This window comes from Pan paniscus, chromosome 19 (genome assembly GCF_029289425.2).
Source record: "Pan paniscus chromosome 19, NHGRI_mPanPan1-v2.0_pri, whole genome shotgun sequence".
Lineage (NCBI taxonomy): Eukaryota > Metazoa > Chordata > Mammalia > Primates > Hominidae > Pan > Pan paniscus.
In genome coordinates, this window is record NC_073268.2 from 12,531,906 (window position 1) to 12,666,615 (window position 134,710).

At 52.9% G+C, this 134,710-nt stretch overlaps 10 protein-coding genes across 46 annotated transcripts; 4 read left to right on the forward strand and 6 right to left on the reverse strand.

The window, feature by feature from the left end:
• Positions 1-10,627: 10,627 nt before the first annotated feature.
• On the forward strand, positions 10,628-15,790 carry GP1BA (glycoprotein Ib platelet subunit alpha). The gene has a single exon (XM_055101866.2). The coding sequence runs from the start codon at positions 10,686-10,688 to the stop codon at positions 12,681-12,683; it is 1,998 nt and encodes a 665-aa protein (XP_054957841.1). The 5' UTR covers positions 10,628-10,685; the 3' UTR covers positions 12,684-15,790.
• SLC25A11 (solute carrier family 25 member 11) lies at positions 15,440-18,117 on the reverse strand. 2 transcript variants are annotated; one of them, XM_003810181.5, is made up of 8 exons: positions 17,945-18,117; positions 17,189-17,341; positions 16,898-17,104; positions 16,641-16,731; positions 16,468-16,558; positions 16,283-16,382; positions 16,152-16,203; positions 15,440-16,025 (listed from the first exon to the last, which is right to left on the reverse strand). In XM_003810181.5, the coding sequence occupies exons 1-8, from the start codon at positions 18,037-18,039 to the stop codon at positions 15,870-15,872; spliced, it is 945 nt and encodes a 314-aa protein (XP_003810229.1). In that variant the 5' UTR covers positions 18,040-18,117; the 3' UTR covers positions 15,440-15,869. The 2 variants fall into 2 exon arrangements, with proteins under 2 accessions (XP_003810229.1, XP_063454973.1); XM_063598903.1 differs by lacking the exon at positions 17,189-17,341.
• RNF167 (ring finger protein 167) lies at positions 18,022-23,385 on the forward strand. 13 transcript variants are annotated; one of them, XM_034941346.3, is made up of 11 exons: positions 18,239-18,379; positions 18,636-19,142; positions 19,226-19,306; positions 20,502-20,627; positions 20,738-20,825; positions 21,012-21,102; positions 21,339-21,444; positions 21,586-21,679; positions 22,556-22,627; positions 22,718-22,798; positions 22,875-23,385. In XM_034941346.3, exons 2-11 carry the CDS (start codon positions 19,059-19,061, stop codon positions 23,177-23,179), a joined length of 1,128 nt encoding a protein of 375 aa, XP_034797237.1. In that variant the 5' UTR covers positions 18,239-18,379; positions 18,636-19,058; the 3' UTR covers positions 23,180-23,385. The 13 variants fall into 13 exon arrangements, with proteins under 13 accessions (XP_008960789.1, XP_024781822.1, XP_034797237.1 ...); XM_034941349.2 differs by having other exon boundaries at positions 19,022-19,142; XM_034941352.2 differs by having other exon boundaries at positions 19,072-19,142.
• A 429-nt stretch (positions 23,386-23,814) lies between these two features.
• On the reverse strand, positions 23,815-27,319 carry PFN1 (profilin 1). Of its 2 annotated transcripts, XM_008962539.4 has the most exons (3): positions 26,432-27,319; positions 24,798-24,990; positions 23,815-24,160 (listed from the first exon to the last, which is right to left on the reverse strand). In XM_008962539.4, exons 1-3 carry the CDS (start codon positions 26,561-26,563, stop codon positions 24,063-24,065), a joined length of 423 nt encoding a protein of 140 aa, XP_008960787.1. In that variant the 5' UTR covers positions 26,564-27,319; the 3' UTR covers positions 23,815-24,062. The 2 variants fall into 2 exon arrangements, with proteins under 2 accessions (XP_008960787.1, XP_034797249.2); XM_034941358.3 differs by having other exon boundaries at positions 23,815-24,990; positions 26,432-27,133.
• A 2-nt stretch (positions 27,320-27,321) lies between these two features.
• ENO3 (enolase 3) lies at positions 27,322-35,182 on the forward strand. 6 transcript variants are annotated; one of them, XM_008962538.4, is made up of 12 exons: positions 27,322-27,461; positions 29,996-30,082; positions 30,965-31,060; positions 31,221-31,279; positions 31,442-31,511; positions 31,882-32,015; positions 33,252-33,474; positions 33,584-33,781; positions 33,998-34,199; positions 34,625-34,733; positions 34,884-34,942; positions 35,031-35,182. In XM_008962538.4, the coding sequence occupies exons 2-12, from the start codon at positions 29,998-30,000 to the stop codon at positions 35,098-35,100; spliced, it is 1,305 nt and encodes a 434-aa protein (XP_008960786.1). In that variant the 5' UTR covers positions 27,322-27,461; positions 29,996-29,997; the 3' UTR covers positions 35,101-35,182. The 6 variants fall into 6 exon arrangements, with proteins under 6 accessions (XP_008960786.1, XP_024781823.1, XP_054957842.1 ...); XM_024926055.4 differs by lacking the exon at positions 27,322-27,461 and adding an exon at positions 27,630-27,756; XM_055101867.2 differs by lacking the exon at positions 27,322-27,461 and adding an exon at positions 27,860-27,914.
• Positions 35,183-37,265: 2,083 nt separating this feature from the next.
• On the reverse strand, positions 37,266-46,855 carry SPAG7 (sperm associated antigen 7). 2 transcript variants are annotated; one of them, XM_063598904.1, is made up of 8 exons: positions 44,745-45,348; positions 43,424-44,356; positions 38,826-38,893; positions 38,499-38,587; positions 38,274-38,358; positions 38,062-38,151; positions 37,800-37,956; positions 37,266-37,683 (listed from the first exon to the last, which is right to left on the reverse strand). In XM_063598904.1, exons 2-8 carry the CDS (start codon positions 43,545-43,547, stop codon positions 37,574-37,576), a joined length of 723 nt encoding a protein of 240 aa, XP_063454974.1. In that variant the 5' UTR covers positions 43,548-44,356; positions 44,745-45,348; the 3' UTR covers positions 37,266-37,573. The 2 variants fall into 2 exon arrangements, with proteins under 2 accessions (XP_063454974.1, XP_008960782.1); XM_008962534.5 differs by lacking the exons at positions 43,424-44,356; positions 44,745-45,348 and adding an exon at positions 45,756-46,855.
• Positions 46,033-66,645, reverse strand: CAMTA2 (calmodulin binding transcription activator 2). Of its 8 annotated transcripts, none has more exons than XM_034941363.3 (23): positions 66,089-66,645; positions 64,688-64,782; positions 64,376-64,479; positions 61,031-61,098; positions 60,812-60,947; positions 60,144-60,215; positions 59,733-59,886; positions 59,281-59,415; positions 57,740-58,677; positions 56,553-56,679; positions 55,107-55,241; positions 52,430-52,545; positions 51,630-51,814; positions 51,220-51,298; positions 50,814-51,036; positions 50,277-50,581; positions 48,376-48,572; positions 47,938-48,121; positions 47,666-47,737; positions 47,536-47,556; positions 47,186-47,373; positions 46,943-47,017; positions 46,033-46,855 (listed from the first exon to the last, which is right to left on the reverse strand). In XM_034941363.3, the coding sequence occupies exons 2-23, from the start codon at positions 64,716-64,718 to the stop codon at positions 46,792-46,794; spliced, it is 3,609 nt and encodes a 1,202-aa protein (XP_034797254.2). In that variant the 5' UTR covers positions 64,719-64,782; positions 66,089-66,645; the 3' UTR covers positions 46,033-46,791. The 8 variants fall into 8 exon arrangements, with proteins under 8 accessions (XP_034797254.2, XP_034797253.2, XP_054957836.1 ...); XM_034941362.3 differs by having other exon boundaries at positions 60,144-60,230; XM_055101861.2 differs by lacking the exon at positions 60,144-60,215.
• INCA1 (inhibitor of CDK, cyclin A1 interacting protein 1) lies at positions 66,628-76,424 on the reverse strand. Of its 4 annotated transcripts, none has more exons than XM_008962530.5 (7): positions 75,998-76,424; positions 72,887-72,968; positions 68,649-68,762; positions 68,387-68,426; positions 67,925-68,121; positions 67,276-67,441; positions 66,628-67,051 (listed from the first exon to the last, which is right to left on the reverse strand). In XM_008962530.5, the coding sequence occupies exons 2-7, from the start codon at positions 72,928-72,930 to the stop codon at positions 66,902-66,904; spliced, it is 711 nt and encodes a 236-aa protein (XP_008960778.1). In that variant the 5' UTR covers positions 72,931-72,968; positions 75,998-76,424; the 3' UTR covers positions 66,628-66,901. The 4 variants fall into 4 exon arrangements, with proteins under 4 accessions (XP_008960778.1, XP_008960777.1, XP_057156307.1 ...); XM_008962529.6 differs by having other exon boundaries at positions 75,343-76,398; XM_057300324.2 differs by having other exon boundaries at positions 66,902-67,051; positions 72,887-74,423; positions 75,998-76,398.
• Positions 76,425-76,450: 26 nt separating this feature from the next.
• KIF1C (kinesin family member 1C) lies at positions 76,451-103,191 on the forward strand. 2 transcript variants are annotated; one of them, XM_055101865.2, is made up of 24 exons: positions 76,465-76,658; positions 77,515-77,548; positions 78,352-78,472; positions 78,722-78,854; positions 79,274-79,350; positions 79,724-79,903; positions 80,561-80,626; positions 80,966-81,144; positions 81,234-81,345; positions 82,110-82,187; positions 82,349-82,414; positions 82,496-82,571; positions 83,065-83,143; positions 83,353-83,498; positions 85,422-85,591; positions 85,770-85,849; positions 85,974-86,049; positions 92,182-92,261; positions 93,272-93,366; positions 98,486-98,569; positions 98,981-99,167; positions 99,295-99,367; positions 100,579-101,196; positions 101,957-103,191. In XM_055101865.2, exons 4-24 carry the CDS (start codon positions 78,749-78,751, stop codon positions 102,638-102,640), a joined length of 3,312 nt encoding a protein of 1,103 aa, XP_054957840.1. In that variant the 5' UTR covers positions 76,465-76,658; positions 77,515-77,548; positions 78,352-78,472; positions 78,722-78,748; the 3' UTR covers positions 102,641-103,191. The 2 variants fall into 2 exon arrangements, with proteins under 2 accessions (XP_003810225.1, XP_054957840.1); XM_003810177.6 differs by lacking the exon at positions 77,515-77,548 and having other exon boundaries at positions 76,451-76,658.
• Positions 103,192-111,326: 8,135 nt separating this feature from the next.
• Positions 111,327-116,967, reverse strand: SLC52A1 (solute carrier family 52 member 1). Of its 6 annotated transcripts, none has more exons than XM_063598899.1 (5): positions 113,645-116,965; positions 113,261-113,493; positions 112,263-113,142; positions 112,045-112,168; positions 111,327-111,953 (listed from the first exon to the last, which is right to left on the reverse strand). In XM_063598899.1, exons 2-5 carry the CDS (start codon positions 113,388-113,390, stop codon positions 111,741-111,743), a joined length of 1,347 nt encoding a protein of 448 aa, XP_063454969.1. In that variant the 5' UTR covers positions 113,391-113,493; positions 113,645-116,965; the 3' UTR covers positions 111,327-111,740. The 6 variants fall into 6 exon arrangements, with proteins under 6 accessions (XP_063454969.1, XP_003810223.1, XP_063454968.1 ...); XM_003810175.5 differs by having other exon boundaries at positions 113,261-113,497; XM_063598898.1 differs by having other exon boundaries at positions 113,261-113,531.
• Between the last annotated feature and the right edge of the window lie 17,743 nt (positions 116,968-134,710).

Here is a 134,710-nt window from a genome sequence, read left to right on the forward strand (position 1 = left end):
GAGCTTTGGCCTCCCAAAGTGCAGGGATTACAAGCATGAGCCACCATCCCCAAGCTCTTTTCTGAAATGTTTATTTTAGTTTTGGTTCAGGGGGTACATGTACATATTTGTTAGATGAATATATTGCATCCTGGTGAGGACTGGGCTTCTAGTGTACCCATCACCCAAACAGTCAACACTGGACCCATTAGGTAATTTTTTTTTTTTTTTTTTGAGACGGAATCTTGCTCTATCGCCCAATCTGGAATGTAGTGGCCCGATTTCGGCTCACCAGAACCTCTGCCTCCTGGGTTCAAGCGATTCTCCTTCCTCAGCCTCCTGAGTAGCTGGGATTACAGGTGCCCACCACCAAGCCTGGCTAATTTTTGTATTTTTAGTAGAGAAGGGGTTTCGCCATGTTGGCCCCGCTGGTCTCGAACTCCTGACCTCAGGTGATCCACCCGCCTCGGCCTCCTGGGATTACAGGCGTGAGCCACCGTGCCTGGCCCCATTAGGTAATTGTCCAATGCTCATTTCCCTCCCAAGCTCCCCTCTTTCAAAGCCCCTAATGTCTATTATTTCCATCTTTATGTCCATGTGTAACCATTGTTTAGTTCCCACTTATAGGTGAGAACATGTAGTGTTTGGTTTTCTGTTTCTGAGTTAGTTCACTTAGGATAATGGCCTCCAGCTCCATTCATGCTGCTGCAAAGGACATGATTTCATTATTTTTAGTGGCTGCATAGCATTTCATGGTGTGTGTTTGTGTGTGTATCACATTTTCTTTAATTACTTTTTTTTTTTTTTTTGAGATGGAGTGTCACTCTGTCACCCGGGCTGCAGTGTAGTGGCACAATCTCAGCTCACTGCAACCTCCACCTCCTGGGTTCAAACGACTCTCCTGCCTCAGCCTCCGGAGTAGCTGGGATTACAGGCGCCTGCCACCATGCCCAGCTAATTTTTGTATTTTTAGTAGAGACAGGGTTTAACTATGTTGGCCAGGCTGGTCTCAAACTCCTGACCTCAAGTGATCTGCCCGCCTCAGCCTCCCAAAGTGCTGGGATTACAGGCGCAAGCCACCGTGCCCGGCCTAATTAATTAATTTTTAGAGACAGGGTTTCGCTCTGTCACCCAGGCTGGAGTGCAGTGGCATGATCATAGCTCACTGCAGCCTCCAGCACCTGGGCTCAAATGATCCTCCCACCCTGGCCCTGGCCTCCCAAAGTGCTGGGATTACAAGCTGGAGCCACCACATCTGACCTCACATTTTCTTTATCCAGTCAACTGTTGATGAACACATACCTTTTCTGATGATAGCTTCATCCGAAGGCCAGATCACATCATAATCACAGAATAATGCCAACAGCTGACAGCTCACCTGGAGTTACACATTTCCTCATCCACTTTCAGAGAAGGTTTGTATACCTTAACCATCAAACAAGAGTCTTGGGTTTCATCATGAAAGGACCAACTTACTTCCTATTTCTATCCCTGGGCCAATCACTATGACCATGAACACCCTAATCAGCTTATGTCAGGGTACTTGTTGGGTCCTTAAACCGTGTCAGAGAGGAGAGAGTCAATAGACTGTGGCTTAGATCCACTCTCGCAGCTGAGAGTCAATGTCACCAAAAATTCTAGGGATGAGGTAGGAATAGTTTCTCAAAAGAAAAAAGAGTAAAAGTTGAATGGACTTTGGATAGATCTCCAACTAATGTCTTCTGTACAAATTCTTTTTTTTTTTTTTGTCTTAAGATGGAGTCTTATTGTGTCACCAGGCTGGAGTGCAATGGTGCAATCTTGGCTCACTGCAACCTCCCCCTCCCGGGTCCAAGTGATTCTCCTGCCTCAGCCTCCTGAGTAGCTGGGACTACAGGCGCCCGCCACCACTCCTGGCTAATTTTTTGTATTTTTAGTGGAGATAGGTTTCACCATGTTGGCCAGGATGCTCTCGATCTCTTGACCTCGTGATCCACCCACCTCGGCCTCCCAAAGTGCTGGGATTACAGGCATGAGCCACCACGCCTGGCATCTTCTATACAAATTCTTTAGAAATGAACTATACTAGGGTGGGCGCATAGGCTCAGGCCTGTAATCCCAGCACTTTGGGAGGCTGAGGCAGGTAGATCACTTGAGTCCAGGAGTTCAAGACCAGCCTGTGCAACATGGCAAATTCCATCTCTAGAAAAAAACAAAAACAAAAATTAACCAGACGTGGTGGCACATGCCTGCAGTCCCAGCTACTAGGCAGGCCAAGGTGGGAGAATCGCTTGAGCCTGGGAGGTGGAGGTTGCAGTGAGCCACAATCATGCCACTCCACTGCACTCCCATCTGGGGTCTGGGTAACAGGATGAGACCCTATCTCAAAAAAAAAAAAAAAAAAAGAGAGCGAAAGAAAGAAAAAGAAAGGAAGGAAGGAAAAATAAATGAACTAGAGAACTGGATTAGGGGCCAGGTGCGGTGGCTCCCACCTGTCATCCCAGCACTTTGGGAGGCCAAGGTGGGCAGATCACCTGAGGTCAGGAGTTCAAGACCAGCCTGGCCAACGTGGTGAAACCCCGTCTCTACAAAAATACAAAAATTAGCCCGGTGTGGTGGCATGTGCCTGTAATCCCAGCTACTCAGGAGGCTAAAGCAGGAGAATCGCTTGAACCCGGCAGGCAGAGGTTGTAGTGAGCAGGAGGTTTCAGTGAGCCGAGATTGTGCCACTGCACTCCAGCCTGGGCGACAGAGTGAGACTGTCTCAACAACAACAACAAAAACAAGAACTGGATTAGGTTTCTTCAAATGCATGTAATAGAAATCTACTCTAGCTAACCTAATCCAACAGAAATTTCTTGGAAAGAGATACAGGAGCTCACTGGACGCAAGAGAACACTGACAACAGAGGACAGCTCAGCAATCAGGTAACTTTAGGGACCTTAGTAGCAGGAACTTCTCTACAGCTTTTCCTGAACACTTTGCTGAAATGAATGAAGACCAGTTCTGCATCCTCGTACCACCTTATTCACCACGTGAAATCCTAGGAGGAGTACACTTGTCCGTGATTAGGTCACACCCCTGGGCTAGGCTCAGGTAATAAGGTAACCGTCCGATGGGTTCACCTTGCCCGCTGCCTAGACAGAGCCGATTCATCAAGATGGGGGAATTGCGATAGAGAAAGAGGAATTCACACAGAGCCAACTGTGTGGAGGCCAGAGTTTTACTGTTACTCAAATCAGTCTCCCTGAGCATTCAGGGATCGGAGTTTTTAAGAACAACTTGGTGGGTGGGGAAAGCCAGTGAGCCGGGAGTGCTGATTGATCAGGTCAGAGATGAAAATATGGGAAGCTGAAGCTGTCCTCTTGTGCTGAGTCAGTTCCCGGGTGGGGGCCACAAGATCACATGAGCCAGTTTATTGATCTGGGTGGCGCCAGCTGATCCATCAAGTGCAGGGTCGGCAAAACATCTCAAGCACTGATCTTAGGGGCAGTCCAGGGAGGGTCAGAATCCTGTAGCCTCCAGCTGCGTGACTCCTAAACCATAATTTCTTTCTTTTTTTTTTTTTTTTTTTTTTTTTGAGACAGTCTTGCTCGGTCGGCCAGGCTGGAGTGCAGGGGCGCGGTCTCGGCTCACTGAAACCTCCGCCTACCGGGTTCACGACATTTTCCTGCCTCAGCCTCCTGAGCATCTGGGATTACAGGTGCTCACCACCACACCCGGCTAATTTTTGTATCTTTAGTGGAGATGGGGTTTCACCATGTTGGTCAGGCTGGTCTCAAACTCCTGACCTCAGGTGACCGACCTGCCCACCTCGGCCTCCCAAAGTGCTGGGATTACAGGCGTGAGCCACTGCGCCCGGACTCCTAAACCATAATTGGTAATCTCTTGGCTAGTTTGTTAGTACTACAAAGGCAGTCTAGTTCCCAGGCAAGAAGTAGGTTTGTTTTGGGAAAGGGCTAGTACCGTCTTTGTTTTAAACTATAAACTCTAGGCCGGGTGTGATGGCTCACACCTGTAACTATAAACAATAAACTAAGTTCCTCTCAAAGTTAGTTCAGCCTATGCTCAGGAAGGAACAAGCACAGCTTAAAGCTTAGAAGCAAGATGGAGTTGCTTAGGTTAGATCTCTTTCACTGTCTCAGTCATAATTTTGCAAAGGTGGCTTCAATAACACGAAGAATATTAGGGAAGGAACTTATTTATTTATTTATTTTATTTTGAGACAGGGTCTCACCCTGTCACCCAGGCCGGAGTGCAGTGCTGCAATCATGGCTTTCTGCAGCCTCGACCTCCCGGGCTCAAACAGTCCTCCTACCTCAGCCTTTTGAGTGGCTGGGAGGTGGAGACAGGAGGACTGCTTGAGCCCAGAAGTTCAAGACCAGCCTGGGTAACATAGTGAGACCCTGTCTCTACAAAAAATTTTTAAAAATAGCTGGGCATAGTGGCACATGCCTGAGGTCCCAGCTACTCAGGAGACTGAGGTGGGAAGATCGCTTGAGCCTGGGAGGTTGAGGCTGCAGTGAGCCATGATGGCACCACTGTATTCCACCTGGGTGACAAAGTGAGACCCTGTCTCAAATCACACCAAACCAAGCACACAAAAAAACACAAAAACCTATCTCCGAAGTGGCACCACATCCAGATGTTTTTTTTTTTTTTTTTGAGATGGAGTCTCGCTCTGTCGCCCAGGCTGGAGTGCAGTGGCGCGATCTCGGCTCACTGCAAGCTCTGCCTCCTGGGTTCATGCCATTCTCCTGCCTCAGCCTCCCAAGTAGCTGGGACTACAGGCGCCCGCCACCACGCCCAGCTAATTTTTTGGGTATTTTTTAGTAGAGATGGGGTTTCACCGTGTTAGCCAGGATGGTCTCGATCTCCTGACCTCATGATCCGCCCGCCTCAGCCTCCCAAAGTGCTGGGATTACAGGCGTGAGCCACCGCGCCCAGTCTCCAGATGGGTTTATAGGTGAACTCCACCAATCTATATAGAACAGAAAATCCCTATCTATAACTGTTCCAGAGAATATAGTTTTCCAATTTATTTTACAAGGCTAGCATAAACTCTGATCATAAAACCAAACAAACAGAAAAACAAAGATCCCCAAAAGAGATCTATAAGCCACTCCTATATTCTAACTTAGAGGCAAAAGTCCTAAATAAAATGTGAGCAGGCTGGACGCAGTGGCTCATGCCTGTAATCCCAGCACTTTGGGAGGTCGAAGCAGGCTGATCACCTGAGGTCGGAAGATCAAGACCAGCCTGACCAACATGGAGAAATCCAGTCTCCACTAAAAATACAAAATTAGTTGGGCGTGGTGGCGTATGCCTGTAATCCCAGCTACTTGGGAGGCTGAGGCAGGAGAATCACATGAACCCAGGAGGCGGAGGTTGCCATGAGCCGAGATCACGCCATTGAACTCCAGCCTGGGCAACAAGAGCGAAAAAAGAGATCAAGACCATCCTGGCCAACATGGTGAAATGCCCTCTCTACTAAAAATACAGAAAATTAGCCAGGTGTGGTGGTGCGCCTGTAATCCCAGCTACTCAGGAGGCTCAGGCAGAATTGCTTGAACCTGGGAGGCGGAGGTTGTGGTGAGCCGAGATCGTGCCACTGCACTCCAGCCTGGGCAACATAGCAAGGCTCTGTCTCAAAAAAAACAAAAAAAAAGTGAGCAAATCAACTCAGAATTGTATTGACCAAGTAAGGTTAATTCCAAGGACTCAAAGATGCAAAATTCAGAAATGTGTTAATACAATTCAGGGCGTGACACGATGGCTCACACCTGTAATCTCAACACTTAGGGAGGCTGAGGCAGGCAGATTGCTTGAACTCGAAGTTCACAACCAGCCATAGCAAAACCCATATCTATAAAAAATACAAAAATTAGCCAGACATAGTGGCACGCGCCTGTAGTCCCAGCTTCTTGGGAGGCTGAGGTAGGAGGACTGCTTGAACCCGGGAGGCAGAAGTTGCAGTGAGCCGAGATTGTGCCACTGCACTCCAGCCTGGGCAACAGAGCCGGAAGGCTCAAAAAAAACAAAACAAACAAACAAAAAAAAACCAGGACATTGACATCTGAAGAAAGTAAAACATAGGATCACTTTAGTAGGTGCCAAAGCATGTGAGTCTATGGAAAATCCTTCAACTTCAGAATCTTCGGAGAAGCGGAGCATGCTTCAGCTTTCCTAGCTGCAAATGCCAGATACTTGCTTTCCCAGACTCTCTTGCAGCTGGGTCACAGGCACATGCCCAATCAGACTCACCCAGACTTTTTTGTTTTGTTTTGAGACAGAGTCTCACTCTGTCGCCCAGGCTGGAGTGCAATGGTGCGATTTTGGCTCACTGAAACCTCCGTCTCCCAGGTTCAAGTGATTCTCCTGTGTCAGCCTCCCGAGTAGCTGGGATTACAGGCACGTGCCACCACGCCCAGCTAATTTTTATTTTTAGTAGAGATGGGGTTTCACCATGTTGGCCAGGCTGGCCTCGAACTCTAACCTCAGGTGATCCACCTGCCTCGGCTTCCCAAAGTGCTGGGATTACAGGCGTGAGCCACCACGCCTGGCCCAGACTTTGAATTAGGAGCCAGTATCACAAAGGAATAGGGATGGTGTAGGATTTTGTCTGCAGCAGGTGCTGTTGTGATAACACTGTTTCTGGCTCAGCAGCTCAAGCTCTACATGCTTCCATAACCTGGTCTTGCAGCAGGAGCAGAATTTCGCTCACCGGACTGGTTCTGCAGCCTGGTTCTGGGCGCTGTTCCTGACTGCATAGCTCCATGTCTGCTTCTCCAGACCTCACTGGGAAGTCTTTGAAGTAGCCAGGTTTTTTTTTGTTGTTGTTGTTTTGTTTCGGTTTTGTTTTTTCACCCATGACACTGTCCCAGGAGGTCCTGAGAAAATGTGCCCCACCAACGTATTTTTAATGAATTCCTTTGCAGCCTAAATTAGGCAGACCATTTTCTGTTGCTTGCAACTAAACATTCTGATACAGTAAAATGCCCTCAAAAATCAACAGCAGGCTGGGCGCAGTGGCTCAGACCTGTCATCCCAGAACTTCGGGAGGCTAAGGTGGCCAGATCACTTGAGGGCAGGAGTTCAAGACCAGCCTGGCCAACGTGGTGAAACCCATCTCTACTAAAAATATGAAAATTAGCCCAGCATGGCGGTGTTCACCTATAATCCCAGCTACTTGGGAGGCTGAGGCAGGAGAATTGCTTGAACAGGTTGCAGTGAGCTGAGATCATGCCACTGCACTCCAGCCTGGGTGAGTGTCAAAAAGAAAAAAAAAAATCAACAGCCTGTGGGCTCGGGGTCCTTATTCAATTTCATGGCTTCTCTCCAGACAAACTCCCACCTCACTTTCTATACTACCTTGTCTTCCCCACATTTTCCAATACCTTTGCAGCTGGCAACTTATATAAATGGCAAATCTATGGATTAACTGCATCTGGCTTAAGTGTCTATCCCTTGTCCAGTCACCAGCTGGAAGCAGATAGGGGCAGGCTCAGGTGGCTGCATGGAGCCCCTACTGGGGAACAGTGCAGGGCCACATTCTCATCACAGAAGGGGCAGTGGACCAACAGGCAGGGCATGGTGTCTGACCTTCTGTAATAGACATTTAACCTGGTCTTCGGAAGTCAGAAAAGGCTTTCCAGAGGAAGGAATTCTGAGCTGGAACTTGCCAAATAAGTAAAAGTTAGGCAGAAGGGGATAAGGGTTGAAGAAAAAGTTCAGGCACAGGAGAGAATGATCAAGAGTAAGGGCAGAGTGGGAACAGATGGGGCTGGACAGGCAGGCAAAGGGGAGACCTTGCAGGACCCTGCAGGCCATGTTGGGAACTTTAGACTTTCTCCTGAGATCTATGAGGAGCCATTGGTGAATTTATTTATTTATTTAGAAACAGAATTTCGCTCTTTCGCCCAGGCTGGAGTGAGGGGGTGTGATCTCAGCTCACTGCAACCTATGCCCCCTGGGGCTCAAGCTATTCTCCTGCCTCAGCCTCCCTAGTAGCTGGGATTACAGGTGCCGGCCACCATGTCTGGCTAATTTTTTGTATATTTATTAGAGATGGGTTTTCGCCATGTTGGCCAGGCTGGTCTCAAACCCCTGACCTCAGGTGATCCACCCGCCTCGGCCTCCCAAACTGCTAGGATTACAGGTGTGAGCCACTGTGCCTGGCCCATTGGTGAATTTCAAGCAGTGGAAGGATATGAGCAAATGTGCAGTTCTGAAAGACCACTCCAGTGGGGAATAAAGAGAAGAAAGGGAATTGGGAAGTTGGGAGACCAGCAAGGAGGCTGTTGCAGGGAAGCAGTAGCGAGAAGATGGTGCCCTGGGCAGGGCATGGTGGCTCACGTCTGTACTCCCAGCACTTTGGGAGGCCGAGGTGGGAGGATCGCTTGAGCCCAGGAGTTTGAGACCAGCCTAGGCAACACACAAATGTTTTTCTGTCTCTAGAAAAAAATTTTTAAATCAGCCAGGTGTGGTGGTGCATGCCTGTAGTCCCAACTCCTTGGGAGGCTGAAGCAGGAGGATCCCTTGGGTCCAGGAGTTTGTCCTTGAGTGAGGCATGATTGCGCCACTGCACTCCAGCCTGGGAGACAGAGCAAAGGAGACCAGCCTGGACAACATGGTGAAACCCCGTCTCTACTAACGATATGAAAAATTAGCCGGGCATGGTGGCGGGCGCCTGTAATCCCAGCTACTCAGGAGGCTGAGGCAGGAGAATTGCTTGAACCCAGGAGGCAGAGATGGCAGTGAGCCGAGATGGAGCCATTGCACTCCAGCCTGGGAGATAGGGCAAGACTCCATCTCAAAAAAAAAAAAAAGAAGAAGAAGAAGAAAGGAGGAAGAGGAGGAAGAAGAAGAGGAGGAGGAGGATATGAACAAGAAACAACAACAACCTTGGACTAGGAATGCTGGCAGGATGGTGTGGATGGAGAGTAGGTTTGAGAGAGACGGGAGATAAAATCACCAGGACTTGGTGATGGGGATGAAAGACGGGAGACGTTAGAGATGACTATTAGGGATTTTGTTTGTGTTGACTGAATGGTTAGGTAAATGAGTGGATGATGGTGCCACTCACCAGGCTGAGCAACACAGGAGGAGAAGCCATTTGGAGAGAGATGGTGAGTTCAGCTTTGAGCATATTGTTTTGGTGTCTGTGGGACATCCAAGTAGAGATGTCCAGAAGGCAGCTGGACATATGTGCTTGTGTCTCAGGAGAAGGGTCTGGACTAGAGACATAGATTTGAGAGTCATTAGGTTGTAGGTGGTGGTTGAAGGCAAGGGAATGGATGAGGATAATCTCAGGTGGTTGCATAGCATAAGAAAAGAAGAGAATGCCAGGCGCGGTGGCTCATGCCTCTAATCCCAGCACTTCGGGAAGCCAATGTGGGTGGATCACTTGAGATGAGGAGTTCGAGACCAGGCTGACCAACATGGTGAAACCCCGTCTCTACTAAAAATATAAAAATTAGCTGGGAATGAAGACAGCCTAAGCACAAACTCTGGGGGCAGTTTAATTGTTCAAGAAGGGGAATCTATGAAGGAGACTGAGAAGGCCCAACCAAACAGGTAAGAAGAAAACCAAGAAAATTACAGGGTCATGTGTCACAGAGGCCAAAAGGAGAATCCCAAGGGGCGAGTGGCCATGGGTATGCAGGCTGCCGAAATAAAGTAAGATCACAGCGGAGAAGTTTCCCATGGATGTAGAGGAGGGAGAGCATTAAAGACCTTGGTAAGAACCGAGTCAATGGAGTAGCAGGGGAAAGAAATCAGCATAGACTGGGGTGAGAAGGCAGAGAGAAAGGTGGGAGAGAATTAAAAGTAGGCAACTCTCAGAATGCAGCTGTGAAGAGGAAGAGAAGCGGGCATCTGGAGAGGTTTTTTTGTTTTTAAGATGGAGTTTTGCTCTTGTCACCCAGGCTGGAGTACAATGGCACGATCTCGGCTCACCGCAACCTCTTTCCACCTCCCGGTTTCAAGCGATTCTCCTGCCTCAGCCTCCCGAGTAGCTGGGATTACAGGCATGCGCCACCACGCCTGGCTAATGTATTTTTAGTAGAGACAGGGTTTCCCCGTGTTGGTCAGGCTGGTCTCGAACTCCTGACTTCAGGTGATCCGCCCGCCTCAGCCTCCCAAAGTTCTGGGATTACAGGGATGAGCCACGCACCCGGCCCTGGAGAGGTTTTTAAAAGATGGCAGAAGGCTGTTTGGAGGAGTCCACCCCCATCTCCCCTGTGTAAAAGGAAAGCGGAAGAGAGAACCACAAAGAGGGCCTGGGGGAAAGCCGTGGAGTGCGGCGATAAGGGCTTGTGTCCAAGGGATTCCTGGTCACTGGAATCCCTATCAGGCCTGCATTTCCTCCTCACCCCCATCCCCTTCCTTGCCACTGGCTTAGTCCTCCATGGGGCTAGAAGAGAGAAGGACGGAGTCGAGTGGCACCCTAGAAGACGCTCTGTGCCTTCGGAGGTCTTTCTGCCTGCCTGTAAGCCGGGGTTGGTGCTGGGGCAGGAGAGGGGTCTGAGGGAGGGGAAAGAGCCAAGGACCTGGAGCTAGTAGTTTAAGTTCTGCAGGCAAGGGTGGGAGATGGGAGTAGGGAGGACAGGAGGTGTGGATGCTGTTTCTGGAAGCGAAGCTGCAGGGGGAAGGGGGCTGGGGCCTGGGGGGATGCTTTCAGGGGCTGCAGGGGGGTCCACTCAAGGCTCCCTTGCCCACAGGTCCTCATGCCTCTCCTCCTCTTGCTGCTCCTGCTGCCAAGCCCCTTACACCCCCACCCCATCTGTGAGGTCTCCAAAGTGGCCAGCCACCTAGAAGTGAACTGTGACAAGAGGAATCTGACAGCGCTGCCTCCAGACCTGCCGAAAGACACAACCATCCTCCACTTGAGTGAGAACCTCCTGTACACCTTCTCCCTGGCAACCCTGATGCCTTACACTCGCCTCACTCAGCTGAACCTAGATAGGTGCGAGCTCACCAAGCTCCAGGTCGATGGGACGCTGCCAGTGCTGGGGACCCTGGATCTATCCCACAATCAGCTGCAAAGCCTGCCCTTGCTAGGGCAGACACTGCCTGCTCTCACCGTCCTGGACGTCTCCTTCAACCGGCTGACCTCGCTGCCTCTTGGTGCCCTGCGTGGTCTTGGCGAACTCCAAGAGCTCTACCTGAAAGGCAATGAGCTGAAGACCCTGCCCCCAGGGCTCCTGACGCCCACACCCAAGCTGGAGAAGCTCAGTCTGGCTAACAACAACTTGACTGAGCTCCCCGCTGGGCTCCTGAATGGGCTGGAGAATCTCGACACCCTTCTCCTCCAAGAGAACTCGCTGTATACGATACCAAAGGGCTTTTTTGGGTCCCACCTCCTGCCTTTTGCTTTTCTCCACGGGAACCCCTGGTTATGCAACTGTGAGATCCTCTATTTTCGTCGCTGGCTGCAGGACAATGCCGAAAATGTCTATGTATGGAAGCAAGGTGTGGACGTCAAGGCCATGACTTCTAATGTGGCCAGTGTGCAGTGTGACAATTTAGACAAGTTTCCCGTCTACGAATACCCAGGAAAGGGGTGCCCCACCCTTGGTGATGAAGGTGACACAGACCTATATGATTACTACCCAGAAGAGGACACTGAGGGCGATAAGGTGCGTGCCACAAGGACTGTGGTCAAGTTCCCCACCAAAGCCCATACAACCCCCTGGGGTCTATTCTACTCATGGTCCACTGCTTCTCTAGACAGCCAAATGCCCTCCTCCTTGCATCCAACACAAGAATCCACTAAGGAGCAGACCACATTCCCACCTAGATGGACCCCAAATTTCACACTTCACATGGAATCCATCACATTCTCCAAAACTCCAAAATCCACTACTGAACCAACCCCAAGCCCGACCACCTCAGAGCCCGTCCCGGAGCCCGCCCCAAACATGACCACCCTGGAGCCCACTCCAAGCCCGACCACCCCAGAGCCCACCTCAGAGCCCGCCCCCAGCCTGACCACCCCAGAGCCCACCTCAGAGCCCGCCCCCAGCCCGACCACCCCAGAGCCCACCTCAGAGCCCGCCCCCAGCCCGACCACCCCACAGCTCACCTCAGAGCCCGCCCCAAGCCTGACCACTCCGGAGCCCACCCCAATCCCGACCATCGCCACAAGCCCGACCATCCTGGTGTCTGCCACAAGCCTGATCACTCCAAAAAGCACATTTTTAACTACCACAAAACCCGTATCACTCTTAGAATCCACCAAAAAAACCATCCCTGAACTTGATCAGCCACCAAAGCTCCGTGGGGTGCTCCAAGGGCATTTGGAGAGCTCCAGAAATGACCCTTTTCTCCACCCCGACTTTTGCTGCCTCCTCCCCCTGGGCTTCTATGTCTTGGGTCTCCTCTGGCTGCTCTTTGCCTCTGTGGTCCTCATCCTGCTGCTGAGCTGGGTCGGGCATGTGAAACCACAGGCCCTGGACTCTGGCCAAGGTGCTGCTCTGACCACAGCCACACAAACCACACACCTGGAGCTGCAGAGGGGACGGCAAGTGACGGTGCCCCGGGCCTGGCTGCTCTTCCTTCGAGGTTCGCTCCCCACTTTCCGCTCCAGCCTCTTCCTGTGGGTACGGCCTAATGGCCGTGTGGGGCCTCTAGTGGCAGGGAGGAGGCCCTCAGCTCTGAGTCAGGGTCGTGGTCAGGACCTGCTGGGCACAGTGAGCATTAGGTACTCTGGCCACAGTCTCTGAGGGTGGGAGGTTTGGGGACCTTGAGAGAAGAGCCTGTGGGCTCTCCTATTGGAATCTAGTTGGGGGCTGGAGGGGTAAGGAACACAGGGTGATAGGGGAGGGGTCTTAGTTCCTTTTTCTGTATCAGAAGCCCTGTCTTCACAACACAGGCACACAATTTCAGTCCCAGCCAAAGCAGAAGGGGTAATGACATGGACTTGGCGGGGGGACAGGACAAAGCTCCCGATGCTGCATGGGGCACTGCCAGATCTCACGGTGAACCATTTTGGCAGAATACAGCATGGTTCCCACATGCATCTATGCACAGAAGAAACTCTGGAAAGTGATTTATCAGGATGTGAGCACTCGTTGTGTCTGGATGTTACAAATATGGGTGGTTTTATTTTCTTTTTCCCTGTTTAGCATTTTCTAGTTTTCCACTATTATTGTATATTATCTGTATAATAAAAAATAATTTTAGGGTTGGGAGTGATGGCTCATGCCTGTAATCCTAGCACTTTGGGAGGCCGAAGTGGGTGGATCACCAGAGGTAGGGAGTTCGAGACCAGCCTGGCAAACATGGTGAAACCCTGTCTCTACTAAAAATACAAAAATTAGCCAGGCGTGGTGGTGCACACCTATAACCCCAGCTACTCGGGAGGGTGGGGCAGGAGAATCGCTTGAACCTGGGAGGCGGAAGTTGCCGTGAGCCAAGATCGTACCACTGAACTCCAGCCTGGGTAACAGAGTGAGACTCCGTCAAAAAAAAAACAAAAAAAAAAAAAACAAAAAAACTTCTGGCCGGGTGCAGGGGCTCATGCCTGTAATTCCACACTCTGGAAGGCTGAGGCGGGTGGGTTGCTTGAACCCAGGAGTTTGACCCAGGCTTGGCAACATGGCAAAACCCGATCTCTACAAAAAATACAAAACATTAGCCAGGTGTGGTGGCGTGCACCTGTGGTCCCAGGTACCTGGGTGGCTGAGGAGGGAGGATCACCTGAGCCTGGGAGATGGAGGCTGCAGTGAGCCCCGAAGGTGCCACTGTACTCCAGCCTGGGTGACAGAGTGAGAGCCTGTCTCAAAACAACTTGGTTTCTTTTGGTGAAGAGTGGCTGGGGCACCTGTAATGAGAATTCACAAGGCTCCAAATGCCCTACCCTGGTCACAACTACTTATCCAATAGACCTCCAGTTACAGCCTACACTTCCCCTGCCTGGGGTGCCTCCTCTCCTCCAGGGCTGGCCACCCACCAGGCCACCCCAGGCATCAGATCCAGCTCAAAAATTGCCTTCCTGGAGTTTAATGACAACTGCTGGGACCTACCTGGCAGCAGCCTGCAGTACTAGGGGCAAAGGTGGGTGCCTGCTTTGTACCTGCAGCCTCGGAAGTGCAGCTCTCCTCACTGCCCAGGTCAGCAGGACAGCAAGGGGTGGACCCTGCAGCATGCACCATCTTGGTGTGACTGAATAGTCTTGGGTTTCCTGCTCTCAGGCTGGGACACAGGCAAATGGAACCCCATTTCTTTTCTCATAAATCCTGCCATTCTCTAAACACACTGGTGTGGCTTCCTCTCCTGCCTTGTCTCCAGCCCAATCCAAGGCTTGGGGCCCAGAGAATGGGACTATGGAGACCCCCATCCCCCTCCAGATGGTTCTGAAGATCTCCCAAACCTGAAAGTCTGACCGAATCTCTCCCCAGGTGGAGGACCAACTCCTGAGCTTGGCAGTCAGGGAGTGCCAAGCACTGACCCCATCTGACAGTCCAGCTTCATCTCAAGGGAGATACCTCACAGTCTGTGCTCCAACTATCACAAGCCTATAGATCACCTGCTCCCCAACAGTGTTTTACTCTAAGCCTTTGCCCTCAGTCCAGCCAGGTGTGCTATCCTTGCCCCATCCCCAGCCAGTCTAACCACTCAGTCTGCAAGTCACTACTCCCAGGCGAGGCCAGGTGCTCCACGTTACCCTGCAACACTATTGCTACACTCAGTTTCCCAACTGCTCCTGTATAATCTTGTCTTCTGGACCAGGAACTCCTTAAGGACAAGGTCTAGGCTTCAGGCATCTCACAATAGCCACCAAGGCGCAGGACAGTGTACACGGAGGCAGCAGCAGGGGCGCCAGGATGCTGAGCTCCACCTCTTCTGCTGATGAGGCTCTGCCAAAGGGACAGCTCCCACCTGCTGCCTGCCTGTCCCCTAGCCTGGCAAGCACTCCTCAGTTTGACCTTCCCAAACTCTCTTGTGCCCCAAGAGGTTTTAAGGCTCCTTGAAGGCTGGCCTGGGAACCACACATCTTCTAAAGAAATGGACAAGGTTCTCACTCTCCCCAGCCAAGGACCCAGATCAGGTCTCTGGCCAGCATTCCCCTTTCCTCAAGCTTCCAGTGCCCACCCGCTTAAGACCTGGCCTTCCACCTGCACTGCCTCCAGCCCACAGTGGTCTGACTTCCTCTCTAAGTCTCTTTATTTCCTCCCTCTTTAGGCTGCAGAAGCAGTCATCAGACCGAGGGGCTTTTCCTGGGGATTATGTGAGATGATCTGGGCATCTGTGGCATTCTTGGGCAAGTGGCTGGAGGAAACACACCGGGCCTGGGATTTGAGTTTTTCCGGCCCTGTCAGCTGCTGTGGCATGACAGATTTATACAGCATTTGCAAAAAACCAGTGGCTGCTTTTTCTTTAACAATTTTTCTTAAAAACTCCAGTTCCTATTCTCCAGCTTCTTTGTCCAGTCTCCTCCCCTCTCCTAGCCACCCCCCAGACTCTCCAGATTTGGGGCTGGTGTCATCAATCCAATTTATTAAGTCCTCAATGAGGGGGAGGAAGGGCCACATCTCCCTCTGCAGGCCCTTTGACCATCTTGATGGCTTCTGCTCCTCCCTGTCCCCTCAGCTCTGCCTTGGTTTCCCCACTGACAAAGGGGATCTTCTGCTGTCCTGTGTGCCCTGAAACTAAAACCCAGGGGGACGCCAGAAATCCTCAGGAAGTTTTCCAGCTCCCTGCAAGAATAGCCAAGGACAGAGAAATCACAGGATCAGGACGAGCAGGGCAAGCTGGAGCAGGGGGTAGAACAGACCAAGTCCTTTACCGCAGAGGAAGAAACCACACTGTGGAAGGGAAATAAATAGAGGGGTCCAGGGCAGCAGAGCCCAGGCCCCCAGGGCGCAGTGGCTATAGGCGCAGCAGGCGAGTGGGAGCCCCCGGCCGCTTCAGCCACTGAGGAAGAGACGCTTGTAGGCCTTGTTCATCTGCTCCAAGAAGATGAAGGTGAGGACGGTGTGGGGGCCCAGGCGGGCATAGTACGGCGTGAAGCCCTTCCACAGGCTGAAGAAGCCCTCGTAGCGGACAACTTTGAACAGCACGTCCTAGACACAGACAGGCAGGGCGCTGGGGCTAGGACTCTAGGTCCCCATCCCCCTCACCCAGCTGCCTTCACACCTTTCCCAAGGGATCCGACACCCCCTCCCAGGCCCCCAGAATGGCTTCCTCACCAGCCCGTTCTTGTATTCCGGCTTCCCATCAATCATCCGCATGTTCTGGATTCTGCAGGAGAGGATGCAGGGGCATGAGAGACCGAAAGGGCACCCTCCCACCCACCTCCAGGCCCAGGCTGCACACTCACCGGGTCTTGGCAATGTCCACAGGCATGGAGGCAGCAGTGGTGACAAGACCGCTGATCATGCTGGCGCAGAAGTGACACAAGATGTTGTCAGAGAAGTAGCCTGGGGGAGGTGAGGCGGGGGTGGCAGTCAGCTCAGAGGTGGCTCAGGCCAGGCTGGGAGCTAAGGGCCCAGCTCTGGATCTCACCTGAGTCCAGTAAGAACTGCTTGGATTGGGAGTAGGAGGCGAGCTGGGCAGCATTGACGACGACGGCCCGAGCCATGGTAGGGATGCAGCCCTGGAGGGAGGGGAGCGGGGAAGAGTCAGAAACCCCTAAAACCAGACCTCACAGCCCCCAAGTCTCCAGCCCCTCCACTCACCCGCCACAGTGTGAGGACACCCTCTTCCCGGGTGATTCGAATCAGGGCGTTAAACACATTTTTGTAGCCACGGCGCTGGTCAGCTGGAAGCCTGGTGGGAAGGCAGAAAGAGGTCAAGATCAGGATTGCCCACAGGTGCAAAGAAAGGAAGGCCAGAACAGGTAAACACTCTACTCCAGATCTGGGATAAAAAACTGGTCCTTTCATTCTAGATTCGAGGGAATGGGGCTGGGGTTAGGTTCAGACTTGGAACTCACCGGCCATCAGCAGTCATGCGGATAAGAGCCACTTCGGCTGGTGTTCCCACAAAGGCACCAGTGGCACCTGCGGTCATGCCAATCACAGCCTTCAGCAGAAAGCCAGGGGGAGTACCATCAGCCCCAGTCAGGCGCTCAAACAGCACGGTATAGATGCCAAGGCGGGTAGTGGTGTAGGTGGCCTGACGCAGCAGGCCAGCCGACAGCCTGAGGAGCAGAGGGGTCAGCATATCAGGCCAAGGTCTAGAGCTGCCAACCCACAGCCTACCCTCCATCCTGAGGCCCCAATACCCAGTGTAAATGCCCCTCAGGCCTTCTGCCTTCAGGATACTGGTGAGGGCATGGAAGCTGGTTTTGTACTCTCGAGTCTTGGCCCCTTCCCCGCTCAACTGCATCCGGTTCTTCACCAGGTCCAGGGGCTGGACAAAAACTGTAGCTCCCATCCTGGGGGAAGACAGAGGTGGAGTGAAGGGCCAGGCATTCCAGATCTACCAGTGCCCACTGGAGCCTGGCAGCAAGAGGTTACAAAGGTCAGGGCCTGCCATGCGATTCAAGAATCAGGATGCTGGTGAGCATGTGTATAAGAGTCTATATGTACACCAAGTGCAACGGGTCTGAAAAGTCTAGTTGTCCAGTAGGGGCCATGCAATGAAAGTGCTCCAAGCAGCTTCATGACAGTCAAGCAGTGACCTGGGGCTGCACGCAGTCCGACACAGGGAGGGGAGGAAGGGGCATCCAAGATTTAGGACTCCAGGTAGTCCTGCAGAAGCCATTTAATGGCCTGGAACCCCCTGCCGCCCGGCCGAGCTTAGCAATGCGCTGGGAAACTCAGCTGGCCCGGCGGGGGTTGTGCAACGACCCTGCATGCAGTCCATAAGGGTCCTGCAATGGGGCCCTAGCAGCCCATCGGGGAACTCGCAATACGCTGGAGATCGCGCTGACCCCGTGCCGGCACAGTTCACTGCAACAGACCCAGAGATGAACCGGGCCCGGTTCCTTTTGCCCTTCCCTTCCTCCTCTTTTCCCATCCCTGGGGCCTGAGCTTACCCGGCCAGGCCCCCAAACAGGAACTTGACGGACTTAGGGGAGGTACGGGGCTTCCCGTCTATCCCGCCGGCCCCGGCACTCGCCGTCGCCGCCATCGCCACTCAATGGCCCTCGGCTCCGGGTCCCGTGCGCGCGCGGCCCCGCTCGCGCCCAAGGTGACACCGCGCGCGCAACAGAGCGAGGGCGCGCGCAACAGAGCGAGGGAGCGCGCACGCCCCTCCAGCTCTCAGGTCCGACACCCGCTGGAAGCCGGCGCGGGCGCAGGCGCGCAGCGCAAAGGCGGCCGGGAGTAAGGCGGAGCTGAAGGAGGAGCTTGATGGAAGTGTGCGAGAAGGGGCGTAACTGATTTGGAAACCAGAGGAAAGGCGCTGTTTTCACCGAATTAGAATCGCGGGAAAATAGAGAAGAGTTTGTTTGAAGGTCTCGCGAGATCGAGTGAGTACGGCTCGCCAAGTTGGAGCGCTCTCGCGATAGACACAGCAAATATTCAGCTGTGAGGGGACGGGAGAGGTGGTGAGCACTCTCGCGAGATTTGAAGGAGCGGCGGAGGCCAAAGGGAGGAGAGGTTTGTAAACTAGGAGGCTCCGGGTTTCCGGGCACTTTTATTAGGTCGTCTTCTGGGCCACCAGTGCCCCTTCCATCTCCACAGGCAGTCCCTCCATCGCTAACCTTTTTTTAACCGGCCTTTTAGGACCGGAAGTCCTTCATCTCAAGCATCCAATGCTGAAAGCGGCCTGATTTTCTCTACCGGAAGCCCTTTTCCAGAGGCTGGGAACACGGCCCACCTAGCAGGAAGTCCCACCTCCTTGAGCTCCGCCACCCTTCCCGAAGTTTTTCTGTCACCTGTGTTAGGCTCCGTCCCCTTTCCCCGTTTTATCCCCGTACCAGAAAAGGATACATTTAGTGCCTCCCACCCAGCTCCACTAAACGGGTTGGATATCTCATTCTTTGAGTCGGGGTTCCTTCCCCGGCGCCCCCATGTAGCTGGGAAGTGGGACCTGGGGGTGGTTGGACCCCTGGGATCCTAAAGGAGGGGCAGGGAGGGCGCAGAACTCCGCTTCTGCCCCTTTGTACCAGGACGCGCGGCCTCCTCAGCCTCTTTCCTCCCGCTGCCATGCACCCTGCAGCCTTCCCGCTTCCTGTGGTTGTGGCCGCTGTGCTGTGGGGAGCGGCCCCGACCCGGGGGCTCATTCGAGCGGTGAGTCTGAGGGACGGATGGGGAAAGGGCGCTGAAAGGAAGGGTTGCAGGCTGAAGGGGAACATCGCCTTTTTACTCCGCAGACCTCGGACCACAATGCCAGCATGGACTTTGCAGACCTTCCAGCTCTGTTTGGGGCTACCTTGAGCCAGGAGGGCCTCCAGGTGATTTTCTTTCTTTTCTTTTCCTCCTTCCCTCCCTTCCTTCCTTCGTTCCTTCCTTCCTTTTCTGTCTTTTTTCTTTTTTTAGTATTTCGCAAGATCCTCCATCCTAGGCTGGGGTTGGGGAGGTTTGTCCTGGGTGAAACTGGAGGTAGGAAAATGAAGTTAGGAACTGAGCACGTCTAGTGTAGAACCCAGAATCTAGAGGGAGAAGACAGAGTGTCCACCCCTGGAACTCCGAGGTTATCAGGGAGACTGAAAGTGGACGAAGACAGAAGGCAGGATCAACGGTCCTTATCACGAAGGTCTCAGGTGCTAGTTATTGCTTATATGACTTTGGGCAAGTTAATCTCTCTGAGCCTTAGTTTGTTTTACTGTAAAATGGGATATTAGAAGTTTTCCTAGGGTTATTGTGAAGATCAAAGTAGCTACGCAATTTTGGTAGTACTTCATCCCAAAGACTGCCACATAGCAAGAACTCAGTTGGGCCTTAGTAGCAGTCGAGTTGTTTGTGAGATGGGTAATTAGAAAATTGAAGAGGCCGGGCGCGGTGGCTCACATCTGTAATCCCAGTTCAAGACCAGCCTGGCCAACATGGAGAAACCCTATCTCTACTAAAATTGCAAAAATTAGCTGGGCGTGATGGTGCACGCATGTAGTCCCAACTACTTGGGAGGCTGAGGCAGGAGAATCACTTGAAACCGGAAGGTGGAGGTTGCAGTGAGCCGAGATCGCGCCACTGCACTCCAGCCTGGGTGACAAAACGAGACTCCATCTCAAAAAAAAGAAAAACAAAAAGAAAATTGAAGGGAGGGGAGTGTGTCTGTATGAGTATGTGCTGGAGAGGGGACTGTGAAACAGAACTTGAGAGAAAGTGACATGGGTGGTTTGAGAATTGAATTACAATCGGAATATTAGAAGGCAAAAATAATTGCATTAGCTTGCAGTATAGGGTACAGATTAGCCCATCTGGGACAGCGAGAGGGATGATGGGAGAGTTTGGTGAAGGGATGTTTTATGTCATTGCCTTTTCAAGAGGCTAAGAGAAGGTTGTGATGGTGGGATGCTCAGACCCCAGGAAGGAGGAGGAAGTGAGGATAGAGGATGTGCAGCATGTGGGCTGGTGTGTTTGGTGGCCCCTGTAGAGAGCAGAACCCAGAAAGGAGAAATCTCACTGTTGTTTGCTTCCATCCTTCAGGGGTTCCTTGTGGAGGCTCACCCAGACAATGCCTGCAGCCCCATTGCCCCACCACCCCCAGCCCCGGTCAATGGGTCAGTCTTTATTGCGCTGCTTCGAAGATTCGACTGCAACTTTGACCTCAAGGTTGCTGAATGAGGAAGGGGAGCTGGGCAGCTGAGGGTAAAAAAAAGGCACCAGGAATGAAGACAGGTAAGGCCCATGATGGCTCCTTGTCCTCTGCCTTGTCTCCCTAGGTCCTAAATGCCCAGAAGGCTGGATATGGTGCCGCTGTAGTACACAATGTGAATTCCAATGAACTTCTGAACATGGTGTGGAATAGTGGTAAGGCTGGGGGAATCTATACAGCTGGGCTTTCAGTAGGACCCAGAGATGGTGGGAAGGCTGAAGGCCTCAGGAAAAGAAGCCAATCCTTTAGGTGGGGTGGGGCCAAAGTGCAAGATGCCAGGGTTCCCAGAGGATTTGAGTAGAAGGTTGTGAGTCCCCAGAGTAACACCTTGATCCCTCCAGAGGAAATCCAGCAGCAGATCTGGATCCCGTCTGTATTTATTGGGGAGAGAAGCTCCGAGTACCTGCGTGCCCTCTTTGTCTACGAGAAGGGGTAGGACATGTACCTCCTTCCCATTCTTCCTTCAGCAAGCAGTTCCATGCCAACCTGGAGCCCAGGCCTCCTCATTACCCGAACCATTCAGCCTCCTGTCCTTCCTTCCCTGCCTCTTTGACTTTCTTCCCATTCCTGTCCCCCCCATGGGCTTTGTCCAGAGCCAGTTACTTTGTCCCTCTTTTTTTCTCCCTTTGCCTTTCTCGTCCTGTTGAGACTGGTCATCCTTTTCCCAGGGCTCGGGTGCTTCTGGTTCCAGACAATACCTTCCCCTTGGGCTATTACCTCATCCCTTTCACAGGGATTGTGGGACTGCTGGTTTTGGCCATGGGAGCAGTAATGGTGAGTAGCTGAGGGAACATGATGGGAAGCACTGAGGCCTGTGAGGCCAGACTGGATCTGGAGTTGGGAGATGGGAGTGGCTTGTCCTAGATTGTCTAGTTTTGTTCCTAAGCCTTGTCCATCCACCCCCGCTTCCCCCAGATAGCTCGTTGTATCCAGCACCGGAAACGGCTCCAGCGGAATCGACTTACCAAAGAGCAACTGAAACAGATTCCTACACATGACTATCAGAAGGGTGAGGGGGTTAGGGGAGAAGAGGGCTTTTCCCACAGTTTACCTGGTTCTGAAGGACTTTGAGCCCAGAAGATAGGGTATACAAAGATGGCAGTGGCCGGGCACAGTGGCTCACGTAATCCCAAGTGCCTCTAATCCCAGTACTTTGGGAGGCCAAGGTGGGCAGGTCGCTTGAGCCCAGGAGTTTGAGACCAGCCTGGGTGACATGATGAAACAGAAAAGTCCCAGCACTTTAGGAGGCTGAGGCAAGTGGATCCCTTGACCCCGGGAGTTCAGGCCAGCCTGGGCAATGTGGTGAGACCCCATCTCTATAAAAAAATAAAATTAGCTGGGCATGGTGGTGTGCACTTGTAGTCCCAGCTAATTGGGAGACTAAGACAGGAGAATCACTTGAACCAGGAAGGCGGAGGTTGTCGGGGGCTGAGATTGCACCACTGTGCTCCAGCCTGGGCGACAGAGGGAGTCCCTTTCTCAAAAAAATAATAATAAAAATAAAGATGGCAGTAGGAAGGTTTCAGCTTGAGATGTTGTCTTTTCTTATGTTTTTACGCATAAATACAACGAAGACGGGAGAGGAGATGGAAAGCAAAGATGATTAAGTGAAATAATTGTGGGAAACAATAGAGGGACAGACTTTGCTTATAGGGGATGTGGAGACGGCAGAAAAATGGGAGGAATGGGGAGGATTCAGTTAGAGAAGGAAGAAACCGGTACCAAGGGGCTGGGGCTTTAGGCCCTGGGGCCTCCAGTGCCCGTATAAGGCTGTGGCAGAAGCCCTGCCCATTTCCGTTCCTTCCACTCCCTATCTCCACCCTCACACCTCCCCAAAAACCCACTTCCCTTCTTACCTCTGCTTCTCTTTGCTTGTCCCTTCTAGCCCTAAATTCTTCCATGTTCTGCCCTGACCTTATCCTGCCTACCTGTCTTATCTCTTCCACTGGCTTTGTAGGTGAGGGAAAATTTTTGCAAGGCTTTAAAAGCCTTAGCCCTGGGTCATTGTGGCTCAGTGAAGGACTAGATTATTTTCTTTCTGTCCCAGGAGACCAGTATGATGTCTGTGCCATTTGCCTGGATGAATATGAGGATGGGGACAAGCTGCGGGTACTCCCCTGTGCTCATGGTGAGGCCCTCACTGCCTGCCCATGCCCCTCTGCCACCAGCAGCCACCAGGTGCTTCACCTTGTTCCTCTCTGCAGCCTACCACAGCCGCTGCGTGGACCCCTGGCTCACTCAGACCCGGAAGACCTGCCCCATTTGCAAGCAGCCTGTTCATCGGGGTCCTGGGGATGAAGACCAAGAGGAAGAAACTCAGGGGCAAGAGGAGGGTGATGAAGAAGGGGAGCCAAGGGACCACCCTGCCTCAGAAAGGACCCCACTTTTGGGTTCTAGCCCCACTCTTCCCACCTCCTTTGGTTCCTTAGCCCCAGCTCCCCTTGTTTTTCCTGGGCCTTCAACAGATCCCCCACCATCCCCTCCCTCTTCCCCTGTTATCCTGGTCTAATAACCCCCCACACATACACTTCTGGTGACCTATTTGCACAGACCGTCGTCTTCCCTCCAGTCTTCTGAGGGATAGGGGACATTCCATCCCAAGCTTCTCCCTTACCCACACCTATCCTTTTGAGGGGCTTTGGGGTGGGGCTGGGGCAAGCAGAGGGACTGGGTCTTCACTTCTTGGGCTAATAAAATTGTTTTTTTGTGGACTAAGGAAGGGTAAGATCATTCTCACACAGGTGAACTTAACCCTTTGGTGGAATCACCCCTTTAGCCATAAGGAGCAAGGGAATGCTGAGAGACACTAACCTATAGTCATGGGGACAGCCCCAGCAGGCATTTGCTATGACTCAGAAGGGGGAGCCCCACCCACAAGGATGACTCAACTAGCCCTGCCTTGCCTGCAGGCCTGCACCCATTCTCTGGTCCAGATGGCTCTATTCCATTATCCACCAATTTGACCAGCACACTGAGGACTTAGGCCTGGAAATGCCACTGTGGAGGGGCAGGGCCACCTGGCCAGAAGCTCAAATTCCTGCACCTTGTAGTACCTCAACCTCCCTGCTCCCAAGCCATGATAAAGGAGGCAAGTCACAGTGCCTATCCCCCATTCTGACACCCAAGCTCAAATCACACAGCACCTTGTTAGTAGAATCTTTTTTATTCAGAAAAAAAAACCCCCAAAAAACAAAAGTTTTCCAACCACACACAGGAGGGGTATGGGTAGGGGGAGGTGTCGGTCCATCCAGCCCTGGCCCCCAGCCCATGTGGTTTTGGCAGCAATAAGGGGTATGGGGTAATGGCCCAAAAAATAAAATGGTTTATGTGTGTATGGGGAGGAAAGGGGTGCAAAGCTGTGGGGAGCGGTGAAGGGGAAGGGACAGACGAGGTCAGTACTGGGAACGCCGAAGGTGGGAGGCCATTTCATAACATTTCTTGTTGATCAAACCACCGTGGACACCTTCTTTGCCCATCAGCAGGACTAGCGCTGGAGGAGGAGGAAAGAGAAAGGAGGCTAGGACCCAGGTGTCACAATTCCACCCCCTGCCAGCTGTTCAGCAGCTGTCCAGCCCTGGGGGCTGTAACCCAACCTCATCTCTCCCAACCCGCCCCCCCCCCCACCACACACAGGCAGGCTGTCAGTCACCCTGAAACAATAAGGCTTTTCAAAAGAGGAAAATCAAGCTTAAATGCTGGAGAGGAACAGACTAAAAACTTAGGGGTCAAAGGCTCATAGACTGTTGATTCATGTGTTCAGGCTAGAAAGGGCTGTGGATGTGCATGCCACCTCCAGGTTCTAACAAAAGAACTCAAACGATGAACTCAATGATGATTCAGGACCCCAACAATCTACCTGTACTCCTAGAAAACAGTTTCTAATCCGAGCTCAAGACAGTAAGTAATTTAAGAGGTAATGCAGTTCAGCAACTTCGAATTACAAGATGAGGAACTGAGACAGAATGGAGGGACTATCCCGTGTTCCAGCATCCAGCAGACAAGGAACACAATACTGGTCTGACTCCCTTCATGTTGGGGAATCACACAAAAAAGTACCCTCAAGATTACCAGAAGGCGGTACATTAGAGATCTTGGAGCTAAAGGAAGGGTAAGACTCAGGAACTCACTCTTGTCAGTCTTGGTGACAGTGACATTGAAGGTGGGGGCCCCACCGGTGCTCTTGGTACGAAGATCCATGCTAAATTCCCCATCCTGCAGCAGTGAGTCCCGGATCACCGAACATTTCTGGCCCCCAAGTGTCAGCCCATTCACGTAAAAACTTGACCGGTCTTTGCCAACCAGGACACCCACCTCAGCTGGCTGGAAGAGGAACCAAGCGCCCATCAAGTTAGTCAGTGCACCAAGATTCCCACCGTGTTCTCCAAAGACCCACCTGTCTTCCACTTCTGAGAACCACCCCGCCGTGGGGGCTAAGTATAAATTATATACTCAGTACACATCAATGAACTGTGAGAAACTCTGAGGACTGTGGGACGTTAGTGCAGAAAAAGATCATGATTCTGAAACTTAGAATATGGAACCAGGGAGGAAGGGATGGCACACTCCTCTGGAGATTTAGATGTCAGTGTTAATGGGGAAAGTAAACCCAGGAAATAAAGGGAGTCAGTGAGGTAAGTGAGGAGCCTTTGGATGCTCAGAACTCTCCTTCAGGAAAAGCAGAAGCGGAGAGGGGAAGGGAGGGGGGCGGGCGAGGCAAGAGAAGCAACTTTGCCCTTATTTGGTCAAAGGTTCTGCAGGAGCTGTTAGGGCCCGGACGCCTGGGTCTCCAAGTAACCTAGAGTTTAGCTCCAGGTATCTCTGCCCTGAGATGAGGAAGCAGACCCCTGGGGGCTTTCCGGGAAAGTTGGAAAACTTTTGAAGGTGGACAGGGGCCAGACCCGGCAGGCCAGCTCTCGGGTCTAGGTACCCCGGGAACCTTTCCCCCCTCCCCCTTTCACCCCAAGCCCCCACATCCGGTCCCCTCCCGCCCGGAAACCCCCTTCCCCCCCTTTTGAACTTCCGCTCCCCCTCCCCACTTCCGGGCAGTGTGGACAGGGAGATGGTGGTGGGAGCAGCGGTAGTAAACCAATATACTTTCGCTTATGCTGTCTCAGAACTTCTCACAAAGTTCCCCTGCTCCAGGCCCCGCCGGATGGCGGGAAGGGAGGGCGAGGGGACTTCCGGGATTGGCCTCGCAGGAATGTTGAATCCAACGTGCTGAGCTGGGGGGGCGTGTGGTGGCCTCGCCCTCTCTAACGGAGTTAGGAGGGGCCAGGAGCCCACAGAGGGTGGGCAAGGGACCAAGACCACGCGCCTGGGGCTCCCTTCCGCACCAGGAGAAACAATGGTAGAGGGACGCGGGCTGGCAGCCGGACGGGGAGCTGGGGGTCCAAGGATCCCCGGGTCCCCTCTCAATCCCAATCCCCAGTAAAAACTGAGGCGCGTCCCCGCCCCGCCCTGGGAGAGGCGGAAGTGGGCCGCCGCACCGGGCGCCGCGCCCCTCCCCGCCCTGTGCCCCGGATGTAACGCCCCGTCGCGGAAAGCGGGGTAGCGGGCGGGATGGGCGCCGCCGCCTGGGGCATAGGACCTACGGGCAACCGAGGGACCCACTCACGTGCAGCCGCCATTCGCGCCGCTTCCAGGGCAAGCACCCAGTCAGGGCCTCTCGCTGCGCGCCCTAGACCGCGCCCGCCCCCACCCAAGTCCCTCCCTCAGGGTCCAAACCGGAGCAGTGCCCCGGACCGCGCAGGCCTCGCAGTACCGTGATGTTGACGAAGGTTTTCCCGGGGACGGCGGCCCAGACGGAGGGCGAGTCCTTGTAGCCCACGATGGCCGCGTCCTGACAGGTCCCGTCCGCCATGAGGTTGTCGATGTAGGCGTTCCACCCGGCCATGGCGCTGCTACTGGGGCTGCTCTCGGCGCTGCTGCTGGGGCCGCGGACTGGGCTCGAGCTGCCTCGGCTGGCGGGCGGGGGGAGGCGGAGAGCTCGGGGCACGCGCTGCCGTCCGGACCGCGGCTCTGCTCGCTGTGCAGCAGCCCTCGCACCGCCACTTCCTGCTCCTCCCCCCCCCGCCCCGCTAGATTTTTATTTGCAAAGGACGGTAGGGGCGGGGCCTACTCCCCATTCCCTCCCTCCCCCACTCGCCAGCCCAGACACCGAACTTTGCAAATGCAATTTTAAAAATCCCTCCCCCTATTGCAAAATTTGCAGAGGTCGATGGAAAGCAATGCAGAAGGATGGGGGGTGGCGGGAGAGAGGTGAAGGGTAGGGTTTGCTCCAATTTGCACTGAATATAAACCAGACTTTGGTATCGGGGCAGGGAGTGAGCCAGAAGAAGGAAGGAAGGGGAAAGGAGGAGGAATTAGCAAGCTGCAAATTTAGCAAATTAAGGAGAGTTCGGGGAGCCCAGGGTTAAACGGGATGACTCCTCCTTCCCCCATCTCCGCCGAAGGGAAGGACCGGCGGGCGGCGGCGCGTGTGCCCGCGCCTGCGCCTGCGCCGGGGCCGGGAGGGCATGGGGCGGTCGGGGCCGGAGCCGGCTGCACGGGAGCGCGCCCGGCCCGACCCATGTGGACCCTGCGGGAAAGGAAGGCGGGCTGGGGACGTGTCTCCCGCCTGGCGGAAGGGGCGGGGGCGAAGCCGTGCGCGCTGCCGCCTCACCACCCTTGATTTTACTTATTCAAGTAATAAGAAAGCAAAGAAGAGTTTGGCCAAATCCTCTAGTCGCTCTCATAGCTGAAGGCACCCACCGGGGCCACTTCTGTCCCCAGCGTCTTCTCGGGTCGTGCAGGTTGGGTTCACCAGGGCCCATTCTCAGTCTAGAGGATTGTCCCTTCTCTGGATCGGCTCTAGCCCAGGGCCTCACCCCACATCCCAGCCCCGCCCGCCCCGGGCAGGCAATGTCTGGATCACCGGCCGTGCCCCTTGGCCTGTGTCTGCAGAGGTCACTGAGCGCGGACACCCGCGGGGCTTAACAGGCGGGGCTATTTTTCGAGGCGGAAGAATACTCAAGTTGCAAGAGTGGCAACTTTTTCAAGAAGGGGAAAGTCCCACTTCGGGCCCTTTGGGTTTCTTCGCAGTCAGATGTGCGCTCACAGCCACCTGGGGAGGGCGGGACGGGCGGGACGGCCGTGCGGCGGCCGCGGTGAAACCGCCTCCTCCGACCCGCCGCCGAGGGCTGGGCGGCTTCCGGAGCCTGGGCTAGGGGCAAGGGGTCACCGAGCGCGGCCCGGGCGGAAAGGGGGTTGGTTTTCTCTCTCCTCCCGAGCGCGGCGCGCATCCCTGGCGTCCACGCCGAATCCCACAGTCCCCGACGCCCCTCGAGTCCGTGTTCCTCGACAGCCGCGCGGCTGAGTCACTGGCGGGCTCGGGCGGGGCCGCACCCGGGCACGTGGCGGCGCTCCCCGCCCGCCATCTCCTGACCCCTGGCCCACCGCACCCCTACCCCAGGGTGGAAAAATCCCGGGAGGAGCGGCCTGAGATGAGGGGGCGGGGCGAGAGGGGAGACTGGACGGGTGGCGGGGCAGGTGGCCTGGGGTGGGGGCTGGGAGGCCGCGCGGGCCGGCGGGGCGGGGAGCAGGGGTGGGGAGAGGGCGGCGGGGGTGAGTCACCGGGCGCAGGCTGCCCCGGCGCCGACGGGAAGGGCCTCCGAGTTGGGCCGAGGCGCCGTGTGACCCCCGCCGGTCGGCTGATATGGCTGCAGAGGAGCTCGGGGCAGACCCCGCACTGGCCCCAGAGCCGGCAAAGTGGAGATCTCTACCGAGGGCAGAGACCTACCTCCCCGCAGTGCTACAAGTGGGGCGCCGGAAGAGCCCCAGGCGTGCAGAAGCTCACAAAAGGCCACCCGTCCTCGGTCCATTCATTTTTGTTCACTGGTGATTCAACCCCATTCATTGATGGGCTGGGGCCGTGCGCTGAGCGCCCACAGTCGATGGGGAAAGGGGCTCTGACCGACAGTCCCCACGCCGGGCGACAAGTGCTGTCCCAGCGTTATCAGTCGGGCGCCTTGCCAGCCGAAAGGGCCTGTCTAAATTCGTCTCCTGTCCCCTAACTCATCCCGGCGCTGGCTGGCCTGGAGAGGGTAGGATGGGGCGGCGCCGAGAATGGCCGTTATGAGGACCCTAAGAGGTGAGACCCTCTCGCCTTCTGGGCTGGGGGGTCCCGTCCCTTCCCCCACTGAGGACAGAGGCCCGCCCAGCGATCTGAGCATGTGTGGACGTCAATCCTGCAGCCCCTCTTCCAGGCCCCCTCCCCAGCCTTGCAGGGCTCAGGTTACCCCTGGCCTTTCCTAAAGGTCACTCATTCCTCTTGACGTTTGCAAAAGGGGAATGTAATCCTGGGGTGGGGGGAGACCCCTCATCTGAAGCCCCTCCCCTGCTCCTCCCAAAGGGTGGAATTAGAACAGGGACTGTTATTGGGAGACAGAAAGTGGGGGATAGTAGTTGACCTTTGGTAAGGGGGCAGGTGCCCAGGGCCAGAGGCTTCTGCTTTAGGCTGTAGTGGGCACTTGGCTGCCAGCCCAGTGTGAAGGGGGGAGGATGGAGAGAAAGAGAGGCGGGGCTGGCTGGGGACCGAGTGGCTCAGGGATAAATGCGCAGCCTGAGAGGGGGTGAGCTGACACTGTCCCAGCTGCCACCTAGACTCGGAGCTCCCTCCAAACCTCCAGCGAAGACATCCCAGGTCGGGTGAATCTTCCAGCCCTGGGGGTGGAGGTAGTAAAGGGTGCGCATGGTATTGGCTTGGAGGAAGTGGGGGACATTTCTGCTTTTTTTCCTCCTGGGACTGGAGATGCTTGAAAAAGCTGGGGGAAGGGGCGGCTGGAGCAAGCAGATGGGACAAACTCTGGGAACACCGAAGGATCTGGGGAAAGGAGGCTGTGAGGAGAGCAGCAGGGATGGATAGAAAAGGGCAGCTAGAGCTGGAACCTGATAGGGAATTGGGGGCCCAAGAAGATTTCGGAGCAGGAAAATGAGAACCAGAAAGGATTTGAAGGCCACCAGCCATGGAGAACAGACTGCTTGACCAGAGGGGTGGAAGGAGAAGGCCTAAGTGGAGGCTTGGGGGAGGTGGGGGCTTGGTGAGCGGTGGCATCCCAGGAGCTATAGATAAGAGGCCCCTGGATTCTTAGGATGGGAGGGTGGAATAAGAGCTGTTCTGAGTGGGGGAGGGGGCTGCGCCTGCCTCTTTGGTCTGTGACCTTTTTGTAGGGTATTTTTAGCTCCAGCACCTGCCTTCTTGGAGTGGGGAAGAATCTTAAAGGGCAAGGGATTTCTGGTTCCTTAAGAGATCAACTGTCTACACTCACTCACACCTCCTGTCCTGCAGCCATGGCCATGCAGAAAATCTTTGCCCGGGAAATCTTGGACTCCAGGGGCAACCCCACGGTGGAGGTGGACCTGCACACGGCCAAGGGTAACACAAGGCCCATTGGATAGGCTCGCCTCCGAAGACCCCAACCCTTTGGCCTTTGCCCCCCAGTTCTGTGCCATATCCTCTCCTTTCTCTCGGGTTCCCTTTCCCAGACTTCTTCCCAAGCCCCCTTCTTCTAACGTGGAACCAGAGCTGGAAGCTAGGAGAAGCAGGAGTCTCTCTCTGCACTGCCTCCTGTCCCTGAGCTCAGAGAGGACACCTCAGCCCTTTGAGAGGTAGAGAGACTCCCTGTGAGGTCCTTTTTTTGTTTTGTTTTGTTTTGAGATGGAGTCTCGCTCTGTGGCCCGGGCTGGAGTGCAGTGGTGCAATCTCAGCTCACTGCAACCTCTGCCTCCCGGGTTTAAGTGATTCTTGTGCCTCAGCCTCCCAAGTAGCTGGGATTACAGGCCTGTGCCATCACGCCCAGCTAATTTTTTTTTTTTTTTTTTTTTGAGATGGAGTCTCACTCTGTCGCCCAGGCTGGAGTGCAGTGGCGCGATCTAGGCTCACTGCAAGCTCCGCCTCCCGGGTTCACGCCATTCTCCTGCCTCAGCCTCCCGAGTAGCTGGGACTACAGCTAATTTTTTGTATTTTTAGCAGAGATGGGGTTTCACGGTGTTAGCCAGGATTGTCTCGATCTCCTGATCTCGTGATCCGCCCGCCTTGGCCTCCCAAAGTGCTGGGATTACAGGCGTGAGCCACCGCACCCGGCCTCAGCTAATTTTTGTATTTTTAGCAGAGACGGTTTCACCATGTTAGCCAGGCTGGTCTTGAACTCCTGATCTCAAGTGATCCACCTGCCTAGGCCTCTCAAAGTGCTGGGATTACAGGCATGGGCCACCGCGCCCAGCCATCCCTGTGATCTTCCAATTCCTCCTGTCCCAGGCCGATTCCGAGCAGCTGTGCCCAGTGGGGCTTCCACGGGTATCTATGAGGCTCTGGAACTAAGAGACGGAGACAAAGGCCGCTACCTGGGGAAAGGTGAGGAGACACCAGTGCAGAAGGAGCCTGTGTGGGTGGCTTTAGGACATGGGTGCCCAATGGGTAGAGGACTGGAACCCCCAAGGCTCTTGAGGAGCCGGGGTCCACAGAAAGAGGCCCAGTTGATTGAGATCCAAAACTCATCCTCTGGCCTGTCTAGGAGTCCTGAAGGCTGTGGAGAACATCAACAATACTCTGGGCCCTGCTCTGCTGCAAAAGGCAAGTGGGGAAGCCCGCTCCCTGCAGCCTCCTCCCCATGCCCCTGCTCCCTCAGCCCGGACAGGCTTCTCCCGTAACATTTTCCCTTATCCTTCCCCTGCATGTGCCCTGACTTCTGAGAAATCTGACCTCTGCTCTCCCTTCTCAAACTCACCCTTCCAGAAACTAAGCGTTGTGGATCAAGAAAAAGTTGACAAATTTATGATTGAGCTAGATGGGACCGAGAATAAGTGTGAGTGAAGGGCTAGCGGTGGGGAAGGGATGAGGTGTGGGAGAGATGGCGAGAGGCCATGGGGTGAGGCCTGATGGGTTATTTCTGGGTCCCCCATTTTGGGTCACACCGCAGCTGGATGGATTTGTGTTCATTCCACAGGCATTTCCTATGCCTGCCTTCTGCCAGGCCTGGGCCGGGCTGTGGACACAGACATGCAGCTGACACATTCCCCCGGGGTGGGGGTTCCCAGGGCTACTCAGGCTGTTGGGGAGAGATCTGTTAACCAATTCTTCATGCTCAGTGGTTTGGAGCTCTGGCGTCTTCCTGGAGTAGCCACCCCAAACCCTGCAGAAGCTCTCATCCTTTCTTCCCGCTTGCCTCCTTCCAGCCAAGTTTGGGGCCAATGCCATCCTGGGCGTGTCCTTGGCCGTGTGTAAGGCGGGAGCAGCTGAGAAGGGGGTCCCCCTGTACCGCCACATCGCAGATCTCGCTGGGAACCCTGACCTCATACTCCCAGTGCCAGTGAGTGCAGCTACCCGCCCTTCCCAGATCTCGCCTGGACAGAGCCAACCCCGCCCAGCCAGGGTTGCCCCCCTGGAAAATCCACCTTTCAGACCAGCTCCTAAGAAGCAGTTTCCTGAAATTGAATCTCTCCTGCTGTGGTCCCACCCCTCCCTCTTTTCCACAATCCAAACCTTCCCTGAAGGCTCTATGGGCTTCCTTCCCTGCCATATAACCCAGTTCCTTCCCATTCCAATCCTAGGCTCGATAACTCCAGCCTCGTTCCAACACCACACCCTACACCCAAATCATATTGAGAGTTTCTTTGAGGCAAAGATCTTGGCATTTCTTTGTATCTTCTTGAGTCCTTCTTAAACCAGTGCCTTCTTGATGAATGGAAACTCTTTGAATTTAATCTCAATAATAATGTTACCATTTCTTGTTACTTACTAGGAGGATTGCATAAGAGCATGGTCTCTAGAGATAGATTGCTGGGTTTGAATCCTGGCTCTGCCTGTTATTAGTTGTATGATTTTAGGCAAGTTCTTTAACTGCTCTGTCTCGGTTTCCCCATCTGTAAAATGGGGGGGGGGGTAATAACGATACCAATGAATAGAGGTGTTTTGAGAATGAAATGGGCTAATACATGTAAAGTACTTAGTGCGTGGCATGTAGTAAGTGCTATATAAAAGTGTTAGCTATTATATACTAGGCACATGCTAAGAACTTTACATTCAATTTCTCTAATTTTCAGCAAAAGATCCTACAGGGAAGTAGGTGCTATCCCCATTTTACAGAAATGAGGAAAGAGAGGCTGGGCACAGTGGCTCACGCCTGTAATCCCAGCACTTCGGGAGGCCAAGGCGGGCAGATCACAAGGTCAGGAGTTCGAGACCAGCCTGACCAACATGGTGAAACCCCGTCTCTACTAAAAATACAAAAATTAGCCAGGCATGGTGGCACCCACCTATAGTCCCAGCTACTAGGGAGGCTAAGGCAGGAGAATCACTTGAACCCGGGAGGCGGAGGTTGCGCCATTGCACTCCAGCCTGGTGACAAAGTGAGACTCCGTCTCAAAAAAAAAAAAAAGAAAGAAAGAAAGAAATGAGGAAAGAGGCTCTTGAGCAGAACTACTCATCCTAGACCACTGAGCTAGTAAGTAGGGAAGCCAGGTTTCCACCCCAACACCCCCCGCCCCTGTCCCTTCTTGAGCCCTCATGCCCCGGCCCAGGTCCAGACACCCTCTCCCCATCTCAGGCCTTCAATGTGATCAACGGGGGCTCCCATGCTGGAAACAAGCTGGCCATGCAGGAGTTCATGATTCTGCCTGTGGGAGCCAGCTCCTTCAAGGAAGCCATGCGCATTGGCGCCGAGGTCTACCACCACCTCAAGGGGGTCATCAAGGCCAAGTATGGGAAGGATGCCACCAATGTGGGTGATGAAGGTGGCTTCGCACCCAACATCCTGGAGAACAATGAGGGTCAGTGCTGAGCACCCTGGGGGGCAGACCCCCTGGATCTCCACATGGGCAGGGGAGGCTGCAGACAAGGGGCACTGGAGTCTCAGGTCCTTTCTTGGTCCTCCCCCAGCCCTGGAGCTGCTGAAGACGGCCATCCAGGCGGCTGGTTACCCAGACAAGGTGGTGATCGGCATGGATGTGGCAGCATCTGAGTTCTATCGCAATGGGAAGTACGATCTTGACTTCAAGTCGCCTGATGATCCCGCACGGCACATCACTGGGGAGAAGCTCGGAGAGCTGTATAAGAGCTTTATCAAGAACTATCCTGGTGAGGCGTTCGGGTGTCCCAGTGTTCCTGCCCGAATCCCGTGCAGCTGCCTAATATACTGATTTCAGTGACCTGCTTTGCCATCGACTTGGATCCTTCCAATCCTTAGCCCCATTGAAATCCCCATTTAAGCTCTTCTGCCCTGTCACCCCTCCATGAGGCTCCTTCTGACCTCTAGCCCTGTCTCTGCTCTGTCTCTGCTCCAAACCCCACCAGTGGTCTCCATCGAAGACCCCTTCGACCAGGATGACTGGGCCACTTGGACCTCCTTCCTCTCGGGGGTGAACATCCAGATTGTGGGGGATGACTTGACAGTCACCAACCCCAAGAGGATTGCCCAGGCCGTTGAGAAGAAGGCCTGCAACTGTCTGCTGCTGAAGGTCAACCAGATCGGCTCGGTGACCGAATCGATCCAGGCGTGAGTGCCTCCTGACCCTGAGGCTCACCATAGCCTGCCTCTGCCCCAGCTCTGCCCACTCCAGCTACAGTCTTACCCACCAACTCCAAGCTTACCTTTCCCCTGGCACCTGACTTACCCACACCTTGATCTCAAGGCTTTGACTAATCCTTGGCCTGACTCCAAGAGCTTTGCCCCTGTGGCCCTGTCATGACCCCCCACCCCCAGCCCACACCATTCCTCTCTCAGATTCCGCTGTTCTCACCAGCATCTCAAGAGCCCGAAATCAAGATAAGTCTTTTCCTCTCCTACTTCCCAAAGAACTTAGTCACTGCCCTCCCTGCAGAGTGCTTGCTACCCAAAACAGAAGGGAGAGGCCCCACCCAACCCCTGCTTTCCCACTGAGGAGGTTCTAGAAGGCCACATCAAATGTCCTCTCCACTCAGGTGCAAACTGGCTCAGTCTAATGGCTGGGGGGTGATGGTGAGCCACCGCTCTGGGGAGACTGAGGACACATTCATTGCTGACCTTGTGGTGGGGCTCTGCACAGGACAGGTACTTGCAGCTTCTCTCTACTGAGTGTCTCACCAAGTTTTCTTGGGGTCCCTGGCCTCCTGCCCTTGAGGTTAATGCTCCCTTGGGGCCAGGTCCAACCCCCTCCTTTCCAGCCTCACCTAACCCTCCAAATCCTTCTTCCCTCATCAGATCAAGACTGGCGCCCCCTGCCGCTCGGAGCGTCTGGCCAAATACAACCAACTCATGAGGTACAGCGGGAACAGTGGGCCTGGGCATTGGGGTGCTGGAGGCTGTTAGGTTGGAAGTTCAGCAGCCCTAACCTTGCCTGCATTCTAGGATCGAGGAGGCTCTTGGGGACAAGGCAATCTTTGCTGGACGCAAGTTCCGTAACCCGAAGGCCAAGTGAGAAGCTGGAGGCTCCAGGACTCCACTGGACAGACCCAGGTCTTCCAGACCTGCTTCCTGAAATAAACACTGGTGCCAACCAAGACAGCTGTGTACTTCTTTGTGGGAGCTAGGGGATGCTGGTTTCTGGGCTGAGCTGGGAAAAACAGGAGGTGGAGAGATGGGGGCAGGGAGGGGAGGCAAATAGATATGTAACCTGCTAGGACAAAGAGGAGGTGAGGGACTCAGAGAGGAAGCTGGGTGGTTCTAGAACAACAGAGGTGTTCACATTTCCAAAGGAGGTAGGGGAAGCAGATGCTATATGGTAAAATGAAGCTGCAGAGTTGCCAATGGAGCCGGGCATGGTGGCGCTCGCCTGTAGTCCCAGATACCTGGGAGGCTGAGTTGAGAGGATCGCTTGAGCCCAGGAGGTTGAGGCTGCAGTACACTATGTTCGTACCACTGCACTCCAGCCTGGGCTGCAGAGCCAGACCCTGTCTCAAAGCAACAACAACAACAACAACAAAAACAAAAAAACTAAATAAAGAGTTTCAGAGGGAATAAGAAACCAGCTCCAGGAGAGGGGAGCAGGGTGGGGACTGGGGTCCTGCCACCACCATGAAGGGGAAGCTGGCTGTGAAGTAAATGGTCTGCAGAGGATGCTAGAGTGAGGCTGCAGTCCTAGGGAGGGCTTTGTGAGGATGAGAGTGATAATGACAGTGGCTGCCTCTCCTATAGAACTTACAGGATCTTGGCAGGGCACAGTGGCTCACACCTGTAATCCCAGCACTTTGGGAGGCCGAGGCGGGCAGATCACCTGAGGTCGGGAGTTTGGGACCAGCCTGACCAACATGGAGAAACCCCATCTCTACTAAAAAATACAAAAATTAGCCAGGCATGGTGGTGCATACCTGTAATCCCAGTTACTCGGAGGCTGAGGCAGGAGAATCGCTTGAACTTGGGAGGCGGAGGTTGCAGTGAGCCGAGATCGTGCCATTGCACTCCAGCCTGGGCAACAAGAGCAAAACTCTGTCTCAAAAAAAAAAAAAAAAAAAAAACTTACAGGATCTGAAACTGTTCTAAATATTTGACATATATTGCCCCGTGCAATTGTTCAAACAGCTCTGTCAGATAGCTGCCATAATTATCCTTATTTTATAGGTGAGGAAACCTGAGGCACAAAAGGTTAAATGCCTTACCCAAGGTAACGGTTGGCAGCTGGCAGGGCTAGGATCCAAAGCCAAGGTATTTGACTCCAGCGATTATACTCTCATGTATTTATTTTGAGCCAGCTTCTTGATCTGTCACCCAGGCAGGAGTGCAGTGATGCGATCACAGTTCACTGTAGCCTCAAACTCCTGGGCTCAAGCAATCCTCTTGCCTCAGCCTGCAAAGTAGCTGGGACTACAGGTGCACACCACCAGGTATGGCTAATTTTTAAATTTTGTGTATTTTATTTTCTTTCTGTAGAGAAGGTTTGTGGCCTAGACTGATCTCAAACTCCTGGAGTCAAGCGATTCTCCTGCCTTGGCCTCCCAAAGTGCTGGGATCGCAGGTGTGAGCCACTGCGCCCAACCAATTTTTTAATTTTGTAGAGAGAAAGTCTCACTATGTTGCCCAGGCTGATCTTGACCACCTGGCCTCAAGTGATCCTCCAGCCTTGGCCTCCTAAAATGCTGGGATTACAGGTGTGAGCCACTATGCCCAGCCCGATTGCACTCTTAAAATACAGCATCTTACAAAACCCTCTGGGCCGGGCACAGTGGCTCACTCTTGCAATCCCAGCACTTTGGGAGGCTGAGGCGGGCGGATCACCTGAGGTTAGGAGTTAGAGACCAGCCTGGCCAATATGGTGAAACCCCATCTCTACTAAACGTACAAAAAATTACCCGGGTGTGGTGACACATGCCTGTAATCCCAGCTACTCAGGAGGCTAAGGCAGGAGAATCGCTTGAACCCTGGAGGCAGAGGTTGCAGTGAGCCGAGATCACACCACTGCACTCCAGTCTGGGCAACAGAGAAAGACTCTGTCTCAAAACAAACAAACAAAAAACCTCTGATAGTTCCAACTGGCCATCTTTAACCTATACAAACAGCAATTTTATGCTGTTCAACTGAAAATTATTCCCCTTCTCCTCTACCAGTGGTTCCAGGACCCACCTTTCTGTGTATAAACAAACCAGGACATTGGGTTCAACAGTATTTATTGAATGTAAAGTACCCCAGCCCCATGGGGAAGAAAATTCCAAGAACGGGGAATAATACAGATTAAATACCCACCTGTGCATTCACACTCTCACACACACACACACATACCACGCACATATCCAAGCTCCAACAGTGACAAATCAAACACCTGTTTTCCCCCAGCCTGAGGGACAGCTGGTAGGAGGTGGTTCAGAGGTGGGGCTCCAGGATGGGTTCTAATAGCAGCAGCCTTGTCTCTCCCTGCCCCCTGCCCTGCCCCAGGGGTCAAAGGGAGCTGGGCGGGGCGCCTAGGAGGTTGGTGGCAACTCTTCCCCACTCTGCCGCAGACGCTTCTTGGCTCTGATCTCATTCATAGCCTCTTCAATGGAGCGTGTGTCCCTCTTATTGGCCACGGGCACTAGGGGCAGAGAGGAGGGTAGGGAGGGCCTAGAAATCCGTACCTCAGCCTCCACTGCCCTCCTGCCACATCCTATGCTCCTCTCCCAGCCACCCCCAGCCGCACTGTGGCCTCACCACAGCCGTAGGTCTTATTGGCCTGTAGCATGTGGGCTGCGTCTTTGGCTGCTCCCTTGCCGATGAGGCGGCTGTACTTGTCCTTGTAGTCGCTGGCAGGGCTCACCACCACAGGCCCCTGCTGGGCTGCCTCCTCCTCTTGCCTCTGGGCCAGCTCCTAGGGGTGAAAGTGGGGGCACTGGTGCTCAGGGCCCCAGCCCAAACCCCCACCCCTCCCAGGTGGTGGGCTTCTGGGCCCCAAGGGCTGCAAAGCATAGCTCACCTTCAGCTTCCGCTTCTCCTCAGCCTTCTGGGGGTCCCATTCCTCTCCACGACGGTAGGAGTCTAGCTCTTCATCTGAGGGTGCAAACTCCTGGAGAAGAGCAGAATGATGGGGTCAGAGTCCATACAAATGTTTCATTTCATTCCTTGGTCGGGGAGGGGGGATAAGGCTACAAAGGGGAGAGGAGAGAATGAGGAATTCAGGCCCTTTACCTTTTTGAAGATCATGACATAGCGACAGTCATCATCTTCCCCAAAGGAGAAGGATGTCAGGCCAGCCACTTCCACCACATCATGTCTGGGATGGGATGGCAAAGGGGAAAGAGTATCTTGAGCCAGGAGCGGGCCTAGTGCCCTCCTCTGGAGGAGCCCCCTGCTGGCCCTTTCATGCCCCGCTAGCCACCCATTTCCTTCCTCCCCCAGCCCAGGGACACTCACAGTATGCTCCTCTCGATCTTGTTCATCGGCTGAAACTTTTTCTTGATCTGCCCACTGTCTTGAATGAAATCTGACACCTCCTTCTCCATCTTGGGAGAGGGGAAAGGAAGCAGATATGAGACAATGGCTCCACCCAAGTACCCCTCTCCCTAGCTGAGCCTGGGCCCTTCTACGCCTCCCCAGCACCCTCCCCAGCCTCCAAGCCACTGGCTTCCAGGCATCACCTCCCTCAAGACATTTTCAGCAAAACTGAGTCCTCAACCTTCCAATTTTAACTTATTGGAAGTCCTTCCTGAGTCTGCCTTTGATCACTCCAGTTGTTCTCACCCTTTTACGAAACTCCACTTTCTGTTGTTTCTCTTGCTCTTGTAGTTTCTTCAGGCGGGCGGCCTGTTCTGGGGGTGAGAAATGGCAACATGAAGCCAGGGCTGGAAGCATGGGTGGGAAAGGTTTCTAAGGCTTCAAGTGAAGTGTGGTGTCCACTGGGAGGTGTCAGGCTGGGAAGGTAGGATTAGCGTTTATTCATCAAGCATTTATTGATGTTTATTCTATCTAATAGTCCCCCTTATCCACAGGGGTTCATTCCAAGACCCTCAGTGGATGCCTGAAATTGTGGAAAGTACTGACCCCTATACATACTATGTCTTTTTCTATACATACATGCCTATGATAAAGTTTAATTTATAAATTAGGCACAGTAAGAGATTAATAATAATAGACCAGGCATGGTGGCTCACGCCTATATCCCAGCACTTTGGGAGGCCAAGGCAGACAGATCTCCTGGGGTCAGGAGTTCGAGACCAGCCTGGTCAACATGGTGAAACCCCATCTCTACTAAAAATACAAAAATTAGCCGGTGTGGTGGTGGGCGCCTATAATTCCAGCTACTGGGGAGGCTGAGGCAGGAGAATCGCTTGAACCTGGGAGGCAGAGATTGCAGTGAGCTGAGATCGCGCCATTGCACTCCAGCCCGGGCAACAAGAGTGAACTCCGTCTCAAAAAAAAAAAAGAGATGGCCGGGTGCAGTGGCTCACACCTGTAATCCCAGCACTTTGGGAGGCCAAGGTGGATGGATCATGAGGTCAGGAGATCGAGACCATCCTGACTAACACGGTGAAACCCTGTCTCTACTAAAAAAAATATATATATATACAAAAAATTAGCTGGGTGTGGTGGTGGGCGCCTGTAGTCCCCACTACTCGGGAGGCTGAGGCAGGAGAATGGCGTGAACCTGGGAGGCGGAGCTTGCAGTGAGCAGAGATGGCGCCACTGCACTCCAGCTTGGGCGACACAGCAAGACTCCATCTCAAAAAAAAAAAAAAAAGAGAGATTAAGAATAACAATAATACAATAGAACAATTATAACAATGTACTGAAATAAAAGTTTGTGGCTATGCTCTCTCTCTCTCTCAAAATATCTTACTGTATATAACAGTTCTGGACTGCAGGTAACTAAAACCTTGGAAAGCAAAACCTTGGATAAGGGAGAAGTAGGGACTACTGTATCTGGCACCAGGCGAGACCCTGAAGTACTGAGATTATTAAGACACAATGTGGCCCTTCAAGAGCTCCCGGTTTAGTGGGAGTGACAAAGATCAGAATAATGCTTAACCCCCTTTTCCAACTCCACTGGGGAAACCAATTAACAAATATCTATTTATTTATTTATTTTTGAGATGGAGTTTCACTCTGTCACCCAGGCTGGAGTGCAGTGGCATGATCTCAGCTCACTGCAAACTCCGTCTCCCAGGTTCAAGCGATTCTCCTGCCTCAGCCTCCCAAGTAGCTGAGATTACAGGCATGTGCCACCACACCCGGCTAATTTTTGTATTTTTAGTAGAGATGGGGTTTCACCATGTTGGCCAGGCTGGTCTTGAACTCCTGAGCTCAAGTGATCCCCCCGCCTCACCTTCCCAAAAGTGCTGGAATTATAGGCGTGAGCCACCGCACCCGGCCTATTTATTTATTTTTGGGACAGGATATCACTTTATTGCCTAGGCTGGCATGCAGTGGCACAATCACAGCTCACTGCAGCCTTGACCTCCCTGGCTCAAGGGATCCTCCTACCTTAGCTTCTCAAGTAGCTGGGACCACAGGCGTGTGCCACCATGCTCAGCTACTGTTTAAAAAATAATTTAAAATATTTGTGAGATGAGGTCTCACTATGTTGCCCAGGATGGTATTTTTATTTTATTTTATTTTTATCTTTGAGACGGAGTCTCACTCTGTCACCCAGGCTGGGTGCAATTAGCACCCAGCTAATTTTTGTATTTTTATTAGAGATGGGGTTTCACTATGTTGGTCAGGTTGGTCTCGAACTCCTGACCTCGTGATCCGCCCGCCTCAGCCTCCCAAAGTGCTAGGATTACAAGTGTGGGCCCAGGCTGGTCTCGAACTCAGCTTAAATAACCCTCCCACCTGGGCCTCTCAAATTGCTTGAAAGCCTTGAGCCTCTGCACCCAGCCTTGGCTAATTTTTTTTTTTTTTTTTTAAGTTTTCTGTTAAGATGGGGTCTCAGTTTGTTGCCCATCCTGGTCTCCAGTTGGCCTCAAGCAATCCTCCCACCTTGACCTTCCAAAGTGCTGGGATTATAGGTGTGAACCACCATGCCTGGACTATAGTTAGTTCTTTGTACATTGTGGGCATTAAATAAATGTTTGGGCTGAGCGTGGTGGCTTACGTGTGTAGTCCCAGTACTTTGGAAGGCCGAGGTGGGAGGACTGCTTGAGGCCAGGAGCTCCAGACCAGCGCAGGCAATATAGTGAGACCCTGTCTCTACAAAAAATAAAGAATTAGGCATGACGATGCATGCCTGTAGTCCCAGCTACTCGGGAGGCTGAGGTAGGAAGATCACTTGAGCCTGAGAGGTCTAGGTGACAGAGCAAGACCCTGTCAAAAACAAAAACAAAAACAAACCATAACGCATCTGGGAAGGTGAGGAAAACAGACTAAGACCCTGGCCTCAAAGAGTCTGTCATCTCGTTTACACAGGAAAGGGGAATTTTTTTTTTTTTTTTTTTTTTTTTTTTTTTTTTGAGATGGAATCTCGCTTTGTCGCCCAGGCTGGAGTGCAGTGGCACGATCTTGGCTCACTGCAACCTCCGCCTCCTGGGTTCAAGCGATTCTTCTGCCTCAGCCTCCTGAGTAGCTGGGACTATAGGCATGTACCACCACGCCCAGCTAATTTTTGTATTTTTAGTAGAGATGGGGTTTCACCATATTGGCCAGGCTGGTCTCGAACTCCTGACCTTGTGATCCACCTGCCTCGGCCTCCCAAAGTGCCAGGATTACAGGCTTGAGCCACCGCGCCCAGCTGGAAAGGGGAAAGTATTTAACTTTCTATATTTTGTAAAATCCCCCACTTCCCACTTCTATAGACAGGATGAAGCCGAAATAGATAATCTGACACCCTTCTCCTTTGGGAGCGTAGGTGTCCAAGGTTAGCTGTGAAGGGTCTTTTTTTTCTAAACTCTTGGGCTCAAGGTATCTGCCTACCTCTTGCCTGAAGATGCCCGAGACCCCATCTTTACAGAAAACTTTTTTTAAAAAAATTAGCCAGGTCTGGGTGCAGAGACTCAAGCTTCTCAAGCAATTTGAGAGACCGAGGTGGGAGGATCACTTGAGGCTGGGAGTTCAAGACCAGCCTCCCAAAGTGCTGGGATTTCAGTTGTGAGTCCCCTCGCCTGGCTAAGGGTCTTATTTAACTTTCTTCCTCTTCCTTAGATCCTGCCTCTGCGCCAGATCCCCTCTGCCTCTGGAGGAGGAGGAAGAATTTCTAACCCGGGCCCTCCATGCTTGCCTGTCTTCCCCACGATGTGATTTTACTACCTCTAGAGATTTGGGTGCATGCTTCTTCCTACTCCTGCTCCTCAGCCTGAAATTTTTTTCTCTTTTGCCATTTCAAATCCTTTACATCTTTTTTTTTTTTTTTTTTTTTCCGAGACGGAGTCTCGCTCTGTCGCCCAGGCTGGAGTGCAGTGGCGCAGTCTCCGCTCACTGCAAGCTCCGCCTCCCGGGTTCACGCCATTCTCCTGCCTCAGCCTCCCAAGTAGCTGGGACTACAGGCGCCCGCCACCACGCCTGGAGAATTTTTTGTATTTTTAGTGGAGACAAGGTTTCACCGTGTTAGCCAGGATGGTCTCAATCTCCTGACCTCATGATCCACCCGCCTCGGCCTCCCAAAGTGCTGGGATTACAGGCGTGAGCCACCGCACCCGGCCAAATCCTTTACATCTTTAAGGCCTCCTTCTTCCCCAGGATCTGAATCCTCTCCAGCTGCACTGAACCTCTCCCCATCATTTATTTATTTATTTCGAGACAGAGTCTCGCTCCGTGCCCAGGCTGGAGTGCAGTGGCGCAATCTCGGCTCACTGCAACCTCTGCCTCCCGGGTTCCAGTGATTCTCATGCCTCAGCCTCCCGAGTAGCTGGGATTACAGGTGTGAACCACCACACCCGGCTAATTTTTTTTTTCTTTTTCTTTTTTTGAGATGGAGTTTCGCTCTCTTTGCCCAGGCTGGAGTGCAATGGTGCAATCTTGGCTCACTGCAACCTCTGCCTCCCGGGTTCAAGTGATTCTCCTGCCTCAGCCTCCCGAGTAGCTGGGATCACAGGCATGTGCCACTACACCTGGCTAATTTTTTCATTTTTAGTAGAGATGGGCTTTCTTCTCCATGTTGGTCAGGCTGGTCTCGAACTCCCGACCTCAGGTGATCCGCCCGCCTCAGCCTCCCAAAGTGTTGGGATTACAGGCGTGAGCCACCACGCCCGCCCATTTTTTTTGTATTTTTCATAGAGACGATGTTTCACCATGTTGGCCAGCCTGGTTTTGAACTCCTGACCTCAAGTGATCTGCCCGCCTCAGCCTCCCAAAGTGCTGGGATTATAGGCATGAGCCCTCTCCCCATTTTTCAAATAACTCCATGCCTTTGCACACGTTGTTCCTCTGCTTGGAATGCTTTTCCTCCTCTTGCAAACATTGAGATCTACCGTGAGTCAGAGTTACTTCTTCCCCTGGGCTCCAAGCTCCTTTGGCTGAGACACCCAGCATAGCATAGACAGAGAACTAACGTATCATAACTTCTTTTTTTTGTCTCCTTCAGCATAGTATGAGCTCCTGGAGGGCAGGGACCCTGTTGATCTACTGTTCAGTTATCCTCTGGAGCCCCTGGGCCTGACAGCTTATGAGCTCTCATCCCTCTGTCCTCACTGACCATCAGCGCATTTCATCTTTTGTTGTTGGAAACAGTCTCAACTTCATCGCCCAAAATGGAGTGCAGTGGCGCAATCACCTCTCACTGCAGCTTCAACCTCCCAGACTCAAGCGATTCTCCCACCTCAGCCTCCCGAGAATTGGGACCACAGGAGCGCGCCACCAAGCCCAGCTAATATTTATTTATTTATTTATTTATGAGACGGAGTCTCGCTCTGTCGCCAGGCTGGAGTACAGTGGCGCGATCTCGGCTCACTGCAACCTCCGCCTCCCGGGTTCAACCGATTCTCCTGCCTCAGCCTCCTGAGTAGCTGGGACTACAGGCACGCGCCACCACGCCCAGCTAATTTTCGTATTTTTAGTAGAGACGGGGTTTCACCATGTTGGCCAGGATGGTCTCGATCTCTTGATCTCGTGATCTGCCCGCCTTGGCCTCCCAAAGTTTTGGGATTACAGGCGTGAGCCCGGCCAATTTTTGTATTTTTTGTAGAGATGGGGTTTCTCCATGTTGCCCAGACTGGTCTTGAACTCCTGGGCTCAAGCGATCCGTCCGCCGCGGCCTCCCAAAGTGGTGGTATTAAAGGTGTGAGCTACAAGGCCGGGCCCCACTGACTGTTCTTTAACTGGTTTTCGAGTCTTCTCTGCATCTAGAGAAGTGGCACAAGATTATGGTCAAGAACATAGGCTTCGAGCCCAGTCATACCTGGGTTTGAAACTCTGCCACTTACCAAACTAACCATGTGACCTCAGGCGAGTGACTCACTTAAGCTTCCCAGTCTGTCAATGCCGGGTGATCCCCCACTTAGACAGTCATCGGAGCATTAGAGAATTCCAGTTCCCCATTCCCATCATGCTTCCTCCTTTCTCAGAGATTTCAAATAGACTCTTCTGCCTGTAACGCTTTGCTTCTCTCTCTCATTTACGGAATTACCTGTTCTGATCTCGGCTCACTGCAGATTGGGGGAGAACCTCAGGTGGCCGCTCTCACAGTTACTTTTCTCTCAGAGCACTTATCAAGTTGGTTATTAAACTTACGTGTGATCACTGCATCAATGAGCGCCGCAGCCCCGGACTGTGGCCTCCTGAGGGGTACCCCTGGTCCCTAACGGTTGTTCAAGAAACAAGGGGACGAAGCGTAGGCAACCAGCGGCCCTTGAATACTTGGAAGGCGTCCTGCCTGCTCTGGTCCCCCTGGGGCACGTGGGGAGCCGGGACAGGGCTCGTCCGTAGTCAAGGTCCGCAGGTTTGGGAGTTGGGGTCCTGCGTTCCGCCAGTATCATCCCAAGCTGCAACACGAGCAGCCCCGGGGAGGCTCCCACCGCCCTGCCGGGCCGCGCCCTACGCCGGCCGCCGAACTCCAGCCCACCCGCAGGGAAGCTACTCCGAGAACGCAGGCGGAGACAGTGGCCAATCGGACCCGGCGGGTATTCTCATCCCTCCAATCAACACTACGATCCGCCCGGGCAGCTCGGGAATTTAAGGCTACGGATGGGAAAAAGGTTGTCGGAGGGAGGCAGAAGGGACTGGGTTAAATTAAGCAGGAGGGGCAAGAACACACAGAGGACCCTGCAACCAATGGGAATTCGCAGGCTGGGGTGGTTTCGAACGAAGGTCGAACAGGCCTGAGGAGGCAGAGCTTTAAGTTGAGATAGCCAATAGAGATGAAGGCACAGTAGATGGCGTGTCCTAAATCCAATCGAAATAGAGCTAGAGGTGAGCGGGGCAGGAATGCGGCAGGTTGGAGGCACCCTACCAATCAGACCAGGTCAGCAGCGGACAGGCGGGACGGCCGGCTAATGGGAAACAAGGACTGCGGAAGGCCAGGGTCGGGAGAAGAGGCAGGAGGCTGGCGCTATCTTTCAGGTAGCCAATCACTGTCCGCTAAGAACAGCGGGCGTGTCAGCAGCCCTTTTAGGGACTCTGAGGGTCTCGGAAGGGGCCTGTGAGGGGTCTTTCAAAGTTGAGGAGGCGGCATCGTCCAAAGAGGGAAAAGTGTGGTCCCGAGAACCGGGCGAAGGAAGGCGGTTGTGAATTTGGGATCCTCACCTCGGGCCTTGCGCCGAGTCTCCTGGTCACCGAGGCTGGGTGGCTTCTCCATGGAGCTCAGGATGGAGCCCAGTAGGTCCGCCATCTTGGGAGTGACTGAGAGGGGGCGGTGCGTCTTAAAGGGAAGGGCGGAATGCCTTTAAGGCCGGAAACACGTCGGAGGCGGAAAACCCTGGGCCCGCCTGGCCTGGGCGCAGATCCCAGGCCCGCGGTGCATGGCGGCCTCCAGCTGGCCTAGGCCCCGCCCCGCCCCCGCAGACAGAGGCCGGAGGCTGGCTGGTGCAGCGATGTTTAATGGCAATTCGTATAAACCAAGCCCATGCACAAGTAGAAAGTGCCCGTGGAGCCGGCAGGAGGCCCCCGCCGCGCTAGAGAACCACAAGCCCGGCCGTGCAGCCCTCCCCGCGGCGCCTTAAATAGATTCTTCACTATACTCTGTATGTTACAGTATGTACAAGACCCCTCCCCTCGGGGGACGGGGCGGACTCCGCAACGCGTTCCTATGTACACCACCTCCCCTTCGGCCCTGAGGTCAGTGGCCAGAGTCGGGTGATGGGGTAAGACAGGGCCAGAGAGGGAGGAAACAGACGCAAACATGCGGAGTCGGGTGGGGACACGGTCAGCCCTGAAACACGAGGGGCGTGCGCAGCGAAGGCAGTGGTGGGAACCGAGGCGGATACATTCAGAGACGCGTCGAACAAATAAATAAGGCAAGTCAGGAGGGGGCCGAGTCGGGTGCAGGCAGGAGGAGCTGGGGAGCAGGGGCAGGCAGGGCTCCGGAGGTCACAGCGGAAGATGCAGGTATGTGGGGCGCGGGTCTTCTGGAGCCAGGACCAAAAGAGACGGGGCACGACCAGGAGGGACGAGGAGAGGGGTGTGGGAGCAAGGCGTGGGGAGGAGGGAGGAGGCCTACAGAGGGCTCCAACAAAGGTGAACAGGAAAGCTGCCGACAGGGGCTCCCCCTGCCCCAGAAAGCCCTCTCCCTGTTAAGACTGCACGAGGCGCCCCCAGGGTGGTGAGAAAGGCGGTGGCCAGGTCATGTGGCCAGTCCCGGCTGGGGAAGCCCTTCCAGCTCCTGGTTCTGCTTCAGTTCCCTCATCCTGCCGAGAGAAAGATAGGAGTCAGAGGAGACTGGCGGATCAGGACGGGTGGCAACGCAAAAGCCCAGGCGGAGAAGGGATGAGTACCTGTGTCGGCAGCGCCGCAGGAATCTCATGATCTTCCGGGCGGCCTGGTCCTGCTTCTTGGTGAGAAAGGAGCCTCTGGTGAAAGAAACAAAAGATGGACCTCACAGAAGGCATCGCATGCCTTCGGCCCCCCCAGGAACCCTAGGCAGGGAATGGCAGTGAGGCATGATGATCAAGAGGATGAGTAAGGGGGAATGGCGTGGATGCAGTGGGTGGGCACAGAGGGCTGGGGCTGGGCCCTACTTGTTGCGGGCAGGCAGGGTGGCCGAAGTCCGGTGGGGAGGGCCGGGCCTGCGGCGGTAGGAGCGGTAGTGCTGCTGGATGAGCACAGCCGCTCGGCGGCTCTGCTGAAATCGCTTCTGTTCATAGTAGCTTCGGAACTTGCTCTGGATCAGGATGGCCGCCTGGGTCATCTTCTTATAGAGTGCAAACTGCAGGGGTGGGGAGGAGGGACAGGGGCTGAAATAGAGGGACGGAGACCCAAAGCCCTGAGGCTCACCCAAGTTAGGCTGATGCAAGACTCTCTGTAACCCACACACTCAAGGAAAGACTGAATCATCACAGACCTCACACTCAGAGCTCATGCCTAATACCTTAAGTGCAATCCAGGTCAGCTTGTGGAGAGAGAAGGGGAGTTAGGGCTCTGGCAACATTCTGGAATGGTTAGGCGTGGGTGTGGGTTGGTGGGTTGCTGGTTACACTTTTGAGGGAGAAGGGTCTCACCTGCTTGTACTTCCGGTAACAGCGCTGGATTACAGCTGCTGCTACCTCCTGCTGCTCCTTCAGCCGCCGACCCTGAAGGGAGAGAAGTCTCAGCACCTCATGACCCACATAATGGCATATCTGACTTGTCCCTTCAACTTTCCTGGGGTTCCCCTGACCCTTTACCCCATCCAAGGCCTGTCTGCACGACTACTCATCCTCCAAAAGCCCTGGGAGCCCAGTCTCCCCTGACTGGAGATTGTGTAATTCATCCTGAGACCCCTGCCCCTGACCTTGTACTTTCGGAAGGCCGTCTGGATGACTCGGGCAGCCTCATACAGTTCCCGCTGCTCGTGATCTGATAGTGTCAGCAGGGCAAAATCACTTTCCATCTTGCCACTGGTGGATGCAGAGAGAAACTCTGCCCAGGAGGGTGCTGAAGGGACAGCCAGGCGACCTCGCTCAAAGGGCAGTTCGCTGTAGGCGGTAGGGAAAGAGGGTGTCATGAAGCATCTGAAGTCCCTCCTCTGCCACCTATGGATGGCTACGAAGGAAAACCACCAGCAACTGAGTCTGGAGAGTGACTTCAGAGTTCATCAGCCAGTTCAGTTCGCTTCTCCAAGGCCCTGGGGCCTCAGCCAGAATGGAGCTTTGGCTGTGGGAAAGCCAGCTTTCTCCCTTCCTCCCATCTTCCTTTGAAGAATCTGGAGGCTTTGTCCTGAGCTAGTCACCTGGGAGGGGTTGAGCTGGGGAAATGGTCCACATTCTCCAGGTAGCTGGCCAGCCAGGACATGGTCTCACTGAGCCCCACAGCCCCTGTCCGCTCCCGCATTGAGGCTCCAGCCTCGGGCAGCCCCACGAAGTCCTCTCGTTTAATCCGCTCCGGTGTGGCTTCGATGATCTGCTTGGCTAGTGAGATCATGTCCACCTGGAAGAAGGGAGAAGCTGAGTGAGTCCTTAGGGGCCCCAGCTGCCAGCTGTAACCTCAGTCCATTCCTATCTTGTTCCCTCTCTCCCTGCCAGGTGCTGCTAACCCTGTCTTTCTGGGCCACTGTTCCAGACTCATTCATTTATACTGATGGGGCTCCCACTTGGGGGTCCCTCTGTGCTGAGATGCTATGGAGAATATAGGATAAAAAGGAGATACTCCAAGTGGGGATTCAAAGCTGAACAAATGGAGGACTTGACACCCTTTCAGGCCAACCATCCACTGTCCTACCTGGGCCTGCCCCTTGCCAGCTGACCAGCACATGCTCCCCATAGGCTTGGCTGTGCCCACCCCCAGCTCCCTTTCAACTCTCCAAGAACCATCCCAACACTTGCCAACTACTACCCGGATGAATGGCTCCAGTCTGGCCTTTGCTCCAGCCCTGAAGCCTATACTCCAGCACTTCCTGCTGGACACACTCAACACAACCTACTTGTGGAGTTCCCTAAGTTTTTTGTACTTAAAGTGCCACCCACTTACTCCATTAGTCTCTCTAAAGCAGGTATGTCCCCAGTCTCTATCAGAGAAGTACAAGGCTATACTTGAAGATTCACTTTCATTCCACAAGACTTTCTTAGCTTTATCATGTGCAAGCCTCCTTCCTGCATCAGATCACTGCCAAATACCCTCATCTTGCCAGCCTTACCTCTCCACACAACTCCCAGCTGCCCTCCGTCATCTTGGTTCTCCTAGAACCTTGTCCCTACATAGATCAACGGGTAACTCCTACAAACCAGCTCTAACTGAAGATATTCCCTAGAATTTTTGTTTGTTATAGAGACAGGGTCTCTTGTCCAGGCTGGAATGCAATGGCACAGTCAGCTCACTGCAACCTCATATTCCTGGGCTCAAGGGGTTGTCCTACCTCAGCCTCCCAAGTAGCTACAACTACAGGTGTGTGCCACCATGCCTATTTTTAAAAAATTATTTTGTGTAGAGATGGGGTCTTGTTATGTTGGCCATACTGGTCTCAAGCCCCTGTTCTCAAGTGATCCTCCCACCTCGTTCTCTGAAAGTGATGGGATTACAGGGGTGAGCCACCGCACCCAGCCAGAATATTTTTTAATGCTTTTTATATTTTAAATCTTACTATTTTGTCTTTTTTTTTTTTTTTTTTTTGAGACAGAGTCTCACTCTGTCACCCAGGCTGGAGTGCAGTGGTGCAATCTCGGCTCACTGCAGCCTGTGCCTCCTGGGTTCAAGTGATTCTTGTGTCTCAGCCTCTCAAACAGCTGGGATTACAGGCACATACAACAGTGCCCAGTTAATTTTTGTATTTCTTGTAGAGACGGGGTTTCGCCATGTTGCCCAGGCTGGTCTCAAACTCCTGGCCTGAAGTGATCCACCTGCCCCGGCCACCCAAAGTGCTGGCATTACAGGCGTAAGCCACCAAGCCCGGCCAAATTTTTTTTTTCCAACATCTGTATTGTGGGACCAGCCAGAATTTTCAACCTCCGCTGCCTCATGACTTTCAAGTCACATGGTCTGAAAGGAGCTAAGCAAAGGGCTACCTTGCCTGTCCCAAAATGAAGTAAATAGGCCCTTCCTAAACTGAAGCCAGACTTTGATTCTGCTTCATGGAAGTCGGCCTCACCCTTCCTACTCCACTTCTAGCCCCCATAACTCCATCAATATAAGCAGTACCGGGATCACATCCACAGCCCGTGGGCTGTCAGCGTCCTCTGGAGCAGCCCCATCATCTGAGGCTGGTGGGAGGGCAGGAAGGGAGGAGAGGGGCCCCTTGGAGTTGGTAGCCTCATAGTCCATGAGGAGTAGGGGGGCTTCTGGGACACCAGAGGAAAGCTGGCCTGGGGCCATGTCCTCCATAGTCATCTCAGAGGCTGGCAGAGGTGCAGGGGGGGGACTGCCATCTGGGGCACTAGAATAGGCTGACGTGACGGAGAAGGTGCCATCCGACAGCTCCGAGGGCGAGGAGACGCTGCTCAGACCTGTGTGGGGAGGGGAGAGAGTGAGGGCAGCCGGAGCCACGGCCATCCCTTGCTCAAGTCTCCTGCCTCCCCCATCCTGTTCTCGGTCCCCGTCTGTTCTTGCTTCTGTTATCTCCCATCCCTGCCTCTGTGGTTTGTCTCCTCTCTTACTCGTTTCCCACACCCTTTGGCTTTGTCCTGGCCTATCCTCCTACCTACATCCCTCTCTCCAAAAGATTAGGGCCACCCTCACCAGTGTCTGGGCTGGAGGAGGGTGGCGATAGGGCAAATGGGGGCTCCACCGAAGGCTCCTGTCTCTGTAGTTCCTCAAGGCAGCGGGCAAGGCGCACATGACCCCGGGAATGAGCCACAGACAATGGCAGACGGCCCAGAGAGTCGGGAATGCTCAGTGCCTGTCGGTTCCAACGGAAAAGGAGCACGGCAGCTTCCAGGTGTCCCAGGGCACAAGCCCACATCTGAGGAAGGGGGCGGGACAGGCGGAGACGGAGGTGGAGGTGAGGCCAGGGGCTCTTCCTCCAGGTAGTCAGGTCTTCAGACCCCAGCCCACCCCACTCCCTGCATTCCTCAGGATCTTCCTTTTCAAGGGCGGTTCCCATTGCTCCCTGCCCCATATGCGCTCAGGAATCCGTCATCCTCACCAGAGGGGTGCAAGAGAAATGATCCACGTTGAGCGGGTCAACCTCCTGCTCTAAGTCCAAGCTTCCAGTCTCCACACTCCTGGAGGGTTTGGGGGAGAGACAGCAGAGCCCAATGAGGGAAAAAGTGGGCAAAGTAGGAACATCAGAAGTAAAGGCACTAGGAGGCAAGCTGTACAGGGCCGGTGGGAAGAGGCAGTCAAGGACACTAGTTTAAGGAGGTCAAGAAGTCAAAGTGTTGTAAGTCAGGATATGAAAGTTCCCCAAAATATAAGTCCTCTCCCAACCCCCTCCCTTCCCACAATGACCCCAACTCCCTCTTGGTAGGGCCCCAGGTCCTCCAATTCCTCTTCAGTCCCCTGACACTTCTGTCCCAGAGGCTGCCCAGCCCTCACCCAGCTGCCCTTGCTCACCGCCACTGGCTCAGGGTCTCGATGAGGCGGGCATAGCCCTGGGCAGCAGCCAGGTGCAGAAGGCTCATGCCCCGGAAGGGGCTTCCATGGGCCAGACGTTCAGGACCCTTCCAGGTGGAGCGTGGGATCATGCTTTCTACCAAGACCACTACCCGTGCTTCGAACCCAGGCCCCTGGCCTTCATCCTGCGATATACACACTCTTAGGCAGAGACCCAGGTATCTACTCCCCTGGCTTGAGATGGCCTTGGCCACCTCACATCTGTCCTCCCAGCTTCTAATTTTGCCCCCTCCCCACATGTCCCACTCTAGGATCCCATCAGTTGAAGTTCCTCTGTGGCCCGTGTCTCTTGCTCCCACAGCCACTTCCTCCAGCAGCCAGACCTCACACAATCTTGCCCATGTGCCTTCCCATCAGCTCAGATTAGTGCCATGTTCACACATGGCTTCTCCCCCTCAGAAGCCAGAGCCTTCTCTGAGCCTTAGCCCTCTTCTTTCAGAAACTTGGGACCCACAGAGATCTGAGCCCCAGTACTCCTGACCCCTCCCCCGCCCTCTCCTTCACCTCCACCCTTCTTCAGACCAGAAATAGTCTGAAGCCCATCATGCCAAGAGGGTGCCCAGAATAGCCACTCTCGCCACAAGGTGGGGATGGGAACAGGGTGACGTCAGGGAGAGGGAAGACAGGCTGAGGAGGCTGGGGACAGGAGAGGGAGGAGAGTCATGGGCACTAGATGTTTTCTTTAGCTGTGTCCTCCCCCTGCTCCCCACCGTAAACCACCTCCCTCCTCACAGAAGTACCTGAACTGCAGGAGCGTCAGGACCCTGGCAAGGCACCTGCCCAGCTGCTGCGATCTCTGCCATCCGCTTCTCCATCTGCTCCAGTCGCTCTAGTATGGACATCCGGAACTGGTTGTCTGAGGGGGAACGGGTATGGGAGGCTGAGTGGGCAGTCTAGGTGATGCCCTGAACACCAAAAGTAGACCTGTCCCAAGATCTGGGGACGAGGACACAGAACCATATTCTTTTATCTTCCCCAAAACAACAGCTCCTTTACCCCTTCACCTAAATAAAGCCCACCAGGACTCAGTCCTTAAACTAGGGCTGTTAATACTACCCACTGACCTAGAACCCGGATCTGGAACCAAAACTGTTTCCTTCAAGGTACAGAGGTAGTAGGATTCCCAAATGGTCATCCAGCCTGCAGATGTCCCAAATCCCACCCGCACACTCTTCCCTCCAGCCTTTTCCTAGGTAAAATGTTCTGTCAATTTTTGCAGCAGACACTAGCTTTGTCCCCCATGGTGAAGGTGAAGGATTCCAGGGTCCCTCCCTTTTAATAACCACTGCCCCAAAAAGCTCAGGGACTGTGATTTGAAAAGTACCTCCCCTTCCTCCCAGCCCCCCGCAGCTGTCCACAAAGACGATGGTGGGGGACGGAAGGTGACAGAGATGGATAGCCATATAGCCATGTCCATTTCTCCTCCTCCTCCTCCCCCCCCATATACAAATACGCACGTACACACATATCCCCCCAAGCTATATCTGTCCCCTCCTGAGATCAAACAAGGACAAGAAGGGGAGGCAGGAGGGGATCAGAGCTGTAGGAAGACAGACACAGAAACGGTGAAGGTTGGAGATGTTCTGAGATGCCAGGATAGAAGGGGATGAAGGTACACAGGTGATAGGAGGACAGAGAATGATGAACAGAAACCCAAGGAAAACAAAGGGAGGAGAGAGAGCAAAAAAGATAAAGTGAAGGAGAAGAGAGAAAGGACAAAGGGGGGCTGGGGGAAAAGTGCCAAACAAGCAGTAAGAAAGGACGATAAAAGACAGGCAAGTTAAGATATTGGTTCAAGAAGAAATGGAAAGAAGAGGGATGGAAGAGACTCATAGGAGAGATGGTAAAATGTAGATTAGACAGGGACAGAGAAATAAGGTGATGAACAGTCACAGGGCAGGACAGAGACAGAACAGGACTGAGAGACCTGGCCAGATCCCAAGGTAGGCAGACTCAAGTCAGAGACAAGCAACCCAACACACTCAGGCTTTGTGTGGGGTCCAGCTCCAAGAGTGAGGCAAAACTAAGGACCAGAGCTCCGGAGAGAGAGAAGTAAGGACAGAGGGAGACTAAGATAACACAGATGGCAGCAGAACTGAGAGAAGCCAAGAGGCAACAACAAAGACACCAAGAGGAAGAGATAGAGAAAAGCTAACCTTGAGAAAGCAGAAAGCAGCAGGTGCAGACAGAAACAATGTTCAAGGCCACAAGAGAGAGAACCAGTAACAGGAACAAAAACAATCTCAGATTTAAATAAATAAATACACACACACATACATACATGTATGTGTGTGCCTCTATGTTTGTGTTAGTACACCATGTTATTAGCAATGGATATCACTGAGAAGTAGTAGTATAGGAAATTTTTTTCTTTTTTTTTGAGATGGAGTCTCGCTCTGTCGCCCAGGCTGGAGTGCAGTGGCACAATCTTGGCTCATTGCAACCTCCGCCTCTCGGGTTCAAGCAATTCTCCTGTCTCAGCCTCCTGAGTAGCTGGGACTACAGGCACCCACCACCACGCCTGGCTAATTTTTGTATTTTTAGTGGAGACAGGGTTTCACCATATTTGTCAGGCTGGTCTCAAACTCCTGACCTCAGGTGATCCACCTGCCTTGGCCTCCCAAAGTGCTGGGATTAGAAGCACGAGCCACCGCACCCAGCCAGAAATTTTTATTTTCTATTTTGTGCTTTTGTGTAATTTCCAAATTTCTGTTAATGAACACGTCTTTATATCAGAAGAGGAAAAACAATAGAAATTTAAATATATAAGTACAGCCGGGTGTGGTGGCTCACGCCTGTAATCCCAACACTTTGGTAGACCAAGGCGGGGTGGATTGCTTGAGGTCAGGAGTTTGAGACCAGCCTGGCCAACATGGTGAAACCTCATCTCTACTAAAATCACAAAAAATTAGCCAGGCTTGGTGGCAGGCACCTGTAATCCCAGCTACTTGGGAGGCTGAGGCAGGAGGATTGCTTGAACCCGGGAGGTGGAGGTTGCAGTGACCTGAGATCGCGCCACTGCAGTTCAGCCTGGGAGACAGAGCAAGACTCCGTCTCAAAAAGGAAGAGAAAAATAAATAATAAATAAGTATATAAACTTGTGCATAGCACCTATATATTGCTCTAGACCCTGTCCCTGCCCTGCCTCTTAGCCTTCCTTGTCTGGATTCCACCCTTTGGGATAGAGAAGGCAGGTCAAGAACTGGTATAAAAATGACCCCAAGATTTATGGGGAAGAGGAGGTGAGGGAAGTTTGCTGCCACATTTAGAAATCACTAATGAAATAGGAATTGAAAAAAAAAAAGAATGGTAAAGTGGGGGCTCAGTGATGGCCACCTGAACCCTGAGTGGTCTAGGAGCATGTCATGCTTAAAGGCTGTGGGCCGGATACTTGGGTTCAGAGGGCTGGGTACTCACCGTCCAGTGACAGCCAGTCAAGTTGAGTACTAGGCAGAGACAGGAATCGGCGGGCTCGATACTCAAAGAGCACAGAAGCAGAAAGGGGCCCCTCCCGCCCTGCCACCTGCAAAGACACCAGCCCTACCTCATGGGCTGGAGAGGGTAGGATCAGCGAGAAGGGCTCTCTTTCCCTGGCTCCTTCTCTGGCTACCTGTGTCAGCCACAGACAATTATTCCACAGTTATTTCCCCTACTGCCCTGCTGTGGGCCAAGGGGCCCCTGGCTTCAGTGGCCTTGGCACTAACTGGGAAGGGAGTCCATTTGTTTGAGAACTTAATACGTACTATGGGCCAGAGATCCCTTGGATTCTAGACCCTGTAGTTGAAGATATTTGTTATTCAGCAAGAAGGTTTGGGAACTGAGGGTCAAGAGACTAGTTATGAACAATTTGATGTTGGAAAATCCTCTTGATCCCCGGATCAGAGTCTGGAAGTTATGACCCTGTTACTGAGATGGAGGAAAGGGGAGCTAGCCGCTCATGAACAGTGTCCAGTGGCCATAAGCATGGAACCAGCAGGCCCTGATCCTAAGACCAGGTGCTGAGACTTTTTCTCCCAGTCCCCAGATTCTCTGGTCTCATCCCCTTTCCTTACACACATGCTGGATGCTGCTGTAGAGACTGGGGGAGAACACACTCGTAGACAGCAAAGCTGCCAACCTGTCACTTTGGTGGTCCTTGAGGTCCCCTAGTAAGGCTGATTTTTGAGTGTAGGGTAAGGGCAAAGCTGGTGGCAAAAGGGCAGAGATGAACCTTGGCAATGAAGTCTAGACCAGTGCTGTCCAATAGAACATTTCTGCAGTGACAAGAATGTTCTATATCGTCACTATCCAATAGGGTAACACGAGCCATGTGTGGCTACTGAACACTTGAAACATGGTCAGTGAGACTGGGGAAGTGAATTTTAAGTATTCTTTAACTTTAATTAATAGGCACATGTGGCTAATGGCTACCGTACTGGACAGCACAGTTGTAAAAGCCAACGTCCTTCAGTCCCAAGACTGGTTAGAGGAGACCCACATTTCTTCTTTCTCATTCGCCCTGGGTTGGAGTTGGAGACTCTGGCTCTAAGCCAGAAAGCCTGGACAGACATTAGAAATCCCTTTGGTCAATGCCTAACCTTACAGGAGGGGAAGCCAAGGACCTCAGGAAGGATCAGACTCATCTGAGGTCACTGGTTAGCTAAGGAGTAGACTTCTTGGACCAGAACCTCGATCTTCTGACACCTAAGTCTGGGCTCTTCTGCCTGCTGGGAGAGCTTGGGGCTCAACCTCAGGACTGGATGAAGTCCTTGTGCTCTCAAAACAACCCATTTGTTCCCAGTGCTTTCTGGAAGCCTGGAGGTCCTGATCTGTCCCAACTGCCCACATGTCAGTCCCTCCCCCTGCGGTTCCCAATCCTCATACCGGGACAGTAGCAGCGTAAGACACCAGGCTGGACAAGTGAGGCTGGCACTGCGATGTGATCAAAGACACAGGAGTAATGCTCAGCGGCCTCGGTCCAAGGACCTGTGATGAGCACCTTGACCCCACCCTGCAGACAGAAGTCAGAGACCATGTGACTGGAGTTGGGCATTCCTCCCCTCACTCATTCATTTATTCAGACCCTTACAGGGTATCTACTATATGGCAGGTCCTGTGCTAGAGTCTGGGGGTCCAGGGATAGACAGGACCCAGTGGGGTGAGGTCAGTGAGTCTATCGCTCCCCAACATTCCTGCCAAGTGGTTGCCTGGTCTCTACCTGAATCTGCCAGTAGCTGGGAATTCAGGGCCTCCCCCAAAGCTACCACAGAGCTGTCACCAGAAGGAAGTTCTGTTCTTGGGCTAATTCACCCCCACTCTACTTCCTCCTTTTCCTCTCAAAGGCAGCATAAAACAGAACTTCTCCACTGCTGAAGACAGTCTTTCAGCTACTCAAAGTCTGCAATCACATCCCTGATGTTTCTTTTCTTCTCCAGGCTGCACAGCCCCAATTCCCTACCCCTGAAAACAGTCAGGAAGGGAATGAGGTCCTAGGAGACTCCAGAAACCATGCTAACACATGGAAGGGAGAGGAACAGAAAAAAGGTTAAGTTGCTGAGGACTCTGGAAACAGGAAAGCAGCTTCACTCTACATAAAAAAAGAGATTGGCGGCTGGGCACGGTGGCTCACACCTGTAATCCCAGCACTTTGGGAGGCCGAGGCAGGCAATCACCTGAGGTCAGAAGTTTGAGACCATCCTGGCCAACATGGTGAAACCCCATCTCTACTAAAAATACAAAAATTAGCCAGGCGTGGTGGCGGTCACCTGTAATCCCAGCTACTCAGGAGGCTGAGGCAGGAGAATCGTTTGAACCCGGGAGGTGGAGGTTGCAGTGAGCCAAGATTGTGCCATTGCACTCCAGCCTGGGCAACAAGAGCGAAACTGTCTCAAAAAAAAAAAAAAAAAAAAAAAAGAGAGAGAGAGATTAGGTAGAGGACTAAGAAGCCTAAGAAGCCATGAAAACTGAGGGAAACTAGGTCACGGACCACGGGGTAAGAGTTAATACAATTTGTTTTGGGGAGTCAGAAGACAAATAGGAGGGAGAAGGGAGGAGGTAAGCCTGAGTCTCACCTCTGGGTAGGACCACTCTGGGGAGAAGTCTGTGATGGTGCTAAGAGCAGGAGACAGCTGGGGGGTCGGAGCAGGGATGCTTGGAGCTTCGTCACTGATGAGTTCTCCCATAAGGTCTGGGAATGATGAAAGACTGAAGGGCTCCAGTTCACTGGCCCCAACAGGTCCTCCAAACAAGGCCTCTCCTCTTCCTACCCTGCTTGACGGCTCCAAGGGGGCAGGTGAGGGTGGGGGTGAGGGAGGGGGTGAAGGTATGGGTGGGGCAGCCCCCTGACCCTTGAGCTCCTCCCCACTGTCATCATCTTGGATGAAGAAGCAGTTTCCTCTTCTCCCACCTGCTACTGACTGTGGTGGGGGACCCCGAGCAGCTGCCTGGGGCTCCAGGGCAGCAGCAGGCTCTAGGGCAGAACAGGGGGTATGAGCAGCCTCTGCCTCGGGGAAGTCTGGGCTTACTCCCTGCCCCCCTCCATATGTCTGGCCCCTCTGGGGGCTGTTGAGAAAACGATCAGGATCAAAGGCAGGACTGGGAGGAGCTGGTGGGGCAGAAGGCTCAGTGCCTACAACCACTGCCAAACTCATGGAAGGCCTAGGATCAGCCTGGGGAGCCAAGTGCCTGGTGGGCGTCAAGCCCCCAGCCCGCTGCTCCAGTCCTGTCAGGAGGAGGATAGCAGTGCCTCCTCTTGAAGAACCCCCTCGAGAAGTGGGAGGGCTAGGTCTGATTTCTAGGGGCTCTGCAAAACCTGATGATGAGGAAGAAGAGGAAGAAGATGGGGAGGTGTGTGCCTTGGGGAGCTCTGGGGGAAGTGGGGCTATCAGTGGAGGAGGCTCTGGGGGGTGAGGGTGGGGGATAGAGGTCAGGGTTAAAGCTCGGGGCTCCACTTTGGGAGAGATGATGCGGTGTTTCGTGCTGCTGCATTTGTGGGTAAGGCTCCCAGAACCTGGAGTGGAGAGGAGTAGGAGGGGGAGGAGATAAGACAGATCATTCCGCACCTTCTCTACCTTGAAGCCCTTGAAAGTATTTCCTGGGACGTCCCTATAAACCAGAGGTGTAATACTGATTGTAGCCACTGGGAGGCATCAGAAATGTCTGTTCTCTACCCCTACCCTTTATTCCCCCTCCCCCTCTCCATTTCCCCTCAAAACAAGCAGGACCAGAGGAACGCTCCAGAGAACTGAGGGCTTGGGAGAGTAGCTAAAAGCAAAAGTTAAAGGCATAGGAAAAGGACAAAAGAACAGAACCAAGGGGGTGCCAACTAGGAGGAAGGCTAAGGCTGGGTGTCACTGGTGGTGCTGAGGGGACAGGAATTGCTGAAGGTAGAAGACAGGAAGGGCAGAGGCTGCCATGACAGCTGAGTGCAAGGCTGATTCCGAGCCAGTGTGCACCCAGATGGGAACGTCTGTTCATCTGGCCCATCTTTCTGGGACATGCAAAAGACTTGCAAATCAGCATGCAAATCCCATCAAGACGGATATCCTCCTGGCTTGCGTAAGAGCAGTGTGGCTAGGTGGGAAGACAGCCAAAAGGTCAGGGAGTAACTTACCAAGCCCCCCACTGCAGAGACAGGCGTGGGTTCGGGGAGCAGCCTTGGTTGGGTGGGTGTCCAAAATCTGCTGTACCAGGTGTTCTACAGAGAACTCTTCTATTCCATTCCCGCAGCTCCACTTGATGCCATGAACTAGAGAAGTTAGGGGAAGTGCTGTGGGATCCCCATGCAACAGGCCCCAGAGTACCTTGATGGCTCCTCCAAGCACCTGACATGCTTCAAGACTTCCGGCCAGGTGAACAGAGGCCAGCAGCCTCAAGACTGCTCAGATATGTTGCTTTAGTCCTTTCTCCGTATTCTAATACCTGAGAACACACCGGGAATCCTAGCACCCTCCCAGCTTGGAGGGAGATGATCAGCCCTCAGGCTTTGGGTCCAGAACCATGGCCCCTCTGGGAGCCCTGTTTCTACTCTCCCCTTGGAGCTCTATCCCCACCCTGCTGCCTTACACATGGGCTTCAGCTGTCCCAACAACTCCTCCCGGGACCACTTCAGCCACTCTCGACGGTCGCTGCTGATGGAACAAAAGATGGGGCTGCAGCCCTTTCCACAGTCCTCCAGGGCTGGGACGTTCAGGTAGTGCACAAGGACGATGTCAGGGTTCTGAGAGTATAAGGGGACACACAGAGCCATGGGGTCCTGAGGTCCAGGGGCTCGGCTTCCTAATCCTCACTTTCTTCCTGGGCACCCTCCTAACCTCGCCCCCAATTTCTGACTCTCTCCATCCCCAAGCCCCTTTCTCTTCTTCCCAGGCTCCTTTCCTCACTCAGAACTCAGCCATCCTTTCACTTCCTTCTTTCAGACCCGTGTCCCTCAAAGAGTCAGGAAGAGGGTGGCTCCCTGGGCTCTTCCGTCCTTACCTGGAGCAGCCAGTAGCAGCGCCGATGGAATGTGGGGACGATGGAAGAGTGAACGTAGCAGCCATAGAGACACTGCCAGGAGACAGGCTGGGGTGGGGGGAGGGCTAGTCTGCTCCCCAACTCTTCCTCTGTTCAGTCCCTTTGCAGGAATCCCAATCTTTCCACCAGTTCCTCTTCAACCCTTCCCCCACCCTCGCCCCCACCTATTCCCCACCCCTTTTGAATCCCAGCAGCCCTGAGTCATAGATGAGCAGTGGGGCTGGGGCCTTATAGTGAGGACCAGATTTGAGATACAGGACTATCTAGAAACCAGAGGGCAGAGCAAGAATGCATCTGAGATGAGGGGCAATGATTTGGGGAAGAGAAACCTGTGCTGAGAGCATCATTGCTGGGATCCCTGAGGGAAACACAAGAGCAATGAGGGGCCTGGGCATCAGTGTTCTGGAAGGGAGGCATGGCCTACGGCCTGGATAGTTGAGTCACGGAGGGAAATGGGAAGTGGAGAGTGGCCAAAGCAATGTCAGCCGACCCAAAGTGAGTGAGAAGGGAAGAGTAACTGGGAGGGGACTGAGGTGGACAATGCCACCAAGCCCAGGTCGGGCTAGAGCCCAGCTAAGGGTGGAGGAGGGCAGGCTCGGGAAGATGAGCTGAATGTCTGACTCTCTTACCTCCATGCCCTGGACCTTCAGCTTCATGTGGTCCTCTCGGGTGGTCTTCCCATCCTTCCGCTTCTTCCAGAGGTAACCATCCTTCCGATATTTCACCTTCTTGCGATTGTAGAGGATGATGGAGCCATTCTGAGGCCTGGGAAGGGAAGGGTTGCCCTGGAGTTCTGTGAACAGAACCCAGGACCCCTGCCACTCCCCCATGTTCTCAAACTTTCTCACCTTGTCTTTGGGGCACAAGACAGCCACTCATCATGCTTCTCAAAGGTGATCAGGTAGGATGCAATCTCCTGTAGGAGAGGAGGCACTCAGCTGGGCGTCTCCTTCACAGAGAGTCTCAGCCTGGCCTCTTGGTCATCCTGTCAGTGTCTCACTCTCTGCTGAGTGCTGGCAGCTAGTGGAGGATGCTTCTAGGTATCTGGACCCAGCAAGACCCACTGCCCTCCTAAGAACCCTTCTTTTGTCCTAAGACAAAAGTCTAATATTTTTTTGTGAATTATTTTACTCTCCAAAAATCTCATTCCTGTGCCCCCTTTTTTTTCTTTTGAGATGGAGTTTCACTCTTGTTGCCCAGGCTGGAGTGCAATGGCGCGATCTCAGCTCACCGCAACCTCTGCCTCCCGGGTTCAAGCAATTCTCCTGCCTCAGCCTCCCGGGTAGCTGGGATTACAGGCATGCACCACCACGCCTGGGTAATTTTGTATTTTTTTTAGTAGAGACAGGGTTTCACCATGTTGGTAAGGCTGGTCTCGAACTCCTGACCTCAGGTGATCCACCCGCCTTGGCCTCCCAAAGTGCTGGGATTACAGGCGTGAGCCACCGTGCCCAGACTTTTTTTTTTTCTTTTGAGGCAGAATCTTACTCTGTCACCCAGGCTGGAGTGGAATGGCATGATCTCAGCTCACTGCAACCTCCGCCCCCCAGGATCAAGCAATTCTCCTACCTCAGCCTCCAGAGTAGCTGGGATTACAGGCACTTGCCACCATGCCCAGCTAATTTTTGTATTTTTAGTAGAAACAGGGTTTCACCATGTTGGCCATGCTGGTCTCGAACTCCTGACCTCTGGTGATCCGCCTACCTCATCCTCTCAAAGTGCTGGGATTACAGGCATGAGCCACCACTCCTGGCCTCTGTGCCCCTTCCTGACTCAAAAAATTTCAGTGGTTTGACACTGCCAGGAATTTCAGATTATTTATTTATTTATTTATTTTTTTTTTTGAGACAGAGTCTCGCTCTGTCACCCAGGCTGGAGTGCAGTGGCGCCATCTCGGCTCACCGCAAGCTCTTCCTCCTGGGTTCATGCCATTCTCCTGCCTCAGCCTCCTGAGTAGCTGGGACTACAGGCGCCCACCACCACACCCGGCTAATTTTTTGTATTTTTAGTAGAGACGGGGTTTCACTGTGTTAGCTAGGATGGTCTCGATCTCCTGACCTCGTGATCCACCCACCTCAGCCTCCCAAAGTGCTGGGATTACAGGCGTGAGCCACTGCGCCTGGCAGGAGTTTCAGATTCTTTAGCCTGACTCCAAGGTTCTTCCCAACAAGGGATCAAACTTTCACTGTTCCCACTATTTACCCATATTGCTCCTACAATTCCTGCCAGATGGATCCATTGATTCCTTCCTGAACATGCTTTGAATAGTTACCTCCTGCATGTTAGTGCCCTATAAGGCAGGTACCATGTGCACACCTCTCCATATCTGGAAATCATAGCCATTCTATAAACCAAACCCCTTTTCAGATGCTCCATGAAGCCCTGCTGACCACACTGGACCTTCCTAAACGCTCTATAGCACTTACAACAATCACACATACACACATACACGCATCCTTTTACTGACAGTCCTCTTCTGACATCAAATTGATAAATATCAACAACCAACTACATACAAGGCAGTAAGTATGCAGAATACAGAAAATGTGTAACACAAGGACTGTGCCTCCTCCAGAAAGAGCCAGTATCAGTGGTGGTTAATAACAAAGGTTCCGGCCGGGCGTGGTGGCTCATGCCTGTAATCCTAGCACTGTAGGAGGCCGAGACGGGCGGATCACTAGGTCTAGAGTTCGAGACCAGCCTGGCCAACATAGTGAAACCCCATCTCTACTAAAAATACAAAAATTAGCCAGGTGTGGTAGCGTGCCTGTAGTCCCAGCTACTCAGGAGGCTGAGGCAGGAGAATCACTTGAACCTGGGAGGCAGAGGTTGCAGTGAGCGGAGACTGCACCATTGCACTCCAACCTGGGTGACAGAGTGAGACTCCATCTCAAAACAAAAAAAAAAGGCTGGGCTTGGTGGCTCACACCTGTAATCCCAGCACTTGGGAAGGCCGAGACGGGACAATCACCTGAGGTCAGGAGTTTGAGACCAGCCTGACCAACATGGTGAAACCCCGTCTCTACTAAAAAATACCAAAATTAGCCAGGCGCGGTGGCTCATGCCTGTAATCCCAGCACTTTGGGAGGCCGAGGTGGGCAGATCACGAGGTCAGGAGATCGAGACCATCTGGCTAACATGGTGAAACCCCATCTCTACTAAAAATACAAAAAAATTAGCCAGGCATGGTGGCGGGTGTCTGTAGTCCCAGCTACTCCGGAGGCTGAGGCAGGAGAATGGCGTGAACCTGGGAGGCAGAGCTTGCAGTGAGCCGAGATCGCGCCACTGCACTCCAGCCTGGGCGACAGAGCGAGACTCCATCTCAAAAAAAAAAAAAAAAATACAAAAATTAGCCGGGCGTGGAGGCACATGCCTGTAATCCCAGCTACCTGGGAGGCTGAGGCAGGGGAATCACTTGAATCCAGGAGGCGGGGGTTGCAGTGAGCCGAGATCGCGCCATTGCACTCCAGCCTGGGCAACAAGAGCGAGACTCCGTCTCAAAAAAAAAAAGGCCCTGGAGTAAGTTAGATAAACTATGAGGTAAATCAGTTTCCTCATCAATAACATAGGAGCAATAACAGGGCTTGCTCTATAGAACCATTAGAGGATTAAATGAGACAAGGCAGGCCAAATGTTTAGCACGGTGCCCAGTATGTAAGGAATACTTTACTGGCAGTAGCTTTTGTTTTTACCCAGGTGGCTATGCCACAGAAAAGAGGGCTCCTTCAAGATCCATGTCTTTTTTTTTTTTTTTGAGACGGAGTCTCACTCTGTCACCCAGGCTGGAGTGCAGTGGCGTGATCTCAGCTCACTGCAGCCTCCGCCTCCCTGGCTCAAGTAATTCTCCCGCCTCAGCCTCCTGAGTAGCTGGGATTACAGGCGTACATCACCACGCCTGGCTGCTTTTTGTATTTTTAGTAGAGACGGGGTTCCACCATGTTTGCCAGGCTGGTCTTGAACTCCTGACCTCAGATGATCCACCCGCCTCAGCCTCCCAAAGTGCTGGGATTACAGGCATGAGCCACCATGCCCGGCCAAGATCCATGTTTTTTATACCTCTCCTATGATCCCCAAAGATCTTAGAATGGTGCTCTGCACTTAGGAGTGTTGACAGACACGGAAAGACCCCCCACTCACCCTCCTCCAGCCTACTAGGTCTTGCTGGGCCCCAACCCCCAGCCTCCCTAGAAAACCTCATTTGTATTCCACCGTAGCCTCTCTGGAGGCAGCAGCGGGCAGCGAGGAAGACACTCCAGCAGCTTCTTGGGGAGAAAGATCTTCAGGTGGTGGCTGTTTTCTAAAGGGAATTAGAAGGGAGGGTTTAGTGTGCTACCCTGGGGCATCCCTGTGATAGTACAAGGGGAAAGGGCTGAAGGCAATACAGAGCACTGGGGAAAACTGAAACCTCACTAAGGAGAACAGAGAATCCAAGAATTAGAGGGCCACTAAAGCGTGGGGAGAACGAAAGGCTGTGGCCACATTGGGAAACTGGTTTGTGAACTTACCAGCAACCTCGGTGGTGTCCTTGGTATTCATGGTGAGGGCTCCAGGGGGCAAGGTCACCCCCGGCCTGAGGGGCCGGGGGGAGGGGGAGTCTGTGCTGGGAAGGGAGAGAACAAGGTCATGGCAGAAGCCCCCACATTAATCCAGGATGAGAAGTATGAGGTAGGGAGTGGGTATAGAACTGGGTCATAGTATCTGGGAAGGATGAGGAAAGGGAGGGAGGGGCTGACTGTGATGTGACAGTAGAAGAGAGAACCACACATGGTGCCCGGAGCCAATATGAGTGAGGAGACTGGACAGGAAGAGTGAGCAGGAAGAAATGGGTTGGGGTGGGGGAGGGGGGAGAAGACTGGCAGGGCTTGGGCCTCAGAGGCCCTAAAGCTTGAGCTTTTGCACAGACTGGGGCTATGGTTGGGTCAGGTCCTGGGGGTTGGGACTCAGGCCATCCGATCCTTGGAGGATGGTTTGGCAAGAGAGCCTGGATCCTGGGGGCAGGGCAGGAGATTCTACCTCCGGTAGAAGCTAGGCCTTTAGAAGACACGCCCTGAGTTCCTTCTCTGTTTGATTTTTCCAAGGGGAAGGGCAGATCTGATAACTGAACCTAACCTATTCTCTCCTCCAGGTTGGTTAGGACCTGATAGAATCTGGGCCAGACACCTAGATTCCCACCCTCAGGACAACCCACCCTCGGGCTGACAGCCCTCTCTACGTAGCTCCCTCTCCCCAAACGCCTCTGCCTCCCCTGGCCTCCAGGCCTAGCCTACCCCATCTACCGCTCTGGCTCCAGCCTGAGCCCCCCGCCCTCCTCGAGGAACAGATGGGAGCTGGAGGAGGCTGTCAGCACGGGCTCCGCCAGGTGTCCAGGATGGAGATGGGAGGAGGCCCGTCGGGCTCGGCTATGTGCAGTGAAGCTGGGGTTGGGGTAAGGACTCCGCCCCAGGGCGCAGGTGCGCAGTCCCGGCTAGGCAGCCTGCCAGGGTGCGGAGCGGGAGCGGGTCCTTGGGCTGCACTTGGGCGGCGCCGGATCGGACGCTTGGCACTCTGGGCAGCCCCCCGGCGGAGTGGTGGTCCCAGGAGAACCTCCGAGGTGGGAGGGTCCCGCCCGCATAGAGGGATGTTCTGGAGAAGCCGGGAGCAGAGTCCGCGGGCACGCGGTGGGCGAGGGACAGTGCAGGTGCCGGGTGCGGGGGTCTCCGCGACAGTCCCCGGCACGCGCTGGTCCGCCGTGGGGCCCTGCGGTGAGCGGCGCCCCCTGGCGCGGGGGAGGAGGACGGAAGCGGGAGGTGAGGGCGAACCGGGAAGAGGGACGGTGGTCCCCGGCGCGGCGCTCCGCGTCGGGACCTGGAGGAGCTGCGCCCCCTGGCGCGGGGGCGGAGAGGCGGGCGAGAGGCCCTGGCTCTTACCTCCCGGGGTCCCGCGGGTGACGGCGGCAGCGGCCATTCTACCCCACACCGACCCCCCCCAGCGCCGGCTGACAGCGGCGTCTAACGTCACTGCGCACGGGGCGGGGCCTCCCAATTAAGGGGATGAGGGTCAGGAAGGGAACCTGGGGTCAGCACACGTGGAGTTCTGGGTGGGGCGCTGGGCAGAGGGACTCGGCTTCTAGGGCTCTGAGCCAGGCCGAGGGACAGACTGCTGGGAAGTCCCCAAAAGGGCAGCAGCACTGAGGGGCAGGATTCCAGGGTCCTGGAGGCGGAAGCTCGGCCGACTTGACTCCCAGTTCGAGAGAACGGGGCGGGGGCAGCCCACCAGTGCTGGAACCCGAGGGGCCGGGCGAGGAACGCTGGACTGGGAGCAGGACCCTTCTCGCCTCGGACAAGACTCCTTGTCTGGGGACCCAGCCCGACTTCATTGTAGCTGGGTCCTCGAGAAAGCGAAAGGAGCCCTCCTTCCCCATTGGCCTCTCCATCGCTGCATCCCAAGAAGAAAGACAACTCGGGCTCCACTTGCTTGCTTTTTAATAACAGAGCAGAGAGAATACAAGGCCAGGAGCGGGGCCTGGAGGAAAACAGGACTTGGGGTGCTCCTGTGAGAGCGGTGGGTTGAGATGGGAGCCCAGGGGGGCTGTTAATGCCTAGTTCAGAGGATGGGAAAGGCAGTTGGAGAGACGAAGGAAGGGGAAACGCCTTCATGTCAGCAATGAGGGTGACTCTAGTGAAGGAACTAGTCTTGGGTCCCTGGGGCACCACCAGCCTCTCAGCATCGGTGGTTTCTCCTTACTCTTCAGACGCTGCCAACTCCATCCCCCAGGGATTGTGAAGGGGGTTCCTTCTGGCTGTGACAGTGCTGAACGAGGCCAGAGAGTGCAGCTGCCTGGAGGCACAAGCCTCCTCCTGATCCAGGGGACTCCAGGGAGACCAAAGCAGCTGTCAAGATGAGAGAAATTGAAAAAGAAAATGGAAAAGTAGGTCTTCTTTCCAGATTTCCTAGTACCCAAGCTTAGGTACCTCGAAGTCTCTGGTTCTCACCTACGTTATTTTTGTTTCTCTCAAATCCAGCTCTCCAGCCTGGCTCTCAGCTTCTGCATCTCCATGCAAGACCAGAGACCCACATCACTCCCTCACTCCACCCAGTTCCACTCCAACAATACCTGGGCCCTGCCAGGAGTGAGAAAACGGTTCTCTTCCTGTGGATAGGTTGCTCTCTCCTCTTCCAGATCAGGGTATTCATTGGTGCTGGGGAATCCACAGCCCTCTTCGCCAAGCACCACTGGCTCAGATGCAGCCCCAGAGCTGCCCCACTGGGCCTTCTTCAGTCTGTGGAGACTTTAGGCTGAGGAGAGAAGTGCCTGGAGGCCAGGCTTCCTGTCTCTCCATTCTTCACCTTTCTGTTCTGAAATACTTCCTGCTGGGACTCCAGGGAGTTGTCATTTGACCTTTAACCCTCCACTCCCAATTTTCTGCTCCCCTCAGACTGAAGCATATTGTCTAGGAACCCAGAGGTGACCCCAACCTCCCCACTGTCCTCCAGTTCTATGGTTTGCTTTCCTGTCTTCAGTGATCTACTTTCCACTCCTTCCAGCTCATGTGGCTCATCCTCCTTACTGCAGTTCCCTCCTTCTTTCCATATTACAGAAATCTGTTTCAATCACACCAAAGCCCACAGCTTCCTTCCAAGCAACCTCCCCTCAAAGCTCCCCTCAAACCTCCCCTCAAAGCTGTCAACCCCTTCCTTAGCTCAAACTGTTCTGCCCCCAAATCCTGCATGACTCCCAGAACCCAGATGTCTCCCTTCCTTACTCGTTGATGATGCTCTGACGCCTTCTTAGGTCCTCCAGGTGGTAAGTGACAGCCCTCACCCGGGCGGGGACTCCCCCAAGGCCCTGCTGCTGCATTCCTTCCAAACATGGCCTCCTCTTCTTTCTTCTCCAAAGCATTTCAGGGGGTGGGAGCTGCTCAGGAGGATACAGACCAAGCTGGGAGCAACCAGTGGCTCTCTGTGCCAGAGAATGGGGAAAAAGAGCTAGAAAAAAGAACTGGCTCTCTCAAGGGAGCTTGGATTGAACTAGGTAGGGAGTCTGGGGTCTTGGGAAGACCCCTGTGATCTCGAAAACATGATGACTGATTCATAGAAAGGAAGGCCTGGTCAGTGCACTGGTTGGGGAATAACAGAGGGAAGCGGTAATAAGGAGAGCTTGGGACAGGATAGCAGTGGGTGCAATTTTAACAGAGAAATGCTGAACGGCAGAGGGTCTGTCTTACCAGCGTGGGTGGAATGTGCTGCTCCTCCAGCCAAGTGGGGCTGTGAAGAACAAAAAGGGGGCTATAAGTGCAGAGGGGACATGTCCATCCATATTGCTTCTTTAATAATCTCTCCCAACCTCCTTTCTGTCATTAGGAGCTACAATGTCCACCAGCCAGTGGGAAATTAACCCCAGACTAGGGCCTATTGCTATATGGGTTTATGGTAGTTTAATCCAGTTAAGACCACATCCAGTTAGTTTCCATTTTCTCCTCTACTCACCTGGGCCTTTGATTAAGGTTCTTCCAGAAGACATCTCCATAACGCTGGGGCATGGGTCTGAGGCTCTGGGAAGGCAACCTTGGGGGTGGAGATCGGCTGACCACCCTGGAACACCTGAGGTGAGGACAAGGTAGGCTCGGGTCTGGCTCTTCCCTTACAGCAGTCTACTCATCCCAAGGATTCAGGGGCCATCTTTCCATGGGACTATAAAGCTGCCCGGGTTCCCTCGGGCCATGTCCTCTCTTAACCACTTTAGCTGAAAAAGGTGGTAAGGCCTCTGCTTTGAAAGGAAATTGAAGCTGGGTTCAGGGTAGAGATTGGCTATAGTTTGACCCTCAGATCTCACGGAGTTTAAGCTCTATATCGGGGATGTCCAATCTTTTGGCTTCCTGGGCCACATTGGAAGAAGAAAAATTGTCTTGGGCCACACATAAAGTACACTAACACTGGCCGGGCGTGGTGGCTCATGCCTGTAATCCCAGCACTTTGGGAGGCTGATGTGGGTGGATCACCTGAGGTCTGGAGTCCAAGACCAGCCTGGCCAACATGTTGAAACCCCGTCTCTACTAAAATTACAAAAAATTAGCCAGGCGTGGTGGCAGGCACCTGTAATCCCAGCTACTCGGGAGGCTGAGGCAGGAGAATCGCTTGAACCTGGGAGGAGGTTGCAGTGAGCCGAGATCATGCCATTGCACTCCAGCCTGGGTGACAAGAGAGAAACTCCGTCTCAAAAAAAAAATTGCAAAAAATCTCATAATATTTTATTTTATTTATGTATTTATTGAGACCATTTCACTCTTGTCACCCAGGCTGGAGTGCAATGGCGCGATCTCGGCTCATTGCAACCTCCACCTCCCGGGTTCAAGTGATTCTCCTGCCTCAGCCTCCCGAGTAGCTGGGATTACAGGCACCCACTACCACGCCCGGCCAATTTTGTATTTTTAGTAGAGACGGGGTTTTGCCATGTTAGCCAGGCTGGTCTTGAACTCCTGACCTCAGGTGATCCACCCGCCTCGGCCTCCCAAAGTGCTGGGATTACAGGTGTGAGCCCTTGTGCCCGGCCTAATCTCATAACGTTTTAAGAAAGTTTATGAATTTGTGTTGGACTGCTTCAAAGCCATCCTAGGCCGCAGGTTGGACAAGCTTGCTTTATACCTCATAGTTAGAGAAGGTAATATTTAGCAAGCAGAGTTGTTAAAGAGGAAGGCCTTGGCTACTCAGGTTATATGACAGATAGGATTCACTTAGGTCAATGCAAGGATCCAGGGGAGAGAACCTCTGTTTACCTCATTTGTCTCCCCATCTCAAAAGGACTAATATCCTTGTAAATAGGAGTGTGCAGAGCTGTTTGAGAACAGTGCTCGTCACTTCCAAACCCCACAGGCTGAATGATGATTGCCCTCCTGATCTCTAAGAAATGGAGTATGTTAGGGCTTAGGCCTGGGGCCCTTTATCTTCTCTGTCTTCATCTCTTCTTAGGTGATCTCACCCAGTACCATGCTGTCAATAAGCTGATGACTCCCAAATCTATATATCCAGCCCTGGTTCCTCTCTGGGCTCCACTCAACATCTCCTCCCCAACCTTCCTCCTCAATGAAAAGCACTCAAATGCCCAGTTGCTAAGACCAAAAACATGGTATGTCTCACTTTCCCTCACCTCCCACATCTAATCCATCAGCAGTTCCTGTCGGTTTTACATCTAAAATACTGTGTACCTGAATTTGACCACTCCTTATCATTCCCACTCCTACCACCATATATTTCAGGTCATCTTCCCCTTCCTGGACTGTTGCAATGGTCTCTTCCCCCCTTTTTTGCTTCCATTCCCATCCCCGAACAATATATTCTGCACAGAACTGTGAGAGATGATCATACGAAATAATATAAGGTTTGAGATGTACTTCAAAAGAATTTGAGAAATAGGGGGCTAGATAGGTATAGAGATGAAAAGATTATCCATACAATGATAATTATTGAAGCTGACTGAAAAGGGTACATGGGGTTCATGATACTATTTTCTCTACTGTGTTTGTTTGAAATTTTCCATAATAAAAAAAGTTGAAGGAGAAAAGGCTGGTCATGTCACTCTCTGCCTTAAAACTTTTCCACTGAATAAAATCCAAACCGTTTTTTTCTTCTTCTTTTTTGAGACAGTCTCACTCTGTCACCCAGGCTGGAGTGCAGTGACCCAATTATAGCTCACTGCAGCCTCAAACTCCTGGGCTCAAGCAATCCTCCTGCCTCAGCCTCCTGAGTGCTGGGACTACAGGCGTGTGCCACCATCCCTGGCTAATTCTTTTAAATGTTTATCAGAGATGAGGTCTCACTATGTTGCCCAGGTTGGTCTCCAATTCCTGAGCTCAAGCATTCCTCCCACCTTGGCCTCCCAAAGTGCTGTAATTACAGGTGTGAGCCACCGCACCCGGCCTATACTTGTTTTATTTATTTTTTCTTTCTTCTTCCTCTCCTCCCCTCTCCTCCCTTCCCCTCCCCTCCCCTCTTTTCCTTTTCTTTCTTCCATTCTCTTTCTTTCTCTCCTTCTTTCCCTCCCTCCCTCCCTTCTTTCTTTTTAGAGACAGGGACTTGCTTTGTTGCCCAGGCTGGGGTGCAGTGCTGTAATCATAGCTCACTGCAGACTCAAACTCTTGGGCTCAAGCAATCCTCCCACCTTGGCCTCCCAAAGTCCTGGGGTTATAAGCATGAGCCACCACACTTAGCATAGTGTTTTGTTTTTGTTTTTTGAGATGGTGTTTCGCTCTTGTCGCCCAGGCTGGAGTGCAATGGCACAGTCTCGGCTCACTGCACCCTCTGCCTCCCATGTTCAAGTGATTCTCCTGCCTCAGCCTCCTGAGTAGCAGGGATTATAGGCACCCGCCACCACACTCGGCTAATTTTTGTATTTTTAGTAGAGACGAGGTTTCACCATGTTGGCCAGGCTGGTCTTGAACCCCTGACCTAAGGTAATCCGCCCGCCTTGGCCTCCCAAAGTGCTCGGATTACAGGTGTGAGCCACCACGCCTGACCTTGTTTTTTTGTTTTTTGAGACGGAGTTTCACTCTTGTTGCCTGGGCTGGAGTGCAATGGCTCGGTCTCAGCTCACCACAACCTCTGCCTCCTGGGTTCAAGCGATTCTCCTGCCCCAGCCTCCCGAGTAGCTGGGATTACAGGCATGCGCCACCACACTTGGCTAATTTTGTGTTTTTAGTAGAGATGGGGTTTCTCCATGTTGGTCAGGCTGGTCTCAAACTCCCAACCTCAGGTGATCTGCCCGCCTCAGCCTTCCAAAGTGCTGAGATTACGGCATGAGCCATTGGGCCCGGCCTTTTTTTTTGAGACGGAGTCTCGCTTTGTCACTCAGGCTGGAGTGCAGTGGTGTGATCTCGGCTCACTGCAAGGTCCACCTCCTGGGTTCATGCCATTTTCCTGCCTCAGCCTCCCGAGTAGCTGGGACTACAGGCGCCCGCCACCACGCCCAGCTAATTTTTTTGTATTTTTAGTAGACACGAGTTTCACTTTGTTAGCCAGGATGGTCTTGATCTCCTGACCTCGTGATCCACCCACCTCGGCCTCCCAAAGTGCTGGGATTACAGGCGTGAGCCACTGTGCCTGGCCTTTTTTTTTTTTTTTTTTTTTTTTGAGATGGAGTCTTGTTCTGTCGCCCAGGCTGGAGTGCAGTGGCACAATCTTGGCTCACTGCAACCCCTGCCTCCTGGGTTCAAGCAATTCTCATGCCTCAGCCTCCCAAGTAGCTGGGATTACAGGCGAGCACCACCGTGCCTGGCTAATTTTTGTATTTCTAGTAGAGATGGGGTTTTGTCATGTTGGCCAGGCTGGTCTCGAACTCCTGATCTCAGGTGATCCGCCTGCCTCGGCCTCCCAAAATGCTGGGATTACAGGAGTGAGCCACCACACCTGGCCCACTGTTTTATGTTTTAAATAGTACCCATCATTAGCTGAAATTGTATTTGTTTGCACATTCTGTGTTCCCCTCTCTAGAATGTAAGCTCTACAAGAGCAGGACCCCTATCCTGCTAGTTGCTGAATCCCCAGTGCCTAATACAGTCCCTGGAACATTGTAGTGTTCAAACTATTTGTTGAATAAATTAATGAATCATCAATCCCGAGACCAGGCATTGCATTTCCCGTTCTTTATTTCCTAATCCTCTTAGGGAAGGACCCAGGCATGCAATATCCCCTCCACCCCATCCCCATGCTCCCCACCCAGTGGGAGGACTCACTTGGCAAAGGGGATGAGGTTGACTCCATCATCCTGCACCTGCATGACTGGACTGGGCTGGGTAGTTAGTCTCCTTTTTGGTGCTGGGAGGATAATGGAAAAGAAGTCATTCATTCGGGCTGGATGTGGTGGCTCACGCCTGTAATCCCAGCACTTTTGGAGGCCAAGGCGGGTGGATCATGAGGTCAGGAGTTCAAGACCAGCCTGGCCAATATAGTGAAACCCCATCTCTGCTAAAAATACAAACATTAGTCGGGTGTGGTGGCGCGCGCCTATAGTCCCAGCTACCCAGAAAGCTGAGGGAGAAGAATCGCTTGAACCTGGGAGGCGGAGGTTGCAGTGAACCGAGATCGTGCCACTGCACTCCAGCCTGGGGGACAGAGCAAGACTCTGTCTCAAAAAAAAAAAAAAAAAAAAAAAAGGCATTCATTCATATAATGTCTGTAGGGATGAGGCCAGTAGCAGATCTAGAGATTGGAAAAAGAAGGTATGGATGCTGAAAAAAGAGAGAACTTAAAAGGTATTTGTAGCAGCTGGGCGCGGTGGCTTATGCCTGTAATCCCAGCCCTTTGGGAGGCCGAGGCAGGCAGATCACCTGAGGTTGGGAGTTCGAGACCAGTCTGACCAACATGGAGAAACCCCGTCTCTACTAAAAATACAAAATTAGCTGGGCATGGTGGCGCATGCCTGTAATCCCAGCTACTCCGGAGGCTAAGGCAGAAGAATCACTTGAACCAGGGAGTAGGAAGTTGCAGTGAGCTGAAATTGCACCACTGCACTCCAGACTGGCAACAGAGCAAGACTCTGTCTCAAAAAAAAAAAAAAGGTATTTGTAGTGCTGGACTATTAATTGAACATTTAGGTTGAAGACAGTGAGCACAGGAAAAGTGGATGTGGTAAAAAGATAAAGGAGAAAGCAAATCTTCTGAAGCTAAATATGCAGAATAAGTGAAATTTACAGATGGCAGTTAAGCGACAACTGGCAATATGGGACAATGAAATTGAAAAATGATGACAGTGGAGACTGGGTGGGGTGGAGGCATTTGGGGGTAAGAGAAGTGACAGAATTGAGGGTTCTCAATGAATCAACTGTGAGTGGTTAGTGAAAGTTAATTGTGTGGGCCGGGTGCGGTGGCTCACACCTGTAATCCCAGCACTTTGCGGGGCTGGGGCAAGAGAATTGCCTGAGCTCAGGAGTTGGAGACCAGCCTGGGCAACACAGAGAGACGTCATCTCTATTTAAAAAAAAAAAGTTGGCTGGGTGTAGTGGCTCACGCCTGTAATCCCAGCACTTTGGGAGGCTGAGGCGGGTGGATCACCTGAGGTCGGGAGTTCGAGACCAGTCTGACCAACATGGAGAAACCCTGTCTCTACTAAAAAATACAAAAATTAGCCGGGCATGGTGGCACATGCCTGTAATCCCAGCTACTCAGGAGGCTGAGGCAGGAGAATTGCTTGAACCAGGGAGGCAGAGGTTGCGGTGAGTTGAGATCGCGCCATTGCACTCCAGTCTGTGCAACAAGAGTGAAACTCTGTCTCTAACAAAATAAAAAAAGAAATTAAAAAAAGTTAAGTGTGGACATAATGGTCAACTGGTGACAGGGAAGGAGGGGGCAGTTGGGAATGCCTGTGGATAGGAAGGTGAGCAGGGAGGTCAGTTGCATATAGGGACAGCCAAAGATGACCTGAAGGCCAGTTGGGGTGGGGAGAAAGGGCAGTTAAGGCTGGGCACACTGGCTCACGCCTGTAATCCCAGCAATTTGGGAGGCAGAAGTGGGTGGACTGCTCGAGCCCAGGAGTTTGAGATCAGCCTGGGCAACATGGCGAAACCCCCTCTTTACCAAAATACGAAAAAGTTTAGCCAGGTGTGGTGGTCTGCGCTTGTACCCGGAAGGCTGAGGTGGGAGTGTCATCTGAGCCCGGGAGGTCAAGGCTGCAGTGAGGTAAGATCGCACCACTGCACTGCACTCCAGCCTAGGCGTCAGAGTGAGACCCTGTCTCTAAGAAGAAAAAAAAAAAAAGCCGGGCGCGGTGGCTCAAGACTGTAATCCCAGCACTTTGGGAGGCTGAGGTGGGCGGATCACTTGAGGTCAGGAGTTCGAGACCAGCCTGGCCAACACAGCGAAACCCAGTCTCTACTAAAAATACAAAAATTAGCCGGGTGTGGTGGCAGGCATCTGTAATCCCAGCTATTCGGGAGGCTAAGGGAGGAGAATCGCTTGAACCCAGGAGGCGGAGGTTGCTGTGAGCCGAGGTCAGCCTGGGCAACAGAGCAAGACAACGTCTCAAAAAAAAAAAAAAAAAAAAAGAATACTAGATAAGTTAGGAGAGAGTGCACATAGGCTCCCGAAGGACAGAAGCAGCCAGCTGGAACTGTAGAGGTGAACTAGTATTTATCCAAGGGAACTAGGGATGGGCTGAGAAAGCAGGTGAGGTCAAAAGCGGAGAGAAGTATACCGTGCGGAAGCGGCAGACGGGGCTAGTTGGAGTTGGGCTGAAAGGGCCTAAAGTGGGGTCTAAAGGGGATGTCCTGACTCGGAGGGGGGTCAGCAGAACGCGAGGGAGCAGCGGGAGCTGCGGGGCATTCGGGCCTCAGATAGTTGGGTCCAAGCGGGTGACCTAGATCCAAGGGCAGGATGGAGCTGAAGGAAGCCAGGAAGGATCCTCCACAGTTGACTTCGGGGTAGCCACGGCCTGGGCCTGCGAGGGTGGATGAGGACCCGAGGGTCCGGCTGGGGCTGAGGGGCTGCCGGGAGCCCCGCTGGAGGGAAGCGCCGGGCCGGAGGGCGCGGCCTGCGCCTGAAAGGGCGACGGGGACCCTCGACAGGTGGACCGGGCGTGGCCGGACCTTCCGGGCAGCCCCGCCCGAGGGCACGACTGGGGGCTGCTTCCCTCGAGAGGGGCCCTGAGGTGGTGGGCCCAGGCTGAAGGGCAGGCTGGGGCCTGAGGGGCGCCCCAGGTCTGAGAGGGCAGCTCCGGCCTTAGGCGGCACCCGGGCCTGAAGGGGTTGTTTGGGCCTCAGGCGGCGTCCAGGGCGGCCGAACTTGAGGGCCAGGCGGGGACAGAGCGCCCGAGTGGCCGCGCCACGGCCGGCCGCACTTGGCCCCAGCACCTGAAGCAGCTGCGCGGCGAATTCTAGAACTCGGCGGGGCGGGGAGGAGAGAGACTGCGATTCGAGCCGCGGGAGGAGCCGGCGGGCGGTGCTCGTCTGAGGGCGGGGCCTGAGCGGAGCCACCTTCTGGGCGGGCCTCGGCAGGAGGCTCCGCCCCCTGGACGCGCCTCCAACGGCGGCGACGGGAACTGGGCCGGGGCCTGGGTGCCCCCGCGGGTCAGCCCCCGACGTTTCCCTGTTCCTCAGGCGTCTGCAACCCTCCTGGGTTGCGGCGTCTGCTCGCCCTTCTGCGTCCGCAGCTCGGTCCCCACGTTCCCGCTCGCTGGGCCCCACAGGCCAGGAGCGTTGCCCCTTTAACAAGAGTAGCCCGGGTCGCTCCCGGCTCCTTCCCGGGACGGCGCGTACCCGCCCCTCCGCGCGCGCTCGCGCGTCCCCCGCCCCTCGCTCCCGCCCCAGCTCGCGCTGCCCGGGCGGGCGCCGGCCGCTGGCGCCGCTACTGCTGCCGCCCCCGGGGCGCGAGTCCGCCGCCCGCCGCCCGGGCACCCGGCGAGGGGCGGGGGCAGCTCCGAACCGGCCCCAGATCCTTCCCGCTTCCGCCTCACGCTTCCCGGAAAGCTTGTCCCTCTCCGCCGAGCTGCTCCGGGAGCCCCGCCGCGCCGAGGTGAGGGCTGGGGAAGGGGGAGGGAAGGGACGCCCGCGGAGGAATGTGCCGGGTTGGGGGGCGGGGAGCCGGGGTCCGGCGGCGCGATCTAGGCTCAAGAGTCGGGATCATGTGCTGTTTGTTCCGCGGAGGCGCAGAGAGGTGCCAGGCCCGGGCGGCCGCCGGCTGGCTGGACAGGAGGACGGGTCCGCATGGCCGCCCTGAGAGGCCGGGCGGGGACCTGTGTGAGAACCGCCGGGTGGGCAAGGTGCAGGTGGCCCAAGACCCCCTTTCGGGCCGGTTGGCCCCACCCCAGCCGCCCAGTATCCTCCTTGTACCCCACGGCTCCTTCACAGCTGCACCGGCCGACCCCTGTCCCTACCTCTATTCCCTTACCCCGCTGGCCCCCAGCCGTGCCACCCCATCCCTGTCCCATTAGGTGCAGCAACGGCGTCACCATCGCTTGTCCCCACCAGTGTCCTTCCCTCCCCTGGTCAGGGTCTAGGGGGTCAGGGCTGTTCTTCCTGAGCCAGCTTCTGTGATTCCAGCTACTCCCTTCCTGTCCTGGGACAGACCAGCCCCTCACCCTCCCATGCTCTGCCCAGGAAGACTGGTGAGGGGAGGCCCAGCGTGACAGGAGTTTGGGACCCACTGGGGCCACAGGAGGGGGCTCCGCATCCCTTATCCTTCGTGGTCCTCCTCCCTGTTGTCCGTGGGCGTGGGCTGCTCAGCCTCTCCTCCCAGGGTGTGGGCACCCGATCACCCACATTCCTGGGCTCCAGCCTGGCACCTTCCCCAGGGCAGTGGACGCCATAGCACTAGCCCCAGGCTGGGGCTGGCACCAGCCAGCCGGCTTCCTTTTCTTTCTCCCTTTTAGGGAGGCCCCAGGGACCCTCTACCCTCAAACACAGGTATTTCTGGGCACCCCAAGGGTGGAGGCCTGAGGGTTGGTCTGATGGCTGCAGGATGACCCCACCCTCCCCTGCCCATTGTCCCGGATCCTGAGGAGGAAGTGCTGGGGGCTGGGCAAGGGGCTTAGAGCCCACACAGCTGGCCCTGTGGATCCCAGTCCTGGGCCCTACCTACAGTCCTTGGACTTTGCCCATCTGCACTACCGGCCTGGTGCATGGAGGTTGTGGGCCTCAGGTGGAAACTGGATTCTCCCTTGCCGACACTGTGGGGGAATTTGAGGACAGGTTTTGCATTTGCAGTTTCCTCTCTGGTCTCTCTTCTGGGCTCCCAGTTTGTGCTTTGGCGCCGGAGTTCCCCACCCTGCCTCTTTAACACCGTGTGTTTGCTGTGCTGTGTCTCTTCCTCCTTTCCTCTCCCATTCTTTCCTTCATAGCATGACCTCAGGCTTGCCTTTTGTCTTATTTCTCTAATTTTCTTGGTGTCTGTGACTCTCTGCCCCTCCTCTCTCTCTTCCCGCCACCCTCACGTCTCTGCCCATGTGCCCCTCTCTCTGAATTGCCCTCTGTCCAGCCTCTTTCTCTCTCTGTCCTCTATCTGAACGTTCAGTACATTTGCGAGTGACAAGGAATAAAAATATCACCGTCCCTGCCCTTGGATTCACATTGCATTCAGCCACTCCAGAGGGGCAGCTGTCCGTACTTTTCCTGCTATTCCCCCCGTAACCTTGGCCCTCCAACCTGGGAACCCCAGACGGGTCTCTGGAACCACAGGTGCCTTCTAACAACTCTTCCCCCGCAACCAGGGTATCTCCCAGAGCCCCAGCTGGTGTGGCCAGGCCCCAGGAGTAGGATGGGGCTCCCCCTACGAGGGCCGGTGGCAGCCAGAACTGATACAGCCCCCCTGGTCTGGGGCCAGGACGCCAGGTAACTGGGGGAGACCGCCCAGGTTCCTGCAAGCTGGAATATGACTGGGGAGAGAGGCAGAAATACCTTTGGGAGTCTCTCAAGACAGTGACATTTGGGAGGAAAGCCAAGGGAATAAGAGCTGGGTCCTTGAGAGGCTGGGTGGCTCTGGGGGAGATGTGAAGAGACTGGTTCCGGGAAGAATCTGGGAGGCAATGTCTGGGTCCCTGCAGTGGTTCTGACCCCACCACTCCTTTCTCTGTCCTCCAGCTGAGGAGGGCAGGAGTGTCTGGAGCTATGGCTGGTGCCTCGGTGAAAGTGGCAGTGAGGGTTCGGCCCTTTAACGCCCGTGAGACCAGCCAGGATGCCAAGTGTGTGGTCAGCATGCAGGGCAACACCACCTGTGAGTGAGTCCCCGGGGCCTGGCTGGGCACAGGCAGGGAAGGCCGGGCCCACCACACAGGCTAGTCCCGCTGGGCCAAACTAAGAGGAGGGTAATGCTGGGCACAGAGCAGGTGCTAGTCGTAAGGGCGGGGGCTGGGGCAGGCTGGCCTTTCCCGTGTTCCCAGTCCCTGGGAGGGGGAATGTTGGCCTGGAGCCCTCCATTGCCCAATCCAGGGAGGCAGCTCAGTGGGGGCGGGTCCTAGGAAGCCAAAATTAGCTTTGGTGGCTGGAGGGGGTGGGGAATATTAAAGGGGAGAGAAGAGTCAGGACAGTGGTGAGGAGTGGGATGCTTGGATTCCAGGGGCTGGTTGGGGTATGGGCAGGGACTGGGAATACCTGACCTTGACTTTCCTTCCTTTACCCTCTCCTGCCCCTCAGCCATCATCAATCCTAAACAGAGCAAGGATGCCCCCAAAAGCTTCACCTTTGACTACTCCTACTGGTCACACACTTCGGTGGGTTGTTGGGCTGGGGGAAGAGCAAGGCAGTGAGAGACAGAGGATTTAGGTCCTGGGGAGGGGACATGTTAAGAAATAGGACCCCCAGGGGATTAGTCAGGGTGAATTGGGAGGATGATCCTGGGTGGGGGTGGTAGGACCCTTAGGCTGTGATTGAGGCCTCGACAGGAAGGCGGAATCCCTTGGGGTAATTAGGACTAGCAGGGGCTGGATAGGATCCTTGGGGTGGTAAGGACAATGATGAGGGTGGGAGGGCACACAGGACATTTGGGGAATCGTCAGTGATGGAAGCAAGACTCTTGGGACAGAGACACGAAGGATAAAGACATCCAGGGTTACTCTGTTTTTCTCTGCCCCCACTTTCTCCTAGATGGAGGACCCCCAGTTTGCATCTCAGCAGCAAGTGTATCGGGACATTGGAGAAGAGATGCTGCTCCACGCCTTTGAAGGCTACAACGTGTGCATCTTTGCCTATGGGCAGACCGGGGCTGGGAAATCCTATACCATGATGGGGCGGCAGGAGCCAGGGCAGCAGGGCATCGTGCCCCAGGTACGCCTAGGACCTGGTGGGGCAGCCAGGGCAGGAGCATCTTTAGCTGCCCTCTGAGGAAGGAAGGACTAGGGTCTGAGGATTATGGAACAGAGACCTGGCTCTGAGGCCATTGGTGATGGGAGACAGAGGTTGACTGCAAGCTGGACAACCCTCTGGGGTGGGAGGGTCTTCGCCCCTATCAGTGGCAACGAGCCTCAGTGAGAAGAGCAGGGCTTTGGCATCAGTGAGCCTTGGGTTCGAGCGCCAGTTTTACGACTTACTACTGTTTTACTTGGTTTCATAATAATTTGTGAGTATAGTTCTCCTGCAGGCTTGTGTACCACCAGCAGAGTGTTAACTGTAGAAACGCCAATTGGGATAACGGAGTTAACCATAATTGTCCCTGGCTGTCCAGCATAGCAACCTGGCACACGGGCTTGGGAGTCAGGACTCCTGGGATTTGTACCCTGGCTGGCTGAACGGTAGCCTGTGATCTTGGGCAAGTGGGAACCTCTCTAAGGTTCTTTTCCCATCTGTGAAATGGGAATAACCCCTCCCTCAAGGCTGTGGCAAGGGTTAAATGGGGTCACTTGGGACTGGGCCTGGCCTGTGGCTGGACACTTTAGGTGTGCCCTGAACAGGAGCTTCTCTGTATTTCCCTGTGTCCCCCTCCAGCTCTGTGAGGACCTCTTCTCTCGCGTTAGTGAGAACCAGAGTGCTCAGCTATCCTACTCTGTGGAGGTAAGCCCGGGTCTTGGTGGCGGGGCTGAGAGGGGTCCAGACTGCTGAGGGCTGTCACTGGAATCAGACAGCCTGGGATCTAATCCTGACTCTGCTGGTTACTGACTGTGACTTTGGGGCAGTGATTCTGTCCTTCAGCTTCATATGTTCATCTGGGAGACGCTATTGATCGGACGCACCTCCTGGCTTGTTGGGCAGGTCGCTGAGCTAGCATCTGCAGAATGCTTCGCACTGTGTATTAGCTGCAGTCACCTGGATCATGTCCAGTGGAGTCAGATTAAGTTGCGTTGTCATTGTTTTTGCTAGTTTTGTTACTTCTCATTTGCTTCTCCCACTCAGGTGAGCTATATGGAGATCTACTGTGAGCGGGTACGAGACCTCTTGAACCCCAAGAGTCGGGGTTCTCTGCGGGTCCGGGAGCACCCCATCCTGGGCCCGTACGTGCAGGACCTGTCCAAATTGGCTGTGACCTCCTACGCAGACATTGCTGACCTCATGGACTGTGGAAATAAAGCACGGTGAGGCAGGCTGATGGAGCAGAGGGCAAGGGGGCCAGGGTTGGGAAGGTGAGAGGCAGGATCCAGTGACTGCTTTCTTTGCCCCTAAGGACTGTGGCTGCCACCAACATGAATGAGACCAGCAGCCGTTCCCATGCCGTCTTTACCATCGTCTTCACACAGCGCTGCCATGACCAGCTCACGGGGCTGGACTCGGAGAAGGTGGGATCCCCCCCCCCACCCACGCCGGATGCAACCTCCCCTGGCAACAGGGACAGTGACATGGTAGAAGGGTCTTGGGCCTTCCCTGCCCATGCTGGGTTGAGTGCCTCCTCAGGACTACCATGACCGCGCCCCACCCCTACCCTGTTTTTCCGTCAGATCAGTCTGTCCCCCTCTACTGTTTGCTTGTCTTTTTTTTTTTTTTTTAAGACAAAGTCTTGCTCTGTTACCCAGGTTGGAGTACAGTGGTGCAGTGGTGCGATGTCAGCTCACTGTAACCTCCACCTCCCGGGTTCAAGTGATTCTCCTGCCTCAGCCTCCCGAGTACCTGGGATTACAGGCATGCGCCACCAGGCCCGGCTAATTTTTTTGTGTTTTTAGTAGAGATGAGGTTTCGCCGTGTTGGCCAGGCTGGTCTTGAACTCCTGACCTCAGGTGATCCAGCCGCCTCAGCCTCCCAAAGTGCTGGGATTACAGATGTGAGCCACCACACCCGGCTGTTCTTACGAGACCCAGGACAGGGCTTGGATCCCCTGTGTGTCCCTTGTCCATGCCTGCGGTGGGCCTGTAGCTATTTGTAATTGAGTGAGTAACCACCGTCTCACTGTTGTCACGTATTCTGTTTCCCCCGGCCTCCTCCCTCGCCTCCTCCTGGCTCTCTCTGGCCCTTGCCAGCTGCCCACATTCCTGCTGGGTGCTTCCCTGATTTCCCTGCCCCGTCCCCCACCCGCACCTTATCTCCTGCCTGTTTCCTCTGACCCCAGGTCAGTAAGATCAGTTTGGTGGACCTCGCTGGGAGTGAGCGAGCCGACTCCTCAGGGGCCCGGGGCATGCGCCTGAAGGTGAGGGGCCTTCAGAGGGTGGTTTGTTGTGGGGCAGTGTTGTGGGCTGTATGTGGAGGTCTCCAGTCGGAACCTGAGACTCTCACTGGGGAGGTAGGAAGGGGAAGTGGATCAGATTGGGAGAAGAGGGTCTCATCCCCACATTCCTCATCCTTTTCCAGGAAGGAGCCAACATCAATAAGTCCCTGACTACACTAGGGAAGGTGATCTCGGCCCTTGCAGATATGGTGAGACCTGGGTGTTGGAAAGAAGGGGCTTGGGAAAGGGGAGTGACCCACCCTAACCTCCTTCCTCCTTTTATCCCCCAGCAATCAAAGAAGCGGAAGTCGGATTTTATCCCCTACAGGGACTCTGTGCTCACCTGGCTGCTCAAGGAAAATTTGGGTGAGGGCCTCTTCCTCTTTCTCTGCCGACCCTGACACATCCCACAAACTCTTTTGATATGTCTAACAAATCCCCTTGCTATGCCGAGAATCCCAAATCCCGTTGTCTTACTTCTCCCCCTGACCCTTCAAAGGGAACATCCTTTGAAGATTTCCTGATGCTGAGAACAAAGCCATACCCTCCCATCAAGCCAAGGGCCTCACTGACCTGGCTACTCATGACCCCTCCCTGATCCCTGATCTCACACCCACTGCTGCACTGCTGACTTCATCCCCCTTCCATGGTTCTGTGACTGTCCTGCAGATATATCTCCCTGACCTCATTCCCTCCCATAACCAGATGTCATGGTTAGTTCCACCCCGCTAGATTCCCCTACCTCAGACCATGACCCTGTAAGACCCCTGCCTGGGCAGTGGGCCCCAGCCCTATGACCCGGTCTGACTTTTCTTGGCCCCTCCCTCAGCTAAAGCTTTTCCATGCACTCCATTCACAGGTGGGAACTCACGCACAGCCATGATTGCAGCCCTGAGCCCTGCTGACATCAATTACGAGGAGACTCTCAGCACCCTCAGGTGAGGCTTTTGGCTCTAGCAGGGATGGGGCAGCATAGGAAGAGTGCCAGGAGTTCAGAGGCGAGTTGCTCAGGACCCTGCTCGTGAGACGGGGGAGATGCCTGAGCCCTGCCACAATATCTTGAGACCTGGGAGAGGGGGAAGGAGAAACAGCAGACCAAGGGTCGCCTGCCCCCAGGCCTCACCGACCCTGCTCCTCTGTCACCCAGGTATGCCGACCGCACCAAGCAAATCCGCTGCAATGCCATCATCAACGAGGACCCTAATGCCCGGCTGATTAGAGAGCTGCAGGAGGAAGTAGCCCGGCTGCGGGAACTGCTGATGGCTCAGGGACTGTCAGCCTCTGCTCTGGAAGGTCGAGGTTCCAGGGAGGGGCAGCTCAGGGATGCCCCTTGGCCCACCCCATCCCTCCTCACTTGCCTTTGCCCAGTCCTGGAGCCAGGGAGGGACCACACACTATGAAACCTTTCATGTGCTCAGTGACGTGGACACAGATGTGGAGAGGGAACGTATGTCTTCAGATGTTACAGAGCTGGGAGGGACTAATTCTCTAGGGGAGGATGAGGATTGAGGATCCAGAGGGACCTGTCAGGCTCCTGGAAGTAATAAAATGACTGTTACAGGAAAAAATGGCAATATATGCTTACAGGTCAAACAGTAAATTGTTAAGAGGCTAGGCTACTGGGTGACTTTCTTGACAGAAGTTCTTGCAAAACGTCAGAGTTGAAGTGGACCATAGCCTAACAGATTTCAGTGGAGTGCTTTCTGGTATGTCATGCTCAGCCTCACTGATGGAAATAGTGTCCAAATCAGAGGATGTGTAATCCATGTTGACGGTCAGGAATGGACCCTGCATTCAGTCTTGAGATCATCCCATTGAGGATAGTTAGGGTGCTGAAGGGCACAGTGTGGGGAGTATGAGTGTTCTTGGAAAGAGAAGGATAAGGTAGCTAGTGATGTTTGCCTTCCAACATTTGAGGGATTTTCTTGCAGAAGAGAAAGCAGTAAGGACTTTTTATCCCAGAGGGCAGAACTAGAAACACCAGCACACATGACGTGGGACCAGTTTCAGCTCAGCGCAGCTAAGAATTCTTTTTTTTTTTTTTTTTGAGACAGAGTCTTGCTCTGTCGCTAGGCTGGAGTGCAGTGGCTCCATCTTGGCTCACTGCAACCTCCGCCTCCTGGGTTCAAGAGATTCTCCTGCCTCAGCCTCCCGAATAGCTGGGATTACAGGCGCCCACCACCACACCTGGCTAATTTTTGTATTTTTAGTAGAGACGGGGGTTTTAGCCTGGCACAGTGGCTCACGCCTGTAATCCCAGCATTTGGGGAGGCCAAGGCAGGCAGGTCACCTGAGTTCAGGAGTTCGAGACCAGCCTGACCAACATGGTGAAACCCTGTCTCTACTAAAAATACAAAAATTAGCTAGGTGTGGTGGCACGCGCCTGTAATCCCAGCTACTCGGGAGGCTGAGGCAGGAGAATCACTTGAACCCAGGAGGCGGAGGTTGTGGTGAGCCAAGATGGAGCCACTGCACTCCAGCCTAGCGACAGAGCAAGACTCCGTCTCAGAAAAAAAAGTTCGACACAGAGGTTTCTAGACTGGCCAGGCTGGTCTTGAACTCCTGACCTAAGGTGATGCGCCCACCTTGGCCTCCCAAAGTGCTGGGATTACAGGTATGAGCCACTGTGTCCGGCCCAGCTAAGAATTTTCTCTTTTTGAGACAGTCACGCTCTGTCGCCCAGGCTGGAGTGCAATGGCGTGGTCTCGGCTCACTGCAACCTCCACCTCCTGGGTTCAAGCGATTCTCCTGCCTCAGCCTCCCAAGTAGCTAGGATTACAGGTGCCTGCCACCACACCAGGCTAATTTTTGTATTTTAGTAGAGACGGGGTTTCACCATGTTGGCCAGGCGGGTCTCGAACTCCTGACCTCAGGTGATCCACCTGCCTGGGCCTCCCAAAGTGCTGGGATTACAGGTGTGAGCCACCACACCTAGCCCCACCTAAGAATTTTCTGATGGTGCAAATCATCTAATAGTGGAAAGGACTGGCCGCCTCCTTCAGTAATGAGCTCTCCACCCCTGGAGTTCAAGTTGAGAGACTGGGTGCCCATTTACCATGGCTGCAGTAGGAGGGCTCCTTGCCTGGTAGGAGGCTGACCAGCAGTCTTCTGTAGTCCTTACAGACTGGTCCTCTGTGAAGCTCTTGGTCTCCTGGATGTCTCTCATCAGCTCCTTCTTTCCTTAGCCTCATTCTTTTTCCTCTGTCTCCCTCCCAGGCCTGAAGACGGAAGAAGGGAGTGTCAGAGGCGCCCTGCCAGCTGTGTCATCTCCCCCGGCTCCAGTTTCACCCTCATCACCCACCACACATAATGGGGAGCTGGAGCCGTCATTCTCCCCCAACACGGAGCCCCAGATTGGGCCTGAGGAAGCCATGGAGAGGCTGCAGGTGGGAAGCTGGAGCTGGCAAGGGCTGGGGGTCTGGGCATTCCTGGGAGTTTACTTCTCCAAAGTCAAGCTTGAGAAAGAAGGAATTCTAGGAGTAGCATGGCCCCAGGGTAGGTTGTCCCTACCCTGGGTCTGCTTGTCCCAGACCATCCTGAAACCTACCCACCTTACACCCCCAGGAGACAGAGAAGATTATAGCTGAGCTGAACGAGACATGGGAGGAGAAGCTACGCAAGACAGAAGCCCTGAGGATGGAGAGGTGTGAGGGCTGACAGTTGGGGTCCTGGGTGGAGTTGGAGGCCACGGGGGAGGTCAGACCCCACAGGGAAGGAGGTCACGGGCAGTGAAGGTAAGACTGACATTTGCCTCTCCTCTGCCCACAGAGAAGCATTGCTGGCTGAGATGGGGGTGGCCGTCCGGGAGGATGGGGGAACTGTGGGCGTCTTCTCTCCAAAGAAGGTGAGTGAGGAATCGAGCGAGGAGGCCTAGAGAGCTCTCTGGATGCCTAGAAAAGAGGCAGCAGGTGCAGGGTAGTGAGTGCTGTCCCTGATCGCTCCCTTTGAGGTCCCCGGCTTGTCCCTCCATCATTTCTGTCCCCTCCCCTGCCACCTCCTCTCCGTCTTGTTTAGTCATCCCTGCCTTCTCCCTCCAGCCATTCAACAGTCAGCCTCAGGAGAGGGAGAGGACCTGGGAAATCGGAGGTTGGTTGCGATAGAGACTGAGGCACTGTGCATGCTTTTGTATCATTTGAGTTTTGTATTCTGTGCATGCTCAAAAAGATAACTAAAGAAATCTATTTTTCAAAAGGATAACTTGGGAAGACAAGACTAAAGGGAATAGAGGAGGCATGAGCACTACATTGTAAGACAGTGGTTGCCAGTGCAGCGAGGGGTTGGTTATAGATGGAGGCACCCGTGTAGCTTGGAGCTATGCTGCAACTGGTTTCCTGGAGAAGGTGGTTTGGAAAGTGGAACCTGAAAGATGGACAGGACTTGGGAAGTATGGAGGAGTAGGGCCAACATGAGGTTGAACAGCCTGGGGTACACGTTGGGGTGAGTGGGACACGCCAGTGCCTGACACGTGCCTGCCGCCAGGTTTTAGGTACCTAATAAATCTTTGCTGAAAGGAAGGAAGGAGCAGGGTGGGAGAGGTCAGGCTCAGGTGGAGGCAGGAATGATACTCCAAATATTAATAACCATCCGGCATAGGGACTGACCAGTCAGAAAGGACACTGGATATAGACAGCCAGCACCGCTGTACCGGTGCATACCAGTGAAGGGATGGTGCAGAGGCCAGTTTGAGCAGAGCATGAACTTCCAGTTCCACCAGGGAACCAGCCCAGCCCGTCTGGACCATGGTGTGAAGCAGCAGAGGATCAGGCCCTAAGTCAGATACACTGTGCTCTGAGCCAGACAGTGTCACTGGGGGCTGCCTGGAAGAGGTGATGGGTTACCAGAAGAAGGCTCCTCTCTGTTTTGTAAAGTCAGGTCCATCTGGGGGACTAAGCAAGCAGGGATCACTGAACCCCTGTTCTGAAAAGAGGAGAGGGGTTTTGCCTTGCCTGGCCCAAGCCACAGTGAGGGAGTGAAAGAGCTGTGGGCGGTAGGCGAGGCTGCTTGTCTGGGGTCTTGTCTGGGGCTGGGTACCCTGGGGCTTTGGGGTCCTTCTGAGGGATCCAGACTCTTCTGGGACCCAGCCCACCTAGGTGGAAAGAGGGGCTACGGATGCGCTCAGCATGGCTTCCAGCCACCTTTGCGTACCTGGAGCTGGGCCGCTTCCACCACGGTTGCAAGGATGGAGAAAAGGCAGAAAGGATTGGGGAGACTGGTGGGGTGGAGGTTTCTTCCTTGGAGAGCTTGCAGAGATGCCACCTGCCAAAGCCTGGAGACCAAAGGAGGGGGTTCTTGTTTTAATTGTTCTTATAAAGGTAATACACACCAGAGAGAACATTCTAATAGTTCTAAAAGGTGTGTACAGTGAAAAGTCTCCAATTTACAGCATTTTGTTATAGAAAAAAAAAAAAAAGTAACTCTCCATCCTTCCCACCCTTAAGTTTCTCCTCAGAGGCAGCCTTCATTATGAGTTCTTTTTTTCTTTTTTCTTTTTTTTTTTTTTGAGACGGGGTCTTGTACTGTCACCCGGGCTGGAGTGCAACGGTGCAATCTTGGCTGACTGCAACCTCTGCCTCCCAGGTTCATATGATTCTTCTGCCTCAGCCTCCCAAGTAGCTGGGATTACAGGCGCACACCATCACACCCGGCTAATATTTTGTATTTTTAGTAGAGATGGGGTTTCACTATGTTGGCCGGAGTGGTCTTGAACTTCTGACCTCGTGATCCACCCACTTCGGAGTCCCAAAGTGCTGGGATTACAGGTGTGAGCCACCGTGCCAGGCCCATTATGGGTTCTTACTATATTCTCCTTGGGTCGGGCCTGGTGGCTCACACCTGTAATCCTAGCACTTTGGGAGGCCAAGGCGGGTGGATCACGAGGTCAGGAGATTGAGACCATCCTGGCTAACACGGTGAAACCCTGTCTCTACTACAAATACAAAAAATTAGCCACGTGTGGTGGCGGGCGCCTGTAGTCCTAGCTACTAGGGAGGCTGAGGCAGTAGAATGGCATGAACCCAGGAGGCAGAGGTTGCAGTGAGCTGAGATCGCACCACTGCACTCCAGCCTGGGTGACAGACAAGACTCTGTCTCAAAAAAAAAAAAAAAAAAAAGAAAAAATGTTCTCCTAGAGATGCTGTCTAGGAGATGTTATAACACATGTACAGGCATATGTTATATAGAACTATACACATTTACTCACATTCACGGCCTCTCTAATAGTTGTCGTTGCATACCTTATTTTATTTATTTATCACACTCTGTCGCCCAGGCTGGAGTGCAGTGGCACAATCTCAGCTCAGTGCAAACTTTGCCTCCCAGCTTCAAGTGATTCTCATGCCTCAGCCTCCCAAGTAGCTGGGATTACAGGCACCCACCACCACGCCGGGCTAATTTTTGTATTTTAGTAGAGATAGGGTTTCGCCATGTTGGCCAGGCTGGTCTCAAACTCCTGGCCTCAAATGATGCACTGGCCTCGGCCTCCCGAAGTGCTGGTATTACAGGTGTGAGCTACTGTGCTTGGCCTGCATACCTTATTTTAAAGCTTCCTTTATTTTTTTCACAGTGTCAGGGTATTCTATTGTGTAGATGTAGGATAATGTATTTAACCAGCTTCCCACTGATGGACATTCAGATTGTTTCCCATTCCTTGATACTACAAAAAAGGCTACAATGCATAGTCGTACAAATGGGTGTTATCTGTAGAGCAGATTCCTAGAAATGGAGATTTTGGGTCAAATGGTAGCCATGTAAAATTTTAATCTAGGCCGGGTGCGGTGGCTCACGCGTGTAATCCCAGCACTTTGGGAGGCCGAGGCGGGCGGATCACGAGGTCAGGAGATCGAGACCATCCTGGCTAACAAGGTGAAACCCCATCTCTACTAAAAATACAAAAAATTAGCCGGGCGTGGTGGCGGGCACCTGTAGTCCCAGCTACTTGGGAGGCTGAGGCAGGAGAATGGCGTGAACCTGGGAGGCGGAGCTTGCAGTGAGCCGAGATCATGCCACTGCACTCCAGCCCAGGTGACAGAGCGAGACTCCGTCTCAAAAAAAAAAATTTTTTTTAAAATCTATATTGCCAAAGTGCCCTCTGAAGATTATAACCATACCAATTTATTTTATTTTTTATTGTATTTTATTTATTTATTTTTTTGAGATGGAGTCTCGCTGTGTTGTCCAGGCTGGAGTGCAGTGGTGCAATCTCTGCCCACTGCAAGCTCTGCCTCCCGGGTTCACGCCATTCTCCTGCCTCAGCCTCCCAAGTAGCTGGGACTACAGGCGCCCACCACCACTCCTGGCTAATTTTTTGAACCATACCAATTTATACTCCCGAGGGTAACATACAAGAGAGCCCATTTCCCCTCGCCCTTTCCCACATTCTGGCTTAGTAAGACCTTTCTCTTTGCCGGTGTGATTGGTGAGAAGGTGTCTTAAGGTAGTTCACTTTTACATTTTTCTCAAGGTGGTGAGGATGAACTCTTCTCATGTTTAAAAGCCATGTGGTCTGAAGCCAGAAGAGAGAACTGTTAGACTCATGGGGGAAATGGGTTTGGTGTGAGTAGCTCCAATAGGGAATAGTTGGGTCTTAGAGGAAAAAACTACAGTTTGTCTTGGAGGGAGCCTCCTCTTGCTAAGACCCCCACCACCAGGGCTAAGGATTGCTTAAATCAGTGGTATTCAAACCTGGTTCTGAGCTGCCTTCTCAGGGGCTGAGGATAGGGACAGGACCAGACCCTGGGGCTCTCACCCCCAGCCTGGGCCTGAGCGGCTTCTTGCTTATCTGCTTGATGTCCTAGGCTTCTAGAGAAGGTTTCATTTTGAACAAAGAGTTATAGGGCTGAAGAAAAAGTTGAAAAGCACCGCCTCAAATCATGTTCCCTCTCCCCAGGGATAGATTGCTTTCTGCTTCCGGAGCCCATCAGCGTTTGCCAGTCCCAGAGCAGGCCTGACACTGCAGTGTAGGGAGGGGCATGGGAGTCCCTCAGGAGAAGTGTCGCAGGAGTGATCCTTGGAGCACTTGGGTGAAGGGCGGATGCACAAGATACACAGACACCTGTGGGGGACACAGCTTTGGGCTCTGAGTGTTAAGTGGCTCCCAGAGAAATAGAGGTTCGACTCCGTGCTGTTTCCCTTCTGTACCCTGTGCTTTCTGCCTCCATGCTTCTGTCCAGGCTGCTTTCACCCGGAGCGCTCTTGTGCATGTCCACGCCCTCCTTGTCCTCAAAGGCCGGCTCCCATGTTACCCTTCCATTAAGTCCTCCTGATCCCCTTGAAATCCCATCGTTCTTCACTTTGTTCCTCTTTGCATGTGAGTCCCTCCCAGAACACAGTGGCACTCAACCCCCTGGGAACAAATGAATGAATAAACGAACTTAAACAAGGGCATGAGACAATCAGAAACTCCTCCATGAGGCATCCGTTTCCCACTTGTAATGGTGTTTCCACGCCAAGCCTCACCTCCCCTAGCTGACTCTCATTTCCTGACTGACTGGACAGCAGTGCCTGGGCTTGACTCATCTCTGTACCCCGCCTACCGCTTCACCAGGGTGAGGTAGAAAGGCCACAGTCAGTCCTTCTGCAGCAGAGGCAGGGGTCTTGTGTTCTGATGGAAGGCTTAGGAAAACTTCCCGGAGGAAGTTGCATTTCAGACAGACTGGGAGGAACGTGGAGGAAGTGAATGATTTTGGCAGGTGGGGGCGGGGCGGGAGGGGGTCTGTTGTTGGGGACATTGGCAGTCAGGGATGCAGGAGGCCTACTTTGGAGGGAGTGCTCAGGGGTCCGCTGAGTGGAAGTACAGAGTCTGGGAGAGAGGCCTGGGAGGGGGGCTTGGACAGATGGACTGGAGCCGGGACATGGAGGAGGCCCAGGGATGCCAGGGGAAAAAGTAGGCTCAAGTCCAGTGGGCCTGGGGTTCCAGCTGGAGAGGTCTCAGCAGAGAGGCAAAGACATGGCCATAGCGAGGTGTGGGCAGGAAGCTGGGAGACCTGAGGGGTGGCAGGAAGGCAGGTGGGCCTGGGGCAGGGTGGTGCCGAGGGATGGAGAGGTGTGTGGCACGGCAGCAGCTGGCAGGAAGGGAGACTTCCCCAGGCGTGGCAGCAGTGGCTTGAATGGGGGTACAGAGGCAGCGTGGCCTGTACGCCACCCAGAGTACTGCCCAGCAAGGGCAGGGCTGTTGTAATGGAAACAAGTCAGGAGAAGGTGCTGTGGGAGAAGGGAATGGGCCGGGTTTTCAGCACAGAGCAGTGTAACAATCACTCAGGTGTTCAGGATGGACTTGGCTGGGGGCCTTAGGCAGGGACAGCCCCAGGCGGGTGCTGCAGGGATCCAGGCTTGAGGTGAAGCAGCCCAGGGAGGGGTAGTCACTGGGGAAGAGTCAGTGAGTCTGCTTCAAGAAACATGTTTGTTCCATTTGCTTTTAAGTTGAAGTGACACTTTTTATTTTTAAATTGTGAAAGTAATTCATGTGTGTAGGAAATTCAAGGTTGATGAAAGGTAGGGAGTACCAGTCTGCTCACTCAGTCTCCCCCAACTCTCCAGAAGCTGCAAGGTACATTTTGAGGAAAGAAATGATGGGACCTGAGACAGAGGAATATAGGGAAGAAGAGAATGCAGGGGGTCCGGGGCTTCTGGTCAGGGAGCCTGGTGGGTCGAGGTGCTTCTGAAGAGACAGGCCTTGGGAAGGGTTGCTGACCTGGATGCAGCTGGATGGGTGGGGCAATTTTTGTCCGCCCCTTGTGTGAGGAGAGGGTGGATCAGGCTGTCCCGAAGGCGGTTGGTGTGAGAGGTGGGAACCAAAGAACGTCATCGGGGTGGAGGGATGACGATGGGAGGAGTACAGAGGGCAGGAGAGCTCTCCAGAGTGAGGGGGCGCAGCTGGCAGTGCCAGGACTGGAGGGGTGTCTCCTCCCACCGCTCCCTTTCTTCCTTTCCATAGCACCCCTGGCTGGCTCCCCCTGACCACCTTTCTCTCCCCGCTTAGACTCCCCACCTGGTGAACCTGAACGAAGACCCTCTGATGTCTGAGTGTCTGCTCTACCACATCAAAGATGGCGTCACCAGGTAGCGTGTACCCAGCGGCGTGGGGGGCAGCCTCTGCTTTTGGGGTGTGGCTGCCAAGGGTTGGCCACATTGGTGTCTCCCTTCCCTGGTGGTCCCTGGAGATACCTCAGATCTCTAAACAGCTGCCTCCACAGCCCTGCACGCTCTCCCAGCTTCAAGAGAAGCGTGCCTGCTCAGTGGCTGTCTTGCCTCCACCTGCCAGTTTGGTTAGGGCGAGACAACCTTGTTTACTGGGGCAGGAGAGTTGGGAAACATAGACCCCCTCATTCTTAGACCCTGATGCCATTGCCTTGGCCTCCCTTGGTGGGGCCTTCCCTGGGGGTGGGAGAAGGGAAACACGGCCTGGTCTGTGCGGTTGAGGGCTGGGCAGCTAAGGGCATGTGGCTCCTTGGGCTGGTATTATGAAGTCATGGGGGCTCGGTGCCTCCCCTAAAGGGGTGAGGGTGCCCTTCCCCTCCCACCACAGGCATTTGTGGCTGTCCTTGGTAGTCATCTTGGGTAGGGAGTGAGCTCTCAGGATCATCAACCTAAGGATGGGTGGAGGCCTGTGGCTGAGGGTGCCCGTTTCTCCCAGGTTTGCATGTACCCAGGTAGCATGTACCCAGTGGCCTGGGGGGCAGCCTCTGCTTTTGGGGTGTGGCTGCTGAGGGTTAGCTACATTGGTGCCTCCCTTCCCTGATGGTCCCTGGAGATACCTCAGATCTCTAAACAGCTGCCTCCACAGCCCTGCATGCTCTCCCAGCTTCAAGAGAAGTTGGCGAGCCTGCTGTATAACATGGTGACTAAGAGCATGGCTTCAGAGTCAGGCAGACCTGGGCTCAGATCCCAGCATCACCTCACTGCCCACTGAATGAACCCGGGCAAGCCATTTCACCTCCCTGAGCCTCTGCTTCCTCATCTGTGAAATGGGAATAATTGGCTTGGTTCATTGAGTTGGATAAACTGGTGTTCAGGAGGGGCTTGGTTAAAGTCTGGCACATGCTCACAAACGTTGGCCATTGCTTCCCCAGGGTCGGCCAAGTAGATATGGACATCAAGCTGACCGGACAGTTCATTCGGGAGCAACACTGTCTGTTCCGGAGCATCCCCCAGCCAGATGGAGAAGGTAATGGCTGAGGGGGTGAGAGAGGCCAGACAGGGAGAGAGGCCCCATGTTCCACCCCACACACTGAACACAGAGGTCTGGGTCGGGCACCAGGGAGTGCAGCCATATAAAGAGGGGATGTGGCCTTGTCCTCAGAGGGGCTTGGGGCTCATGGGTATGAATGGAGGAATACCACAGGCCCAGCCCTCTGCACCCACCCTGAGAAGACAGACTACTGCGTGGTCAGGCACTGGCGAGGGTTCTAAGGTAGAAATGGGACACTGGTGAGCCAGAGTGTGGGATTTTGCTGAAGAGAAGATCCTGCCCTTCTTGATCTTGTTAACCAAAACTAGCACTCTGATCCTTTTTAAACAAAAACCTGTATTTGAATATCGGAACTTGTCCCTGTGGAAAACCTGCTTCTATCCAGCTATGACTGCCGAGATTTCTTTTTCTTTTTCTTTCTTTTTTTTTTTTTTTGAGACGGAGTGTTCGCTCTTGTCGCCCAGGCTGGAGTGCAATGGCGCGAGCTGGGCTCACTGCAGCCTCAACCTCCCGGGTTCAAGCAATTCTCCTGCCTCAGCCTCCCGAGTAGCTGGGATTACAAGCATGTGCCACCATGCCCGGCTAATTTTGTGTTTTTAGTAGAGACGGGGTTTCTCCCATGTTGGTCAGGCTGGTCTCGAACTCCTGACCTCAGGTGATCCGCCTGCCTCGGCCTTCCGAAGTGCTGGGATTACAGGCGTGAGCCACTGCCCCCAGCATTTTTTTTTTTTTTTTTTTTTATCATTTGAGACGGAGTCTCACTGTTTCCCCCAGGCTGGAGAGCAGTGGCATGATCTTGGCTCACTGCAGCCCCCACCTCCCAGGTTCAAGTGATTCTCTTGCCTCAACCCCCTGAGTAGCTGGGATTACAGGCACACACCACCACGCCAGGCTAATTTTTGTATTTTTAGTAGAGCCGGGGTTTCACCATGTTGGTCAGACTGGTCTTGAACTCCTGATCTCATGTGATCCGCCCACCTTGGCCTCCCAAAGCGCTGGGATTACAGGCGTGAGCCACTGCACCTGCTGAGGTGTATTTTTGAGGTCACCAGTTTGTTTTAGTTCTAACACTTAAAAAAAAATAGAATGATTTGGGTTCACATAAGCTCAAGCAAAGTCTCTGTGAAAATGAGTTGGGCAGGGAGGAAGGACATGGTACACATGTGCTGTCTGTCAGCTTGGACCTGGTGTGTGTGTTGTGCCTCAGAGACCTAGGAGTGCTTGGCCTAACACCTTCCAGGGGACAAGGGACCTGGGGTGTGTATGGTCAGCACTTTTTTTTTTTGTTTTGAGATGGAGTCTCGCTCTGTCGTCCAGGCTGGAGTGCAGTGGCGCGATCTCGACTCACTGCAACCTCTGCCTCCCGGGTTCAAGTAATTCTCCTGCCTCAGCCTCCCGAGTAGCTGGGACTACAGGTGTGCGCCACCACACCCGGCTAATTTTGTATTTTTAGTAGAAACAGGGTTTCTCCAACTCCCAACCTCAGGTGATCCTCCCGCCTTGACCTCCCAAGGTGCTGGGATTACAGGCTTGAGCCACCGCACCCAGCCCTAATTTTTGTATTTTTAGTAGAGACAGGGTTTCACCATGTTGGTCAGGTTAGTCTTGAACTCCTGACCTTGTGATCTGCCTGCCTCGGCCTCCCAAAGTGCCGGGATTACAGGCGTGAGCCACCGCACCCGGCCAGCACATTTTAAAAAATAACAGAAGACGCTATCGTGTGCGTCTTACAGTGAGGTTTAAGACATACCTCTTGGGGCTGGTGGGGTGGCTCATGCCTGTAATCTTAGCACTTTGGGAGGCCGAGGTGGGTGGATCACTTGAGGTCAGGAGTTTGAAACCAGCCTGGCCAACATGGTGGAACCCCGTCTCTACTAAAAGTACAAAAAAATTAGCTGGGCATGGTGGCGAATGCTTGTAATCCCAGCTACTTAGGAGGCTGAGACAGGAGAATTGCTTGAACCTGGGAAGTGGAGGTTGCAGTGAGCTGAGATTGCACCACTGCACTCCAGCCTGGGTGACAGAGTGAGACTGTTTCAAAAAAAAAAAAGACATGCCTCTTCGGTTTCCATATGGTTCAGGGTTAGCCAATCAAGGCAGTTGTTCTGGTCTGGTTCAAGTCCTCAGTGACAGCAAATGCTTCCGGCATTTTGGGTTGAAAGCTGTTGAATCAGTTCAGCCCAGTGAGTTATTGCCAAGTTCCTGTTCTGCGGCAACCTCAAGCCATTTGCTGGGGGAGATATGAAAGCCATACAGGCCACCAAAAATACACCTCAGCAGAGCCAGCCCATGGGCAAGGAGCTACAGTGCGGGGAGATGACACCCATGTGCAAGACTGACATAGGTCACCGTAAAGGCAGCCAATGATTCTGTGCTGCCAAGGGTGGGGATTGTGATGGTTTAGTCCCTGTGGGCCTTGGTTCTTTTTTTTTTTTTTTTTTTTTGAGACGGAGTCTCGCTCTGTCGCCCAGGCTCGAGTGCAGTGGCGCGATCTCGGCTCACTGCAAGCTCTGCCTCCCGGGTTCACGCCATTCTCCTGCCTCAGTCTCCCGAATAGCTGGGACTACAGGCGCCCCCCCCCCCACCCCCCACCACCGCACCCGGCTCATTTTTTTGTATTTTTAGTAGAGACGGGGTTTTGCCGTGTTAGCCAGGATGGTCTCAATCTCCTGACCTCATGATCCACCCGCCTCGGCCTCCCAAAGTGCTGAGATTACAGGCATGAGCCACCGCGCCCAGCCTGGGCCTCAGTTCTTAACAGCAGATTTAAGACCTGGCCGGAGACAGGCAGAGAGGACGGGGACAGCACAGACAGGTATGGATGTAGAAGAATGGTTTTTACTGACCATCTACTCTGTGCGTCCGCATTTTCTCACACAGCTCACAGGTGAGAGAACTGAGGCTCTCGGGGGTTAGGTGATTTGCAAAAGATGACACAAAATGGCAGAACTGGATTCAGACACAGGATGACAGGCACCAGGGGCTGCGCTGTGAGCTCTGCCCTAGACTGTCAGATTATCATGGGTTCAGGGTAAGGCTGCCTGGGCCAAGCTGGAGCAGTCTTCTCACCCAGCCCCACTTTCCCTGCATAACACCTATTCCCTCCTTTTTTATTTTCATTTTCATTTTTATTTTTTGAGACAGGGTCTTGCCCTGTCGCCCAGGCTAGAGTGCAGTGGCATGATCATGGTTCACTGCAGCCTCAACCTCCCGGGTTAAAGTGATCCCCCCACCTCAGCCTCCTGAGTAGCTGGGACTACAGACCTGTGCCACCACACCTGGCTAATTTTTGTACTTTTCGTACAGACAGGGTTTTACTGTGTTGCCCAGGCTGGTCTCAAAGTCCTGAGCTCAAGCAGTCCACCTGCCTCGGCCTCCCAAAGTGCTGGGATTACAGGCGTGAGCCACTGTGCCCAACCCTATTCCCTTTAGAGAGGACTTTAGATTATCTGCTTTTAAAAATATTAATAGAATTAAATGCCTTTTTCCCACTCTTCTTTTAGTTTTAATAAATGGCATCTGGCCAGGCACAGTGGCTCATGCCTGTGATACCAGCACTTTGGGAGGCCAAGGCGGGCGGATCACCTGAGGTCAGGAGTTCGAGACCAGCCTGACCAACATGGAGAAACCCCGTCTCTACTAAAAATACAAAATTAGCCAGGTGTGGTGGTGCATGCCTGTAACCCCAGCTACTCAGGAGGCTGAGGCAGGAGAATTGCTTGAACCCAGGAGGAGAGGTTGCAGTGAGCCGAGATCGCACCATTGCACTCCAGCCTCCAACAAGAGTGAGACTCCATCTCAAAAAAAAAAAAAGAAGAAGAAGAAAAGCCATCCATCACGATTAAATGACTTTAGATTATCTTGTTTATTGTCTGTCTTACCAGACAGAAGTAAGCTCTATGAGAGCAGGGATTTTTTGTTTTATATCACCACTGTATTTCTGAGACCTAGTAAAATAGTGTTTGGAAGATAGTAGGAGTGTGGCATATTTGGGTTTGAATCAATAAATGAATTTTGTGGCATGATGGGAAATGAAGAAAAGGTGGGGATAGATGGAACCCCCTCTAGGCACCCGCATCCCGTCCTGCTGTCCACTTCTGCTGCTGCTGTTTCCCCGACCCACCGTGATGCCCTTGGCTGCCCCTCTCCCTATCGGCTTCTGAGTCTCCCTCTGCTCCTAAGCTGAGTCCTCTGCTCTCCTTGTTCTCCCAGCAGCATCCGTTGTCCCCATCCCTGCCTGACATTATAGTTCATCCCAGTTTCTGTGTTTCTCTATTACTTCTAGTATAAGTATTATAATAATAAAACACATGTTTGCGTGTTATTTTATGGTTTACTAATTTGGGCCTTCTAACCACTCTTCATTCAGACTTCATTATCCCATCTTATAGAATATCACAGAAGTTAAATTGACTTGTTCAGCATCCCTGGCTAAGGAGCTGCAGAGCCTGGGCCTTTGGGATACCAGGGTTCCTCTGCGGCAATGGCCACTGCTCCTCGAGGACAGGGAGCTGCCTCGTGCATCTTCGCGTCCCCAGAAACTGGCAGGCTCAGTGATTTGTACTGAGGAGCAGCTAGATGGATGTTTGGGTTGGGTTGACTTTCTCTTGTCACATGTCAGCTGTGGCTTGAGAAGATGAGTCAGGTGGCAGTTTGCAAGATGCATGAGGCAGAGGGGTGGGCTACAAGCCTGCTGGAGGAGCCCAGGCCCCACCAGGGATAATGTCAGTGGGAAAGGTAGGAATGGACATCTGGAAGGCAGAAATGACAGGGCCTCTGAGCAGTTAAACATGAGGAATGAATCCTTTTGACAACTACTGGTTTTCTAAGCTGCTGCTGGGGAGGATAGAGGTGGGTGAGTCAGGAGCCACTGCAGAGGCTTCTGGGAATTGTAGTTGGGGCTCTAACCCTCCTTCTGCTCTTCCTTTCCCGTGCTGCCTGCCACCAGAGGGGCCATGGCACCCCCCACAGGTACTGGGGGTGGGACTGGTGGTGCATGTGTGGTTTTTTGGGGTAAGGCAAGGTGGGAATCTGTGACCATGACCTACCTTCTTCCAGGGTCTAATCTTTCCCCTTCCTCTGCCCCTCCATTCAGTGGTGGTCACTCTGGAGCCTTGTGAAGGAGCTGAGACATATGTGAATGGGAAGCTTGTGACGGAGCCGCTGGTGCTGAAGTCAGGTAGAAGATGTGTCGCAGATTGAGGGTTCTGGGGCGTGGCTGTGTGTAGGAAGTCTCAAGGGAGGTCCTTCTGGGTGCATCCTAGAGGAGGACCCTGAAATACATCAGAAATAGCACGGGGATCTAAAGAAGGAACTGGGAAGTGAAGGTCAAGGAGTCAGGTCTTGGTTTCTCTTTCCGCCCCAGGGAACAGGAAGAGGATGCCAAGCTCTTGCAATTCCTTTTGGTTGACAAGAATGGGGTTGGTCCCTGGGTGTCAGCCAGGGGAGCATAGGCTCCAACTGCCTTCAGACTTGGGGTGACGAAGGGGAGGGTGTCACAGCCCCGTGCCAGATTCTCTATGCCTTGGGTGTAGGGATGGATTTGGTGCTGATGGGGAGCGAGTTTACTTTTCCCTCCTCCCATCTCTAGGGAATAGGATTGTGATGGGCAAGAACCACGTTTTCCGCTTCAACCACCCGGAGCAGGCAAGGCTGGAACGGGAACGAGGGGTCCCCCCACCCCCAGGACCGCCCTCTGAGCCAGTCGACTGGAACTTTGCCCAGAAGGAACTGCTGGAGCAGCAAGGCATCGACATCAAGCTGGAAATGGAGAAGAGGTGCAAGGGGGGTACCCACATGCCCCATGGCCGTCTAAGCCGTCCCTCCCGGGCCTCTGGGCCCATGTCCTCCTCTTGTCAGATACTCACCAAGGTTGCTCTTCCTTCCCTCCCTGTCCAATCCCAGGCTGCAGGATCTGGAGAATCAGTACCGGAAAGAAAAGGAAGAAGCCGATCTTCTGCTGGAGCAGCAGCGACTGGTGAGGGGCAGCAGGGGCTGGGGATGGGCTGATGGGCAGATGAGCCGCAAGCCTGAGTCCAAGTGCAGTGCTCACCGCTGAGCCAGAGTGGGAAATGGGCATGGGGGTAAGGGGAAGAGGGGAAGGGTCCAAGAGGAAAAAGCCAGGAGAGAGATGTGACTACAGGAGGAATCCATTGTGAGGAAGGAAGGAAGATTCCTCCAGTTGACCAGGCCTTCCCATACTCCAGTTTCTCGTGCCAAGTTTATGATTTTCACCATATCCAAGTACCACCTGTGTTGGTATTAAGATTGTTGTGGTTTTTTTTTTTTTGGAGATGGAGTCTCCTGTCACCCAGGCTGGAACGCAGTGGGATGATCTCGACTTACTGTAGCCTCCGCCTCCTGGGTTCAAGCGATTCTCATGCCTCAGCCTCCCCAGTAGCTGGGATTACAGGAGCCCGCCACCATGCCTGGCTAATAATTATTGTATTTTTAGTAGAGACAGGGTTTCACCATGTTGGCCAGGCTGGTCTCGAACTCCTGACCTCAGGTGATCCCCCTGCCTCAGCCTCCCAAAATGCTGGGATTACAGGCATGAGCCACCGCACCCGGCCATGGACTTTCTGTTTTTTTTTTGAGGCAGGATCTTGCTCTGTCACCCTGGCTGGAGTGCAGTGGCCTGATCATAGCTCACTGCAGCCTCGAACTCTTTGGGTTCAAGCAGTCCTTCCATCTCAACCTCCTGAGTAGCTGGGATCACAGGTGTGCACTTCCATGCCTGGCTACATTTTTTATTTTTTGTAGAGATGGGGGTCTCACTACATTGCCCAGGCTGGTCTTCAGCTCCTGGGCTCAAGTGATCCTCCTGCCTTGGCCTTCCAACATGCTGGGATTGCAGGCACGAGCCACCACCCCTCAATGGTCTTTTAAGTCTTGCACAAAGTTCCACACTCGATTAGCTACAACTAATACTTATGGTAACTTTCTCGGTGTCAGCCATGGTTCTAAGTACTCCACATGGATCTGGGAGGTAGATCCCGTCACTATCTCTGTTGTCTAGAAGAGCAGCGTTAAGCAGTCTGCCCAAGGGTGCGCTGTTGGGGTGGAGCAGGACTTGAACCCAGGCTCCCTGATGGGCATGTTTCCAGTGTACTTAGGACACACTGGGCCAAGACACATGGGCTCTGGATGTCCTTAGCCCTCTCTTCCTCTTTCTTTCTCTGGCCCCAGTATGCAGACTCGGACAGCGGGGATGACTCTGACAAGCGCTCTTGTGAAGAGAGCTGGAGGCTCATCTCCTCCTTGCGGGAGCAGCTGCCGCCCACCACGGTCCAGACCATTGTCAAACGCTGTGGTCTGCCCAGCAGTGGCAAGCGCAGGGCCCCTCGCAGGGTTTATCAGATCCCCCAGCGACGCAGGCTGCAGGGCAAAGACCCCCGCTGGGCCACCATGGCTGACCTGAAGATGCAGGCGGTGAAGGAGATCTGCTACGAGGTGGCCCTGGCTGACTTCCGCCACGGGCGGGCTGAGATTGAGGCCCTGGCCGCCCTCAAGATGCGGGAGCTGTGTCGCACCTATGGCAAGCCAGAGGGCCCCGGAGACGCCTGGAGGGCTGTGGCCCGGGATGTCTGGGACACTGTAGGCGAGGAGGAAGGAGGTGGAGCTGGCAGTGGTGGTGGCAGTGAGGAGGGAGCCCGAGGGGCGGAGGTGGAGGACCTCCGGGCCCACATCGACAAGCTGACGGGGATTCTGCAGGAGGTGAAGCTGCAGAACAGCAGCAAGGACCGGGAGCTGCAGGCCCTGCGGGACCGCATGCTCCGCATGGAGAGGGTCATCCCCCTGGCCCAGGTAGGACTGGCCTTCTGCCTCCCTTCTCTCCTCCCTCGGCTCTTCCCTTTAGGAGTCTGAACCTTCCATCTCAGAGCCTAACCTTCCCCAAGTCTGGAAAAAATTGCACTGAAGTATAGTACGTTTTTTTTCAATATTGTTTATGAACCACATGCCTCGCTGTCACCAGGCTGCTAATTAAAATAGATTCCCGGGTTCCACCCCAGACCTACTGAATCCACATCTTTGGGGACAAATCTGCATTTATAATAAGCTCTGGGTGTTTCTGAAATACAGTGAAGTCTAAGACCCACTGATACAAAGTTTGCAGTTTTGTTTTGTTTCTGAGGTGAAGTCTTGCTCTGTTGCCAGTCTGGAGTGCAGTGTCGCAATCTCGGCTCACTGCAACTTCCGCCTCCCAGGTTCAAGCCATTCTCTGCCTCACCCTCCTGAGTAGCTGGGACTACAGGCACGCACCACCACACCCGGCTAATTTTTTTTTTTTGTATTTTAGTAGAGATGGGGTTTCACCATGTTGGCCAGGATGGTCTTGATCTCTTGACCTTGTGATCCGCCCACCTCAGCTTCCCAAAGTGCTGCGATTACAGGCGTGAGCCACTGCGCCCGGCCCTAAACCACTATTTTTCGAGCTTCCTTATCTCTAGGCTTTTCTCTGGACCCTTTGACATCCAGCCACTCCAGGTCCCTCTTGAATCCACATGTCCTGAGGATTCAGCTCTCCTCACATCCCTTCTCCTTTTCTCTCACTCCTCCCTCCCAGGATCATGAGGATGAGAATGAAGAAGGTGGTGAGGTCCCCTGGGCCCCGCCTGAAGGATCAGAGGCAGCAGAGGAGGCAGCCCCCAGTGACCGCATGCCGTCAGCCCGGCCCCCCTCGCCACCACTGTCAAGCTGGGAGCGGGTGTCACGGCTCATGGAGGAGGACCCTGCCTTCCGTCGTGGTCGTCTTCGCTGGCTCAAGCAGGAGCAGCTACGGCTGCAGGGACTGCAGGGCTCTGGGGGCCGGGGCGGGGGGCTGCGCAGGCCCCCAGCCCGCTTTGTGCCCCCTCACGACTGCAAGCTACGCTTCCCCTTCAAGAGCAACCCCCAGCACCGGGAGTCTTGGCCAGGGATGGGGAGCGGGGAGGCTCCAACTCCGCCCCAACCCCCTGAGGAGGTCACTCCCCATCCAGCCACCCCTGCCCGCCGGCCTCCGAGTCCCCGAAGGTCCCACCATCCCCGCAGGAACTCCCTGGATGGAGGGGGCCGATCCCGGGGAGCGGGTTCTGCACAGCCTGAACCCCAGCACTTCCAGCCCAAAAAGCACAACTCTTATCCCCAGCCACCCCAACCCTACCCAGCCCAGCGGCCCCCAGGGCCCCGCTACCCCCCATACACTACCCCCCCACGAATGAGACGGCAGCGTTCTGCCCCTGACCTCAAGGAGAGTGGGGCAGCTGTGTGAGTCCCACATCCTGGGCAGAGGGCCTGGTGGGGCCCCTTGCTAGGAGAAGGGAAGACGCCCGAGACGCTGCTTCCCCGGAAGCGCTGGGGCAGGGAGGCCCAGGAGATGAGAGAGAAGGTCCGAGTAGGTGATAGAAGACGAGGGGGAGACCGAGCCGGAGGCTGAGGAAAGGAAGAGGGCACGGAGTTGCCAGGAGCAAACCAAAGTGAAGAGAGAGATAGGAAGCTGCCTCGGGGCCACCCCTTGCAAGGGGGTGTGTCCCACAAACGCTGCTATGGGTGGGGTGGGGGGCTGGGGTGCTGCGTAGCCAGTGTTTGACTTTCTTTTCAAGTGGGGGAAAGGGGGAGAGGACTGAGAGTGAGGCAAGTTCTCCCCAGCCCCTGTCTGTCTGTCTGTCTGTCTGTGGTGGTTTCTGTTTCTTGGGAGGCATGGTAGGATCATAAGTCATTCCCCTCCCCTTCCAGGCCTCCTGCTATATTTGGGGGACCTGACTGGTTTGGCTGGAGTCCCATGAGGATGTGGGCCCTTTAATAAAGGATAGCAAACAGGGAGCTTGTGGCCTGTCTGTTTTGGGTTTTCATGGAGGTGTAGGCTATAAGGCAATGGCACAGGTCTTAAGCATACTTATCAGTGAAGTTTTGTATGTGTGCTCTGTGCAGGCACCACCCAGATCTGGATATAAGAATGTTTCCATCTTGTCTACCTGAACTTCACCCTCCTGTCTCTTCCTTCAGGGTGCGCAGCCCGATCTTTTCCCCCTGCTTTTTTTTTTGGGAGACAGGGTCTTGCTTTGTTGCCCAGGCTAGAGGTACAGTCTTGGCTCACTGCAGCCTCCGCCTCCTGAGTAGCTGGGATTACAGGCATGTGCCACCACGCCCAGCTCATTACTGTATTTTTTGTAGTGACGAGGTTTCACCATATTGGCCAGGCTGATCTCGAACTCCTGATGACCTCAAGTGATCCGCCCACCTTGGCCTCCCAAAGTGGTGGGATTACAGGTGTGAGCCACCGTGCCCGGCCTCCCCTGCTTTCATGTTTGCTTACCCAGTGTCTCAATCTGTGCCAGCAGCACCACTGTCTGTTATGGACAAAGCACAGAAGCGGGGATGCGAGGGGAGGTAGAGGGACCGCCAGCCTGTCAATGCTTAACTGGCTGTTGCTGACAGATACAGAAGGATTTGTGGGGTACAGAGGAGTTCTGCTTTAAGTCACCTAACTTACTTGAAAGGTCTCCCAAGCAGCCAGTTTCTCTTGATAGTGAATGGGTTGGGCAAGCATACTGCGCTTACCTGATTGTTTTCATCCTGGTTGTGTTGCCTGCCTTCTGGCAGGCTACATCATTGTTCCCAGTCGTTATTTTATTTGTGTTAAGACTGTTTGTTGGCCAGGCGCAGTGGTTCACGCCTGTAATGCCAGCACTGGGAGGCCGAGGCAGGTAGATCACGAGGTCAGGAGATCGAGACCATCCTGGCTATCATGGTGAAACCCCATCTCTACTAAAAATAAAAATAAAAAAATTAGCCGGGCATGGTGGCGGGGGCCTGTAGTCCCAGCTACTCAGGAGGCTGAGGCAGGAGAATGGCATGAACCTGGGAGGCGGAGCTTGCAGTGAGCTGAGATTGCGCCACTGCACTCCAGCCTGGGCGACAGAGCGAGACTCCATTTCAAGAAAAATAAAAAAACTTGCCTGCTTGTTTTAATGTTCTGGCTTGAGGCAGCGAGCCCTTGACTATGCCACATTGCCAGGATTTTGCAGGTTAGATTGTACTCCAGCACTGCCTTTGGCTTGCCAGACTCTGGAGTCCCCACATTTTCATCCTGTTCTCAGGAAAACACTTTGACCCACTTGAAGCTCTGAGCTACTGCTTCACAGCTTCCTGGGGTCAGTCTGCAGCCAAAACCATAGATATCCCAACTGCAGCCAAACCACGGCTCTGGGCGAAGGAACGATTAGGTTTACTCTAGGTTTCCACACCCTGATGCTCCTGCCTTTACTTTGACACCTCTGACTGCCAGGTTTTCACAGACCTGTTGACAGTGACTCAAGATCTGGAATGTAATGGATGGTTTGGCAACAGTGTTTGCTTGAGCAGTTTAAAATCTGGCCGGGGAGACTCAATGTGAGCAAGAAAATGATAGAATACCAAGTTTTCTGGAGGTCAGAGGGAGCTGAGTTGAGTGTTACAGAGAATGCTGTGGGGTTTGAGATGAGAAAAATAGCTTGCTAATTTAAAAGGCAGATTATTTTTCCCTAAAGACCTTGACTTATATAAATGTGTATTATCCATAATTTTAAAAATCCACTTATGGCTGGGCACAGAGGCTCACACCTGTAATCCCAGCACTTTGGGAGGCTGAGGCAGGAGGATCAGTTGAGTCCGGGAGTTCAAGACCAGCCTGGGCAACATAGTGAAACCCTGTATCTACAAAACATAGAAAAACTAGTTGGGTGTTGTGGTGTGTACCTGTAGTTCCAGCTACTAGGGAGGTAGGAAGATCACCTGAGCCCATGGAGATTGAGGCTGCGGTGAGCTGTGAAGGCACCACTGCACTCTGGCCTGGGCAAGAGTGGGACTCTCTCCCAAAAAAAAAAAAAAAAAAAAAATCCACATATCCAGCCTTCCAAGTCAGTCTTTAATAATGTGCATGGGCCAGGCACAGTGGCTCACACCCGTAATCCCAACACTTTGGAATATTAGGGTGGGAGCATCACTTGAGGCCAGGAATTTGAGACCAGCCTGGGCAACATAGTGAGACCCCCCCCCTCCCCATCTCTACAAAAAATAAAAATCAAAAATAATACTGTGGGCAAACTTACTTAGATTTTATTCAGAGTAGTGCCTGTTTATCTTTTATCTGTGCTACCTGTGCTGGCATTCCATATGCATTTGATTTAAAGTACCCTGGTAAAATAGGTCTTTTGTCTGCATTTTTCAGATGGGAAGACTGAGGTTTTGTTTATTTATTTTTATTTATTTTTTGAGACGGAGTCTCGCTCTGTCGCCTAGGCTGGAGCGCGATGGCACAATCTTGGCTCACTACAACCTCCGCTTCCTGGGTTCAAGCGATTCTCCTGCCTCAGCCTCCTGAGTAGCTAGGATTACAGGCGCCCACAACCGCACCCGGCTAATTTTTTGTATCTTTAGTAGAGACAGGGTTTCACTATGTTGGCCAGGCTGGTTTCGAACTCCTGACCTCAGGTGATCCACCCGCCTCTGCCTCCCAAAATGTTGGGATTACAGGCGTGAGCCACCACGCCCGGCCTATTTATTTATTTTTTTAGAATCAAGATCTTGCTATGTTGCCCAGGCTGAACTCGAACTCCTGGGCTCAAGCAATCCTGCCTCCCAAGCCAAGCAGCTGGTACTGCAAGCATGTGCCACCATGCCTGGCTCCTGAAGACTGAGGTTGGTTCAGATTAATGAATTGCCCAAATTCAGACAGTTCTTAAGTGGCAAAGTTAGGATTCCAACCCAGGTCAACATAACTAAAGCCCAAACCCCATCTCACCCCTCTAGGCCATCAAATATTGGCTGGGTGCGGTGGTTTATGTCTGTAATCCCAGCACTTTGGGAGGCGGAGGCGGGAGGACTGTTTGAGCTCAGGAGTTTGAGACCAGCCTGGGCAACATAACAAGACCCTGTCTCTACAAAAAATATATAAATTAGCCGGGTGTACTGGCTCACACCTGTAGCTACTTGGGAGGCTGAGGTGGGAGGATCGCTTGAGCCTGGGAGGTCAAGGCTGCGGTGACCTGTGATTGCACCACCAGGAGACCCTGTCTTAAAAATATATATATAAAAAAGAACATCAGACATCACCATCACCTCGCTTAGAATCCATGGGGCCTTCTCCTCAAATTCAATCTTCCCAGGCATTTCATGAACTTGCGTCTGGTTTCTGTTCCCTCTCAAATTGCCCAGGCTGTCCTGTGAGTGACAGCAGCTATTTCGTGGGCCTCCTCTGGAATCATGAGAAGTCACCCAAACAATCTCAGTTTTCTAGCTCACTCCGTCTTGACATTTCTACACTGTCATCCTTGGTTTTCTTGGAAATTAATTTGCTTTTCTTCATTGTCTTTCTTTGGAGCTGCTTTCCTTTTGTTGGTTACTATTTTATTTTTAGCTTCTCACACCATACCGACATATGTTGGTTATTCTTTTAGACATTTTTTTGTTGTTGTTGTCACCTGGAACTTTTGTATCTTGAATAAATTTGGGGATCAAATACATTTTTTCTCCACCAGTCTTATTTATACCTTTCTATATTCAGAGCTTCAAATTTGGTTTGGTTTGAAATTGTTCTCCCCCCAACCTTTTTTTTTTTTTTTTTTTTGAGATGGAGTTTTGCTCTTGTCGCCCAGGCTAGAGTGCAGTGGCATGATCTCCGCTCGCTGCAACCTCCGCCTCCCGGGTTCAAGCGATTCTCCGGCCTCAGCTTCCCGAGTAGCTGGGATTACAGGCATGTGCCACCATGCCCGACCAATATTTGTATTTTTAGTAGAGATGGGGTTTTGGCATGTTAGCCAGGCTGGTCTTGAACTCCTGACCTCAAGTGATCTGCCCACCTCAGCCTACCAAAGTATTGGGATTTCAGGCATGAGCCACCATGCCTGGCCTTTTTTTTTTTTTTTACTTTTATTTATTTTCGAGAAGGAATCTCACTCTGTCGCCCAGGCTGGAGTGCAGTGGTGCCATCACAGCTTATTACAGCCTCGACCTCCCAGGCTCAAGTGATCCTCCCACCTCAGCTTCCTGAGTAGCTGGGACTGCAGGTGCATGCCACCATGCCCAGCTAATTTTTTGTAGTTTTCTAGAGACAGGGTTTTGTCATGTTGCCCAGGGTGATCTGGAACTTCAGAGCTCAAGCAATCCATCCATGTCTGCCTCCCAAAATGCTGGGATTATAGGCGTGAGCCAGTCACCTTTTCCCTTTTATTTTATTTTATTAATTTATTTTTATTTTATTTTTGAGACAGAGCCTTGCTCTGTCGCCAGGCTGGAGTGCAGTGGTGTAATCTCGGCTGACTGCAACCTCTGCCTCCCAGGTGCAAGCGATTCTTCTGCCTCAGCCTCCCGAGTAGCTGGGATTACAGGCGCGTGCCACCATGCCCGGCTAATTTTTGTATTTTTAGTAGAGGCGGGGTTTTACCGTGTTGACCAGGATGGTCTTGATCTCTTAACCTCGTGATCCACCTGCCTCGGCCTCCCAAAATGCTAGGATTACAGGCGTGAGCCACCGCGCCTGGCCCCAAAAGTAGCCTTCTTTTCCCTTTTAAAGAGTTAGTGTCCATAGCTACTGGATGCCATTTTGGTTCAGGTGGACCGTGAATAGGTTTCACTCATCATGCCCAAAGGTTGCCACTCCTGACGAGTCACAGACAATGCTTGCACCATCATCTTCTTCCTTCAGAGTCTGTGGTCCCCTGGATGTCACTAAGGTCCTGCTTCCTGTACCAATAGGTTTTAAACACTACCCAAGGCAGGCTGGCTTTAAATATCCTACTTAATCTGGCTGACAGGCTCTCCCTGCACCTCTGGTACTCTGCTGCCTCATTAACAGCTCCGGCTACTCAGTTAAGGTTGGCATAGTGTCCGTCTCTCCAGGTCAAAGGCCAGCAGCCTCTGCCTTGTACAGGAGTGTTCTCACTCCTGCTACCCACTTCTGTCTCTACTGAAAGGCAGGAGGAGACTGTGGCATCATCGGGATAGTACGTTTCATCTAAAGGCCTGGTCACTAGATGTGAGTTGTAGAAACTGCTTCTCTCATCCCTCAACAATTTCACAGTTGTAGGAGCTGACATTAACCTGCCATGCCCCCAACAGCTGGGCACGGTGGCTCATGCCTGTAATCCCAGAACTTTGGGAGGCCAAGGCAGGTGGATCACCTGAGGTAAGGAGTTCGAGACCAGCCTGGCCAACATGGAGAAACCCCCGTCTCTACTAAAAATATAAAAATTAGGCATAGTGGCGCACACCTGTAATCCCAGCTACTCAGGAGGCTGAGGCAGAATTGCTTGAACCCAGGCGGCGGAGGTTGCAGTGAGCTGAGATTGCGCCACTGCACTCCAGCCTGGGTGACAGAGCAAGACTCAGTCTCAAAAAAAAAAAAAAAAGTCCGGGTGCAGTGGCTCATGCCTGTAATCCTAGCACTTTGAGAGTGCGAGGCAGGTGGATCACTTGAGGTTAGGAGTTCGAGACCAGCCTGGCTAACATGGTGAAACCCCATCGCTACTAAAAATACAAAAAAAAAAAAAAAAAATTAGCCGGGCATAGTGGCAGATGACTGTAATCCCAGCTACTCGAGAGGCTAAGGCAGGAGAATTGCTTGAACCTGGGAGGCGGAAGTTGCAGTGAGCCGAGATTGTGCTACTGCACTCCATCCTGGGTGACAGAGCCAGACTCGGTCTCAAAGAAAAACAAAAACAAAAAACAAATCCTGCTGTGTCCCCAACAGCCTCACCAATGAGAATTTCCACCTCAACTCCTCCTATTCCTTCCCCCACCTGCCCTCCCCACCTTAATCTCTGGAGAAGGAATATGTTTTGAGATACCTCGGAAAGTCTTGCCCTGTGGTACAATCCGTTAAAGGTTCTTTACAAATGACCAGGGAAGCTGTTCTGTTTTTTTGTTTTTGTTTTGTTTTGTGTTTTGTTTCTTAAAGACAAGGTCTTGCTCTGTCACCCAGGGTGGAGTGCAGTGGTGGGTCTATAGTTCACTGAGGCCTCAAACTCCTAGGCTCAAGGGATTCTCCTGCCTCACCCTCCCCAGTAGCTGGAACTACAGGTGTGCGTCACCATGCCTGACTCTGGCTGTGTTTTGTTTTGTTTTGTTTTGTTTTTGTAGAGACAGTGATCTTGCTATGCTGCCGAGGCTGGTCTCAACCTTATGGGCTCAAGTGATCCTCCCACCTCAGCCTCCCCAAGTGCTAGGATTACCTGCGTGAGCTACAGCGCCCTGCCTGTTCTGGGCTTCTTGCAGAGCCTCTTCAGCTGCAGAGAAGCAGCTCTCCTTTCTCCAAGTCCAGAGCCAACAGGTGAGGGCTGCAGTCCGAATCTCTAGAGCACACAGACCTGGGCTCCAGCCGTCTCACTAATTAGCTGTGGTACTCTGGGTAAGTCACCTTCTCTGAGTTTCAATTTCCTTTTCTGCAAAACAGGACGAATAATGAAGCTGTTGGGAAGATTTACTGATAATACATGTAAAGGGTCTAGCACATTTTAGGAGCTCAAGGTTGGTGCCTTCCCTTTTTCTTTACTCTGAACCGGATATGAGGCCTTGAGAAAGAAGAGAGGCGCTTGCAAAACGAGGTGAGGTCTCAGGCACGGTGGCTCACGCCTGTAATCCCAGCACTTTAGGAGACCGAGGCGGGCGGATCATGAGGTCAGGAGTTCGAGACCAGCCTGGCCAACATGGTGAAAGCCCGTCTCTACTAAAAATACAAAAATTAGACTGGCATGGTGGTGGGCACCTGTAATCCCGGCTACTTGGGAGGTTGCGGCTGGAGAATCGCTTGAACCCAGGAGGTGGAGGTTGCAGTGAGCCGAGACTGCACCATTGCACTCCAGCCTGGGCAATAGAGCGAGACTCCGTCTCAAGCAAGCAAGCAAACAAACAAAATAAAAAACGAGGTCAAGTTTCAAAAGATGTCACCCCCAACCTGGCAAAACTTCTCCTCAAGCCCTGTCGTTCCACTCTTGTCCGCCAGGAGGAGAAAAGGTTCCCTCGAAGGACGTCTTTGCTTGCGCGTTCACGGAGCCTTGGGAACGAGTGGCCGAGGGGACCCCCGCGGCCCTGCGCGCCTGTGAGTCTCCCGGGCGGGCGGGCGGTGGGGGTGCGAGGCCGGGGGGGAGGGGGGAACGAGGCGGTGGGGGTGCGAGGCTGGGGGGGTGCGCGGCGGGGGGCGCGAGGCGGGAGGGCGCACGCGCAGAAGGCTGGCTGGGGGTGACGCGGCGGCGGGCTTGGGCTTCTGTATTCCGCGTGTCTGGAGGAAGGTCCGGAGGTGGGCGGGAGCCCTGCGGGGATTTCCTCTTCCCCCAGGACTAGCTGTCATCTTCGTTTTTCAGAAGGGAGGACCTGACTCCTTTCAGAATTAGCATTTCTTCCCCTTCCTGGGTGCTCTTGAGTTCCAAAGAAAAGGAAGAGAAGCCTTCATTGAGCAGCTTCTTCTGCCTTAGGGACTGTGCTAGGGGGTAGATCGACCTTAGGGGAAACAATCCCCGCTTATTAGAGGAGGTTTTGGATCAGGGTTTGCTTTATTTGAAATTTAACAAATACAGAAAAGCAGAAGGAAGAAAATTGAAGTAATCCATGTTTCCACTGGGCGCGGCGGCTCACGCCTATAATCCCAGCACTTTGGGAGGCCAAGGCGGGCGGATCACGAGGTCAGGAGCTCGAGACCAGCCTGACCAACATGGTGAAACCCCCCGTCTCTACTAAAATTACAAAATTAGCCGGTCGTGGTGGCACACGCCTGTAATCCCAGCTACTCAGGAGGCTGAGGCAGGAGAATCGCTTGAACCCGGGAGGCAGAGGTTGCAGTGAGCCGAGATTGCACCACTGCACTCCAGCCTGAGCAACAGAGTGAGACTCCGTTGTCTTTAAAGGCCAATCCCATAGCAAATGACAGAGACTCACTTGAGTAAGAAAGGTTTTTGACAAGAAAACCCACAGAAGAAGAGATAAGCTGTGGATATAAGAAAGGCACTACAATCTGTATTTAAATCTAATTGCACATTAGATAATATATGTATGAAAAATTATTTAATCCAGTTTCCTGATTTCATTATATATTTCTTATAAGGTTTTCATTAGGCTTTTGTTTTTGTTTTTGGTTTTAAATAAAAACACTTTATTGCACAAATCCCACAAAGGTCTCAGGCCCTGGGTCCAAGCCCACAGCCCCAACCTGTCCCCTGGCTCTGGGCCTGGTCTTTGGTGCCCACCCTGGCCTCACATGCCAACGTCTTCTATGGAGTGTGCAGGTGTCCATGAGCGTTCCTGTGTTGGGGGAAGCCTGCCTGGGCCACAAGTAGTCAGGCACTGTGGCAGCCTCACGATGAAGACAGGTGGGGTGGAGTTGGGTCCCCACCTGCCCAGGCTCAGGGGCCACAGGGGTCTACACAGTCCTTTCTGCTTTGAAACACGTGGTAGATGCTGGTGGGAGGGAACATGGCACCGGCACCAAGCAGGGAGCCCACTTGGATGGCCACACCAGCTGCCAGCAATGCCGGCCGACCCCCACCATGCAGCAGGGAGCTTGCAGCCACTTTCACATATGAGAACACACACAGACACAGCACCCACGACAGCACCTGCAAGGGAGGACACAGCAGCAGGCTGAGCATGACATGCACTTGCTCCAGGGGACACCCTCCTCCCCACTTCATGTCTCCACTTGCTCACCACAAGGACCACCCCTGCAGTGGTGCCCACCAGGGGTGGGCAGGGGCTCAGGATTGCCAGTGCCATCAGGTAGGCCCCAAAGAGCATGCCCAGCAGAGAAAGACCAACCAGCCCTGCCAGGGACCTGTTGGGGATGAGCAGAGACTCAGGGCTGGCTGTTCTGGGACCTGGACCCCAACCTTAAGTTCCACCCACCAAGCCTGGGGACCCTTTTGCACCTGCACAGCACGCCCATGGCCAGGAAGCAGGCAAAGGGGTTGGCGGCACTGCCCAGCACCACAGCCAGGTGGTAGGCCAGGCGCCCATAGGGCAAACAGGAAAAGCTCTGCACAGAAGGCAGCACGCCATTGGTCAGGGCACTGGTGAAGGCCATCAGGCCCAGCAGGAAGGCACCATGGGCTGAGAACAGCTGATGGGCCTCAGGGTCTGGGCCAGGGATGGTGCCTGCTGCCTGGCTCGGTGGCTCCTGCAATGGCAAAGCCTCTTCTTCCTCCTTCTCTTCCTCCTCTGCTCCTGGGGATCCCAGTTGAAGTTCAGGCCCTGAGCCCCCTGTGGTTACAGAGGGTAGTGATGGCAACAGCAACAGGAGACCCCGGAAGGCGGCAGCTGAAGTGACCAGAAGGGCAGTCAGTGCCCAGAAGAAGGTGCTGGCAGGAAAACGCTCAGGGAAGTCGAGGGGAGGCCCAGAGGTGCCATTGGTGGGCGCTGGTGGGCACTCGAGGCGGCCCACACCTTGCACTAGGGCCAGCACACAGGGGAGCAGGGCACCGAGACCCTGACCCAGGAAGAAAGACCGTAAGAAAGGAGGTGGCAGGTGGCTCAGGAAGGGCAGGAAAGTGACATTAGAGGTACAACAGGCCATTGCCAACACCAAGGCCAGAGTTAGGAAGGCCACAGAGTGGAACTGCCCTGCCACTGGGGCCACGTGGTGCCACAGAGGGGCCAGCAGGGCTGTGCCCACTACACTCAGCACCTGTACCACCTGGATGGGGACCTGCTCGCCCTTGCCCGGGGCCAGCCGCCTCCACAGGGTCACCACCAGCAGACCCAGGTTTCCCAGCGCCACAACCACAGAGAGGTATGAGGGGAGGCTCCAACCTGCAGGGAAGGAATGATGCCATGTCAGGAGCACAGTGGCTAAGGGACAAAGAGCTGCCACAGGCCACCTTTCTGGGCACACCTGCCCCACGCTTCCCTGTACCTCCCTCCCACTCACCCTCTGGAAGGTCTTTTACCACCACAGGCAGCTCCACCCAGATCCCGTTCACAGCAGCCCAGGAGCCCATGCCAAAAAGGGCCACCAGCAGGTGGGTCAGCACCAGACGGCCCAGCGTGGGTGCTGCCATTCAGCCCAAAGCTGGACCCTCCAGGACAGGGCAAAGGTCACAGGCAGGTCCTTCCCTAGGTAGGTCCAAAGATGCTTTGGCTCTTCTGGAAACTGAAGACCTTCTAGCTGGAGGGAAACAGACAGGCTGGCAGGTAATAGGCTGGTGGGACAGAACCGGAGTCAGAAGACAAGTTGGTCGGACTGCTAAGACCAGGGCAACTGGAGGGAGAGGTGGCCGGGGGCGGGCGGGGAAGGTGGGGAGCCAGGACTTACCACGGGGCACCGGCTGTGCGTTTGGGTACGGCGACCCAGCAATGCCAGCAGGCAGACAGGCAGGAAGCTGGCCCGAGGTGCAGCTGCCCCAGAGGAGCAAAGAGGGAGCTGATTTTCCTACCCACAGAGGACCCGGGGTCCAAGTTGTCAAAACAGCTCAGCACTGGCCGGGTGCGGTGGCTCACACCTGTAATCCCAGCACTTTGGGAAGCTGAGGAAGGCAGATCGCCTGAGGTCAGGAGATTGAGACCATCCTGGCCAACATGGTGAAAACCCGTCTCTACTAAAAATACAAAAATTAGCTGGTCGTGGTGGCAGGTGCCAGTAATCCCAGCTACTCAGGAGGCTGAGGCAGGAGATTCACTTGAACCCGGAAGGTGGAGGTTGCAGTGAGCCAAGATCACACCACTGCATTCCAGCCTGGGCGACAGAACGAGACTCGGTCTCAAAAACAAAAAAACAAAACAAAACAAAAAAACAGCTCGGCACCAACACTCTCACCCTCAAATGGACCCCGGGACAAGGGCACGTCTCTGGTGCCACTTGCAACCCTAGCGCTTTTGCGACACTCAGGACTTGCCTAGGCAGGTCGAGTTGGAGAGGGGAGTGGCTGGGGCGGGCTCTGCCCGGAGGGGCGTCTCCGTGCTGCCCTCCCGCCTGCCTCAGGGGGGCGTCCCGGGAGCCGCCAGGTGCGCAGGGGTCCCCGCACCTCCGGATCCGGCAGTCCCCGGACCCAGCGGCTGGCGGTCTGCCTGAGAGGGAGCCCCCTCCGCCGGGGAGGCGGCCCAGCCCAGAGCCCGCACAGCTCGGGTTTTGTTGTTTGTTGTTTTAATTAATTAATTAATTTTGAGACGGGGTCTCACTCTGTCACCCAGGCTAGAGCGCAGCGGTGGCGATCGCGGCTCACTACAGCCTCAACCTCCCAGGCTCAAGGGATCCTCCCACCTCAGCCTCTCCCCACCCCCCCACAAGTAGCTGGGACCACAGGCGAGCATCACCATGTCCAGCTAATTTTTTTTTTTTTTTTTTTTGGTAGAGACAAGTTCTCACTATGTTGCTCAGGCTGGCTTGGCACTCCTGGGCTCAAGCAATCTTCCTACCTCAGCCTCCCAAGTAGCTGGGACTACAGACGCACCACACCTAGCTACCGCCACGCTCAGCTGTTTTTACACTTTTTTTTTTTTTTTTTTTGAGACGGAGTTTTGCTCTTGTTGCCCAGGCTGGAGTGCAATGGCACGAGCCTCTGCCTCCCGGGTTCAAGCCATTCTCCTGCCTCAGCCTCCCGAGTAGCTGGGATTACAGGCGCCTACCACCATGCCCTGCTAATTTTTGTCTTTTTAGTGCACAGGGTCTCGCCATGTTAGCTAGGCTGGTCTTGAACTCCTGACCTCAGGTGATCCACCTGCCCCGGCCTCCCAAAGTGTTGGGGATTACAGGCGTGAGCCACCGTGCCTGGCCAGCTGTTTTTACACTTTTAAATGGTTGAAAAAAAATTAGCTGGACGTGGTGTGCACACCTGGCTAATTTTTGCTTTTTTTTTTTTTTTTTTTTTTTTGAGACGGAGTCTCGCTCTGTCGCCCAGGCTGGAGTGCAGTGGCGCGATCTCGGCTCACTGCAAGCTCCACCTTCCAGGTTCACGCCATTCTCCTGCCTCAGACTCCCGAGTAGCTGGGATTACAGACGCCCGCCACCACGCCCGGATAATTTTTGTATTTTTCGTAGAGATGGGGTTTCACCATATTGGCCAGGCTGGTCTCGAACTCCTGACCTCAGGTGATCCGCCCGCCTCAGCCTCCCAAAGTGCTGGGATTACAGGCGTGAGCCACCATGTCTGGCCCTTTAATGATATTTTGTACTTGTTTACTCACTGACCATCTCAGGGATTACCCTGACCTACTACCCATTTTTGTATGGCCTGCTAGCTAAGACAGGTTTTCACATATTTATTTATTTATTTTTATTACTATTTTTGAGAAAGTGTCTTCCTCAAAAGGAAGTGCAGTAGCACAATCACAGCTCACTGCAGCCTCAAATACCTGGGCTCAAGGATCCTCCCACCTCAGCCTCCTGAGCAGCTGGGACTACAAGCACATGCCACCACGTCCAGCTGTTTTTACATTTTTAAATGGTTGGAAAAAAAAATCAATATCTGTAGTCCCAGCTACTCAGGCGTCTGAGGTGAGAGCATCCCTTGAGCACAGGAGGTCAAGGCTGCAATGAGCCATGATTGTGCCAATGTACTCCAGCTTGGGTGACAGTGAGACCCTGTCTAAAACCAAAACAAAACAAAAAAACAAAGAAAACAAAAGAATCGTATTTCCTAACCCGTGAAAACTAAAAGCATATGAAATTTAAATTTCGGTAGGCCAGGCGTGGTGGCTCACGCCTGTAATCCCGACACTTTGGGAGGCCGAGGCGGGCTGATCACCTGAGATCAGGAGTTCAAGACCAGCCTGGCCAACATGGTGAACCCCGTCTCTACTAAAAATACACAAATTAGCTGGGTATGGTGGCGGGCGCCTGTAATCCCAGCTACTCGGGAGGCTGAGATATGAGAATCGCTTGAACCAGGGAGGTGGAGGTTGCAGTGAGCTGAGCTCGTGCCACTGCAGTCCAGTCGGGACAAGAGTGAGACTCCATCCACCCCCCCGAACAAAAAAAAAATTTCAGTGTCCATAAATAAAATACTATCAGAACACAGCCAAGCCCATTCATTTACATATTGTCTACACCTGCTTTCCTGCTATAAGGGCAGAGCTGAATGGTTTCCACAGAGACTGTGTGGCCCTCAAAGCCTAAAATGTTTACTATCTGGCCATTTACAGAACAAGTTTGCTGGTCTATCTCCCTCACTAGGATGTACGTTTGTGCGGAGGAGGCACTTTGTCTATTTCACTACCTACCCTATTCTCAGTGATCATTATACCACATAGGACGTGCTCAAATTGTTGTTGAATAAATAAACCAATAATACCCTAAAATCTGTTTCTTTCTTTCTTCCAATAATACCCTAAAATCTGTTTCTTTCTTTCTTCCTTCCTTTCTTTTTTTTTTTTTTTTTTTTGAGACGGAGTCTCACTGTGTCGCCCAGGCTGGAGTGCAGTGGCTCAATCTTGGCTCACTGCAAGCTCTGCCTCCCAGGTTCACGCCATTCTCCTGCCTCAGCCTCCCGAGTAGCTGGGACTACAGGTGCCTGCCACCACGCCCGGCTAATTTTTGTATTTTTAGTAGAGACGGGGTTTCACCATGTTGGCCAGGCTGGTCTTGAACTCCTGACCTCAAGTGATCCGCCCGCCTCAGCCTCCCAAAGTGCTGGGATTACATGTGTGAGCCACTGCACCCGGCCTAAAATCTGTGTTTCAAAAAACACAAGCCTGACACAGTGGTGTGTGCCTGTAATTCCAGCTACTCAGGAGCCTGAGGTGAGAGGATCACTTGAGCCCAGGAATTTGAGGCTGCAGCAAGCCATGATTATGCCACTGCACTCCAGCCTGGGCAACAGAAGGAGACCCTGTCTCTTAAAAAAAAATAGTAAAATAAATTTTGAAAGCTTCCTAGGTGACTCTGATGTGCAACCAAGCTTGCCCTCACTGCTTAGGGAAAGGCTAAACCAGACAGAAATGGGGTCACATTTAGTTTCCCACAGTAATACCAAACAATGATGTTTCTAATACTCCAAGAGGATGAGAAAAGACACCATTCATCCAGCACTTTTCTTTTTTTTTTTTTGAGACAGAGTCTTGCTCTGTTGCCCAGACTGGCGTGCAGTGGTGCAATCTCGGTTCACTGCAAGCTCTGCCTCCTGGGTTCACACCACTCTCCTGCCTCAGCCTCCTGAGTAGCTGGGACTACAGGCACCCGCCACCACACCCGGCTAATTTTTTTGTATTTTTTAGTAGAGACGGGGTTTCACCGTGTTAGCCAGGATGGTCTCGATCTTCTGACCTCGTGATCCGCCCGCCTCGGCCTCCCAAAGAGTTACGATTACAGGCGTGAGTCACCGCGCCTGGCCTATCCAACACTTTTCTTGTTATGTGCCAGGTACTGGCATAAATATTTACAAAATATTAGCAAACAATCCTCCCAAAAGTCCAATGGAGTGGCTACTATTATCAATACTCCATTTAAAAGTAAGGAAACTGGAAACCGAGGCACATAAAGATTCAGTCAGCCGGGCGCGGTGGCTCATGCCTGTAATCCTAGCACTGTGGGAGGCTGAGGCAGGTGGATCACCTGAGGTCAGGACTTTGAGACCAGCCTGGCCAACACGGTGAAACCCCGTCTCTACTAAAAATACAAAAATCAGCTGGGCTTGGTGGCACACGCCTGTAGTCCCAGCTTCTTGGGAGGCTGAGGCAGGAAAATCACTAGAACTCAGGAGGCGGAGGTCACAGTGAGCTGAGATCGTGCCACTACACTCCAGCCTGGGCAACAGCGAGAGACTCCATCTCTAAAAAAAAAAAAAAAAAAGATTCAGTCACTTGTCCAACCTTCCACAGGTAGGGAGCAGAGCCAGGATTTCAGTGTTGGTCACAGTCTAACTGCAGGAACTGTCCCCTTAACGTAGGTGATCACCTCACCCCTTGGCCAAACACCCTGCCACTGCCTATCTGCAAATCAGTAATTGACAATTTCTCACTCTGCCACCCAGGCTGGAGTGCAGTGTGTGATCTCGGCTCACCGCAACATCCGCCTCCTGGGTTCAAGTGATTCCCCTGCCTCAGCCTCCCGAGTAGCTGGGGTTACAGGCACCCGCCACCAAGCCTGGCTAATTTTTGTATTTTTAGTAAAGATGGGGTTTCACCATGTTGGCCAGGCTGGTCTCGAACTCCTGACCTCAGGTGATCCGCCCACCTCGGCCTCCCAAACTGTTGGGATTACAGGCATGAGCCACCGTGCCCAGTCAGTAATTGACAATGTATAGACAATAGTTCCCTATATGTTAGGGACTTTGCAGAAGAGGGAAAGAAAAATTATAAAGTGCAGATGCTTCTCTTGGAATGACTTTGGGACAAAAGAGATCACCATGTCCTTAGGAATAGAGCTCCAACTAAAGAAAGGCAGAATGCTAGAGAGGCCGCGACAGGAGAGGCAAGACCCACATGGAGGGAGTCAAGGAGCCGGCTGTAAATGGTGAACGGTCATTGTTGGATGTGTGCCTGGGGTGGTTGTGATGTGTAGGATTACAAAAGTGCCTTGTGTGCGGGCCCCACTGAGGGATGGATACTTGAAGTAGAAAGTGGAAGAACATTACTTAATGAAGGAGAACATCACTGAGCACTGGCGGGTCCCTAGATCAAATTTGTTCTTTTCCTTCTTTTTTTTTTTTGAGGCAGGGTGTTGCTCTGTCACCCAGGCTGGAGTGCAGTGGTGTCATCACATCTCACTGCAGCCTTAAACTCCCAGGCTCAAGTGATCCACCCAGCTCAGCTTCCTGAGTAGCTGGGACCACAGGTGTGCACCACCACACCTGGCTAATTTTTAAATTCTTTGTAGAGACTAGGTCTTGCTCTGCTGCACAGGCTGCTCCCAAACTCCTGGGCTCAAGCAATCCTCCCACCTCAGCCTCCCAAAGTGTTGGGATTATAGGCATGAACCACCGTTCCTAGTCCAAATTTGTTCTTGCGTGGGGTGAGAGGACTAATGCAAATGATAAGATCTGTCATTGTGGTTTCGACACTACGTGCCTCAAACCTTAGCTTCTCCCTGAATTTTCAGAAAAGAGCAAGGGATGGCCTTGGGGTCAGGGGCACGGGGAATAACCAAGGGGACCGAAGGTCTAACTCGCCAAGGTGCAGAATCCTCACCTGGAAGATCCCTCTGCTCCTTGGTAGATGGGCTACCTGGTACTCTGTTGTGGCCACACAGCCCTAAGGCTGTTACTTGGCAGTTCAGTTCACCATAAACCTATCATAACCCTATAGCACCGAATAGCACTTTTTTTTTTTTTTGAGATGGAGTCTCACTGTGTAACCCAGGCTGGAGTGCAGTGGCACGATCTTGGCTCACTGCAAGCTCTGCCTCCTGGGTTCACGCCATTCTCCTGCCTCAACCTCCCGAGTAGGTGGGACTACAGGTGCCTGCCACCACGCCCGGCTAATTTTTTGTATTTTTAGTAGAGATGAGGTTTCACTGTGTTAGCCAGGATGGTCTCGATCTCCTGACCTCGTGATCCACCCGCCTCGGCCTCCCAAAGTGCTGGGATTACAGGCGTGAGCCACCGCACCCGGCCTATTTTTAAGGATATGGTCTCACTGTGTTTCCCAGACTGGTCTCAAACTTCTAGGCTCAAGCAATCCTCCTGCCTCAGCCTCTCAAAGTGCTGGTATTACAGGCGTGAGTCACCATGCCCAGCCGTCCAACTTCCAATTTTTCACTGCCCCTAATTTCTTTACCCAGAAAGTACCTGGAATCCTAGACAATGGTTAGGGCTCCTATTCTGAAGACCTCACTGCAGCATTTAGCATTCTCATGTTGGGGATGGATAGGGAGAGGGCGCACACCATCCCCGCAGCCTTCTGGGGCACGGGGCTGGCCTTACAGTAAGCACTTGAAGGCCCTTCATTCATGAACTGTTGTGCAGGGGATAAACTCTTCCTACTGACTTCCTCTTGAACCCCTGTCCCACTTCCCGTGTCTGCGTAGAGAAAGCTCACCACAGACGAATGTGCTGTCTTCCTTTGCCTTCTGCTCCGGCAGCAGCTCTCCACCCTCTCCTCTATCTCAGGAACACCTGGCCTCAGAGCTCAGAGGAGGAGGTAAGCCCAATCAGTCTGAATCCTTATCTTATTCCTTCTGGCTTCAATCTGGCTTCTCCTGGATCTTGAACCCTTCCCTGTGGGTTAAAAGGCCATAGTCCTCTTTTTTTTTTCTTTGTTGAGACGGAGTTTCACTTTTGTTTCCCGGGCTGGAGTGCAATGGCGCGATCTCAGCTCACCACAACCTCCGCATCCTGGGTTCAAGTGATTCTCCTACCTCAGCCTCCTAAGTAGTAGCCACCACGCCTGGCTAATTTTTTTTTTTTTTTAAGTAGAGACAGGCTTTCTCCATGTTGGCCAGGCTAGTCTTGAACTCCCAACCTCAGGTGATCTGCCCCCCTCGGCCTCCCAAAGTGCTGGGATTATAGATGTGAGTCACCGCGCCTGGCAAAAGGCCATAGTTCTTACCCCTCCAGCGTGACTGTCTCTGGGCCTGGCTTGGTTTTGACAACTCACCTGGGGGGCAGAGAAAACCCAGCCAACTGGTACAACTTAAACCTTTAGGGTGAATTTAACATTGCCTTGTCTCCTGCCCGAACAGATACCTCTACAGAGCAAACATTTTGTGAGATAAGCCCACAGATGAGGTTTGATACTCTTCCATTAAAGACTGGGGAATATTTGGAACTCAAATCTCAGCGGGGCCTTGAGTGGCAACACTGGCTTTCAAGGGCTGGAAAGAACTTTCGAGAACATTTAATCCATCATCTCACTGTACTCTTTTTTTTTTTTTTTTCTTGAGACGGAGTCTCGCTCTGTCGTCCAGGCTGGAGTGCAGTGGTGCAATCTCGGCTCACTGCAACCTCTGCCTCCCGGGTTCAGGTGATTCTCCTGTCTCAGCCTCCCAAGTAGCTGGGATTACAAGCACCCACCATCTCGCCTAGCTAATTTTTGTATTTTTAGTAGAGATGGGGTTTCACCATGTTGGCCAGGCTGGTCTCAAACTCCTGACCTCAGGTGATTCACCCGCCTCAGCCTCCCAAAGTGTTAGCATTACAGGTGTGAGCCACCACACCCAGCCAATCATCATATTCATTTTTGAAAGTATTTATGGAAGGCCCACCGTATAGAATGCATTTTGTTATGTATTTGGATGACACAAAGACATATAATATACATAAGTAAAATCTTACAAGGCCTGGCCCTGTCCTTCCTCTCCTACCTCCTTTCTAGCACTCTCGGCCTCCCAACAAATTGCTTATGGTTCTCTGCAGACCCCACACTGTGTCCTACCTTTGTGCCTTTCCTCTTCCTGGAAGATCCTCCACACCTCACAGCCCCCCTCTACTGGCTGGCTTCCACTCAACAGTGAGTCTCAGCTTAGCTGCTGTAGCCTCAGGAGGCCTTGACTCTCTCAGACTGGGCTAAGTATCTCCCTCCCTCCCTCCCTTCTTTCCTTCCCTTTCTTTCTTTATTATTATTATTACTTTTTGTGATGGAGTCTTGCTCTTGTTGCCCAGGCTGGAGTGCAATGGCACCACCTTGGCTCACCACAACCTCCGCCTCCCAAGTTCAATCAATTCTCCTGCCTCAGCCTCCCGAGTAGCTGGGATTACAGGTGTGCGCCACCACACCTGGCTAATTTTGAATTTTTAGTAGAGACAAGGTTTCTCCATATTGGTCAGGCTGGTCTTGAACTCCCGACCTCAGGTGATCCACCCGCCTACGGCCTCCCAAAGTGCTGGGATTATAGGCGTGAGCCACCGTGCCTGGCCACCTTTCCTTTCTTTCTACAGGATCTTGCTCTGTTGCCCAGGCTGTAGTGCAGTGGTGTGATCACAGCTCACTGCAGCCTTGATCCCCAGGGCTCAAGCAATCCTCCCACCTCAGCCTCTTCAGTAGCTGGGGCTACAGGTACATGCCACTACACCTGGCGATTTTTTAAGAATTTTTATTTTTTGGTAGAGACAGGGTCTCACTATGTGGTCCAGGCTGGTCTTAAACTCCTGAGATGAAGCAACACTCCTGCCTTGGCCTCCCAAAGTGCTGGGATTACAGGTTTGAGCCACTGCGCCCAGCCCCCTTTTCTTTTTAAGCTTACCTTATCACCACACTTACCATGTGATCATGAAATTATAGACTTTGTGCTTGTCATGTCATGCCTTGACCCTGGACTCCTTGCCTTTAGGGATTGAACCTTATTCACCCTTTTAGTCAGACCCAGATTTTCCTCTAATAGGGATTGCAGCCTAGTAGGAGAGAGAAGGCAGCATGATCTCCTAACATGATTCCATCAGGGTGGGCGTGATAGATGCCAGAAGAGCAGTACAAATGAGGAAACTGAGGCTGTGGCTTGCCTGAAGCCACCTTCAGCTTCTTGGCAGGTGGCCAGAGCTGGAAGTCTACCTCCAGCTGGACGCAGGAGCCTGGGAAGGAATTTGAAAGCAACCCAACCTTTCACCTCAGAGCTGAAGTCCTTGAGCCTCGGGGCAGTTGTGACTAAGATCAGGAGCCCACAGCCTAAACGGGGGAATGTTCTGGGTGACGAGGCAGTGAGGAGTAGTGAAAGGAGCCTGAGACTGGGCACCAGGAGATCTGGGTCTTGGTTCATGCTCTGCTCCACCTGACCTCTCACCTTCAATTCACTTTAGTCCGTGACGAGAACCCTTGGGTCAAACGGGCCTCCCCAAGATGTCACATCTTTTTCTGAGCGTAAGGTGACTTATGTCCTTCCCCAAGCATCTCCTGGCCAATAAACTGCCCTTCCTTAAGATCCAGCTCAGCTTCTACTTCCTGAGTGAAACCTCTTCATCTTCCTCACCAGGTGTAGGCTGAGGGCTTCTCTTCCCTCCTCTGAACTCCCATAGAAAAAATTTACTGGCTGGGCATGGTGGCTCACACCTGTAATCCCAGCACTTTGGGAGGCTGAGGTGGGTGGATCACCTGAGTTCAGGAGTTTGAGACCAGTATGGCCAACATGGCGAACCCTGTCTCTACTAAAAAAAAATACAAAAATTAGCCGGGCACGGTGGCGTGCGCCTGTAATCTCAGCTACTCAAGAGGCTGAGGCAGGAGAATCTCTTGAACCTGGAAGGCGGAGGTTGCCGTGAGCTGAGGTAGTGCCTCTACACTCCTGCCTGGGTGACAGAGCAAGATGCCGTCTCAAAAGAAAAAGAAAAGAAAAAATTTATGTTCCCTTCTTAGGAAGCTGAATCTTGTCCTGCTTTACTGTGTACTTATGTGCTTATCTTGTTTTCCCCTAGTAATTTACCCCCATTACATTTCCCCCTCTCAAGAGCAAAGGCCGTATTGGTTTATGTAGCTTCCTTATTACCTAACTTATGGTAGATGTTCAAATGTTTGTGTTTTTTTTGTTGTTGTTTTTTTTTTTTTAGACTTTGAATCTCACTCTATTGCCCAGGCTGGAGTGCAGTGGCATGCTCCTGGCTCACCACAACCTCTGCCTCCTGGGTTCAAGCAATTCTCGTGCCTCAGCCTCCCAAGTAGCTGGGATTACAGGCATGAGCCACCATGCCTGGCTAATTTTTGTATTTTTTTTAGTAGAGACGGTGTTTCACCATGTTGCCAGGCTGGTCTTGAACTCTTGAACTCAAGTGATCCGCCCGCCTTGGCCTCCCAAAGTGCTGGGATTACAGGTGTGAGCCACCGCGCCCGGCTCAAATATTTGTTGACCAAAAGAATGGCTCCCTCTTATCAGTAAACTGCAGTGGCCAAAGGCATGGAAGCTGAGACACCCGCTAGCTGTGTGACTTTGGGAAGTCACTTAAGCTTTCTGTGCTGAAATGTCCCCAACAGTAATAGGGACATAATGATGCCAACTTCATGAGGCTGTGCTGAGGCATCGATGGGCACCTGGCCCCATGCCTGGCACATGGTAAGCACTGTCAGTGTTAGCTCCTAGGCCCTTCCTCCTTCAAAATGTGTCAGAGCTGGCAGCTCACACCTGTAATCCCAGCACTTTGGGAGGCCTAGGCGGGTGGATCATTAGGTCAGGAGCTCAAGACCAGCCTGGCTAACATGGTGAAAACCCATCTCTACTAAAAATAAAAAATTAGCCAGGCATGGTGGAGGGCACCTGTAATCCCAGCTACCCGGGAGGCTGAGGCACGAGAATTGCTTGAACCCGGGAGGCAGAGGTTGCAGTGAGCCGAGATTGCACCACTGCACTCCAGCCTGGGTGACACAGCGAGACTCTGTCTAAAAGAAAAAAATGTGTCAGAGCTGTGAAGCTGTCCTTGCTACTGAAACACCGTGGGGGAATGAGACATTTCCCCTGCCCAAGGGGCTTCTTCCTCGACCTCCAAATCTGCTCTGACCGATCTACTGATAAGTGGTGAAACCCTCCCAGGGAGCTTTTCTTGTCCTAGATATTTGTGTGGATTACTTGGTTTGGGTCTGCAGTTTAGAGTGTAGATTGGCCAGGCGCGGTGGCTCACACCTGTAATGCCAGCACTTTGGGAGGCCGAGGCGGGTGGATCACGAGGTCAGGAGATCGAGACCATCCTGGCTGACACGGTGAAACCCTGTCTCTACTAAAAATACAAAAAAAATTAGTCGGGCCTGGTGGCGGGCGCCTGTAGTCCCAGCTAATCGGGAGGCTGAGGTGGGAGAATGGTGTGAACCTGGGAGGCGGAGGTTGCAGTGAGCAGAGATTGCGCCACTGCACTCCAGCCTGGGCAACAGAGCAAGACTCTGTCTAAAATAAATAAATAAAATAAAATAAAGTAGAGTGTAGATTTACTTTTGAGACAGGGTCTCGCTCTGTCACCCAGGTTGGAGTGCAGTGGCACAACCACGGCTCACTACAGCCTCGACCTCCTGGGCTCAAGTGATCCTCCCGCCTCAGCCTTCCAAGTAGCTGGGACCACAGGCATGCGCCACCACTCCCGGCTAATTTTTAAAGTATTTGTAGAGACGAGGTCTCTCTATGTTGCCCAGGCTTGTTTCGAACTCCTGGGCTCAAGCAATCCTGTCTTGGCCTCCCAAAGTGCTAGGATTACAGCCATGAGCCATGGCACCCAGCCTAGATTTACTTATTAATTGATGTGGGGTGTGTGTGTGTGTGTGTGTGTGTGTGTGTTTTACAAGAAGGAATGCCTTTAGATAGCTTCCTGATTTTCAGAGAACCCTCAGAGGTTTTCATATTGGTAGAGTTAATTAGAGCTAGAATAGTAATGCCACTGGGGTTAATAACTATTCGGTCCAGGAGTGAAGTCAGCATCTTAGGATCAATGTGGTTTACGACTTCCTGGAACAAAGACAGTTTTCCACAACAAACCCTCAAACAGATGTAGGTTCTAGTAATAAACATGATCAGACTCAAGGTTTCAAGGTTGCAAAGTGACAATTCTCACAATTATGCAAATGACCTTTCTAGGAGGAAGGAAAAGCTCCTTGCCCCTTATAGAAAACCAAAACAAACTGAAACCCAGTTTTAGCAGGCCAAGATACAGAATAAGTCAAGATTTAACTTAAATTTTATGGCCACTGGTATGTAAAAATTTCCCCACCTTATTTCTTGTCCTTCTGAAAAACAAAGGCTAATGACTAACCCAGGGCCTTGCATTCTCTAACCATTTCTTTTCTTCTTCTTCTTTTTTTTTTTTTTTTTCTGAGATGTTGTCTTACTCTTGTTGCCCAGGCTGGAGTGCAATGGCGCAATCTCTGCTCACTGCAACCTCCGCCTCCTGGGTTCAAGCAATTCTCCTGCCTCAGCCTCCCAAGTAACTGGGATTACAGGCGCACACCACCACACCTGCTAATTTTTGTATTTTTAGTAGAGATGGGGTTTTACCATGTTGGCCAGGATGGTCTTGAACTCCTGACCTCAGGTGATCCACCTGCCTCGGCCTCCCAAAGTGCTCGGATTACAGGCGTGAGCCACCATGCCCGGCCACATTTTCTAACCATTTCAATCTGCATCCAAATTATTTGGTTTAAAGGGTTTTTTTTTGTTTTGTTTTTTGTTTTGTTTTGTTTTTAAATGGAGTCTTGCTCTTGTCATCCAGGCTGGAGTGCAATGGTGCGATTTCGGCTCACTGCAACCTCCGCCTCCTGGGGTCAAGCGATTCTCCTGCTTCAGCCTCCCGAGTAGCTGGGATTACAGGCGCCCACCACCATGCCCAGCTAATTTTTGTATTTTTAGTAGAGACGGGGTTTCACCATGTTGGTCAGGCTGGTCTTGAACTCCTGACCTCAGGTGATCCACCTGCCTCGGCCTCCCAAAGTGCTGGGATTACAGGCGTGAGCCACCGTGCCTGGCTGGTTTAAATGTTTTTAATTCCACAGGGTGAGGTGGATTTTCTTAGGATGAAAGAGACTGAGGTGCTGAAGTGGGAGGTGGAGAAATAACACAAATAGTGGAGTGAAAGCTGGGCTACAACCCAGTGGAGGGAAAACAAACATGTTCCACATGGATTTCCACCAGGCATGGTGGCTCATGCTGTAATCCAAGAACTTTGGGAGGCCGAGGAGGGAGGATTGCTTTGAGCCCAGGAGTTCGAGGCCAGCCTGGGCAACATGGCAAAACCCCATCTCTACAGAAAAAAAATGCCAGGAGCGGTGGCTCACGCCTGTAATCCCAGCACTTTGGGAGGCCGAGGCGGGCAGATCACGAGGTCAGGAGACCAAGACCATCCTGACCAACATGGTGAAACCCTGTCTCTACTAAAAATACAAAAATTAGTTGGGTGTGGTGGTGGGCGCCTGTAATCCCAGCTACTCGGGATGCTGAGCCAGGAGAATGGCTTGAACCCAGGAGGCGGAGGTTACAGTGAGCTAAGATCATGCCACTGCACTCCAGACTGGTGACAGAGGAAGACTCTGTCTCAAAAAAAAAAAAAAAAAAAAAAAAAAATTAGCCAGGTGTGGTGGTGTGTACCTATAGTCCCAGCTACTCAGGAGGCTGAAGCAGGAGAATCGCTTGAGCCCAGAGGTGGAGGTTGCGGTGAGCTGAGATCACACCACAGCACCCCAGCCTGGAGCCTAGGAGTTTGAGGCCTCAGTGAGCCCAGATCGCACCACTGCACTCCAGTCTGAGCAACATCCTGTCAAAAAAAAAAGAAAAGAAAAAAGAAGTAAACATGTTTCTTTGATTTCAGTTGTCTATTAACCACAATGAAAGCCTGAAGTTCAAAGCAGCTATTCTTTTGCCTGTTTTTGCTCCCCTACACCACTAATAATTTCTGTTATAGAAACTTTGACTATTTTAAGGCTCCCGGTTGTAGTTGTGCTTCTTTTCACAGAGCCTACATCTGGCACCAGACAGAGGCCTGCAGGAAAGTGAGCCTTCTCAAGCCCTGCATTCTTTCAAAGAGGGGACAAACTACAGACACTCATTTTGGGTGTCTTCCCAGGCACGGGTGCTGAAATTATCCTCTGTTCTGGTGTGGGGCAAGGGTGGGATTGGAAGAGGCTGCCTGGGCAAGCGAGGTCCTCCTCATGCTGTTGCTTGTCACCTTTCAAGGGCATTTATTTTGCTTCTGGTCTGATAAACAAGTAATAAGATTTTCCGTGGAGGACTGGACAATCAGAGGAACTTCAAGAGGAGGGGCATATTCCTGCCTTTGGGACACGGGGAAGGAAAGGAGAAAGGAAAAGATAGACTTAGAAAGCTTCACTGCAGGCCAGATGCGGTGGCTCAAACCTGTAATTCCAGCACTTTGGGAGGCCGAGGCAGGTGGATCACCTGAGGTCAGGAGTTCGAGACCAGTGAAAACCCGTCTCTACTAAAAATACAAAAACTAGCCGGGTGTGGTGGCAGGCATCTGTAATCCCAGCTATTCAGGAGGCTAAGGCATGGAATCACTTGAACCTGGGAGGCGGAGGTTGCATTGAGCCGAGATCTTGCCATTGCACTCCAGCCTGGGCGACAAGAGCAAAACATCGTCCCCCAAAAAAACAAAAAAACAAAAACAACAACAAAAAAAACCACAGCTTCACTGTGCATCCTTGAGCTGCTTTTCTATTTCAGTTGAATGCATATTGCAGTTTATCATGATCACATGCAAGCGCTGCCCTACAGCTGGGCGGTGAGTTCAGAGCAATTACCATGGAGACAGAGAGAAGATTGCGTATCATCCCCCCAAACAGCATTCCAGCGTGAGAACGCCAAATCCAGATGTGAAGAACACAAACAAACAGTATGCAAAAGTTCAGAAGTTAGACTGTTTTTGAGATTGTGCCATTGGACTACTGAAAAGAGACATAAAGATGGAATTCCAACATATTGTATGATCCTGTTTATATGAAATATATAGAATAGATAAACCTCTAGAAATAGTCTCACCTGTCCAGGCTCAGCTCAGAGTGCCACTCCAGTAAGCACAGACAAGTTAATAAGTCAAAAGATACAGGTTAATCCCAGGCATAGTAATTTGTGCCTGTAATCCCAGCACTTTGGGAGGCTGAGGAGGGGGGGGTGTGGATCACCTGAGGTCAGGAGTTCGAGACCAGCCTGACCAACATGGCGAAACCCTGTCTCTACTAAAAATACAAAATTAGCCGGGCATGGTGGCACATGCCTGTAATCCCAGCTACTCAGGAGGCTGAGGCAGGAGAATTGCTTGAACCCGGGAGGCGGAGATTGCGGTGAGCCGAGATCATGTCATTGCATTCCAGACTGGACGACAAGAGGAAAACTCCATATCAAAAAAAAAAAAAAAAAAAAGGAAAGAAAGAAAATAAAAGATACAGGTTAGAGACATATCCTATCACTGTGACATTGATAAAGATCATATTGTAAAATGGTGAGGGGGGTGGTATGAAATATTTCATGGGAAATACACATGGCCAATAGACATGTGGAAAAGATGCTCTCCCTGACTGTATATATCAAAGAAAGGCAAATTAAGACATCAGTAGGATACCATTTGTCACTTGAAAAGAAAAGAATATTTTACAGGCCAGGTGCAATGGCCCATGCCTGTAGTCCCAGCACTCTGGGAGGCTGAGGTGGGCGGATCGCAGGAGCCCAGGAGTTCGAGACCAGCCCAAGCAACATGGCGAAACCCCATCTCTACAAAAAATAAAATTTAGTTGGGCATGCTGGTGTGCACCTGTAGTCCCAGCTACTCAGGAGGCTGAGGTGGGAGGATCCCTTGAGTCCAGGAGGTTGAGGCTTCAGTGAACTGAGGTCACACCACCGTGCTCCAGCCTGGGTGAAAGAGCGAGACCCTGTCTGAAAAAAGAAAAATAATACTTTTCAGATAATTTGATTGGTTGGAATTCAGTGAAAGAATCTCAAACCCTGCTGCTATAAATTGGTAGATGAAGGAGGAACTCAGTTACCAGAAGAGGAACAGAGGCACTGGGTAGGTAAAAGCAACAAGGGCTCATTACAGAGCTTTTCTTATTTTGATTTTTTTTTTTTTCCTGGATAAGTCTCTTGAAATAGAATTATTGGGTGAAACTGTATGACATAGCTGAGGCTCTTATAACAGACTGCCAAGTTTCTTTCACAAATGGTGATTCTAATATTCCTTTGCATTAGCAGTACCGGGGTGTGCCCCATGCTACCACTCAAAAACAAGCTTTGAAAATGAAAGATAGGCCAGGCACAGTGGCTCAGGCCTGTAATCCCAGCACTTTGGGAGGCCGAGGCGGGTCGCTTACCTGAGATCAGGACTTTGGGACCAGCCTGGCCAACGTGGTGAAACCCTGTCTCTACTAAAAATACAAAAATTAGCTGGGCGTGGTGGTGGGCGCCTGTAACCTCAGCTACTCGGGAGGCTGAGGCAGGAGAATCGCTTGAATCAGGGAGGCAGAAGCTGCAGTGAGCTGAGATCACGCCACTGCACTCTGGCCTGGTCAACAAGAGCGAGACTCCGTCTCAAAAAAAAAAAAAAAAAAAAGAAAAGAAAATGAAAGACAAAATAACACTTATAAGCCAAGTGAATAAAGTGCAACAGGACTACAGATTTTTTTTTTTTTTTTTTTTTTTTTGAGACCGAGTCTCGCTCTTGTTGCCCAGGTTGGAGTACGGTGGTGTGATCATTTGTCAACACAGCCTCGACCTCCCAGGCTCAGGCAATCCTCCCACCTCAGCCTCCCAAGTAGCTGGGACTACAGGCGTTGCACTACCATATCTAGCTATTTTTTCATTTAGAAGGATCTCACTCTGTTGCCCAGGCTGGAATCCAATGGTACGATCTCAACTCACTGCAACCTCTTCCTCCCAGGTTCAAGGGATTCTCCTGCCTCAGCCTCCCGAGTAGCTGGGACTATAGGCATGTGCCACCATGCCTGGCTAGTTTTTGTATTTTTAGTAGAGATGGGGTTTCACCATGTTGGCCAGGCTGATCTCAAACTTCTGACCTCAGGTGATCCGCCCACCTCAGCCTCCCAAAGTGCTGGGATTACAGGTGTGAGCCACTGCACCCAGCCAACCAGCTAATTTTTGTAGAGACGGTTTTGCCATGTTGCACAGACTGGTCTGGAACTCCTGGCTCAAGTGATCCTCCTGCCATGGCCTCCCAAAGTGCTGGTCAGATCTCAGCTTGGACACTACACCAAGCCACGAGGTCTCCGGATTTTTGTGCCTCATTTTGGGCAACTGCTAAATGAGGGGCTTGGACTGGCTGATTTTTAAGTTTCTTGTGGCATTAATATTTTATAACTCTATAATAACAGCTTCTCTACAGCTTTGAAAGGTTTGGAACAGAGGAAGAATACCTGACATTTATTTGTTGCCAGGAGCTAGGACAAACTGATACTCAGCGGAAGGAGTCCTGAGAATAAAGAAGTGCAGAAAATGGCTGGTGTCAGTCCACAGATGACCAGACTCGTTCACTGGGACATGTAAAACATCCTTTAGGGGTTTGCACAAATAGCTGGTGAGTACTTTGTCTGGATTTGTGGGTCTACACTGATGGGTGGGGCCAAGAGTCAGAGACACAGAAGCTATGTTTTTGTTTGTTTGTTTGTTTGTTTTTTGAGATGGAGTTTCACTCTTGTTGCCCAGGCTGGAGTGCAATGGCATGATCTCGGCTCACCACAACCTCTGCCTCCTGGGTTCAAGTGATTCTCCTGCCTCAGCCTCCCGAGTAGCTGGGATTACAGGTGCCTGCCACCATGCCCGGCTAATTTTGTATTTTTAGTAGAGACGAGGTTTCTCCATTTTTGGTCAGGCTGGTCTGGAACTCCCAACCTCAGGTGATCTGCCTGCCTTGGCCTCCCAAAGTGCTGGGATTACAGGCGTGAGCCACCACGCCCAGCAGAAGTTATGTTAATATGCCTCAAACCTAACATGCCCTGCCCAACCCAACTTTCTCACCTGCCAGTAGTACCCTGACTTTCCAGTCATCCCGGCTCAAACCGTGTCCTTTTTGAGTCCTTGCTTCTTTTATTTGATTATAGTTACAGCCAGCAAGTCCTAACAGCTTGTTCATTCAACAGATATTCTGGAGCTCCCATTTGCTCAGCCCACACTGATTTCTTTCCTCTTACAGCATTTGCATTTGGTACACTCGGCTTGGCACCTGAGAATACTTTTCTTTTCTTTTTTTTTTTTTTTGTTTGAGACAGTCTCCCTCTCGCCCAGGCTGGAGTGCAGTGGCACGATCTTGGCTTACTGCAACCTCCGCCTCCTGTTCAAGCAATTCTCATGCCTCAGCCTCCCAAGTAGCTGGGATTATAGGCATGCACCACCACACCTGGCTAATTTTGTATTTTATTTTATTTTTTTTTAGTAGAGACGGGGCTTCACCATGTTGCTCAGGCTGGTCTCGAACTCCTGACCTCAGGTGATCCATCTGCCTTGGCCTCCCAAAGTTCTGGGATTACAGGTATGAGCTGCTGCACCCGGCCAGATTTCACTTTTCATTTGAGGTGGGTGCCCCTAAGTGTACTGACTTCACCTCATCTGTAACTCCTCTTAAGCAAGGGTAACATCTCACACCTCTTTGTATCTTTCCCAGGACCTACTTCACAGTCTTGTGTGCCACTGTAGGCCCTCATTCTCTATATTTGTATGTACCTAGATAGTGTGGGTCTAGGCTCTGGGGACAGAGCAGTGAAAAAAAAAACCTAACAATAATCCCTGCCCTCGTGAATTATACAATCAGAGGAGAAAACAAAACAATAATTTAAAAAGTAAATAAAATATGTAGTACGGGCCGGGCGTGGTGGCTTATGTCTTAATCCCAGCACTTTGGGAGGCTGAGGCAGGTGGATCACCTGAGGTCAGGAGTTCGAAACCAGCGTGGCCAACATGGCAAAACTCTGTCTCTACTAAAAATACAAAAATTAGCTGGATGTGGTGGCGCATACCTGTATTCCCAGCTACTTGAGAGGCTGAGGCAGAAGAATCGCTTGAATCCAGGAGGTGGAGGATGCAGGAGCAGCCACTCCAGTGCGGGTGACAGAGCGAGACTCCGTCTCAAACAAAAACAACAAAAACAAAAACAAAACAAAACAAAGACAACTGTTTAGAAAATATAAAGTGAGAAAGGGGGCTATAAAGTGTGTGACTGGAGGGAGGTAGGACACTGAACTATTAGATAGGATGGCAGACTTTTGGGTAGAGTATAAAAGAGGTGAAAGAGACATAAGGCCTCTGGAGGAAGAGCATTCTAGGAAGAGAGAATAGGATATGCAAAGGCCCTGAGGAAGGAATACGTCTCATACCATCCCCAGACAGCAAGAACATTTCCCCTCCTGCATTACAATTAAAAAAAAAAAAAAAAAAAGCAGGCCTCTAGCAGCTCGAAATAGCCATAACTCATCATCATCACTCATGATAAGAACTCAGCATTTGGCTGGGTGTGGTGGCTCACGCCTGTAATCCCAGCACTTTGGGAGGCTGAGGCGGGCAGATCACCTGAGGTCGGGAGTTCGAGAACAGCTTGACCAACATGAAGAAACCCTGTCTCTACTAAAAATATAAAATTAGCCGAGAATGGTGGTGCATGCCTGTAATCCCAGCTACTCAGGAGGCTGAGGCAGGAGAATTGCTTGAACCCCCGGGAAGTGGAGGTTGCGGTGAGCCAAGATCGCGCCACTGCACTCCAGCCTGGGCAACAAGAGCGAAACTCCACCTCAAAAAAAAAAAAAAAAAAAAAAAAAAAAAAGATAGATTTTAAGGCCTCAGCACTGCCATATTATGACATGGGCCTACCCTGGGTGGTCATTGTCCCATCTTGCACAGCCCCCAACCTCTTCTCTGGAGGACAACGACAGCACAAGAAAGCACTCTGAAGATGAGCCGCATCACCACTCTTCCAGCTCACCATCGATTTGGAAGCCTAGAGAGGATCGGCCTTTACAGGACAATAGACGGTTCCTTCTCCTCACCTAGAGTGGCCCTAAGAGGACGAGGGCGCCTCCCTGGTCCTCCAGGCGAGTGTGCATCCCCAGGTGCACAGGGAAACGAGCTCTCATCCTACCACCCTTGGGCTTTTACAGATGCTTTTCTCCCCTTCACTTTCTTTTTCATTTCTTTTCTTTTCCTTTTTTTTTTTTTTTAATTTTTGAGACAGAGTTTCGCTTTTGTCACCCAGGCTGGAATGCAATGGCACGATCCCGGCTCACTGCAACCTCTGCTTCCGGGTTCAAGTGATTCTCCTGCCTCAGCCTCCCGAGTAGCTGGGACTACAGGCACCCGCCACCACGCCCGGCTAATTTTTTTGCATTTTTAGTATAGACGGGGTTTCACCGTGTTAGCCGGGATGGTCTTGATCTCCTGACCTCGTGATCCGCCTGCCTCGGCCTCCCAAAGTGCTGGGATTATAGGTGTGAGCCACCGCACTTGGCCTCTTTCTTTCTTTTTTTGGAGTTTTGCTCTTGTTGACCAGGCTGGAGTGCAATGGTGTGATCTTGGCTCACCACAACCTCTGCCTCCCGGGTTCAAGTGATTCTCCTGCCTCAGCCTCCCGAGTAGCTGGGATTACAGGCATGCACCACCATGCCCGGCTAATTTTGTATTTTTAGTAGAGATGGGATTTCTCCATGTTGGTCAGGCTGATCTTTAACTCCTGACCTCAGGTGATCTGTCCCCCTTGGCATCCAAAAGTGCTGGGATTACAGGCGTGAGCCACTGCGCCCAGCCTGGTCTGTGTTTCTTTTACTGCTGTCAGTTTCTTGTTCAGGTTCACAAATTTGTTATATATACATAACAAATATAATATTTAATATATATATATACTTTTTTTTTTAGCCTCACTCTGTCTCCGAGGCTGGAGTGCAGTGGCATGATCTCAGGTCACTGCAACCTCTGCCTCCCGAGTTCAAGCAATTCTCGTGCCTCAGCCTTCTGAGTAGCTGGGATTACAGGTGGGTACCACCATGCCCAGCTAATTTTTGTATTTTTAGTAGAGATGGAGTTTTGCCATGTTACCCACGCCGGTCTCAA

Bases quoted from the DNA above. Each gene is read 5' to 3' on its own strand.
- PFN1 (XM_034941358.3), bottom strand. From the start codon at position 26,563: ATGGCCGGGTGGAACGCCTACATCGACAACCTCATGGCGGACGGGACC. The intron at 24,991-26,431 runs GTACTGCGAGGC...TTCCTCTTCCAG, and splicing joins AAACCTTCGTCAACATCACG to CCAGCTGAGGTGGGTGTCCT.
- SPAG7 (XM_063598904.1), bottom strand. From the start codon at position 43,547: ATGCTGGGTGTCTCAGCCAAAGGAGCTTGGAGCCCAGGGGAAGAAGTA. The intron at 38,894-43,423 runs GCATGGAGTTAT...TCTCACCCCCAG, and splicing joins GAGGAACAACGTGTGCAAAG to AACAGGCCGCCCGCCTGAAG. The intron at 38,359-38,498 runs GTGAGTGTCCCT...ATCCCATCCCAG, and splicing joins AAGATCGAGAGGAGCATACT to ACATGATGTGGTGGAAGTGG.
- SLC52A1 (XM_063598897.1), bottom strand. From the start codon at position 113,390: ATGGCAGCACCCACGCTGGGCCGTCTGGTGCTGACCCACCTGCTGGTG. The intron at 113,143-113,260 runs GTGAGTGGGAGG...CCTTCCCTGCAG, and splicing joins GGTAAAAGACCTTCCAGAGG to GTTGGAGCCTCCCCTCATAC. The intron at 112,169-112,262 runs GTGCAAAAGGGT...CATCCCCAACAG, and splicing joins GCCATGGGCGTGCTGTGCAG to GTCCCTGGCAGGGCTGGTTG.
- GP1BA (XM_055101866.2), top strand. From the start codon at position 10,686: ATGCCTCTCCTCCTCTTGCTGCTCCTGCTGCCAAGCCCCTTACACCCC.
- ENO3 (XM_008962536.5), top strand. From the start codon at position 28,774: ATGGCCGTTATGAGGACCCTAAGAG. The intron at 28,799-29,995 runs GTGAGACCCTCT...CCTGTCCTGCAG, and splicing joins CGTTATGAGGACCCTAAGAG to CCATGGCCATGCAGAAAATC. The intron at 31,512-31,881 runs GTGAGTGAAGGG...GCCTCCTTCCAG, and splicing joins AGATGGGACCGAGAATAAGT to CCAAGTTTGGGGCCAATGCC.
- INCA1 (XM_057300324.2), bottom strand. From the start codon at position 72,999: ATGAATGACTTCTTTTCCATTATCCTCCCAGCACCAAAAAGGAGACTA. The intron at 68,122-68,386 runs GTAAGACAGACC...TCTCTGGCACAG, and splicing joins AGCACATTCCACCCACGCTG to AGAGCCACTGGTTGCTCCCA. The intron at 67,442-67,924 runs GTAAGGAAGGGA...AAGTCTCCACAG, and splicing joins CGTCAGAGCATCATCAACGA to ACTGAAGAAGGCCCAGTGGG.
- RNF167 (XM_034941346.3), top strand. From the start codon at position 19,059: ATGCACCCTGCAGCCTTCCCGCTTCCTGTGGTTGTGGCCGCTGTGCTG. The intron at 20,826-21,011 runs GTAAGGCTGGGG...TGATCCCTCCAG, and splicing joins GAACATGGTGTGGAATAGTG to AGGAAATCCAGCAGCAGATC. The intron at 21,445-21,585 runs GTGAGTAGCTGA...CGCTTCCCCCAG, and splicing joins TGGCCATGGGAGCAGTAATG to ATAGCTCGTTGTATCCAGCA.
- SLC25A11 (XM_003810181.5), bottom strand. From the start codon at position 18,039: ATGGCGGCGACGGCGAGTGCCGGGGCCGGCGGGATAGACGGGAAGCCC. The intron at 16,732-16,897 runs GTGAGTTCCAAG...CCTTCCCACCAG, and splicing joins CGCATGACTGCTGATGGCCG to GCTTCCAGCTGACCAGCGCC. The intron at 16,383-16,467 runs GTGAGATCCAGA...CACCTCCCCCAG, and splicing joins GCAGTTCTTACTGGACTCAG to GCTACTTCTCTGACAACATC.
- KIF1C (XM_003810177.6), top strand. From the start codon at position 78,749: ATGGCTGGTGCCTCGGTGAAAGTGGCAGTGAGGGTTCGGCCCTTTAAC. The intron at 82,415-82,495 runs GTGAGACCTGGG...TTTATCCCCCAG, and splicing joins TCTCGGCCCTTGCAGATATG to CAATCAAAGAAGCGGAAGTC. The intron at 85,592-85,769 runs GTGGGAAGCTGG...TTACACCCCCAG, and splicing joins AAGCCATGGAGAGGCTGCAG to GAGACAGAGAAGATTATAGC.
- CAMTA2 (XM_034941362.3), bottom strand. From the start codon at position 64,718: ATGAATACCAAGGACACCACCGAGGTTGCTG. The intron at 52,546-55,106 runs GTGAGTACCCAG...GTTCCCCCTCAG, and splicing joins TGACTGGCTGTCACTGGACG to ACAACCAGTTCCGGATGTCC. The intron at 51,815-52,429 runs GTACTTCTGTGA...TGTATATCGCAG, and splicing joins CTGACGCTCCTGCAGTTCAG to GATGAAGGCCAGGGGCCTGG.